Source organism: Chiloscyllium plagiosum, unplaced genomic scaffold, assembly GCF_037043375.1.
Source record: "Chiloscyllium plagiosum isolate Xiang-an unplaced genomic scaffold, Cpla_swu_hap1 HiC_scaffold_8, whole genome shotgun sequence".
NCBI lineage: Eukaryota > Metazoa > Chordata > Chondrichthyes > Orectolobiformes > Hemiscylliidae > Chiloscyllium > Chiloscyllium plagiosum.
Window position 1 is genome coordinate 29,907,283 of NW_028270146.1, and position 144,179 is coordinate 30,051,461.

The 144,179-nt window shown below is 42.4% G+C and overlaps 1 long non-coding RNA gene across 1 annotated transcript; it reads right to left on the reverse strand.

The window, feature by feature from the left end:
* Positions 1 to 15,145: 15,145 nt before the first annotated feature.
* Positions 15,146 to 97,921, reverse strand: LOC122553418 (uncharacterized). Its single transcript, XR_006312708.2, has 3 exons — positions 97,904 to 97,921; positions 30,065 to 30,177; positions 15,146 to 15,309 (listed from the first exon to the last, which is right to left on the reverse strand). It is a non-coding gene; the product is annotated as an uncharacterized LOC122553418 (long non-coding RNA).
* Positions 97,922 to 144,179: the final 46,258 nt, after the last annotated feature.

The following is a 144,179-nucleotide window of genomic DNA, read 5'->3' on the forward strand; positions in this document are numbered from 1 at the left end:
GGGAGATCCCTGATATCTAAACTGTGGCTCCCAGTTCTACATTCCCCAACAGAAAAAACATTCTTTCAGTATTTATCGTATCAAGTCTCCTTAAAGTTTGCATATTTTGATAATACCATTTCTCATTCATTTACTGCAATAAGTCTTGGCCTAACCTGCCTAACTATTTTTCATAAGAAAAAAAAACACATCTTTGGAATCAACCTACTGAACTTCCTCCTAACTGACTCTAATGTGATATCTCTCTCCGAGGTTATCAGATAGTGGTTAAACATAGCTATCAACATTCAATTTTCATCTTTTACCTGGGTCTTTCATGGACTGAAATTATTTCAAAGAAAAAAAAAACTGATTCAAAAATGGCTTCAGGTTGAGCCAAGTTCATGAAACCACCTACAAATAAAATCTGTCTAAACAAAAAATAATATGTTATTGAAGAAAGCAGTCAAACACTTCTTCAAGTTCTCTTTGGTATACACCTCTATGGAAAGATCTCATGTTTGAGATAAAAATAAATGCCGACATTTATCCAGCTTGGAGTCAAAGAACACAGACATGTGATATACAAATGAGCTGTATTTCAAACAGTTGCTTTGGCAGACTGGAGTGAGTTTCATTGAGAACTGGAACTTGAAAAGTCTTTCTGTTTCTCCCTGCTTTCTCTTAGTCTCTTGAGGGACAATGCATCTGTGATAACAAAGTGGAGAGAAACCCCAGATCATTGAAAACTGAAAGATATCTATAATATTCATAACTTCTGTTGATCCACAAATCCCATATCAACTGCGATTTCAGGTTAAAATCTAATACCTCAAGAGCATCTCTTTTTGTTTTCTTTTAACCTGGACTTGTATGCATGTGTTGTTAGACCATCATTATCTTTCCTTGGATTGTCAGTAATAAAATTGCTCTTTCTTTCTCTCAAAGAAACCTTGCAATTGTTTCCATAATTATTTCTGGTGAACCAGTTCGCTATATTTTTATTGAAATGGATTGTAGCCTAATGCTAAACAAAAATGACCAAATGATTGTTATGAGTAGCCAAGAAGGTTGAAAAGAGGGGAGTCAGTTTGTCCCCACTCACTTTGTCGGAATGAAGAAATCTGTATACAGTACTCTACACGTGGTCTCACCAGTACTCTGCACGGTCGAACCTTGCCACATGGGACAGTTTTCACACCACTCACTTCCAACTACTGCATGGCAGGTGCCATTAAGCCAAGGACTAGGTCTGGTACAGACAATTATCACGGATGCATGTGGTCCCTAAACACTGGCTGCCTGGCCTCTTCTAACATACACTTTCCTCTCATAGAGTCACAGAGATGTACAGCATGGAAACAGACCCTCCAGTCCAGGATCATGAAGATAGCATTACCAAGGGGAAGAGTAGGCAGAGAGCAGATGAACACAAAAGAACTGGCTGCCTGAAATGCATATACTTTAATATAAGGAGTGTAGTGGGTCAGGCAGATGAACTTAGGGCTTGGATTGGTGCCTGGTAGTATGACGTTATTGCGATCACAGAGACTTGGTTGAAGAACAAGCATGATTGACAACTAAATGTTCCAGGATATAGATATTTCAGACAGGACAGGAAGGGAAGTAAAAGGGGAAGGGGAGTAACATTGCTGGTCAGGGATGATATCATGGCTGTGCTAAAGGAGGATACTGTGGAGAGCTTGAGCAGTGAGGCATTTTGGGTGGAGCTGAGAAATAAAAAGGGTGCAGTTACATTGGTGTGGCTGTATTACAGGCCTCTCAACAGTGAACATGAGTTAGAAGAACAAATAGGTAAACAGATTATGGAAAGATATAGAGGCAATAGGGTGGTGGTGATGGGAGATACTAATTTTCCCAACAATGACTGGGATACACGTAGTGCCAGAGGTCTGGATGGGGCAGAATTTGTAAGGAGTATCCAGGAAAGTTTTCTAGAGCAGTATGTCAATAGTCCAACAAGGGAAGGGGCCACATTGGACCTGCCAGAGTTGGAGGATTTGAGCTATAGGGAGAGGCTGAAAAGGCTGGGGCTGTTTTTCCTGGATCGTCGGAAGTTGAGGGGTGACTTTATAGAGGTTTACAAAATTATGAGGGGCATGGATAGGACAAATAGACAAAGTTTTGTCCCTGAGGTGGGGGAGTCCAGAACTAGAGGACATAGGTTTAGGGTGAGAGGGGAAAGATATAAAAGAGACCTAAGGGATAGCTTTTTCACACAGAGGGTAGTATGTGTATGGAATGAGCTGCTAGAGGAAGTGGTGGAGGCTAGTACAATTGCAACATTTAAAAGGTATTTGGATGGGTATATGAATAGGAAGGGTTTGGAGGGATATCGGCCGGGTGCTGGCAGGTGGAACTAGATTGGTTTGGGATATCTGGTCGGCATGGACGGGTTGAACCAAAGGGTCTATTTCTGTGCTGTACATCTCTATGACTCAATGACTCTATGGTGTTAGGGAGTGAGCCAGGTCAGGTGGTACAAATTGAAGTGGGGGATTTCTTTGGGAATAGTGACCACATTTCTGTAAGTTTTAGAATACTCGTAGACAAAGGTGAGAGTGGTCCTAAGGGACGAGTGCTAACCTGGGCCAAGGCGAATAATATCAAAATTCGGCAGCAGTTGGGAAATGTGGATTAGACACAGCCATTTGAAGGAAGGTCCACATTTGATGTGTGGAAGGTTTTCAACGATAGGTTGAAGATAGTGCAGGATAGGCATGTCCCTTTGAAAACCAGGGATAGGAAAGGAAAGATTCGTGAACCATGGTTGACAGGAGAAATCGTACGACAAGCCAAGAGGAAAAGGGAAGTGTACATAAGGTCCAGGCATTGGAGGAATATCGGGAGAGTAGGACCAATCCTAACCGAGAAACCAATGGGCTAAAAAGGGTCATGAAGTAACTTTAGTGAGCAGAATTAAGGAGAATCCCAAGGCCATTTATTCATATATAAGAAGCAAGAAGGTAACTAGAGAAAGTGTTGGTCCACTAAAGGATAAGGAAGGAAGGTTGTATATTGCACCTGAGAAAATGGGTAAGATTCTCAATGATTACATTGCATCAGTGATCACTGAGGAATGGGAAGTGATAAATGCTGAGATTAGAGATAGACGTTTGTTTACTCTGTATCACATTGACATAAGGAGGGAAGATGTGTTGGGTAGGCGAAAGGATATTGAGGTGGACAAATCCCCAGGACTGGATGGGATCTAGCCCAGGTTGCTGAAGGAGGTGAGAGAGAAAATAGCTGGTGCCCTGACAGATATCTTTGTAGCATCCTTAAATACAGGTGAGGTGCCGGAGGACTGGAGGGTTGCTCATGTTGTCTCCCTGTAGACGAAGGGTAGTAGGAATATTCCAGGTAACTACAGACCAGTGAGCCTGACATCAGTGGTGGGAAAGTTGCTGGAGGAGGTACTGAGGGATAAAATCTATTTATATTTGGAAAAGAATGGGCTTATCAGTGATAGGCAACATGGTTTTGTATGGGGCAGATCATGCCTTACCAACGTAATAGAATTCTTTGAGGAAGTGACCAAGTTGATAGATGAAGGAAGGGCTGTAGATGTCATACACGTGGACTTTAGTAAGGTGTTTGATAAGGTTCCCCATGGTAAACTAATGGAAAAAGTGAAGTCACATGGTGTGCAGGGTGTTCTAGCTAGGTGAGTAACAAACTGGTTGAGCAAGAGGAGACAGAGAGTAGTAGTTGAAGGGAGTTTCTTGAAATGGAGAAAGGTGACCATTGGTGTTCCACAGGGATCAGTGCTGTTGTTTGTGATATACATAAATGATCTGGAAGAGGGCATTGTTAGTCTGATCAGTAAATTTGCAGATGACACAAAGATTTGTAGAGTAGCAGAAAGCATAGGGAACTGTCAAAGAATACAGGAGGATATAGATAGATTGGAGAGTCAGCGGAGAAGTGGCAGATGGCTTTCAATTCAGGCAAATGTGAGGTGATGCATTTTGGTAGTCTAATTCTAGATAGAACTATACTGTAAACTGAAGAGCCTTGGGAAAATTTGATGAGCAGAGAGATCTGGGCGTTCAGATCCATTGTACCCTGAAGTGGCTGCACAGGTGGATAGAGTGGTCAAGAAGGCATATAGTATGCTTGCCTTCGTTGGACAGGGGCATTGATTATAAGAGCTGGCAGGTCATGTTAAAATTGTGCAAGACTTTGGTTCGGCCTCATTTAGAATACTGTGTACTGTTCTGGTCGCTATATTACCAAAAGGATGTAGATGCTTTGGAGAGGGTGCAGAGAAGATTTACAAGGATGTTGCCTGGTCTGGAAGGTGCTAGCTATGAAGAGAGGTTGAGTAGGTTAGGATTGTTTTCATTAGTTAAAAGGATATTGAGGGGGGGACCTGATTGAGGTCAACAAAATCATGAAGGGTATAGACAGGGTAAATAGAGATAAACTTTGTCACAGGGTGAAGGATTCAATAACGAGAGGTCAGGTGTTCAAGGTGAGAGGTGTAAAGGTTAAGTGGGATATATGTGGCAAGTACCTTACACAGAGGGTGGTAGGTGCCTGGAACGCATTGCCAGCAGAGGTAGGAGAGGCAGTCACAGTAGATTCATTTAAGATGCGTCTGGAAAGATGCATGAGTAGGTGGGGAGCAGAGGGAAACAGATGCTTAGGAATTCTGTGATAGGTTTAAACAGTGGATTTGGATCGGCTCAGGCTTGGTGGGTTGAAGGGCCTATTCCAGATTGTAAATTTTCTTTGCTCTTTGTTCTGTGTTCTTTGTTACAACTCGTCCATGCCAACCAGATATCCTAAATTAATCTTGTTCAAAGTTTGTGCGAAGATTTATAGCTCGGGTGCTCGTTGCTGTGGTTCTGTTCGCCGAGCTGGAAGTTTTTGTTGCAAACGTTTCGTCCCCTGGCTAGGCGACATCATCAGTGCTTGGGAGCCTCCTGCGAAGCGCTTCTTTGATGTTTCCTCCGGTGTTTATAGTGGTCTGTCCCTGCCGCTTCCGGTTGTCAGTTTCAGCTGTCCGCTGTAGTGGTTGTGTTGCAAACGTTTCGTCCCTTGGCTAGGCGACATCATCAGTGCTTGGGAGCCTCCTGCGAAGCGCTTCTTTGATGTTTCCTCCGGTGTTTATAGTGGTCTGTCCCTGCCGTTACCAACCACTACAGCGGACAGCTGAAACTGACAACCGGAAGCGGCAGGGACAGACCACTATAAACACCGGAGGAAACATCAAAGAAGCGCTTCGCAGGAGGCTCCCAAGCACTGATGATGTCGCCTAGCCAGGGGACGAAACGTTTGCAACAAAAACTTCCAGCTCGGCGAACAGAACCACAGTATTAATCTTGTCCCATTTGCCAGCACTTGACCTATATCCTTCTAAACCATTCCTATCCAAATGCCTTTTAAATATTGTAATTGTACCAGCCTCCACCATTTCCTCTGGCAGCTCATCCCACCCTCTTTGTGAAAAAGATGCCCCTTAGGTCCCTTATAAATTTTTCCCCTCTCATCCTAAACTTATGCCTTCTAGTTCTGCACTCCCCAACCCAGCGAAAAGATCTTATCTACTCACCCAATCCATGCCCCTCACAATTTCATAAACTTCTATAAGGTCACCCCTCAGCCTCCGATGCTCCAGGGAAAACAACCCTAGCCTATTCAGCCTCTCCCTATAGCTCAAATCCTTCAACTCTGGCAACATGCCTGTAAATCCTTTCTGAACCCTTTCAAGTTTCACAACATCCTTCGTATAGGAGGGAGACCAGAATTGCGTACAGCATTCTAAAAATTTCTTAATCAATATCCTGTACAGCTGCAACATGCTGACTCCATCATCTCCATTGTGAGGTTTCTGGGTGGCTGATGATGATTCCACGTAAATAATTCCAAAATTTGATTTACTCTTCATGTCGATCTTTCTAAGCCAAGTGTATTCTCACAAATTGAAAAACAACTCAGCAGATCAGCAATTTTATCCTCTGGTCTTTTGAGGTAATACCAGTGAATTGTGACAACTGTGACTCAGAGGGAGCTTGTTATTCTCAACAGAATCTTGTGTGTCTGTGGGGAGGCAGTTCGAGTGTTGAACCAGAGGCAGCAATCCCCCTGCTACCGCCTCCACAGTAACTTGAGAAAAAAATTGCCAAAGACCATATTCCCTTTAAATTGTATTATTTTGACAGTTGTGCATTGAGAAATGCAACAGGCTTTTTCTGCACCATTCCAAAACCTACCTCCCAATCTGCTCTTCCATCTCTGTTGCTATTGGGGGGGTGGGGTGGGGGGTCTATAGAAAACTCCAAATAATGTGACTGCTCTTTCCTGTTTCTGACTTCCACTCATACTGACATTTTCACGTACACTTTCCTCTTATCGAGTTATAGAGTCATGGAGATGCACAGCACGGAAACAGACCCTTCAGTTCAGCTCGATCACGTCAGCCAGATGTCCTAAATTAATCTAGTCCCATTTCTAACAGAGACTTTAAGTCCCCAGCTGGGAGAATAAATATAAGGTCATAAAGACAGAGAGTAAGACAGGATTATAATTTTGCATTGTTTTCCCTAAATAGTTGCCACGCATTGCGCTGAACCACTTTTCCGTATGCTGGAACCTCACACAGATTTCTGGAATTAAAAGGAACATCAAGTGAAAAATAGGAGGAAATGAGACAGAGACAGAGAGAGACAAAGAGGGATCATAGATACAAAGATATGGGATCTGGTAATGGAATATAAATAATTCATGCTCCCTGTTTCACTGGAACATCTTGAAGGTGTCAGCAGCGTATGGACTGAATAAGGTACCAGTCATCTGTGGTTCTATAGATATACATCATAACACAAAACAAGAATAAGTAAAATTAGGTAATGGATATTCATTTCAGGCATTTCTCTCTGTTCAAGGAGAACACAGAGTGGAACTTTCCCTTCCCTGTTGTGGCAAGAATTAAGGTGATTATGATGGCAAATTACAGCAAGAACAAAAATACAATTGATTAGATTCTTGACATTGAGAAAAATTGTCTAAACTTTCCCTTAAGGCTTAAATGGCACCCTTCAGATTCTTGTTGTTGAGAGAATCTATTTTATTTCTATGTATTTGCATCTTATTAAGTCTCCCACTTAATCTTTTAAATTCTATTTAAATCACACTTCCAAATTTCCTACAATGAGAAACTAGGCGATGTAAATTTGTGGCAGGTACCTGGAAGTTTCAGCTCACTGTATGCTTCGCCCAACCATCATGCGACTGCTTCTTCTTCACAACATCCTTGCATTGTCCATGGCCACCATCCCGGTTGACCCTCGCCCACACAACTCTGCTTCATCCAGCGGCATCATATTATCGTGCCTCTTCTCATACCAACTCAACCTTCAACACTTTACTTTGGAGCTGTGGCTTTAATAGGTATATTTTTGTCCTGGGTTTTTTTAAAAGGAGGTTTGAAGGCAGAGGTGTGGAATGATCTACTTGAACCATTGGAGTAAAAACTTGAAGCCTTGGATTCTTTTTAAAAATTCAAAAAATAGAAGCAGCCTGAATGGGTGTGGTCAAGATCTCAAAGAACCAGGATCTTAGTTTAGTTTTTCTTTTGTTTTTCAGTTGCAACAGTTATTGCTGGAGTCTCGGCAGAGTTGGAAGCTGCAGTAAATCTCTCCCGGCTGCTACACTTTCTCTGAGTTTTGTCTTGATGCTTTTTCCTTCTGGCTATAGGAGTTGTATGTGAGACAATCTGTTTTCTGAAATTGCCTTTTGCCAAAGGGATGTATAGATGGGACATTACTATAGTGGAACAGTTAATAGTTACTGTATCTATTTTTCTGTTATGTTTTCCAGTAAAGTGAAGTTATTCCAATTTCTGCTCATTTTGTTGTATTTTAACTTTAGTGGATGAATAAAGTGTGTTTTGCTTTAAATCCGATAGTTTGACCAATCAAATTGCAACACCTTATATTTACCTTTAAATAAGAAAGATGTTATGGTCCAATCTATCTTCTCAATACATTTGAGGGGGTCAGGTCTGCTCCATAACGCTTTTACTTGCATGCTTCTGACAAGCAAGCAGGGGTGGCCACACATTTCATGAAATGACAGAGGTTGGTTTTGTGCTGGCACGAAGATATTGATTTCATTGTTCTTCGCTTGTTTTTTTAGACTCTAGCATCTGTGGTTTAACTTGCCTTTCAGTGCAGAGTGGGTGGTAGGCAGAAGAGCGCCGAACAGTAAATCTATCATATAAACAAGGAATGAACTTGTGCACTGGGGGCATCATCTTGGAGCCTCAGCAGCTTACACCACAGACACATTGCACATGCTTCAAGCCAAGGGTTAATTTGAAAATCAAATTGGGGGGGGGGAGGCGAGTGTACAAACAGGTGATGGGAGACTACAGTCAGTCAGCAAGTAAGGCTCCAGTCACTCAAGGGAATTGTTTGAACACACTACTTAGAACAGGGGTGCTGTTGAGACATTATCCAAGTGGTGAGTCATTTATTGCTTTAATAAGACAGAGAGGGTTTGAGTACAATGGAAATGGATCTAAAAGCAGTCAGTGCTCATGCTTCAGCAAGAGTGGTGGTGAGATGCCCCCAGTGGGTGAAAAGGAAGTGCAGAGGGCAGGAGGGATTAATAGGTTTGGGAGAATGACACGCATTTGAGCCCTTGAGTACACATGATGCATTGAATATTGAGAGTTGCAGTATATCAGCCTTGATGCATTAAGTGTGCAGTGGCTGGGTTAGAATGACTGGTGGCCCTGTGAGTGCGCAGGAGCAGAGTGAAGATGATGGCACTCACTGTTGTAGAGCACAGAGGATCACTGACGTGCTTGCAGACTGCTGGGCATCTCCATTGACACAGGACACAACACTGACCCATGCTGCAATTTCTGTGCCAAGAGACATGCTCAACAACTTGGTTACATATTTAATTAGGTTAAAATGTGAAAAATTATTTGAGAAAATCTGCCCAAATTATGGTGGACTGGAAGCCATGAGCAATTTTGCCACTATACTTAACTGCATATGGGAAAATTCTGTTCTTCGTCACCGTCTAGTTTCTCTCCACATGGAAGAATAGGAGATGGCGTATAAGCGAAGTGACAGTCGGTGCCAACGACGGGCATGCATGCATACACGCAAATAGGCCTTTCGATGTTCACTAGTGAGATTGTTATCCCATCCTTCAACACCTGGTTGCAGAATCAGACATTTTTTTTCTCAATGTCAATAATCCTAATTTTTCTGAATTTACCATATTTTCCCAACTGACCTACCATTGCCGATACATTCCAGGGCTGGGAAGATTCAGTCCATTGTTTTAGATTAAACTTGTTTCAATTTCTTGCCAACTCTCGTGTTAGGGCTAGTTCATGCTGAGGTATAAGTGACAGCTTCCATCTAATACCCTACCCAGGTAGGCAATTTTCATTGAACCATGCCAGTGAATGGCAATGGGCTATTCATTAGGGATAATGCTCTGCATCATTAATCATTCTTCAATTAGCATGATTACATAAAGTACTTGTGAGCAGTGACTCACTGGATATTAATTGCACTCATGAATTCTTGTTGATTTCCCACCAATTCTGTTCATGTGCACTGAGCTCTGACTTCACTCTTTGCACGTTAAATTTATTGAAAAGGAAATGCAATGTGCAAAATAAGCAACAAGCCAGTAAACACAGAGGTATGAAATTCATTTGTGTATTACTTCAACAAAATTGTTTAAAATGAGCAGTTTCACTTAAGGAATACAGATTAGAAATTTGTGTGCTGGCATTAATATGCTCAATATTAAATCAAAGTGCAAACTTATCTCATAGATCAATTCCTTAAAATTAAAAGAAAATGTAAGGTTTAATTTTTCAATCGCATGTTTGAAAACTCATTCATTGACGTTCTAATGAACAACTAGCCCTACAACTCTGCTTTTGGTATTGTTTTTCATTATACAGCGCTCTTTATATCTGTGTCCCTGGTGATTATGACAGTCAATGATTAGAGGTTAATAAATGAACTACTCTCAATAGACACGGTTAGAGACTGTTGCAACAGGCTAGCATGCTGTGCCCAGTATTTCTCCACTTGCTCACCAGCAGGGCTAGATTCTTCCATTCTTCATTCTTTTGTCTCTTCCTGGATTGCCTGTCGGCAAGGGTTGTTACTCTGTAATTGACAATGACTACTTTGTGAAGCAAGGCAATAGCTGCAATAAAACAGTTTTGTTGTCATCAGTAACAACGAGATATTTATAAAGTCCTTTTACAACTTTCAAGGTGAATAACTTTTGAACATATAGGTGAAAGAAGCAACCTGCAAAATTGTCACATTGCAACATAACTTATAAAGCTGTTTTATGGTTAATCTTGTTACTTGACATTAACACAGAAGCCGATTGAAATGTTGACAGTAGAAGTAAAGGAAAATACAATTAAACAACGGAAAATTTGATTGAACAAGATATTCCAGATATGATGGTTTTATTGAATGGTTGAATGTGGAACTGTGTTGTTTAAAAATGTTATGAATTGTTTTCATGTGTTACTTAAAATTTGCTTCAAATGTGTGCATGTCCAAAGTAAAGTTAAAAATTGCAGAAATAATTTATCCCACTCTTAGCATTGGAATGTGATTCTAATTGTGGGTTTTAAGATCATTTTTACTATAAATGTCCTGTCAGGAGTATTAGTCCTTTGTAACACTGTCATTTCTGAGTTGAAAGATTATGAGCTTAAATTCAATGCCAGAGATGTGAGTATAAGAACTAGGCTGACACTGCACTGATGCACTGCCAAATTCTCCATTGTCCAAGGTGCTGTCCCTCCCAAGAGATATTAAACCAAGCTCCACCTGGCTTCTCGGGCACTTGCAAAGGATCACTTTTTTTTAGGGGAGCTTTCCTGGAGTTGTGACCAATATTTATCCTTCAACCACTTTCATTTAAACAGAATACCAGGCCAACGGCTGTTTGTGGAATCTTTCTGTGTGCAGCTCAGCTGTTATATTCCTACATTATAGCAGAGACATCTGGTCTCATTTTGACAATTAGATTTCTCCAAGCTCTGAAACTTTATTCATGTTCATTTGTGAATGACTGAGCTTCTCTTCAGTTGCTATTCATTTTGGTGTTAAGACATCTTCATGTTTTTCCTCTTCTTCTAGAGAATGATCGGCGTGAATGGCAGCTCCAGTCTATGTCACTCTTTGCTGAAGGAGTAAACTAAGATCCAGAATGGCCTCTTGCCACTGGCTATCTTTACTTTTTATCCCTCCTCCTTCTATTAGCTCGAGCTTTTCTTTTGAGAGAAATAAAAGATCTGTACTATCTTCATGTAGGCTGAGCGTCTGTGTGGTAGAGATTGATTCAAGATAAACAAAGGGCTGAAGAAGGGCTTATGCCCGAAACGTCGATTCTCCTGTTCCCTGGATGCTGCCTGACCTGCTGCGCTTTTCCAGCAACACATTTTCAGCTCTGATCTCCAGCATCTGCAGACCTCACTTTCTCCTCAAGGTAAACAAAGACAACTTCAGTTGCTCTATAACTGCTAAACAAGGAATATTTGAAGTCCCACATGGTTCTACGCTTAAGATAAAAATGTCACAGCCATTAGAAATAACATACAGAATATCAGCTATCTCTCTCTTCTTGCAGTGAAGAATAGCAGTTACCTATCTCTGCACTCATTTTGGAAATGGATAACAGAACTTCACTCTGAATATTGGATAATTGAAGAAGGTGATGCTTCATGCATGGTGCTGAATATGAAATAATGGTCACTGGGAATTCCTTATTCCAAATAAAGTCAAGTTCCTTGCTGTTAATTTTAATGTTATAGTATTGATCCTGTGAGTGCCGTGAATCTGTTGTATCTGGATATCAGAAATCATCTGGTGCAATGATGGCCAACCTTTCACACAGAAAGGAAGGGCACATTTTCAAATTTTCACTTTCTCAGTCATGGAAAGGTTGAGGGAAAGTTGATGGGACATGAACTTCATTTAAAAAAATCAAAAGTTGTCACTAAAGAATGAAGCCGTAGTTAACCCTTTACTCCACATGTAGGCCCCCCTCTTGACCTGTGCAACAGAGGCATAGACATCAATAGCATGGAAAAGGCCATTCGGTTTATCACATCCACACTGGTCAAAAACGTCCTCCTAACTACTTTAATCCCATTTTCTAGCATTTGGCCCATCACCTTGCATGCCTTGCCATTGCAAGTGTGCATCTAAATACTTCTTAAACATTATGTGGGATTTTGCACCTACTGTCCTGACAGGTAGTGAGTTCCAGATCCCCACTACCCTCTGAATGAAAAGGTTTTGTCTCACATCTCCTCAAAACCTTCTGCCATTTACCTTAACTCTATGACCCCTTACCCCTGTTTATTGATACCTCCAGCAAGGGAAAAGTTCCTTCTTGTCTACCCTATTTATGCCCCTCATAATTTTATTCATCTCAATCCTGGCTCCTCTCAATCTCTGCTCGAAAGAAAGCAATTTCAGTCTGTCCAATTTCTCTTTACAACTCAACACTCCAGCCCAGGCAACAGCTTAGTAAATTTTCTCTGTACTCTCTCCAGTTCTGTCACATCCTTCCTGTAATGTGGATTTCAAAACTGCACATAATACTCTAGTTGTAGTCAAACCAACCTTTTATGCAGTTTCAGCATCACGTCCATGCTCTTAAATATCTACGAACTCTGGAATAAATAGCAAGTTGCTGTTTGCGTTATATTGTGACATAGTGACACTCTGTCTATAGGCAGGTGTTTCAAGTAATATTCATTTTTAATGTGACACAAGATTCACCTGATGCCTTGCCAGCCAAATGCTCCACACTGTGTGATGCTACAAATACAATCCAGAAGTTTGTTTTCTCGCAGACAGCTACCATTTATGAGTTTAAGCAGTAGATGACATGCCAAAAAACCGAAAGCATGATTTTGAAGCAATTAAATATTACAAGAAGAGGCCATTGACTTCTTGGTCTACAGTGAGTTTGTAACAGCATTGTGACTTTAAATTCAGATTTTTTATTGAAATTGGGTTTCATCATCTGCAGAATCAGCATGGCAGGATTCGAATCCAGGTTCTCTGGCATAAAAAATCTCTCAATCACACCACGAAGTAATTGCATTCCTCTTAATAGGTCAGCTGGAGAGTACACTGCGAGGAAGAGAAAAATGTGGGACTATGGGGAAGGAGCAGGAGAGTGCAATGAGTTGGATCATTCTTTCAAAGAATTAGCTGAGCTGTGAGGGGCCAAATAGCTTTCTTCCTTGCAATATGATTTGTGATGCCACTTAGTTACTTTGAGATCCACTACGTGCCCCTTTAATTCCTGCTGTGTCATTCACCGCTCAATCTCAGTTAAGAGCAGTTTATGCCAAAGAAACAAGACATGTTGAAACAAAGGGTCCTATTCTGAATGAAAAGTGAAGAATGGAATGGTGGAGAGTGATCTAAAAGAACGTGAGCTCTGGAGTATTTTATACACAGTCAAGTGAAACAAATTACTTATAAATTCCAAGTGCTGGTTGCCTCACCAAACAGTAAGGTACGCTGATTTCTTCAAATTAAAATATTATATGACTGAACTGGCTGGACTTGGGATGGTAGTTTACAGTACATAATTATGCTTTATTGTTACACAGAAAGGAAATGTCTCATTCAGACAATTAATGAGTCATGCCGCAATGCTTCTTTTCAGCTTGGAGGCCATGAAGACAGAGTTTTCTATCTGCCAAGATAGCTCTTGGATCTGTCCCAACCCTGAAATAATTAAGTCAAACTTTATACCCTTTGTGCAGTGGTACTCCCAGTTGGATTGACAGCATCAAAGAGGTGTCCATGGCTCTGGTGCTGAGTCAGCACAAGAGGTAGGGCAGCTTAGAAGGTGCATTGAGTATTCAATCAAACGCAGCCAAATCTGAGGGCCTTTTGCAGAAGATTATTTATGGCTAACAGGCTGGGGAAGAGTCCACGTATTCATCTATCTCACAGGGGAGCATTATGGCCTTCACACTACGTCCCATGGTGAACTGCCAGACCATAAAGCTGGATAACTGAACTATACAGGAGGGAAATCCTCTCAGCCCCTGCACTGGACTCTAATCCTCTGCCACTATTTACTGTATATAGTGCCTTGGGAAGGAATGGGCACTGGCAGTCAGGACATGGATGGTAAGACTGGAGAAATCTCAGTCAGGGCAGTTTATCTCTCATTCCCCACTGCAAAGAAACATGATCAGTGAGAGCAGTTGCCCTTTCCTATTTTTTAACACTTCAGCAATTATGACTTGAAAATGCTAGTCATACCGAATTGGTGCACATGGTACAGTCCCAAAGGGAAACAGTTCGACTTGCATGTTTTGCACACACCAGCTATTCCTTGTCATACACAGGCAATATTTGACAAAAGACAGTCCCTTGGATTTCTTGCACTAAGCTGTCTAAACCTGTAAACATTAGTGTAGCACTTTCATAAATATTATGAGCTTGGTTCTGTGGCTGTAAAGTTCCCCTGAGCAAACTTAACTAAAATGTACCTGATGCACTTCAAATAAAGTCATATCAACTTGGATTTGGGAATTGCTCATAGCCCACTGGATCATCACCCTGACTCTGAACACTTTGTTAAGGGAAGACAGTCAGAAGTTTTTTATTTCCATTTCTTTTGGCCTTAGATCACCATCTTCTCAGTTGCTGTTATCCACAGTGTTTGTCATTGTATACATTTTGCAGACAATACATAAACAGCAAGTGAGGACAGGACTGAATGGGAGTAGGCGACAATTGTTTTTATGAAGAGGCAGAAGACACTTTCTCTATTTCTCTAAACACGGCCTTTGATTAAAATTCCCAGTTAGCGTGAAAGGGAATTCTAAAAGATTTATGAATATAAATACCACCTCAACTCCCCACCTCTGCCAACAGAGTTGCAGGAGATAGATGGTATCACAAATGCACAAAGAACTTTGAAAAGTACATTTAGGATGCTGGCAAACAGAGAAAAAGAAGCAGAAATTACAGGGGGAAAGGAATAATATAATGATTGGACTCCGTGAAGCAACTGAAAGAATTCAGCTGAACCGCAGGTTAAAAGGTTGTAGATTTTCCAAAAGCTGATATTCTTTTATGTTTACCTTCTCTCAGTGTGAAGCAGTTAGGCAGAGATAACAGTGCCAGTTTAAGCGAGCTTTGTTTATTAGTCCACAGGGTTCTCTACAACGAGAAGGAATATGCCATGTTTCGGTCTTTTCGGCAGAAGTCGTATGGGGAGGTGTCAGAAAGCTCAAAGAACCTCAGGGATGCACTGTAAAGAGAAACAGTGTCCGTGACAGAAATAAAACACTCAAGGGGATTCATTTCTTTTACAACCTCATATTCTGTTTCTCATCTCAAATCCCCAAAGTTATCAGCAGGTTTGTTCATGTAACATTAGTCTACAAGATAATAAATTCTGAATGCACCAGCTCTCAGTGACATAACAAAATGTTATCATCATACATAGATATGCTTTTACTTTGGCAATTTAGCCATGGAAGACAATTAGTGTTCCTAGATAAATCCAAATGTTAATTTGTTTTTGAAATACAACTACATGCATCATAAAAACGTCTATTGATGCTTCTATGCTTTGTTTTGGTACATTAGACAGTCCTTTAACATCAACAGTTAACAACAATCAGAAAAATTAAATAATCTGCTCCAGACAGAGAAAAAATACATGGAATTTGTTAGTGAAAGCTTAAAATCCACTGCATTATACTATTTTCCATCTTTAATTCCTTTTCATCAACCTTGAATCAAAAAGAATCATGAAACAAATTCAAAACAAGAGAAAGAACATTGCTGCAAAGCCTGCTTTTGGGGGACAACAGCATATTAATGTTAATTTACTTCAAATGAATACTTGAAGGCACTCAGTGGAACATTTTATAGCTTTTTTTCTCTCCATGCCTTGAAGTGTTGCCCTATATAACCATGAAATGATGCAGTGGCTTTCCATCCACAATCAAGTTTATTTAAGAATTGTTCACCCAGGAAACAATTTTTTCTAATCCAGATCAATTTCATGTTCCATCTTAGTCTTTTCTATTCTTTTTTAAATAATCATTTCCATTGTTTCAAAAATAAAATGATGGCTGCATCGTGATGTCTGTCAGAGTGTTCTAACTGGGATCTCTGGCACTGAAGTGGATCAAAAACACTGTAAAAAAACCATAAAACATAGGAGCCAAGTAGGACATTCAGCAGGTACTCAGGTTGACCGCACTGAATCTCCGGGCTGCTCGCTTGCTAGAGATCTGTGACAAAATTAGAAATTGCTGGTGAAACTCTGATGAATCACCAGACTCAAAACGTTAACTTTGCTTTCTTCCCACAGATGCTGCCAGACCTGCCAAATTTCAACAGCGATTTCTGTTTTCATGTTAGATGGTGCTGTGTCTGAGACGCCCACATTCCTAGAATGAATTGAAAAGCAAAACATGTTCAACTGAATCCGCTGACTGTCTGCACACTGTTGGAAGCCACCAAGAATACTGAGTTATGCAAACCTGGTCATGGACTCATTTCTCAAAGGGATTCTTGAACAGACGTTAGGCTCCTAATTACATATTCAATTAGCAATTCTGCTATTCCTGGCTCAAAAACGTGCTTTTATTTGCAAATTCAAAAAGTCAAATTTACATGTCTCTGGGCTACTGAATAATCCCATGAGGCAAGCCATCTGATCATCTATAAACCTTTTGAAAAGGAATCCTTTAACAGTAATTTATATATGAATTTATATAATGCACTACCCAGTGTTGGATTGGTAAGCTTTGTGTTCTTTATTCAGGTGTCAAACAAGCAGAGGACATACCAATCTGTGCCTCTCAAACTACAATCACTCCTTGTCTAAGTGCAGCTTTTATTCATATTTCAGGAACTCTTTGCAAAATCATTTCTCTGATAAAAGGAAAGAATTTGATCCAAATCCGTGACTGTGGAACAATTGCGAGATTGCAATAGACATTCATCTGGCCATTACATTTTACTGAATTTTAGTTTAATGCATCAAGAATGGTTGGAAGCAAACAGGGGAGAAAAAAAAATCAATTTTGGTTTCAACTTGAATTTAGCTGCTCCAAATGCAAGATGCTGACAGGTAAATCTAAAATATCACAGCCGACAAATATCTATTAGTGACTGAAAATTGTTTCCCAGTTTTTTGGCTTTTCAAGTGAAACCCTGTGTGTGCAAGAATATGTTGGAAAAATGGTTCAGGAAATGTGAGCAAATGGGCATTCTTAGGGGAAACATGTCTTGCATGCAATTCTAAAAATTATAAATTTTAAACTCCAAACTAGTTTGGCAGTGGAAGGAAAACATAAGAGACGACAGCTAGTGAACAGCTTGGAAGGGAAAGCGAAGAGTAAAAAGGTCGATCATCCGTACAGATGGCATGGGGGCCTCAAAAGAAGGGGCCAGGAGCCAGACATTCAGGTGTGAAACCTTTGTAAACTGCTGCTTGGGATACTTAATTTTAACAGGGCAATGTATTGGACAGAGCTAAAGCCACAATGCCAGAATGCATGGACTTAATTTCAATGTTATAATTAGCTTTAAAAAGGTAGAATTGGTATTAGTCAGAGACATTTTCAGAGTTCTGGAGCATAATAATCTAAAAAAGAGAAATAGGCCTAAGTAAATCCTTCAGATTTGGTAAAAGAACAAGAAAAGATCAGTCAATATTATTCAAACAATCAAAGAATGTTTGCAGCACAGAAGGAGAGCATTCATCCCATATGTCTATGCTGGCTGTTTCCAACATTGTCGCGCTCTCCTACTTCCTTCCTGTAGCCCTGCACTCTTTCTTTTCTGTTCAGATAATTATACAATTTCCTTTGAAAGCGGTGATTGAATCTGCCTCAGCAAACTCTCTGGTAGTGCTTTCCAGAACCTAACCATTCTCTGCATATGTATTTAAAAAAGTTCCTTGTGATATCCTTTTCTTTGTTCATTTGCCATTCTCCTGAAATCAGGTTCCTTTTATTCTTAACTCTTCTATGAATGGAAACAATTTCTGTTTACCTCTGTCCATCTTTGCTCTTGATCTCGGTTACAAGGGGCCGTGAATTTCCATCAGCCAAGTCCACACTTATGGGATAAGTGCTAGTGGTTAGTCATTGCCTTCTGCAAGGTGGCTGACCAGGAAACTCTTCCATTCTTAATGCCTGCCAATAGATACTTTGGATGGATCTACAGGTTAATAATCAAAGTCGATAAAGTGTGGCACTGAAAAATCCACAGCAGGTCAGGCAAAATCTGAGGAGCAAGACAGTTGACTTTTCAGGCTTGACCCTTTATCAGGACTGGGGAGGGGGAAGGGAGCTGAGAAATAAATAGGGGGAGGGGGAGTGGGGCTGGAGGAAAGGTGATTGGGATGGCGATAAGTGGACAAAGGTGATTGTGATATGTTGATGGGAAGTGTGGAGTGGCTAGGTGAGAAAGAGGATGGACAGGTAGGTCAGGTCAAGATGGCGGAGCTGGGATGGATTGGATTTGGGATGGGGTGGGGGTAAGGAAGATTTGGAAACTGATTAAGTCAATGTTGAGGCTGTTTGGTTGTAGAGTCCCAAGGCGGAAGATGAGGTGTTCCTTTGCCAGTTTGCAGGTGGCCTTGTATAGGGAGTAGGGGAGGCACAGAGTGGACACATCATGGGGAGAGCGGGAGGGGAATTTGGAATGTATGGCTGCAGGGTGGTGGGATTAGTTGGTGTGTACAGACCAGAGATGTTCCCTGAACCATTCTGTGAGTTTGTGAAAGAGACCACATCGAGAACAATGGATGCAGCAAATCGGGTTCGAGGATATGCAAGTAAATCTTTGCAGGATGTGGAATGATACTTTGGGGCCTTGGACGGAAGGGAGGGGGGAGGTGTGGGTGCAGGTTTTGCACCTCTCACAGAGGCAGGGAAGGTGCCAGGTGTGGAGAGGGTGTTGGTGGGGACTGAGGGCCTAATGAGGGAATCACAGAATGAATGGTCCCTATGGAATGCAGACAGGGGCAGAGAGGGAAATATATGTTTGGTAGTGGGATCTGACTATAGGTGGTGAAAATGGGGAGGAATGATCTACTGAATGTGGAGATTAGTGGGGTGGAATGTGAGGACCAGGGGGCTTCTATCCTTGTTGTGGTTGCCAGGGTGTGGGGGGGAGGGTTTGAGGGTGGAGGTGTGGGAGATTGAGGAGATGCAATTGAGACCATCATTGATAACAGGGCAGGGAAAATTATGGTCCTCGAAGGAGAAGGACATCTGGGATGTCCTGGAGTGGAACTGGCTCATTCTGGGAGCAGATACAGCAGAGGTGGAGAAATTGGGAGTAGTGAGTTACATTTTTACAGGAGCGGATGTGAGACGGGACATATTCCAGGTAGGAGTCGGTGGGTTTGAAGTAGATGTCAGTGTTAAGTTGGTCACCAGAGAGGGAGACAGAGAGGTCCAGGAAGGGGAGGGAGGTGTCGGAGATGGTCCAAATGAATTTTGAGGTCAGGGTGGAAGGTGTTAGTGAAGTTGATGAACTGTTCAAGCTCCTCGTGGGAGCATGAGGCAGCGCTGATATAGTCATCAATGTAGCGGAGGAAGAAGAGGGGGATGATGCCGGTGTAACTATGTGGCTGTGTTACAACTGCACCTTCCAACAAACACCGACATGAGATTCAACCTTGGAACGTTTGGCTTAGAGGTAGGGACAATACCACTGCATCACAACACCTCCTTTTTCCTATTTACGTTTCCATGCCTCACACAGTTTCAAACACACTTCTCAAACTTCCTCCCAAACATCTCTGTGCTCAAAACAGTCCCAGCTTCTCCAACACACTCATTTAATTGCAATATCATAATCCAGGACCCATTGTCATAAACCTTTCTGACATCCTTAATAATGACTTCACATCCTTCCTGAAATGTGGTGTTCTGAAGTGGGCACAGTGAACAGAATTTCATTGCACCCGAATGGTGAAACTAAGAATGGCTGCCATTTCTGCTTGCCAACACACACGGAATTAGAATTAAACTTTGAAGGGGTGATGTGTGGGCACAGGAAACATATACAGTTACATGGTGGTGGTGGATATTCACAGGTGGATCTTCAGTCTCCTGGATGAACAGGTAGGCTCTGCACTGATGCAACACCTTTCCTATCCACCTCCAATCTATCTGTAGTCCATTAAATATCTTGTTGTGCCATCTCATCACGACAACCTCCCTCAAGCTAATGTCCCCATTATTGCCCCCATTACTTTTTATTCATTGTGTACTGTCTCCCACCTATCTGCCATCACATCAGCAACAATAGCACCGCAGTTTAGCTATTCCTACCTGAAAGTTTTCTCCAGGCCATATTGCAACAGTAGGAAGGGTACGTGATGTCTCTGATCGTGTTTTCCGGGTCCTGGAGGGGGAGGGGGAGCAACCCGAAGTCGTGGTCCACATTGGCACCAACGACATAGGTAGGAGGAGTGCTGAGGATGTTAGACAGGCTTTCAGGGAGCTAGGTTGGAAGCTTGGAGTTAGAACAAACAGAGTTGTTGTCTCTGGTTTGTTACCCGTGCCACGTGATAGAGATTCGAGGAATAGGGAGAGAGAACAATTAAATGCGTGGCTTCAGGGATGGTGCAGGAGGGAGGGGTTCCAGTTTTTGGATAACTGGGGTTCTTTCTGGGGACGGTGGGACCTCTATAAACAGGATGGTCTACACCTGAACCTGAGGGGAACCAGTATCCTTGGGGGGAGGTTTGCTAGTGCTCTTGGGGGGGGTTTAAACTAACTCGGCAGGGGCATGGGAACCCAGATTGTAGCTTCAGGGTGCAGGGCCTGGAGTGTAGGGAGGTGAGGAACATGGCATCAATTTCCAAGGAGGGTGCCTGTAAACAGGGAAGTGGCTTGAAGTGTGTATACTTCAATGCAAGAAGTATACGAAATAAGGTAGGTGAACTTGCAGCGTTGGTTGGTACCTGGGACTTCGATGTTGTGGCTATTACGGAGACATGGCTAGAACAGGGACAGGATTGGCTGTTGCAGGTTCCGGGATTTAAATGTTTTAGTAGGGTCAGAGGTGGGGGTAAAAGAGGGGGAGGTGTGGCATTGCTTGTCAAAGATAGTATTACAGCGGTGGAAAGGACGATGGATGAGGACTTGCCATCTGAGGTGGTTTGGGCTGAGGTTAGGAATAGGAAAGGTGAGGTCACCCTGTTAGGAGTCTTTTACAGGCCTCCTAATAGTCCTAGAATCATTGAAGAAAGGATTGGGAAGGTGATTCAGGAGATGAGTGACAGTAATAGGGTGGTTGTTATGGGGGACTTTAACTTTCCTGATATTGATTGGGAAAGCTATAGCTCAAGTTCGTTAGATGGGTCAGTGTTTGTTCAATGTGTGCAGGAGAGTTTCCTGACACAATATGTAGACAGGCCAACAAGAGGTGAGGCCATACTGGATTTGGTTCTGGGTAACGAACCAGGCCAGGTGTTAGAATTAGAGGTAGGTGAGCACTTTGGGGATAGTGACCATAATTCGGTGATTTTTACACTCGTGATGGAGAGGGATAAGTGTGTACTACAGGGCAAGAATTATAGCTGGGGTAAGGGAAATTATGATGCGGTGAGGCATGACTTAGGATGTGTGGCTTGGAAAAGTAGACTCCAAGGCAAGAGTGTAAATGATATGTGGAACTTGTTCAAGGGGCAACTATTGAGTGTCCTTGATAATTATGTACCTGTCAGGCAGGAAGGAAAGGGTCGTGCGAGGGAGCCGTGGTTTAATAAGGAATTGGAATCCCTTGTTAAATGGAAGAGGGCGGCCTATCTCAAGATGAGACGTGAAGGTTCAATTGGGGCGATTGAGAGTTATAGGGTAGCCAGGAAGGACCTGAAGAGAGAGCTAAAAGCAGCAAGGAGGGGACATGAAAGGTCCTTAGTAGATAGGATTAGGGAAAACCCTAAGGCTTTCTATAGGTATGTTAGGAATAAAAGAATGACTAGGGTAGGAATAGGTCCAGTCAAGGATAGTAGTGGGAAGTTGCGTGTGGAGGCGGAAGAGATTGGGGAGACACTGAATGAATACTTTTCTTCAGTATTCACTCAGGAACAGGGCATTGTTGTCGATGAGAATACTGAGGAACAAATAAGTAGAATGGATGGCTTTGAGGTATGTAGAGAAGAGGTGTTGGAAATCCTGGAAAAGGTGAAAATAGATAAGTCCCCTGGGCCTGATGGCATTTATCCTAGGATTCTCTGGGAAGCAAGGGAGGAGATTGCAGAGCCATTGGCCTTGATTTTTATGTCCTCTTTGTCTACAGGAGTAGTCCCAGAAGACTGGAGGATAGCAAATGTGGTTCCCTTGTTCAAAAAGGGGAGTAGGGATAGCCCTAGTAACTATAGGCCGGTGAGTCTCACTTCTGTTGTGGGCAAAGTCTTAGAGAGAATTGTAAGGGATAGGATTTATGCACATCTGGATAGGAATAATGTGATCAAGGATAGTCAGCATGGTTTTGTGAAGGGCAAGTCGTGCCTCACAAACCTTATTGAATTCTTTGAAAAGGTGACGAAGGAGGTTGATGAGGGGAAAGCGGTAGATGTGGTATATATGGATTTTAGTAAGGCGTTTGATAAGGTTCCCCATGGTAGGCTACTGCAGAAAATACGGAGATATGGCATTGAGGGTGAGTTGGAGGTTTGGATTAGGAATTGGCTGGATGGAAGAAGACAGAGGGTAGTAGTTGATGGCAAAGTTTCTTCATGGAGTGCCGTCACTAGCGGTGTTCCGCAAGGATCTGTTTTGGGACCATTGCTGTTTGTCATTTTTATAAATGACCTGGAAGAGGGGTTAGAAGGTTGGGTGAGCAAGTTTGCGGATGATACGAAAGTCGGAGGAGTTGTTGACAGTGAGGAAGCATGTGGCAGGTTACAGCAGGATATAGAGAAGCTGCAGAGCTGGGCAGAAAGGTGGCAGATGGAATTCAATGTAGCTAAGTGCGAGGTGATTCACTTTGGGAAGAATAACAAAAAGATGGGGTACTGGGCTAATGGTCGGATACTTGGTAGTGTGGATGAGCAGAGGGATCTTGGTGTCCATGTACACAGATCTCTGAAAGTTGCCACCCAGGTAAATAGTGCGGTGAGGAAGGCATATGGCGTACTGGCTTTTATTGGTAGAGGAATTGAGTTCCGGAGTCCTGAGGTCATGATGCAGTTGTATAAGACTCTGGTACGGCCGCATCTGGAATATTGTGTGCAGTTTTGGTCGCCATACTATAGGAAGGATGTGGAGGCATTGGAACGGGTGCAGAGGAGGTTTACCAGGATGTTGCCTGGTATGGAAGGAAAATCGTATGAGGAAAGACTGAGGCACTTGGGGCTGTTTTCACTAGAGAAAAGAAGGTTTAGGGGTGACTTGATTGAGGTGTACAAGATGATTAGGGGGTTAGATAGGGTCGACAGTATGAACCTTTTCCCGCGTATTGAGTCGGGTATTACAAGGGGGCATAGCTTTAAATTAAGGGGGGGTAGATATAGGACTGATGTTAGGGGTAGGTTCTTCACTCAGCGAGTCGTTAGTTCATGGAATGCCCTGCCAGTAACAGTGGTGGACTCTCCCTCTTTATGGGCATTTAAGAGGGCATTGGATAGGTATATGGAGGATAGTGGGTTAGTGTAGTTTAGGTGGGCTTGGATCGGCGCAACATCGAGGGCCCAAGGGCCTGTACTGCGCTGTATTCTTCTATGTTCTATGTTCTATGAATTGCTGTGAATTAAGTGTCTCTCAAGCTGACTGTTCAGCATCAGACTTAGGCCACAAAGACATCTGGCTAACCAGTGTTGGCATTTTTCTCTTTCTGGTACCACTAACATGAAAGGTGGCTATTGGAACAGGGACTTGGCCAGCAGTCACTGCTGGATGGCTGCATCAGTTAATGAGGGTGACATTGGATTGCCGGTGTGGGGTTTGCAGGAAGAGTTCAAGGGCTGGTCAGAGGAAAGGACAAGAGGTTGATGTTTATTGTGCCTCTTCACTTAGAGTCATTTAGTCATAGAGATGTACAGCATGGAAACAGACCCTTCAGTCCGACTGTTCCATGCCAACCAGATATCCTAATCTAATCTAGTCCCATTTGCCAGCACTTGGCCCATATCCGTCTAAACCCTTCCTATTCATATAGCCATCTAGGTGCCTTTTAAATGTTGTAATTGTATCAGCCTCTACCACTTCCACTGGCAGCTCATTCCATTCACACACCACCTTCAGTGTGAAAACATTGCCCCTTAGATCCCTTTTAAATTCTTCCTCTCTCACCCTGAACCTGTGCCCTCCAGTTCTGGACTTCCCCACCCCAAGGAAAAGACCTCAGCCTCCGACACTCCAGGGAAAATAGCCTCAGCCTGTTCAGCATATCCCTTTAGCTCAAACCCTCCAGCCCTGGCAACATCTCCTTGCAGGATCTCTTAACTTGGCACAAAATGCCTAAAAGTGAGGGACCCCAAGGAAGTCACAGGAAAATCTGACACAGTTTGCTGGCTGGTCATTCAGAGCTATTGAAAGGTTGAATGAATCCCATTAATTTTCTAAACCACCATTAATTCCACTGGACTCTGGAATAATTGATGTCAATTACCTAATTGCTAAATGTAATTGACATCTGACCATGAGCAGTGAGTTCTTTGTTTCAGCCCATTCCAGCCTCTGACTTAATCATGACAGGCTTCCCCACCTCCAGGAGACAGGCTTGTAAACTGTCTTGCAATTAGATGTGCTCAGCTCAGTTGTTTGTCAGTGGATTAAATTCCACCCAATTCCTCTATTGTTAAAACCCAGAATTGTGTATACCTTAGGAACAATTTTCTTAACCTTCCCGGTTTTCTGTGCATATAAACCCTGCACTAAATTACAAAGGCATATGTTAGCAGTAGAGGTTTATTTGTGGGAAATGTTTCCTATCTAAAAATAGGCTGGAATAGACAAAATGTAGTGAGAAAGATGAAGTATTTTTGCAATGTACCTCAAAAATATCTTCTTAGTCATGATTAGTCACCGTTCTATCAAGAAAGGAAACTTTGCAGGATTGAGTTCTGAATAATGAAACAGAGCAAGGAGGTGACCATAAGACAGGAGAACAATTGGAAAACAGTGACCACAATATAAATAAGGTCAGCATCATATTAAAAAGGAGAGAAAAAAAATGAGGATATGGCTGAAAAAAAAGCAAACAATGTGAAAAACAAAGTGAAAAGTAAAATTGGCAAATAGGCCCATAGATCATGTGGAACACTATTAACACAGAGATAGAAAATATATAAATCAGGTATTCTCCAGTGGAGAAAAAAAAAGATTATGCCACATATTTAGCTCAAGTTGCAAAAGTCAGGAGCATCAACACTTGAAGGGAAGCAAATGAATGTAAACATATTGAAAATTGCCACTTTCATTGTGTCAGCAGAATAGCAGAGGCATGGATGCTAGTTTCTTCCAAAGTGGGTGATGGATATTTCTCAATTTGCCGGGAATTTGTTAAAATCAGGGTCACTGAGAATTAATCTTGAATGATAAAGTGGTACGGGATTTAAATGTGGTGACACCATGTCATTCATTAATATATATTTCAATACATTCTCGATGAGTTTTATTGGGCAATATCATAACAGAGCCAATAAAATGGAGGTGGATTTCAATTGGGAAGTAAAGCTGAGATTCCCACCTGGAACCCCATTTAAGCAGGCATATTGTTTCATCCTGCCATCTAGTCACTTGAAATCAGGGAACCAGAGTAAAGTTAATTCATAGCCTGGGAATGAACTGCTTGAATGTAATCCTGCCCCCTGTTCCATTCATAAGGCATTGGCTGTGCCAAAATCAAAACGATGTTCCAGTCAAACACAGACAAAATGAAAACTCACTGGCTGGATTCAGATCTGCTTTAGCTCTCTCGGGGTAGTTCCGTCCCGCTGGCCCAATGACTGAGCATGCTTGGCAAGGATCTTATGAACATTATGGTATCAGATATGGTCAAATCAAAACAAATGATGGCGAGGTGGCTTAAAAGGGAGTATTGGGGAAAGGTATGCAAAGCAGAAGGTAAAAGTGAGTGTCCTTTAGAGGTGCAGCTCATTAAAGGATAGTCAGGAATTATACTGGAAAGAAAGAAGCAAACATGTCCGATTCTAAATAAGTAAATAAATCTAAAATGCAAATAGATTTTACACAGAGGGGATAGATTGTGGAAGAGCTACAGTTAGCAAAAGTTATCATTCAAAGGCATATGGCATGATGATGGAGGAACCCACAGTACCTACGGACATATGAAGTTTTTAATCACATCAATTGTTTTTAAAGTCATCCAGTCAAAACATAACTGCAGCTGTACATTCAGTGACTGGTGGAAAGAAAGAGACCCTGGAATGTCACACCTGATGATGGGTAAAGGAAGCTTAAAAGGGCTGGACTTAAAAGCGGAGAAATGCAAAATAGCTGAACTGTAATCTCATAGGAGGTACCCAAGACAATGAATACAATTTGGGAAAAAAAGAACTGCCTGGATAACAGACATTTTTTGTCCATTCTTCTTTTGAAGAATATACAAAAAAATGAGTTAGAAGCCAGCTCAACCCTGGTCTGTTGATGTTAGTAGGAGAAGATGAACTAGTGAGCTAAGGTACTTGTGTCTACCAGTGGGCAGGGATATTTATGTGCTGTAGCCTGGGTTCAAGTGCTTATGTCTTTTTAAGGTCACAGTTGAAGAAGCACCTATATTACAAGCAAAAGGCTCTCTTGCTCTGAGTGCTAGAAGCCAGCTAGCCAGCAAGCTACAACACTGGCATATACTTAATAATGCGAAAAATCACCCTAATATGTCCTATATATAAAATACAGGACAAATCCAACCCAACTAATTACTTTTGATCATCAGTAAAGTGATGGAAGGTGTCATCAATAATTTTAAAAAGCAGCACCTGCTCAGTGACGCCCAGTTTGGATTCTGCCAGGGCCACTCAGCTCCTGACCTCATTACAGCCTTGGTTCAAACATGGACAAAAAAGCTGAATTTCAGAGGGGAAGTGAGAGTGACAGCCTTTGACATCAGAGCTGCATTCAACCGAGTGTGGCATCAAGGAGCCCGAGCAAAACTGGAATCAACGAGTATCAGGGGAAAACTCTCTGTTGGTTGAAATTATACCTGGTACATAAGAACATTGCTAGGTTTTTGGAGGTCAATCATCTCAGATCCAGGACATCTCTGCAGGAATTCTTTAGGATAATATCCCAGGCCCAACCATCCTCAGCTGCTTCATCAATGACCTTCCCTCCATCATAAGGCCAGAGGTGATGATGCTCGCCAAAGATTGCACATATAGCTGCACCATTTGTGACATCTCAAATAGTGATGCAGTCCATGATCAAATGCAACAAGATCTGGACAATATCCAGAAGGGCTTCAGATTCCTGAAGAAGGGCTCATGCCTGAAACATCGATTTCTCCTGCTCCTTGGATGCTGCCTGACCTGCTGCGCTTTTCCAGCAACACATTTTCAGCTCTGATCTCTAGCATCTGCAGTCCTCACTTTCTCCTGGACAATATCCAGGCTTGGGAAAGTGATGCTTTGGCGCTCAAATGCCAGATGATGAACATCTCCAATAAGAGACAATCTAACCACTACCCCTTGACATTCAATGGTGTTACCATCACTGAATTCCCCCACCATCAACCTTGGAGTTACTAAGAAACTCAACTGGGCTCATCACATAAACACTGTGGCTCCAAGAGCAGGTTAGAAGCCGGGAATCCTGTGGCAAATAACTCACCTCCTGACTTCCCAAAGCATGTCTATCATCTATGAGGCATGATTCAGGAGTGTGATGGAAAACTACATCCCCCTTGCCTGGATGAGTGAAGCCCCAACAACACTCAAGAAACTTGACACCATTCTGGACTAAGAAACCTGCTTGATTGGCCCTATATCCACAAACATCTACTTCCTCCACTACCTCAGAAAGCTTAGAAGCAGCAATATGCACCATCTACAAGATGCATTGTAGAAAATCACCAAAAATCCTCACTCAGCATCTTCCAAACCCACAGCCACTCCTATCTAGCAGGATAAGGGCAGCAGATACATGAGAATACCATCGACTGAAAGCTCCACTCAAAGCCATTCATCATCCTAACTTGGAAATATATCTCTATTCCTTAGTGTCACTGGGCAAAAATCCTGGACTTCCCTCTTTGATGGCATTATGAGGTTACCTACAACACAAGGACTGCAGCGGTTCAGAAAGGCAGATTTCCTCCAACTTCTCAAGGGCACCTAGGGATGAGCAATAAATGCTGATCAACCAGCGATGCCCATGTTGCATGAATTTTTAAAAAATGCAAACAAGTGTGAGGTAGTAAAAGCAAGAAGACAGAAAATATAAAATAAAGGATAGAATACTGAAGGAATGTAAGAACAGAAAGACCTTGGTATGTATGTGCATCGACCACTGAAAGTGGCAGGCGGAGAGAGCAGTTAATATAGTGTGCAATATCCGAGATTTTATTAATAGGGATAGAGCAAGAAGAGTATACTGAACTTACATAATGCATCATTAGCCCTCATCTGGAGTCTTATGGTTAAGAGGAGTTCTGTTAGAAGTTTTCAAAATCATGGTGATCTGGATAGAATAGAGATGGGGAAGCTATTCTCACTCTGAAAAGGATAGTGAACAAGAGGGCATGAGATTTAAAGTAATTTTAAAAATGTAGCACATGTAATATGAGAAAAACATTTCCACATAATGAGTGGTGTAGAACCTATGCTAGAGCTGCTCTTTTTTTAATGACACATTAATGATCTGAAAGCAGGCAGGAATACAATATTGACATTTGCTGGGACTGTAAGTTATGTCGCAAATAATAGCATGATTTGTGATGAATACATGAGGACATATCTAGACTAACAAAGAGTTTCTCAAACAGGGGTCCATAATGATCTGGAGATTCACAGAGAACTTTCGGCCGTCCACCCTGCAGGGCCAGCCTCACTGATGGCTAACATGGCCATACCCAATTTGCCTTGGTCAACAGCTATCAAAGCTGGTTGTAAAAATACGTTGCCAACCAATTGGTACTCTCCCTTCATCATAACTGTTAATCTTCCTTCACTTTGATATTTCTTGCAAACTACCTTGATGAGTGGATGATGGAAAGCTTCTGACATAATGTGCCTTCTTTCAGTAAAACCTCCATTTTGTTAGTTGCAGCATCCTTCTTAGCTTTGCGTGAAGGCAAAGCCTTAGCAATTATTTGTGGAATCATAGATAAGCAGTTTGTTTTCCACGAGTGGGGTAAGGAGGCAGGTTCTGAGTCTACCTAAGCCAGAAAAAAGATTGAGCCCTGTGCAGTTGGCATGCATTTAGTCCATATGTAACAGTCACAAAGCCAATTGAACCGATGAGCTCCCTTGCGGTTTTACCATTTAGCTTGGGTGCAGGTTGGGATGTCCGTGAGAACTAATCTAATTAAAAAGGGCTGCACCAACCAAAGAGGTTTTAGGACTGCTGGTCTAGCTGGCTACACACATACAGTGGCGAAAGGAAGTGAAACAATACAAACTGGAAGTAAGAATAGGATTCTAAATGCAGTTTAAGTGGTAAGAGTTTTAAGTGAATTTGAAAAGAATTTGAAATTAAAATGTATAAGAACATAAAAACATTAGAAGTAGGAGCAGGAGTAAGCGACCTGACGGTGGAGCCTGCTCTGCCATTCAATGAGATCATGGCTGATCCTTTCATGGACTCAGCTCTACTTAGTCGAAACAAGTGTCTATCACCATAAAAAGAAAAATCTTCTTTGTGTACATGCACGTCTAGAATACAGAGACAGATTAAATTTCAGCTCAGACGAAACCTCGATTAGACCAGAATTAAAATGTTACATGCATTTTACATTATCTTATTATGCAAAGAAAATATATCTAATGGAAAGGAAAATGGATTAAGAAGTTCCCAGGATTGTAATGAGCTCCTTAAAACTTACATCACATTACGTACCTGTTGCATTTATGCTCATACTGTCTCGAGATCAAAACTTAATATCTGGAGGCAAATTTTTGCGTTCAAGCAAGTGCATGCATAACCAGCTTGTGAAGGTGAAGTGGTGAATGCTAAATAAGGATAAAAACAATTAAGATCACATTTTTTTAAATAGAGTTGAGCCTTCTCCTTTCCCTATAAGGAAAATAAATGGAATAAGATATTATGATTTATAACAAATTAATAAAAGATCTGCCACAGGTGATTTGCTTTCATTGTTTGCCCTGGCTATGCAGAACGTTCATGTATAACATTTATTTACTTGTGATTTTTGAAGAAGAGAAATCCGTGATGTTATTAGTTAAAGGAAGTTGTTAGTTAAAAGACATCCTTGGAGATCAGTTTAATGTCATAGTTTATCAGGAATATTATCCTTTTATGCCACGTATTATAGTTTGGACTGACTGCTAAAGACTCATGTGGGGAAACTGTGCTTTTATTTGGCAGCTATTACAGCAATTAAGTAAAATAATTTCAGGCAATTTTATTTCAGTCCCACTGGCTACATATTCATTGTAAGAAATGACGATCAAGGTTAAAACAAAGAGTAAATCTATCAATGTAGAAACCTCTTGAACTAAATAAGGTAGATGATTACTGTTTGAAACGTTCTAATAAAATAATAAATTTAAGTTGGAAAAGCAAATATAGGCAAATTAGGTTAGATTATTTATGTTAATTAAATTTCTATAATTTAGTACTAATGAACATCTTTCTGTTTTCAAAGTAAAACTACTTAAACCTAAGTGCTTTTATTCAGAAGTCTAGTAACTCTAATTTGTCGGTAATGATTTGACTCCACTGTTGTCAATTTAGAAAATTGGAATCGTGACCAGATGCATCTTATTATGCGATTAATTCCATGTCACCGAAAGCAAATATTCAGAGCGCTATCAGCCATCTGTTGATGTAGAAATCACATATCGGCACTAGTGCCTGCGCCAATGGGAAACTAAGTAGAAGGTTCAACCTTGTCCACCCCTAACTTCAGAACATATTTCTATTTGGAACAGGGAATTAAGTTGTGATAGTTTCTGTTCAGGTATCTTTTGCAATAAACAACTCTTGTCCATATCCAGCATGAAACCGCTTTATGTTAGCTGCTGTATTAGTAAAGGGATGATTCTGTAACCTTTGCTCCTTTGGAATACAGCACTTGCACATCCTTTCCCACTGGTTGTATTGTAATTGTGCTGTATTGTTTTAATTGTGTGAGAGGAACAGCAAATTGATGCCTTGATTATTTGACTGAAGTGTTGTGTTTGATGTTGCATTACAAATATCATTAGAGGGTCATTATAAGATTGGCCTTTCTGGATGGAGGAAATATCTAGGTTTGCAAGTGCTACTTTCTGGCATTATGTTCAGACTAGCAGGGGCTAAAGAGCCAATGCAAGGCTGTTAGAAGAATCGAATTGTTACAGTGCATCTATAACATAAACACCATAAATGCAAAGAGGTCTGGAAAGCTTAGACCTAAATTGCAAAGTGCTGAACAACATATTTGAACTGAAGCGTGAACCTGGATAAAACTATCAAGTGTACAGCATAGGCTAATTTTTGCAAATATCTTAACAACAAGTGTTGATGCTTTGTTTACAGTTTTGTGCATTTGCCAGACAATGCGTCTAAATGAAGGTCAAGTGACAAGCGTACGTTTTTTCTTCAATGTAAATGTTGTTACTCCCAGTCCCCAGGTTAGATACGTTTTCAGACATGATACCCCAATTTATCAAGTTCCCAGGAAAAGAGGAATAACTGGTCGCCCCTTCATTGTTCACTCGTTTCCCCGCCCCTCCCCCCCTTACCCCCAATCCAGTTTGTCACAGCAACATTAATTTTAAAAAGATCCTTTCTCTTGTGAATGGCTTTCTGCCAGACCGAATGATTTTTGTTAAAGGAGCCAATTTAACGAGGCTTTCTTGAGTGAACCAAAATGCAAGTTTATGAGTTGCAGAGTGCAAGAACACAAGATTAGAAATGAGAGGTGAGTTCATAAAGATAAACGTTTAAAAAAAGGGCCAATATTTGAATTTGAAGAAGAGTAGATAACGAGACATTCTGGCTGTTATGTGGGTGATACTGGTGGCACTGATGTTGGCAGGTAAGCAGTCAATTTTGAGATGCTCAGCTTTGCAGGTCATCTGAACTGGCTTTCGCTGTGTTTTTGACTGTGATTTCACTTGCTTTCTGATTTTCAGCAAAGAGAGAGAGGTTTTATTTGCAGCACAGGGATGACTAGGTGTTTTCTCAGCTGTGACCAACTAACCTACGAAGAATTATGGAATCATAGAATCCCTAATGTGTGGAAGCAGGCCTTTCGGCCTATCTGGTTGACACTGACCCTCTGAAGAGCATTCCACCCAGATCCACCCCTCTACGCTATCCCAGAAATCCCAGCGTTTCCCATGGTGAATCCACCTAACCTGGATACCATGGGCAATTTAGCACAGCCAATTCACCTATCTGCACATCATTGGTGTTCTGTTGAACTCACTAGAACACACAGACCAAAATTGGAACAGGATGTCAACCCCTATTCCTGAGTATTCCTAAAATGGAAAATTATAAATATGTCTCTCACACAGATTACTCTCTTCTCTCCCATTATGTTCATGGTCTGAGATGTTCACAGTCATTCTTTGAAGCTTCCTTTGAACTGTAGAAGGTCCAATATTCCAGAGGTTTCAGGAAGTATTCCAGCAGTCAGTGAATGCCATGCTTAGAAGTTACCTCATTAGCTTGGCATTGTTTGCAGCCTTTGTTCAATTTTAAAAAAAACACACCTTGCTCAAAACATCAATATGTCTGTAAGTGATTTGAGACTTAGTCCGGTCACCTATAAAAAGGATGGAAAGGGCAGATTGATAAGCGATCCGATCTGTTTCTTAGTGAAATAGGTTTGAATTTTGCCAGAAATCAGCAAATTACCAATTTTGGTTGGTTTCATGAAAGGTTCCTCTCGATGTCGTCACGTGAGATGTTGTAAACTGTCTTCCCCAACTGGCTTCATTAACTATGCATCATTTTCTTATGGTGCCTTGCTCGTTGCCTCCTCCCTCTTGCTGTCGGAAATGTGCCTGCTGGGACATTCTGGGTCTTCTGGCATCGCCACCATATTGATACGAATTAACCATTGGCATTCCAGAGCTACCCTGCCCAGCCTGTGTCATTTGCTCTGGGCATCTTAGACAAAGGGAAAACTGGCATCCTGTTTGCAGACAGAAACTTGGAGGCCCTGGCACAAAGGAGCACCATCTTCTTTTTCCAAGATTGACATCATGACACAAGACCCTGCTAAACTGGGCGGAGGTTACCACACCAATCAATGTGATGTTGAAGTTCTGGAGGAATGCTTAGCAATGCAATAGGAAAATCACATACCTCCCCTGCTTTGTGAAGGTGAATGCCAACATCTTCTTTATGGTATCCTTTATTCACTCAATCTTCATCACTGCACATAGCTCCCAGCAAGGATCATTGTCCAGCAACCTCATTATTGCATGCAACAACTTGCCTGACAAACTCATTTTCTACAAACCCACCGACTCCCACAGCTACCTGGATTACACCTCTTCCCACCCTACCTCTTGCAAAAATGCCATCCCGTATTCCCAATTCCTCCGCCTCCGCCGAATCTGCTCCCAGGAGGAGCGGTTCCACCATAGAACACACCAGATGGCCTCCTTCTTTAGAGACCGCAATTTCCCTTCCCACGTGGTTAAAGATGCCCTCCAACGCATATCATCCACATCCTGCACCTCCGCCCTCAGACCCAACCCCTCCAACCGCAACAAGGACAGAACACCCCTGGTGCTCACCTTCCACCCTACCAACCTTCGCATAAACCAAATCATCCGCCGACATTTCCGCCACCTCCAAACAGACCCCACCACCAGGGATATATTTCCCTCCCCACCCCTCTCCGCCTTCCGCAAAGACCGTTCCCTCCGTGACTACCTGTTCAGGTCCACGCCCCCCTACGACCCACCCTCCCATCCTGGCACTTTCCCCTGCCACCGCAGGAACTGTAAAACCTGTGCCCACACTTCCTCCCTCACCTCCATCCAAGGCCCTAAAGGAGCCTTCCACATCCATCAAAGTTTTACCTGCACATCCACTAATATCATCTGTTGTATCCGTTGCTCCCGATGCGGTCTCCTCTACATTGGGGAGACTGGGCGCCTCCTAGCAGAGCGCTTTAGGGAACATCTCCGAGACACCCGCACCAATCAACCAAATCGCCCCGTGGCCCAACATTTCAACTCCCCCTCCCACTCTACCGAGGATATGGAGGTGCTGGGCCTCCTCCACCGCCGCTCCCTCACCACCAGACGCCTGGAGGAAGAACGCCTCATCTTCCGCCTCGGAACACTTCAACCCCAGGGCATCAATGTGGATTTCAACAGTTTCCTCATTTCCCCTTCCCCCACCTCATCCTAGCTTCTAACCTCCAGCAGCTCGATCCCCATGACTTGTCCGGACTTGTCCGACCTGCCCAGCTCCTTTTCCACCTATCCACTCCACCTTCTCCTCCCTGACCTATCACCTTCATCTCCTTCCCCACTGACCTATTGTACTCTATGCTACTCTATCCCCACCCCCACCCTCCTCTAGCTTATCTCTCCACGCTTCAGGCTCTCTGCCTTTATTCCTGATGAAGGGCTTTTGCCCGAAACGTCGATTTTGCTGAAGCTCCTCGGATGCTGCCTGAATTGCTGTGCTCTTCCAGCACCACTGATCCAGAATCTGGTTTCCAGCATCTGCAGTCATTGTTTTTACCTTTTAAACTCTCACCCAGCCAATCACTCAGAATACTGTCTGTATGCCCTCTGCACCACCTACTCACTAACTCAGCATACCTCACAGTCTTTCCCCTATCTATGCCAATGCTAACAGTTGTGCCAGCTACTTCTATCTCAGTAAATCCCTCCCTTTGACTCAAAAGAGAAGAAAATGAACTGTATGTGTTTTTCTGACAAGCGACTATGGTTTCTTGGCCATCATTAGATGCTTAATTCCAGATTTTTATTGAAATCAAATTCCACCATGACTTGAAGATGCCGGTGTTGGATTGGGGTGTACAAAGTTAAAAATCACACAACACCAGGTTATAGTCCAATGGGTTTAATTGGAAGCACTAGCTTTCAGAGCACTGCTCCTTCATCAGGTGGTTGTGGAATACACGATTGTAAGACACAGAATTTATAGCAAAAGTTTACAGTGTGATGTAACTAAAAAATACCTTGATTGTTAGTTAAGTTTCTCATCTGTTCAAATTACCATGTTAGTTTGACTTCTTTCATACGTAAATTGCAAAACGTTTTTTAAAAATTACATTCTCAAGTGAACTTTAACAATTGGTGTCAGCCCAGATAATGTATTGAAGGTGTTAGCCCCCTGTGTGCTGCTGTCTGTAATATAATGTTTAGACTGATTCTAATCTAAAAAATGAATTAACAGAATCTTACATGGATTCATGCAGTTTTTGAGCAAAGTACAATGTAACTTTTATCTTAGCCTGCTGGAAGGGATGAACTCAGATTTCTCCAGTTTCCTCATTTCCCCTCCTCCCACCTTGTCTCAGTCCCAACCCTCGAACTCAGCACCACCTTCCTAACCTGCAATCTTCTTCCTGACCTCTCCGCTCCCACCCCCACTCCGGCCTATCACCCTCACCATGACCTCCTTCCAAATATCGCATTTCCAATGTCCCTCCCCCAAGTCCCTCCTCCCTACCTTTTATCTTAGCCTGCTGGAATCTGCTCCCAGGAGGACCAGTTCCAATACCGTACAACCCAGATGGCCTCCTTCTTCAAAGACCACAATTTCCCCCCAGACGTGATCGATGATGCCCTCAACCGCATCTCCTCCACTTCCCGCTCCTCCGCCCTTGAGCCCCGCCCCTCCAACCGCCACCAGGACAGAACCCCACTGGTCCTCACCTTCCACCCCACCAACCTCCATATACATAGTACAATCCGTCGTCATTTCCGCCACCTCCAAACGGACCCCACCATCAGGGATATATTTCCCTACCCTTCTCTATCAGCGTTCCGAAAAGACCACTCCCTCCGTGACTCCCTCGTCAAGTCCACACCCCCCACCAACCCAACCTCCACTCCCGGCACATTCCCCTGCAACTGCAAGAAATGTAAAACTTGCGCCCACACCTCCACCCTTAATTCCCTCCAAGGCCCCAGGGGATCCTTCCATATCCACCACAAATTCACCTGCACCTCCACACACATCATTTACTGCATCCGCTGCACCCGATGTGGCCTCCTCTATATTGGGGAGACAGGCCGCCTACTTGCGGAACGTTTCAGAGAATACCTCTGGGACACCCGGACCAACCAACCCAACCACCCCGTGGCTCAACACTTCAACTCCCCCTCCCACTCCACCCAGGACATGCAGGTCCTTGGACTCCTCTATTGCCAGACCATAGCAACACGACGGCTGGAGGAAGAGCGCCTCATCTTCCGCCTAGGAACCCTCCAACCACAAGGGATGAACTCAGATTTCTCCAGTTTCCTCATTTCCCCTCCCCCCACCTTGTCTCAGTCCCAACCCTCGAACTCAGCACCGCCTTCCTAACCTACAATCTTCTTCCTGACCTCTCCGCCCCCAACCCCACTCCGGCCTATCACCCTCACCTTGACCCCCTTCCACCTATCGCATTTCCAACGCCCCTCCCCCAAGTCCCTCCTCCCTACCTTTTATCTTAGCCTGCTGGACACACTTTCCTCATTCCTGAAGAAGGGCTCATGCCCGAAACGTCAATTCTCCTGCTCCTTGGATGCTGCCTGACCTGCTGCGCTTTTCCAGCAACACATTTTTAAGTACAAATTCACCCAAGAAATGTATATGTGTATGTGTGTGTGTGTGTATGTGTGTCTGTGTGAGTGTCTGTGTGTGTCTGTGGGTGGTGCGGGGTGGAATTGGACCCAACCAGATGGCCACTACCCTGGGCATGACACGTATGGTCAAACCGTCAGGAAATATATAAATGCCAGATTCATCAGTGGCACCCATAAGGTAGAGCAAAACATCACCCGTTCACAACGCAACAACACCCATGTTCTGAAAACCAATCACAACATTGTCATCAAACCAGCAGATAAAGGAGGAGCTATCATCATTCAGAATAGTCAGATTACTGCAAGGAAGTGTACCGACAACTGAACAACCAGAAACACTACAGGCAACTACTGGCCGATCCGAGCAAAGAACACACCCGTGAACTCAACACATTGATCAGGATCCAGTCCTTCAGAGATCCCTACGCGTCCGCATCCCACGTACTTCTCACTAGGTGACTTCTACTGCCTTCCAAAGATACACAAAGCCAACACACCAGAACATCCCATCATATTAGGCAATGGGACCCTGTGTGAGAACCTCTCTGGCTATGTCGAAGGCATCTTGAAACCCATTGTGTAGGGGATCCCCAGCTTCTGTCACTTACAGGTACCATAAACAGGCTGTAGACATTCACCTTCACAGAGCAGGGGAGGTCAGTGATTTTCTTACAGAAACTCAGCACTCACGGACCAGTCAAACCGGGAACATTCCAATTCACAATGGACGTTTCAGCACTCTACACCAGCACCCCCACAATGATGGCATCGTGGCAACAGCCTCAGTACTCAACAACAACTGCCAATCTCCGAACACCATCCTACAACTCATCCGCTTTATCCTCGATCACAACGTCTTCACCTTTGACAATCAGTTCTTATCCAGATACATGGAACAGCCATGGGGACCAAATTTGCACCCCAATGTCTAACATTTTCATGCACAACTTCGAACAAGACTTCTTCTCTACACAGGACCTCCAACCAACACTACACACCAGGTATATTGACAACATTTTCTTCCTCTGGACCCAAGGCGAGGAGTCACTGATAAAACTACACAGTGATGTCAACAAGTTTCATCCCACCATCAAACTCACTATGGAATATTCTCTACTATCTGTCTTAATCCTGGACACATGCATCTCCATCAAGGATGAGCACCTCAGCACTTCACTCTACCGCAAACCCACGGATAACCTCACGATGCTACACTTCTCCAGCTTCCACCTGAAACATATCAGGCTCATCTCATCGACCGCCAGTTCCGACATTTTTGAGTGCGAGCAGCAGCAGAGTGTAAAGGAACCCGGAAGGCTACAGCTAAGGTGAGACAGTTTGTTTTAAAATTACTTACCGGTAGCGGGCAGCGGTGTTTTTTTTTTCTCTTTTCACAGAAAGAGCGGGAGCAGCAGGGGGAAGTAACGAAGACCAGAGGGGCAGCCGGGTAGGTTTTTTCCCTATAAAAGCGTGCAGGAGAAGAACCCGAGGGACTACAGAGGTAGTGCCTCCCAACGTCCCTCCTCCTCTAACCTAATAATAAGACCCGTTGTGGTAAGTAGGTAAGTGCTGCATTTTGCTTGTTCTATTCTTTAGACCCAGATTTTTTTTTTAAAAAAAGGTTACTTTTAGAGGGATGGCAGTGAAGGCAGTGCAATGTTCCTCTTGCAACATGTTTGAGGTGAGGGATGCCATGGACGTCCCTGCTGATTACACTTGCAGGAAGTGCACCCATTTCCAGCTCCTCTAAGACCGTGTTAGGGAACTGGAGCTGGAGTTGGATGAACTTAGGATCATTCGGGAGGCAGAGGGGGTCATAGATCGGAGCTTTAGGGAAGTAGTAACTCCAAAGATTGCTGACAGATGGGTGATGTGAGGGGGACTGGGAGGAAGCAGCCAGTGCAGGGACCCCCTGCGGCCGTTCCCTCAAGGGGGAGGTGTGGCATTGCTTGTCAAAGATCATATTACAGCGGTGGAAAGGACGATGGATGAAGACTCGCCATCTGAGGTAGTTTGGGCTGAGGTTAGGAATAGGAAAGGTGAGGTCACCCTGTTAGGAGTTTTTTACAGGCCTCCTAATAGTCCTAGAAACGTAGAAGAAAGGATTGCGAGGATGATTCAGGAGAAGAGTGAAAGTAATAGGGTGGTTGTTATGGGGGACTTTAACTTTCCTGATATTGATTGGGAAAGCTATAGCTCTAGTTCGTTAGATGGGTCGGTGTTTGTCCAATGTGTGCAGGAGGGTTTCCTGACACAATATGTAGACAGGCCAACAAGAGGTGAGGCCATACTGGATTTGGTTCTGGGTAATGAACCAGGCCAGGTGTTAGAATTAGAGGTAGGTGAGCACTTTGGGGACAGTGACCACAATTCAGTGACTTTTACTCTAGTGATGGAGAGGGATAAGTGTGCACTGCAGGGCAAGAGTTACAGCTGGGGGCAGGGAAATTATGATGCGGTGAGGCATGACTTAGGATGCGTGGCTTGGAAAAGTAGGCTTCAAGGCAAGGGCGTAATTGATATGTGGAGTTTGTTCAAGGAGCAACTATTGAGTGTCCTTGATAAGTATGTACCTGTCAGGCAGGGAGGAAAGGGCCGTGTGAGGGAGCCGTGGTTTAATAAGGAATTGGAATCCCTTGTTAAATGGAAGAGGCTGGCCTATGTAAAGATGAGGCGTGAAGGTTCAATTGGAGCGATTGAGAGTTATAAGGTAGCCAGGAAGGACCTGAAGAGAGAGCTAAGAGCAGCAAGGAGGGGACATGAAAGGTCCTTAGTTGGTGGGATAAGGGAAAACCCTAAGGCTTTCTATAGGTATGTCAGGAATAAAAGAATGACTAGGGTAGGAATAGGTCCAGTCAAGGATAGTAGTGGGAAGTTGCGCGTAAAGGCTGAAGAGATTGGGGAGACACTGAATGAATACTTTCCGTCAGTATTCACTCGGGAACAGGACATTGTTGCCGATGTGAATACTGAGTCACAATTAAGTAGAATGAATGGCTTTGAGGTATGTAGGGAAGAGGTGTTGGAAATTCTGGAAAGGGTGAAAATAGATAGGTCCCCTGGGCCTGATGGCATTTATCCTAGGATTCTCTGGGAAGCAAGGGACGAGATTGCAGAGCCATTGACCTTGATTTTGATGTCCTCGTTGTCTACAGGAGTAGTGCCAGAAGACTGGAGGCTAGCAAATGTGGTTCCCTTGTTCAAGAAGGGGAGTAGGGATAACCCTAGTAACTATAGGCCGGTGAGTCTCACTTCTGTTGTGGGCAAAGTCTTAGAGAGAATTGTAAGGGATAGGATTTATGAACATCTGGATAGGAATAATGTGATTAAGGATAGTCAGCATGGTTTTGTGAAGGCAGGTCGTGCCTCACAAACCTTATTGAATTCTTTGAGAAGGTGACTAAGGAGGTGGACGAGGGGAAAGCGGTAGATGTAGTGTATATGGATTTTAGTAAGGCGTTTGATAAGGTTCCCCATGGTAAAAACAATGACTGCAGATGCTGGAAACCAGATTCTGGATCAGTGGTGCTGGAAGAGCACAGCAATTCAGGCAGCATCCGAGGACAGGCAAAATCGACGTTTCGGGCAAAAGCCCTTCATCAGGAATAAAGGCAGAGAGACTGAAGTGTAGAGAGATAAGCTAGAGGAGGGTGGGGGTGGGGATAGAGTAGCATAGAGTACAATAGGTCAATGGGGAAGGAGATGAAGGTGATAGGTCAGGGAGGAGAGGGTGGAGTGGATAGGTGGAAAAGGAGCTAGGCAGGTCGGACAAGTCCGGACACGTCAGGGGATCGTGTTGCTGGAGGTTAGAAACTAGGATGAGGTGGGGGAAGGGGAAATGAGGAAACTGTTGAAATCCACATTGAAATTCCCCATGGTAGGCTACTTCAAAAAATATGGAGGTATGGCATTGAGGGTGAGTTGGAGGTTTGGATTAGGAATTGGCTGGCTGGAAGAAGACAGAGGGTAGTAGTTGATGGTAAAGGTTCATCTTGGAGTGCAGTTACTAGCGGTGTTCTGCAAGGATCTGTTTTGGGACCATTGCTGTTTGTCATTTTTATAAATGACCTGGAGGAGGGGCTAGAAGGTTGGGTGAGCAAGTTTGCGGATGATACGAAAGTCGGAGGAGTTGTTGACAGTGAGGAAGGATGTGGCAGGTTACAGCGGGATATAGATAAGCTGCAGAATTGGGCAGAAAGATGGCAAATGGAGTTCAATGTAGCTAAGTGTGAGGTGATTCACTTTGGTAAGAGTAACAAAAAGATGGGGTACTGGGCTAATGGTCGGATACTTGGTAGTGTGGATGAGCAGAGGGATCTTGGTGTCCATGTACACAGATCGTTGAAAGTTGCCACCCAGGTAAATAGTGCGGTGAAGAAGGCATATGGCGTACTTGCTTTTATTGGTAGAGGAATTGAGTTCCGGAGTCCTGAGATCATGTTGCAGTTGTATAAGACTCTGGTGCGGCCGCATCTGGAGTATTGTGTGCAGTTTTGGTTGCCATACTATAGGAAAGATGTGGAGGCACTGGAACGGGTGCAGAGGAGGTTTACCAGGATGTTGCCTGGTATGGTAGAAAGATCGTATGAGGAAAGGCTGAGGCACTTGGGGTTGTTTTCATTGGAGAAAAGAAGGTTTATAGGTGACTTGATGGAGGTGTACAAGATGATTAGGGGTTTAGATAGGGTTGACCGTGAGAACCTTTTTCCATGTATGGAGTCAGCTATTACGAGGGGGCATAGCTTTAAATTAAGGGGTGGTAGGTCTCAGACAGATGTTAGGGGTAGGTTCTTTACTCAGCGAGTCGTGAGTTCATGGAATGCCCTGCCAGTAGCAGTGGTGGACTCTCCCTCTTTATGGGCATTTAAGCGGGCATATGGAGGATAGTGGGCTAGTGTAGGTTAGGTGGGCTTGGATCGGCGCAACATCGAGGGCCAAAGGGCCTGTACTGCGCTGTATTCTTCTATGTTCTATGTTCTATGCCACAACAAGGAACCATAATGACCTCCTCAGGAGAGAGGCACGTGCTGCAACTGACAGGGTACCCTTCGTTGTTCAGTATTTCCCAGGAGCTGAAAAACTACTCCATGTTCTTTGCAGCCTGCAACACATTATCAATGAGGATCAGCACCTCACCAAGACCTTCCCCACACCTCCACTGCTCACCTTTAAACAACCATTAAACCTCAAATAGAATCATTGATTGCAGCAAACTGCCTGGTTTTCAGGACAACTGCATACAACCTTGTCACAGTGTACGCTGCTAGACGTGTCGGAGTGTGGACACTGATACCACCATTACACGTGGGGACACCACCCACCATGTATGCGATAGGTACTCGTGACTCGGCCAACATTATCTATTTCATACGCTGCAGGCAAGGATGCCCTGAAGCATGGTAAATTGGGGAAACTGAGCAAAGGCTATGACAACAGATGAATGGACACTGCACAACAATCAACAGACAGGAGTGTTCCCTCACAATCGGAGAACACTTCAACAGTTCGGGACATTCGACCTTGGACCTTCGGGTGACCATTCTCCAAGGCAGACTTCGGGACAGGCAGCAGTGAAAAGTGGCCGAGCAGAGCCCGATAGCTAAGTTTGGTACCCATAGGAAGGGCCTCAACCAGGACCTTGGACTCATGTCACACTACAGGTGACCCCATTGCACTAGACACACACACGCATATACACACACACACACACACACACACATACTCTCTCTCTCTTACGGACTTCGTCCCTTTTACACTCGCACACACACGTATACACTCTCTCACACAGACACTCACAACCAACTCCCCACACACACACACACACGCATATACGTTTGTGGGGTGAATTTGTACTTGCAGAGTTACATTGTACTTTGCTCAAAAACTGCATGAATCCATGTAAGATTCTGTTAATTCATTTTTTTAATTAGAATCAGTCTAAACATTATATTACAGGCAGCAGCTCACAGGGGGCTAATACTTTCAATACATTATCTGGGCTGACACCAATTGTTAAAGTTCACTTGGGAATATAACTTTTAAAGAACGTTTTGCAATTTACATATGAAAGAAGTCAAGCGAACATGGTCATTCTAACAAATGAGAGTCTTAACAAACAATCAAGGTATAATTTCAGTTACATCACACTGTAAACTTTTGCTATAAATTCTGTGTCTTACAATCGTGTACTCCACAACTACCTAATGAAGGAGCAGCGCTCCAAAAACTAATGCTTCCAATTAAATCTGTTGGACTATAACCTGGTGTTGTGTGATTGTTAACTTCAAGTTCTACCATTTGCCATATCGAGATTCAAACACAAGTCCCCAGACTTTACCTGGGTCTTTGGATTAATCAACTTGTGATAACACCAAGAGGCCATCAACTCCTCTTGATCATAGCATTGGGATTTTATTAAGAACAAAATCCAGGGGGCTAATACTTTCAATACATTATCTGGGCTGACACCAATTGTTAAAGTTCACTTGGGAATATAACTTTTAAAGAACGTTTTGCAATTTACATATGAAAGAAGTCAAGCGAACATGGTCATTCTAACAAATGAGAGTCTTAACAAACAATCAAGATATACTCAAGGACACTTGTCCTTTTTTTGTCATTGATGTGATCCGAGCATTTTATCTGTTCAACTATAAACAACGCCTTGACTATTCAGGACAGTATTTAATAATGATTGCTAAATATTTTACTCATTTAACTCAACCTGCTACAGCTCGTCACCTTGTCTTCATTACTTATTGCTCAATGAATTGGAAATAATTCCTGCTTGCCAACCAGACTGAAATTCCTGAGCCAATTGCAAGTTTGGGAAGCTTCCAAGTACCCGAACACAACACAGCCTGGACTCCATCCCAAAGAATAAGATGGAATTTGAATAGATTCCCTACAGTATGGAAACAGGCCCTTCGACCCAACCAGTCCACACCGACCCTCCGAAGAGCAACCCACCCAGACCCATTTCCCTCTGAATGATGCACCTAACACTATGAGCAATTTAGCACGGCCAATTCACCTAACCTGCACATCTTTGGACTGTGGGAGGAAACCAGAGCACCCGGAGGAAACCCCCGCAGACACGGGGAGAATGTGCAAACTCCACACAGACAGTCACCCAAGGCTGGACTCAAACCTGGGATCCTAGGGCTGTGAGGCAGCAGTGCTAACCACTGAGTCACCGTGCCACCCCTCAAGGTTTCTCCAAGGCTCCAAAAGCAAACCTGAGTCATATTGGAAATATGAATTTTAGAGTCAGATGGGAGTGATTTGCATTATGTTCAGGCTGAACATTGCGTTCAGCATTTAATCCTGTGGTGAGGGATTTCACAAATTTTGGCAAAACCAACTAATGGATAATCTGTCTCAATACAGCTGTAAATAACAAAACCTGTCATCTTTGTTGGCCTTGAGGCTTCATTTGCATTAAAGCTTATAAACATGACAGATGGACAAAAAAATTCAATTGAGGTCAACCCCTCCTTTAACTCCAGCAGGAGAGTGAGAAACCACAGATACAATATAAATGGCAGAAAACATCTCCGCAGTTTCTCCGGGGCTCATTAATCTCTGGTTAGAATTAAACTGAAGAAGATGTGGAAGTTTAGAGTTATTTGCTGCTTGTCTTTCTGCCTTATGTTGTAGGAGGAAAGATACATGCTACAACCATTGAGACACGCTGGAATAAAATGCCAAAATATTCTCATTAGTGCTGGTCTCCTGTTTAGTTGTTGAAAAGGATCAGAACTTTTTGGCTGACATAAATTAGTTTGACACTGTGGAATATTGTATTCTAGGTTCCTCCAGTAACCCACTCCCAAGTGTATTATATTTATTCATTCATAACTCCTTTATTAACCCATTCACAAGTGAACACCGCTTTCCTATTTCATTCATTCATAACTCCCTACGAGAACAGGGTTTCATTCATTCATAAAACCGCAGTTCAATAGTATATTTTACTATCATAAGATACACCAAATTAAAATAACCTTTTCTAATCAAAACAACCCTTTCAAACCCTTACTGCATTTTCACAGCTTATCAGTCCTTGCTACAAGGGGTGTTTAGGCTGATTTCAGAACAAGGATTCTGGATCAGTGGTGCTGGAAGAGCACAGCAATTCAGGCAGCATCCGACGAGCAGCAAAATCGACATTTCGGGCAAAAGCCCTTCATCAGGAATAAAGGCAGAGAGCCTGAAGTGTGGAGAGATAAGCTAGAGGAGGGTGGGGGTGGGGAGAAAGTAGCATAGAGTAAAATAGGTGAGTAGGGAGGGGATGAAGGTGATAGGTCAGGAAGGAGAGGGTGGAGTGGATAGGTGGAAAAAGAGCTAGGCAGGTCGGACAAGTCCGGACAAGTCAAGGAGATAGTGCGGGCTGGAAGTTTGAAACTAGGATGAGGTGGGGGAAGGGGAAATGAGGAAGCTGTTGAAGTCCACATTGATGCCCTGGGGTTGAAGTGTTCCAAGGCGGAAGATGAGGCATTCTTCCTCCAGGCGTCTGGTGGTGAGGGAGCGGCGGTGAAGGAGGCCCAGGACCTCCATGTCCTCGGCAGAGTGGGAGGGGGAGTTGAAATGTTGGGCCACGGGGCGGTGTGGTTGATTGGTGCGGGTGTCTCGGAGATGTTCCCTAAAGCGCTCTGCTAGGAGGCGCCCAGTCTCCCCAATGTAGAGGAGACCGCATCGGGAGCAACGGATACAATAAATGATATTAGTGGATGTGCAAGTAAAACTGTGATGGATGTGGAAGGCTCCTTTAGGGCCTTGGATAGAGGTGAGGGAGGAGGTGTGGGCGCAGGTTTTACAGTTCCTGCGGTGGCAGGGGAAAGTGCCAGAATGGGAGGGTGGATCGTAGGGGGGCGTGGACCTGACCAGGTAGTCACGGAGGGAACGGTCTTTACGGAAGACGGAAAGGGGTGGGGAGGGAAATATATCCCTGGTGGTGGGGTCTGTTTGGAGGTGGCGGAAATGTCGGCGGATGACTTGGTGTATGCGAAGGTTGGTAGGGTGGAAGGTGAGCACCAGGGGTGTTCTGTCCTTGTTATGGTTGGAGGGGTGGGGTCTGAGGGCGGAGGTGCGGGATGTGGACGAGATGTGTTGGAGGACATCTTTAACCACGTGGGAAGGGAAATTGCGGTCTCTGAAGAAGGAGGCCATCTGGTGTGTTCTATGGTGGAACTGGTCCTCCTGAGAGCAGATATGGCGGAGGCGGAGGAATTGGGAATACGGGATGGCATTTTTGCAAGAGATAGGGTGGGAAGAGGTGTAATCCAGGTAGCTGTGGGAGTCGGTGGGTTTGTAAAAAATGTCAGTGTCAAGTCGGTCGTCACTAATGGAGATGGAGAGGTCCAGGAAGGGGAGGGAGGTGTCAGAGATGGTCCAGGTAAATTTAAGGTCAGGGTGGAATGTATTGGTGAAGTTGATGAATTGCTCAACCTCCTCGCGGGAGCACGAGGTGGCACCAATGCAGTCATCAATGTAGCGGAAGAAGAGGTGGGGAGTGGTGCTGGTGTAATTACGGAAGATCAACTGTTCTACGTAGCCAACAAAGAGACAGGCATAGCTGGGGCCCATACGTGTGCCCATGGCTACCCCTTTGGTCTGGAGGAAGTGGGAGGATTCAATGGAGAAATTGTTAAGGGTGAGGACCACTTCGGCCAAACGAATGAGAGTGTCGGTGGAAGGGTACTGTTGGGGACGTCTGGAGAGGAAAAAACGGAGGGCTTGGAGGCCCTGGTCATGGTGGATGGAGGTGTAGAGGGATTGGATATCAATGGTGAAGATGAGGCGTTGGGGACCCGGGAAACGGAAGACTTCGAGGAGGTGGAGGGCGTGGGTGGTGTCTCGAATGTATGTGGGGAGTTCCTGGACTAGGGGGGAAAGGACAGTGTCGAGGTAGGTAGAGATGAGTTCCGTGGGGCAGGAGCATGCTGAGACAATGGGTCGGCCAGGGTGGTCAGGCTTGTGGATCTTGAGAAAGAGGTAGAACCGGGCAGTGCGGGGTTCCCGGACTATGAGGTTGGAAGCTGTGGGTGGGAGATCTCCTGAGGTGATGAGGTTCTGTATGGTCTGGGAGATGATGGTTTGGTGATGGGGGGTTGGGGTCATGGTCGAGGGGGCAGTAGGAAGAGGTGTCCTCGAGTTGGCGTTTGGCTTCAGCGGTGTAGAGGTCAGTGCGCCAGACTACCACTGCACCCCCTTTATCCGCTGGCTTAATGGTGAAGTTGGGATTAGAGCAGACGGATTGGATGGCTGCGCGTTGTGAGGGTGAGAGGTTGGAGTGGGGGAGGGGGGTCGACAGGTTGAGACGGTTAATGTCCCGGCGGCAGTTGGAAATGAAGAGGTCGAGGGCAGGTAATAGGCCAGCGCGGGGTGTCCAGGTGGATGCAGTGTGTTGGAGGTGGGCGAAGGGGTCCTTGGAAGATGGGCGGGAGTCCTGATTGTGAAAGTAAGCTCGGAGGCGGAGGCGACGGAAGAATTGTTCGATGTCACGGCGTGTATTAAATTTGTTGGATGCGTGGATGGAGGGGGGTGAAGGTGTTTCCTTTGCTGAGGACTGATCGTTCGCCCTCAGTGAGTGGGAGATCTGGAGCGATGGTGAAAACTCGGCAGGGCTGGGAGCTGTGATCTGGTGAGGATGTGGAGCTGGGAGTGCGGTCGGAGCCAGTACCTGGAAGGGTTTGATGGTGGGGGGAATGGGGGTGGAGGCATGAGCAGGGGTAGTGTTCCCCTCGTGGTTCTGGGGGTTGGGGATAGTGACAGTGGGGTCTGTGGGTGGCGTGTCAGCAGAATGCAGGTGAGTGGCGCTGGTGGGGTCGGAAGTGGTGGCAGACACGGCAGTAGGGCTGGCGGAAGTCACTGAGCATGTGGCATCGGCAATGATGTGAGGGCCGGAAGTGGCTGTGGGAGTGGCCATGATGGGGGCAGAAGTGACATCATCAATCAGCGTGGGGGTGGTAGCTGCATCAGCCGCATGGCTAATGGTGTTTCCGAGGCCTGGGGAATCTTCTGGAATGTTTCAGGAGCGCTGGTTATGGAGGTGGGTGGATAAATGTTTGTTGTACTTACAGTTTTTGATGTTTGAGATGGAATTGAAATACTGTTTGTTGAGAGTATGAATTCTCCTGAGGATGTAGTACAGAGTGGGTCCTTTGCAATTCTGAGAGAGTGTGGCCCTCAGTTGAGGCAGGGTAGACTGGAGAGAGGTTAGGTGCCGGCGCATTGCTGCAAGCGTGGAGCGGAGGATCTTGAAGGAGAACTGTTGCTGGTGTTTTTGAATCTGTAGTCTGTACTGTTTGTCCTGTTCGGGTCCGAACTCTGCTGGTTTAAAGGTGGTCCGGAGTCCGTGTGGGATGAGTTGGTTACGGAGGCATGCACTGAGGAAGCAAATGTGGCTGTAGTAGGGGGTTTGTTTCAGGACATGGTTGAAGAGCTTCAGGGCAGAGGAAATGACCTGGGAGTTGCAGTGGGAGAGAGACTCCCTGACATTCTTGTGGAGAGAGGAGGAAAACTTCTTCAAGGCAGGCATCCTTGCAAGAGGATTCGCAGTAAGGTTAAAATCAACGAGGTAAAAACAATGACTACAGATGCTGGAAACCAGATTCTGGATCAGTGGTGCTGGAAGAGCACACCATTTCAGGCAGCATCCGACGAGCAGCAAAATCGACGTTTCGGGGAAAAGCCCTTCATCAGGAATAAAGGCAGTGAGCCTGAAGCGTGGAGAGATAAGCTAGAGGAGGGTGGGGGTGGGGAGAAAGTAGCATAGAGTACAATAGGTGAGTGGGGGAGGAGATGAAGGTGATAGGTCAGGGAGGAGAGGGTGGAGTGGATAGGTGGAAAAGGAGCTGGGCAGGTCGGACAAGTCCGGACAGGTCAAGGGGACAGTGCGGGCTGGAAGTTTGAAACTAGGATGAGGTGGGGGAAAGGGAAATGAGGAAGCTGTTGAAGTCCACATTGATGCCCTGGGGTTGAAGTGTTCCGAGGCGGAAGATGAGGCGATCTTCCTCCAGGCGTCTGGTGGTGAGGGAGCGGTGGTGAAGGAGGCCCAAGACCTCCATGTCCTCGGCAGAGTGGGAGGGGGAGTTGAAATGTTGGCCCACGGGGCGGTTTGGTTGATTGGTGCGGGTGTCTCGGAGATGTTCCCTAAAGCGCTCCGCTAGGAGGCGCCCAGTCTCCCCAATGTAGAGGAGACCACATCGGGAGCAACGGATACAATAAATGATATTAGTGGATGTGCACACTCCCAGCTCCACACCCACACCAGATCCCAGCTCCCAGCCCTGCCGAGTTTTCACCATCCCTCCAGACCTCCCACTCACTGAGGACGAATGATCAGTCCTCAGCAAAGGACTCACCTTCATCCCCCTCTGTCCACGCATCAATGAATTTAATACATGCCGTGACATCGAACAATTCTTCCGTCGCCTCCGCCTCCGTGTTTACTTTCACAATCAGGACTCCCGCCCACCTTCCGAGGACCCCTTCGCCCACCTCCAACACACTGCATCCATCTGGATACCCCGCGCTGGCCTATTACCTGCCCTCGACCTCTTCATTTCCAACTGCCACCGGGACATTAACCGCCTCAACCTGTCGACCCCCCTCCCCCACTCCAACCTCTCACCCTCACAACGCGCAGCCATCCAATCCATCTGCTCTAATCCCAACCTCACCATTAAGCCAGTGGATAAAGGGGGCGCAGTGGTAGTCTGGAGCACTGACCTCTACACCGCTGAAGCCAAATGCCAACTCGAGGACACCTCTTCCTACTGCCCCCTCGACCATGACCCCACCCCACATCACCAAACCATCATCTCCCAGACCATACAGAACCTCATTACCTCAGGAGATCTCCCACCCACAGCTTCCAACCTCATAGTCCGGGAACTCCGCACTGCCCGGTTCTACCTCCTTCCCAAGAGCCACAAGCCTGACCACCTTGGCCGACCCATTGTCTCAGCATGCTCCTGCCCCACTGAACCCATCTCTACCTACCTCGACACTGTCCTATCCCCCCTAGTCCAGGAACTCCCCACATACGTTCGAGACACCACCCACGCCCTCCACCTCCTCGAAGTCTTCCGTTTCCCGGGTCCCCAACGCCTCATCTTCACCATTGTTATCCAATCCCTCGACACCTCCATCCGCCATGACCAGGGCCTCCAAGCCCTCCGTTTTTTCCTCTCCAGACGTCCCCAACAGTACCCTTCCACCGACACTCTCATTCGTTTGGCCGAAGTGGTCCTCACCCTTAACAATTTCTCCTTTGAATTCTCCCACTTCCTCCAGACCAAAGGGGTAGCCATGGGCACACGTATGGGCCCCAGCTATGCCTGTCTCTTTGTTGGCTACGTAGAACAGTTGATCTTCCGTAATTACACCGGCACCACTCACCACCTCTTCCTCCGCTACATTGATGACTGCATTGGTGCCACCTCGTGCTCCCGCGAGGAGGTTGAGCAATTCATCAACTTCACCAATACATTCCACCCTGACCTTAAATTTACCTGGACCATCTCTGACACCTCCCTCCCCTTCCTGGACCTCTCCATCTCCATTAGTGACGACCGACTTGACACTGACATTTTTTACAAACCCACCGACTCCCACAGCTACCTGGATTACACCTCTTCCCACCCTACCTCTTGCAAAAATGCCATCCCGTATTCCCAATTCTTCCGCCTCCGCCGTATCTGCTCCCAGGAGGAGCAGTTCCACCATAGAACACACCAGATGGCCTCCTTCTTTAGAGACCACAATTTCCCTTCCCACGTGGTTAAAGATGCCCTCCAACGCATCTCATCCACATCCCGCACCTCCGCCCTCAGACCCAACCCCTCCAACCGTAATAAGGACAGAACACCCCTGGTGCTCACCTTCCACCCTACAAACCTCCGCATCAACCAAATCATTCGCCGACATTTCCGCCACCTCCAAACAGACCCCACCACCAGGGATATATTTCCCTCCCCACCCCTTTCGGTCTTCCGCAAAGACCGTTCCCTCCGTGACTACCTGGTCAGGTCCACGCCCCCCTACGACCCACCCTCCCATCCTGGCACTTTCCCCTGCCACCGCAGGAACTGTAAAACCTGTGCCCACACCTCCTCCCTCACCTCTATCCAAGGCCCTAAAGGAGCCTTCCACATCCATCAAAGTTTTACCTGCACATCCACTAATATCATTTATTGTATCCGTTGCTCCTGATGCGGTCTCCTCTACATTGGGGAGACTGGGCGCCTCCTAGCAGAGCTCTTTAGGGAACATCTCCGAGACACCCGCACCAATCAACCAAACCGCCCCATGGCCCAACATTTCAACTCCCCCTCCCACTCTGCCGAGGACATGGAGGTCCTGGGCCTCCTTCACCGCCGCTCCCTCACCACCAGACGCCTGGAGGAAGAACGCCTCATCTTCCGCCTCAGAACACCTCAACCCCAGGGCATCAATGTGGACTTCAACAGCTTCCTCATTTCCCCTTCCCCCACCTCATCCTAGTTTCAAACTTCCAGCTCAGCACTGTCCCCTTAACCTGTCCGGACTTGTCCGACCTGCCTCGCTCCTTTTCCACCTATCCACTCCACCCTCTCCTCCCTGACCTATCACCTTCATCTCCTCCCCCACTCACCTATTGTACTCTTTGCTACTTTCTCCCCACCCCCACCCTCCTCTAGCTTATCTCTCCACGCTTCAGGCTCACTGCCTTTATTCCTGATGAAGGGCTTTTGCCCGAAATGTCGATTTTGCTGAAGCTCCTCGGATGCTGCCTGAAATGGTGTGCTCTTCCAGCACCACTGATCCAGAATCTGGTTTCCAGCATCTGCAGTCATTGTTTTTACCTTGTTGATTTCAGAACAATACCATTCCTGCCATCATGTCTTCACAAAAGATTATAACATTACTCAGCCCTTACCAACAGTCTCTGGACATGAATAGATTGCAGAACACCAAACAGTATATACTTGTCAAATACCTTTTAACTGGACCATTATCCCTTTAAGAAACTAACTGACAAAACTGTGTTTCCATGAAATTGCATGAATGAATGAAACTCACAGCAGCAAATAGTAAACAAATCTCACAACTCAGCTGCAATAATCAGTTTAAGATCCTTTATTCTTTTATGAAGTCCAGGTACAATTTCTAACCTATTTAGAGCATGAAGGCCTCGTATTTTCACTAACATTTACAAACTTAAAAGACAAAAGGGCTAACATTTCTTAGTTATGCAAGCAGACCAGACAGATGCTTATTATTCCCATCAGAGGTAACAGCCAGCATTTTGCACATGTTTTAACCCTCTCCTGTGCCCCAGAACAGAAGCCCCTCAAACTTTTGTAAACTATAGATAAAAAATATAACGGAATTTTAACATGTGTAAGAAGTGTGTATACAGGGGCTCTTGTAAGAACTGTATTTTGGGATTCTGTTTCCATCTTGAACTTGTGCTACTTCTGGTTGCTATTTTTGCCACTCTAAGATTTCGGTCGTTATTTGAACACGATCCCACAACAGTAGATATCTTGGTAGCAATAAGGTGCAAGACTTTCAGGAAGAAAAGAGTTATTAAGGAGTCTTGGACAGTAGCCTAGTACTTCCAACAACAGCAAGTTCATGGTTCATTCATCCTATTACCATTTGTATGCATGATGTTATGTTGGACATGGGTGTCCATGGCCGACCAAACACTTGTTGTTGGAAGGTTGAGAGTGATAATGATAATGAAGGGAGAACATGCCTGCAATTTCACAGCACCAATCAACTTTCCAGACCATTTCAGAAACAGATGGGTGGAGGTGGGAGCAAAGGACAGTAGGCTTCAGCCAATCAAGTGCTCAGTGCTTATACTGACTGAACATTCCAGCCATGAACCTGGCCTCCCTCTGGAACTGAAACGTGGCCCAGAGAAAGAGGCAGATACTTTGCTAAAGGCCTGGGAGTCCAGTGCTCCCCGGAGATGTGAGTCTGCACTGGAAATATGCTCAATATAGGTGTCTCAACCCCAAGAACTATAATCCATTGTGTTTGAAAACATCTCAGTGGGACACATTTAAATAATACATGCATGCAAGGTTTACTTTCTTATTTCTGTCTGACTTACTTCAGTTGTCCAGTAGGATTCTTTTTATGGGTTGAGTCATGATAAATCTGCTGTTTTAGATAAAACATTGATAGTAATGCTTTAGTAAGTTTGCAGATGACACCAAAATTGGAGGTGTAGTGGACAGCGAAGAGGGTTACCTCAGATTACAACAGGATCTGGACCAGATGGGCCAATGGGCTGAGAAATGGAAGATGGACTTTAATTCAGATAAATGCAAAGTGCTGCATTTTGGGAAAGCAAATCTTAGCAGGACTTATACGCTTAATGGTAAGGTCTTAGGGAGTGTTGCTGAACAAAGAGACCTTGGAGTGCAGGTTCATAGCTCCTTGAAAGTGGAGTCGCAGGTAGATAGGATAGTGAAGAAGGTGTTTGGGGTATGCTTTCCTTTATTGGTCAGAGTATTGAGTACAGGAGTTGGGAGGTCATGTTGCGGCTGTACAGGACATTGGTTAGGCCACTGTTGGAATAGTGCATGTAATTCTGGTCTCCTTCCTATTGGAAAGATGTTGTGAAACTTGAAAGGGTTCAGAAAAGATTTCCAAGGATGTTGCCAGGGTTGGAGGATTTGAGCTATAGGGAGAGCCTGAACAGGCTGGGTCTATTTTCCCTGGAGCGTCAGAGGCTGAGGGGTGACCTTATAGAGGTTTACAAAATTATGAGAGGCATGGATAGGATAAATAGACAAAGTCTTTTCCCTGGGGTGGAGGAGTCCAGAACTAGAGGGCATAGGTTTAGGGTGAGAGGGGAAAGATATAAAAGAGACCTAAGGGGCAACTTTTTCACGCAGAGGGTGGTACGTGTATGGAATGAGCTGCCAGAGGATGTGGTGGCAGCTGGTACAATTGCAACATTTAAGAGGCATTTGGATGGGTATATGAATAGGAAGGATTTGGAGGGATATGGGCTGGGTGCTGGCAGGTGGGACTGGATTGGGTTGGGATATCTGGTCGGCATGGACGAGTTGGACTGAAGGGTCTGTTTCCATGCTGCACATCTCTATGACTCTATATGGCAACAGTGTGTTGGGTCTTGTTGTGACGGGTTATATTTAAGATAAATCTTACATTACTTATATAGAGTGCTGAGACTTATTGTATTGTCAGATAATACCTTAGCTATAAGGATTATAAACAGAATCACTTCAAATATAATGGGACTATGGAAAGTCTGTATTAATTTTGAGGTATCACCGTTGTTAATATTAAATCTGTTGCCAAATTGCCCTTATATTCAACCATATCAGAAGCATATTGATTGCGGATCATTTGGTGAACATTGCATTTGATTAAGTGATCAGCGATAATGTCTTACTTTATAATCTAGGAAGATTCAAGTCATTGAACCACAATGATTCCAAATGATCAAAGAGACAATTTTGTGAAACATATTTGCATTTCTGTTTTGGCAGGCAGCTCTGAAATGTTTTGTTTTATTATTATCTTGCAGACTTTAGGTTCTATTAGTTTAAAATAGAAGGTGCTTTTGATGACCTTGGTCCTGTCACAAGCAAGCTATCAGTGTTTTTAGTTTTGTGTTCTGTCTTGTCCTCATCATATTGTGGAGACTGGGCAGGGTATTCAATGAGTTCAGTAACTCTTCTGAATGTTAATGGTCTCTTGGAGGCTTATAATATTTTTTGTTCACGTTTTGCACTTGAGTGAATCATGTCAGCATCTGCAATAATATGGTGCACATAGTTGATGTTTTTATTCAAATCATAATCAATGTAATTCATTGTATTATGGTATTTTGCATTTGCTGTATTTAAAAATGCTCGGTTTTTAAAGCTGTTGTAGTGTATTATGAATTCAGAACTCAGAACTGGGGATGGGGAAGGCTGTGGCTCATGTTTGAGATTAAATTCCTTTTTGGCATTCAGCTGACAGGGCACTTTGCACTACTGGTGTTTTCTTTCAACATAGTCTTGTGCCACGAGAGCCCAATCTGCATGTGTCAGGAATTCCAAGCTTTCCTCCCTCTCTGCTGTTCTGATTTCACCATTCACAACTATATCTGTGTTTGGTACATGTCTTTGTATTTCTCTCATTGGGCCTTCATTCATCTTGGACTGACATTGTCCTGTCATTAAATCATCTTGCTAATTACATTACAGATCATTTGAAAAATTCCGGAACCACTCAGCAGTTCAGTCGATGTACAGAGAGAAACATAGAATATTGGTCTGTATTATCCGCTCAAAATCTGCATTTTCTGCTGCTAGCCATTTCCACCCACGCACCCACCCCCTCCAATCGATCCATGATGTTGAGTTTTCCTGGTCTTTGTTACAAATAGGGAAGAAAAAAAAGTGATCATTTTTAAAAATTGCCAAATATCACCTTTAATCTTCAGTTCGAACTTCTAGCCTTGACCTAGAAGTCCATTTACAGTAATGTTGAACCAAGAGAAGCACATCTTCATTACTGCCCATTAACCACAGACACTCTTTTTTTGAAATGGTTATTGCCTGACACTTGTTCTCATAGATAATACAGGCTCCCAGAACAGCCTTGTGAGAAATGAGGTTCCAAAGTGTCTTTTCATTAATCATTTCTCAGAAAAAAAGCAGATAACTTTGAAATTCCTCAATCTCAAGTTAACAAAAAGTGTTTTTATCTCTTTGTTCTTTTATGATTTCGGAGCATTGCTGGCAGGGCAAGCATTTGTTAACCATCATTACTTGCCCTTGAAGTAATTGATTTGTTAGCTTTTTTTCCAGAGGGCAGTTAAGGGTTAAACACATCAATGTGTTTCTAGAGTTACATGTAGGCCACACTAAGTAAGGATGGCAAACTTCCATCCCTTCAGGCCATCTGTGAAACAGATGTTTCAATGATGGTATTGGGGAAGCAGTAACCATTCTTAAATACAGGTGAGGTGCTGGAGGACTAGAAGGTTGCTCATGTTGTCCTCCTGTACAAGAAGGGTAGTAGGGATATTCAGGGTAACTACAGACCAGTGAGCCTGACGTCAGTAGTGGGGAAGTTGCTGGAGAGGGTACTGAGAGATAGGATCTATTTATATTTGGAAAGGAATGAGCTTATTGGTGATGGGCAACATGGTTTTGTGCAGGGGAGATCGTGCCTTACAAACTTGATACAGTTCTTTGAGGAAGTGACCAAGTTGTTAGATGAAGGAAGGGCAGTTGATGTCATATACATAGACTTTAGTAAGGCGTTTGATAAGGCTCGCCATTGTAGACTAATGGAGAAAGTGAAGTCACATGGTGGGCTAGGTGGATAAAGAACTGGTTGAACAACAGGAGACAGAGAGTAGTAGTTGAAAGGAGTTTCTCGAAATGGAGAAAGGTGACCAGTGGTGTTCCACAGAGATCAGTATTGTGACCACTATTGTTTGTAATATACATAAGGGATCTGGAAGAGGGCATTGTTGATATGATCAGCAAGTTTGCAGGTGACACAAAGATTGGTGGAGGAGCAGAAAGCATAAGGCACTGTCAGAGAATACAAGAGAATATAGATAGACTGGAGAGTTGTGCAGAAAAGTGGCAGATGGCTTTCAATCCAGACAAATGTGAGGTGATGCATTTAGGCAAGACTAATTCTAGAGCGGATTATACAATGAATGGAAGAGCCTTGGGAAAAGTTGATGGGCAGAGAGATCTGGGAGTGCAGGTCCATTGTACCCTGAAGGTTGCTGCACAGGTGGATAGAGTGGTCAAGAAGGCATATAGTATGTTTGCCTTCATCGAATGGGGTATTGAGTATAAGAGCTGGCAAGTCATGTTAACATTGGACAAGACTTTGGTTCGGCCGCATTTAGAATACGATGTACAGTTCTGGGTGCCACATTACCAAAATGATGTGGATGCTTTGGAAAGGGTGCAGAGAAGGTTTACGAGGATGTTGCCTGGTATGGAAGGTGCTAGCTATGAACAGAGGTTGAGTAGGTTAAGATTGTTTTCATTAGCAAAAAGGAGATTGAGATTTATAAAATCATGAAGGGTATAGACGGGGTGGATAGAGACAAGCTTTTTCCCAGGGTGAAGGATTCAATGACGAGAGGTCACGCTTTCAAGGTGAGAGGTGGAAAGTTTAAGGGGGATACACATGGCAAATACTTCACACAGAGGGTGGCGAGAGTTTGGAACGTGTTGCCAGCAGAGGTGGTAGAGGGAGGCACGATAGATTCATTTAAGATGCGTCTGGACAGATGCATGAGTAGGTGTGAAGCAGAGGGATACAAGTACTTAGGAATTGACCGGCAGGTTTAGACAGTACATTTGGATCGGCTCAGGCTTGGAGGGCTGTAAATGTTCTTTGTTCTATTATCGCTAGACAATTAATCTACCCCGCCCCCACGCCGAACCCCACCCCTGCCCCGATCTCCGTCCTCGCCCCGACTCCCGCCCCCATGCCTAACCCCGCCCCCACTCCCAGCTCCAGTCCCACACCAGGTCCTAGCTCCCAGCCCTGCCGTATTTTCACCATCCCTCCAGAACTACCCCTCTCTGAGGATGAAAGATCAGTCCTCAGCAGAGGCCTCACCTTTATTCCCCTACGCTCTGGGATTAACGAGTTCAACACGGGGCGAGATATCGAACAATTCTTCTGCCGCCTTCGCCTCCGTGCCTACTTCTTCAACCAGGATTCTCGCCCACCTCTGACGACCCCTTCTCCCGCCTCCAACATGCCCCATCCACCTAGACACCCCGTACTGTCCTCTTACCTGCCCTCAATCTCTTCATAGCCAACTGCCTCCGCGACATTAACCGCCTCAACCTCTCCACCCCTCTCACCCACTCCAACCTCTCACCCTCGCAATGTGCAGCCCTCCATTCCCTCCATTCCAACCCCAACCTCACTATCAAACCGGCAGAAAAGGGAGGCGCGGTAGTAGTTTGGCGCACCGACCTTTACACCGCTGAGGCTAAACGCCAGCTCATGGACACCTCCTCCTACTCACCCCTTGACCATGACCCCACTTCCCACCACCATCATCTCCCAGACCATCCATAACCTCATCACCTCAAACCAACATCTCCCATCCACCGCCTCCAACCTCATAGTCCCACAACCCCGCACCGCCCGTTTCTACCTCCTGCCCAAAATCCACAAACCTGACTGCCCCGGCCGACCCATTGTCTCAGCCTGCTCCTGCCCCACCAAACTCATCTCTGCATACCTCGACACGGTCCTGTCCCCCTTAGTCCAAGAACTCCCCACCTACGTTCGGGACACCACCCACACCCTTCACTTCCTCCATGATTTTCGCTTCCCCAGTCCCCAATGCCTTATCTTCACCATGGACATCCAGTCCCTGTACACCTCCATCCCCCATCACGAAGGACTCAAAGCCCTCCGCTTCTTCCTTTCCCGCCGTACCAACCAGTACCCTTCCACTGACACCCTCCTTCGACTGACTGACCTGGTCCTCACTCTGAACAACTTCTCTTTCCAATCCTCCCACTTCCTCCAAACCAAAGGAGTAGCCATGGGCACCTGCATGGGCCCTAGCTATGCCTGCCTCTTCGTAGGATATGTGGGAAAAATCCATCTTCCGCAGCTACACTGGCACCACCCCCCACCTTTTCCTCCGCTACATCGATGACTGTATCGGTGCTGCCTCGTGCTCCCACGAGGAAGTTGAACAGTGCATCCACTTTACCAACACCTTCCACCCCGACCTCAAATTCACCTGGACCGTCTCAGACTTCTCCCTCCCCTTCCTAGACCTCTCCATTTCTATTTCGGGTGACCGAATCAACACGGACATTTACTATAAACCCATAGCTACCAAGACTCCACCTCCTCCCACCCTGTCCCCTGTAAAAACGCCATCCCATATTCCCAATTCCTTCGTCTCCGCCGCATCTGCTCCCAGGAGGACCAGTTCCAATACCGAACAACCCAGATGGCCTCCTTCTTCAAAGACCGCAATTTCCCCCAAAACGTGATCGACGATGCTCTCCACTGCATCTCCTCCACTTCCTGCTCCTCTGCCCTTGAGCCCCACCACTCCAATCGCCATCAGGACAGAACCCCACTGGTCCTTACCAACCACCCCACCAACCTCCATTTCCATCGTATCATCCGTCGCCATTTCCGCCACCTCCAAACAGACCCCACCACCAAGGATATATTTCCCTACCCTCCCCTATCAGCATTCTGAAAAGACCACTCCCTCCGTGACTCCCTCATCAGGTCCACACCCCCCCACCAACCCAACCTCCACTCCCGGCACCTTCCCCTGCAACCGCAAGAAATGCAAAACTTTCGCCCACACCTCCCCCCTCACTTCCCTCCAAGGCCCCAAGGGATCCTTCCATATTGGCCACAAATTCACCTGCACCTCCACACACATCATTTATGCATCCACTGCACCCGATGTGGCCTCCTCTATATTGGGGAGACAGGCCGCCTACTTGCGGAAAGTTTCAGAGACAACCTCTGGGACACCCGGACCAACCAATCCAACCACCCCGTGGCTCAACACTTCAACTCCCCCTCCCACTCCACCAAGGATATGCAGGTCCTTGGACTCCTCCATCGCCAGACCATAACAACACGACAGTTGGAGGAAGAGCGCCTCATCTTCCACCTAGGAACCCTCCAACCACAAGGGATGAACTCAGATTTCTCCAGTTTCCTCATTTTCCCTCCCCCCACCTTGTCTCAGTCCCAAGCCTCGAACTCAGCACCGCCATCCTAACCTGCAATCTTCTTCCTGACCTCTCCGCCCCCACCCCCACACTGGCCTATCACCCTCACCTTAACCTCCTTCCACCTATCGCATTTCCAATGCCCCTTCCCCAAGTCCCTCCTCCCTACCTTTTATCTTAGCCTGCTTGGCACACTTTCCTCATTCCTGAAGAATGGCTCATGCCCAAAATGTCGAATCTCCTTCTCCTTGGATGTTGCCTGACCAGCTGCACTTTTCCAGCAACACATTTTCAGCTCAATTAATCTGAAGACCTAGGTAATGTTCAGGGGTTCTGGCAGATGGTAGAATTTGAATCAAATAAATGTCTGGATTAAAAGTCTAATCATGACCATGAAACCATTGATTGATTGTCAATGACATATGGTTTATTAATATCCTTTAGGGAAGGCAACTGTCATCCTTCCCAAATCTGGTCTATGTGGGACTCCAGACTACATCAGTGTAGTTGACTCTCATCTGTCCTCTTGGCAGCTAGGGATGGGCAATGAATGCTGGTCTGGCCAGCAATTCCCACATACTTGCAATGAATTTTTAAGAAGTTTTTCTGAGAATCAAAGATACTTATCATGGTCAACATTACTGAGACCAGCTTTATATTTCAGGTTTGGTAACTAAATTCAACTTTCACCATTTGTTGTGGTGGGATTTGAATCTGTATTCCCAGATCATTAGGCTAGGCCTCTGGCTTACCAGCCTTGTGAAGTTACCATTTGGTCATCATCTCCCAAATACTTTGAATCTTAGAATCCCTACAATGTGGCATAAGGTCATTTGGCCCAACAGGTCCATACCAAACCTCTGAATAGCATTCCACCAGGACCTATTCCCTTACCCTATCTCTGTAACCCTGCATTTCCTATGGCTAACACACCTAACCTACACATCCCTTGACACTTTGAGTAACTTAGCACAGCCAATCCACCTAACCTGAACATCTTTGGACTGTGGGAGGAAACCAGAGCACCCGGCAGAAACCCACGCAGACACTAGTGAGTGTGCAAGCTCCACACAGACAGTTGCCTGAAACTGGAATCAAACCTGGGTCCCTGGCGCTGTAAGGCAAATACTGAATGAAATGTTATCAGAACAGAAAATAACCTATACTTGTCCTTTTAGTTTGAGGTTTCTCTGTCATTGCTTAGCTTGAGATTGTTCTTATCATTGTCTACTTATTTCCTTTGCAAAAATATACTTAATTCATAAAGAAATTCTTTATGTATATAGACAGTTACTAAAGCAGTTCAATTCTTTATGTTCTTTGCATATTGAGAAAAAACACGCATTGAGATTTGACTTTCCCTATAGTTACAAGAATTTCTTAATTATACAAAACACTATTTGCATGTATTTGAGATTCAGGAGGGTCCAACAACTGAGCGGACCCCCATTAGACTAACATTGTCTCCTTCTACGTCGCTCTTTCTGTTGTACCCCCAGCCAGATTTGCTTGACATCTGTCTCATTCCATCTTTCCTCTCCATGGCCTGAGATCTGCCATGGACAATAAAGAACGGATGGTCTGAAGATATGAAAGACATTATTTGAAGTTGTTGTGTGCATGTAAATAATTTGTACGATTGCTTTGAGTAACACCTACGATTGGTAGGTCTTCTGTGGACATCTGGCAATTTGACTGATGACTAAAGGATATGAGCAATGCACTTCCATGTTTGCTGTAGTGACTCTGCAACACTTCACTTAAACAACACATTGACTGTAAGTCAAGGTGATCGGAAGATTATTGCACCAAGTGAAATCGCAGTGGCAACTTTCCTGTTTTGAGTTCTGCCAATGTCTGTTGATTGACCAATCTTCCAAAACTACTGTTTGTACTTCTTACTGGTACTTTCCAAGAGCTGCCTAAATGATTCGCTTGAATATAATTGTATGATATATCATTTGAGGCGGCACGGTGGCTCAGTGGTTAGCACTGCTGCCTCAGGGTCCCAGGTTCAAATCCAGCCTTGGGCGACTGTCTGTGTGGAGTTTGCACGTTCTCCCCATGTCTGAGTGGGTTTCCTCCGGGTTCTCCAGTTTCCTCCCACAATCTAAAGATGTGCATGTAAGGTGAATTGGCCATTCTAAATTGCCCGTAATGTTAGATGCATTAGTCAGAGGGAAATGGGTCTGGGTGGGTTACTCTTCAGAGGGTCAGTGTGGACTGGCTGGGCCGAAGGGACTGTTTCTACACTTTAGGGAATCTTATCAATTGTCCTCATCACTAGACCAAATCAAAACAGTCTGCTGAATATAATTGTACAATATATCATTCAATTGTCTTCATTGCTTAGATCAAATGGAAAACAGTCTCACAAATTACTTTATTAGCCTCCTCCGTGGCTTGCAAATACCCGGAACTTTTAAATTAGAGTCGACATCTAATTATTATTTTTAGAAGGCAGGGTTTTTAGTTTTAAAATTGCAGTGTCCCATAATGAAGGCAGCAGCTGTGGTGAGGACATGATAGACAGGCATTACGATGTTATGACAGTGTTTTAAAAACAAACAACATTGCTCTTTAGGTGGGACAGGGGCAGGAGGAATGGCATGGTTAGTTCTTAAGCATACACACAAGTGTGTTTGAAAGACTGAAAAGTTCCCCTTAGAGCGCCAAAGAAATCAAACAAACTCCATGAGTCAACTTGATCATAATCACCAGCAACTTACTTCCTGTAATGGGAAAGTGACGACTTTCTTCAAAAGGTTTTAATCGTTGTCTGAACCTCTCTCAACCTATAATCACAAAATATTTCAAATATCCTATCTAATTGAATTCAATCTTTGTACGTTGTTAAAAGAAAATCAGATCTGTTGAAATCTTTTAGCTTGCTTCAAAACAAGTGAGGTGAGACATAAAATTTTAAAGTTGAGAACTTCCTAATTATTCTTAAAGTGGTAGATTGTATGCTGTGCTTGCCTCCTGCCCTCCAGAGATGGGACACTACATTATAATTTTAAATCAGCCACACACTAGGGATTATGGTATAAATTGAACAATTACTGGCTGGGGCTTGCTTGAGGTGTCAAAATTGAGCACACAAAATGGGAGCCAAGTACAAATGCTTCCATTATTTTTAGATAACTCCTTGTAATCCAGGAGAAGCAAAAGTGCTGTTCCTGGCCCACTCACCTCTTTCCATCTCTGAAGATTTTTTATATCATTGATTTTCCTCAGAGCAATGTAGAGAAGCCACTTGTTTCTAAATGTGCCATGAAATGGAGATGCTGGTGTTGCACTGGGCGGACAAACTCAGATTATAGTCCAACACTGGTGGTTTTAAATAAACCTTTTGGACGATAACCTAGTGTTGTGTGACTTCTGATTCTCAATGCGCAGCAACTTTAGTTACAATGTTTTGATTAATATTTTAAAATGTCTGCTCTGTGCTTCAGTTCTTAAATTCTGGCCACTTCTGTGTGTTTGAATACTTATCTCTCAGGAGAAAGTGAGGACTGCAGATGCTGGAGATCAGAGCTGAAAATGTGTTGCTTTTCCAGCGTTTCGAAACGTCGATTCTCCTGCTCCTTGGATGCTGCCTGACCTGCTGCGCTTTTCCAGCAACACATTTTTAGCTACTTATATCTAAGTCAACATCCAGGCTTAATAAATCAAAGACAGTGAAGCTAAATCAGTGAACATAGACAACTATAATCAAATGCAGAACAATTGAAGGACTGAACATAACTGCAACCAGCTTCCCCTCATTATCATGACCAACAAAACTGAAGATATATGATGCCCCAACCCATATTCCCAACCCACTATTCCCAACTTTTACCAAGCTCCAATTCCTCCCGATGTTCCGACTGACTTCTGCAGGAATCAGCTCTTGCCATTAACATCAGCAGGATTTTTTTAAAGAAAATAATTCACAGGATGTGGGTTTTGCTGGCTCAGAAAGCACTTATTACTAATCCCAGATGGCAGTGAAGAGCTGTGAGTCTGGAGTCACATGGCAGCCAAACCAGGTAAGGTCAGCAGATATCCTTCCTGAAGAGGCATCAGTGTACCAGATGGGTTTTTGCAACAATCACCAATGGTCCATGGTCATCATTGGACTCTTCATTTCAGATGTTTATTGAATTCAAATTCCACCATCAGCCATGGAGGGATTTGAACCCAGATCCCCAGAAGATTACCTGGATCTCTGGATTAATAGTCCCACAATAATACTAGATTATCACCTCTGTTATGTTCCATCTGCCTCAATGTGTTTTCCACCTCACTTCTACATACCTCTGCTCCCTCTTCACTTCTCTCTAAATGTCTGGGATTGTGATTCACCAACATAAGTATTCCTACTTCTTTGGTAAAAGTTAAGCTATGTGAATTGGCATCATCATTTTTTTATATAACTCTCCAGATCTTGAACTCAACACCATGTGCAGGAAGTCAAGATTAGAGTGGTGCTGGAAAAGTACAACAAGTCAGGCAGCATCTGAGGTGCAGGAAATTCGACGTTTCGGGCAAAAGCCTTTCCATCAGCCCTCATTCCTGATGAAAGGCTTTTGCCCGAAACATCTATTTTCCTGTTCCTTGGATGCTGCCTGACATACTGTGCATTTCCAGCACCACTCTAATCTCCAGCATCTGCAATACCCACTTCAGCCGACCATGTGCAGGAACTTAATTTGAGACTTATGTATCAAAGACCCATGTAGCTTTAGTGCACTTCTCTACATTATGCAGACAGTCCATGAAATGCTAAACCTAAAATTTGTTCTGCTCTTCCAATGTCCTTAAGATTCAATGTCTTTAACAAGTGACTAATGATTACTCCTAGAGATGGACTTAATGATAAGATTGTAAAACACGAAGGGCTTAGAATCATCAAGATATACAGCTCAGAAACTGACCTTTAACTCCAATTCATCCATGCCAAACAAATATCCTACATTAATCTAATCCTATTTGCCAGCATTTGGCCCATATCCCTGTAAACACTTCCTCTTCATATACCCATCAAGATGCCTTTTAAATGTTGTAATTGTACCTGCCTCCATCAGTATTTACTGTGGAAAAAGATATGGAAGATATAGATTGTAGGGAAATAGATGGTGATATCTTGCAAAATGTCTAGATTACAGAGGAGGAAGTGCTGGCTGTCTTGAAATGGGTAAAGGTGGGTAAATCCCCAGGACCTGATCAGGTGTACCCGAGAACTCTATGGGAAGCCAGATAAGTGATTGCTGGGTCTCTTGCTGAGATATTTGTATCACCGATAGTCACAGGTGAGGTGCTAGAAGACTGGAGGTTGGAAAACGTGGTGCCACTGTTTAAGAAGGGCGGTAAAGACAAGCCAGGGAACTATAGACCAGTGAGCCTGACCTTGGTGGTGGGCAAGTTTTTGGAGGGAATCCTGAGGGACAGGATGTACGTATATTTGGAAAGGAAAGGACTGATTAGGGATAGTCAACATGGCTTTGTGCGTGGGAAATCAAGTCTCACAAACTTGATTGAGTTTTTTGAACAGTAGATGTGATCTATATGGATTTCAGTAAGGCGTTCAACAAGGTTCCCCATGGGAGACTGATTAACAACGTTAGATCTCATGGAATACAGGGAGAACTAGCCATTTGGATACAGAACTGGCTCAAAGGTAGAAGACAGAGGGTGGTGGTGGTGGGTTGTTTTTTAGACTGGAGGCCTGTGACCAGTGGAGTGCCACAAGGATCGGTGTTGGTCCTCTACTTTTTGTCATTTACATAAATGATTTGGATGCGAGCATAAGAGGTACAGTTAGTAAGATTGGAAGTGTAGTGGACAGCGAAGAGGGTTACCTAAGATTACAACAGGATCTGGACCAGATGGACCAATGGGCTGAGAAATGGAAGATGGACTTTAATTCAGATAAATGCGAGGTGCTGCATTTTGGGAAAGCAAATCTTAGCAGGACTTATACACTTAATGGTAAGGTCTTAGGGAGTGTTGCTGAACAAAGAGACCTTGGAGTGCAGGTTCATAGCTCCTTGAAAGTGGAGTTGCAGGTAGATAGGATAGTGAAGAAGATGTTTGGTATGCTTTCCTTTATTGGTCAGAGTATTGAGTACAGGAGTTGGGAGGTCATGTTGCAGCTGTACAGGACATTGGTTAGGCCACTGTTGGAATATTGTGTGCAATTCTGGTCTCCTTCCTATTGGAAAGATGTTGTGAAACTTGAAAGGATTCAGAAAAACTTTATAAGGATGTTGCCAGGGTTGGAGGATTTGAGCTATAGGGAGAGGCTGAACAGGCTGGGTCTATTTTCCCTGGAGCGTCAGAGGCTGAGGGGTGACCTTATTGAGGTTTACAAAATTATGAGAGGCATGGATAGGATAAATGGACAAAGTCTTTTCCCTGGGGTCGGGGAGTCCAGAACTCGAGGGCATAGGTTTCGGGTGAGAGGGGAAAGATATAAAAGAGACCCAAGGGGCAACTTTTTCACGCAGAGGGTGGTATGTGTATGGAATGAGATGTCAGAAGAAGTGGTGGCAGCTGGTACAATTGCAACATTTAAGAAGCATTTGGATGGGTATATGAATAGGAAGGGTTTGGAGGGATATGGGCCGGGTGCTGGCAGGTGGGACTAGATTGGGTTGGGATATCTGGTCGTTGTGGATAGGTTGGACTGAAGGGTCTGTTTTCATGCTGTACATCTCTAAGACTCTATGACCATGTCTGGCAGCTCATTCCATACAAGCACCAGCCTCTTCTGTGTGAAAAATTTGCTCCTTAGGACTTTTTAAAAACTTTCCCCTCTCACTTTAACCTGTGGCCTCTAGTTTTGGAATCCCCTACCCTGGGCAAAGATGTTGGCTACTCACCGCATCCATGCCCCTCATGATGTTATAAACCGCCATACATAAAGCTTCAGATGCTCCAGGGAAAATGACTCTAGCCAATTCAACTTCTCCCTATATCTCAAACCTTCCAACCCTGACAGCATCCTGGTTAATCTTTTTGAACCCTTTTAAGTTCAACAACATCTTTCCTGGAGCAGGGAGACCAGAATTGAATGCAGTATTCCAAAAGTGGCCTCACCAATGTTGCAAGAATTTGAGGCTTTTTTGCAGTACTTTCTACCTTCATCAGCTTTCTCAATCAGAACACCATCTCCATAAACTCCTCTCCTAATCATTTGTTTGATTCAACCCACTACTTGTCAGACATCCTGTCACATTTATATTGTGTTAAAGGCTTACTGAAGTGTTATCTTCGAGAAGGATTGGATTTTAGTGGCAGATGGAAGGATGTGCTTTGGTGTCAAAACTGTGAGGTTGTAGAAGGAGAAGAAATAGGGTCATAGAGTCATAGAGATGTATAGCATGGGAAAAAACAGACCATTCGTTCCAACCCGATCATGCCGACCAGATATTCTAAACTAATCTTGTCGCATTTGCATGTGCCTTGCCAATGGCTTTGGTGCACAGGCTTTTTACTTAGAGCTGAGGGAGTGTAAGAAAGGAAAGCTCAGAGAAGCATGAACAATTATCCAAGTAAAATAGGCACAGACAAGAACGGTTGCTAGAATGTTGGAAAGTTCGATATGTAGGGGTAATGTCAGAAATTACAAAATTAGAAAATGTGTAAGTATAAAATATAATGAAAACAGATCAAAAAGGTCCATCAGTTCGTAAAATTGTGCGGCTTAATTTCCCTCCTTCTTCGTGGGAGATGTTGCTGCAAGTGAGATACAGCTGGAGTAATAATGTTGCGTGGGGCCATATTTTTGTGCTCTTCAATAGCTTTTTTTTGGATCTGGTCTTTTGCTCTAACACTGGTCTTCCCTGTACTCTTTTCACTCAATCTCTTCCCTCAATATACAAGCCTGATTTACCAGTATGTATAAGAAACATTCATTGAACACCTGCAAAATCAAAAATTCTGAAACTAATTCAAGTTTCAGCTAGCAGTACTTGACAACGTTTACATTTACTGAGGAGATGTATGGTAATTGAACCTTCTCTTTGAAAATGTGAGAATTTGAAAAATGCAAAGCCTTATTGAATTACATTCATACAATGATTCCCAATGCAATGCTGTGCATGTTTCATTCAAATTAAATCACTGCATCTATTAACACGGTCAATTTTCTCCATTGCACTTTAGTTTTGCATAATATGTATAACACCACTTGCACATATGGTGGCAAACGGATACAGCATTTGTAGTATGAACCAAGTGTAGTAAATGGTTCATAGGTCCACTAAGATCCAAAATCCTTTTGGCATTCTGTCATGTGCCTACTTCCAGTTGTTTATGTGTTGTGGCCAACCAGTCTGTCAATCACTGCATCTTCAGGAGATCAAAATCAACAAGCTATTGGCGACCTCCACTCAGTTTTTAACACATCTGAGCTTTCTGCAGTAAACTCCACAGGGGAGATAGGCTTCAGAAAAACTTCAATTTAAAAGAAGATAAACAAAGAGACATAAAATATATCAGGGACATGAACCGAAGTGAGATGCTAAGTTTTTTTTCTGTCTTTTATGGTTGATTCATGTGCAAACATATTTTACTAAAGTCTAATATTTGGTAAAAGCATGATTGTAAGCCAAGTATTAAATGTTCAGAATTAACTTGGCTTCAATTTTTTTTCTTCTCTGAGGCAAATGCTCAAATTTAAGCTCCCCAGGCTAATGTATGCACAAAGATTACATCTGTAAATGTGAAACTAATTTTCTCCATAAACAATTTCAGAGACATTCATGTAATAAGACCTGTCATCATACTATATATAAGTAAAAGGAAGCTGTGAACACATTGGATTAACAAATGTTTGAAAGGAATGGGGAAGCACATTCCTTTTAAGGTTTGGGAGTTTTGAAACAAAAGCTTCTAAATATACAGAGTCATACACCATTCTGTCCAAATAGTCCATGTTGACCACGTTCCCAAATTAAACTAGTCCCACTTGCCCGTGTTTGGTCCATATCCCTCTAAACCTTTTCTATTCATTTACATAGCAGAAAGTGAGGACTGCAGATGCTGGAGATCAGAGCTGAAAATGTGTTGCTGGAAAAGCGCAGCAGGTCAGGCAGCATCCAAGGAACAGGAGAATCGACGTTTCGGGCATAAGCCTTTCTTCAGGAAGTGCTTCTGAAGAAGGGCTTATGCCCGAAACGTCGATTCTCCTGTTCCTTGGATGCTGCCTGACCTGCTGCGCTTTTCCAGCAACACATTTTCAGCTATTCATATACATACCCAAATGTCTTTTCACTGTTGTAACTGTATCTGCATCCATCACTTCCTCAGGCAGTTCATTTCACACATAAACCACTCGTAAAAAAGTAGCCCCTCATGTATTTGTTAAAATTTTATTTCATCTCAAAAATATGCCTTCTAGTTTTGAACTTCTCACCCTAGGGAAACAACTTTTACTATTCACCTTATTCATACACCTCATGATTATATAAACCTTGATAAATTTACCCCTCAACCTCTTAAGCACCAGCAGGAAAAACACGTCTGAATGGATACGTATCTTGCCATTAAACTTACTGACACCTATGATAAGAAAGGTGTTCTTTATACCAATGCTTACAGGTATTATTGAATAACTGCAATTGCTATTCTAGTCTAGATGGGAGAAATTAGGCAAGATTTTGGTCGTGGCAAAGGGCTGAATCCTATGTTTCTTTTGCTGTCATGTTTCTCAAGTCTCATGGGGAGGCTTTTTCTTCACAAGGTTGAATCAGTTTTCTATCATTCCAAACTCATTAACTACTTTTCTTGCCCTATGTTGCTATCTCATCAATGCTAGTGTGTTTCTATCATTTGCTGTGGCTGGAAGAACTCATTACTGCCAGGGTATCTGGGAATAGACTGCCATCACTGGTGCTATGCCTTCTTAAAATCTGGCTGAACATTGGCCTAGTGTTCGTACAGCAGAGTTGTCCTTCACTTTCAATGTAGTGGTGCTGGTGACACAAATACATACTGCATGTGGCACATAGGTGGCATGCTGGCACATCTTCGCACATATGTCTTGACTTTCCTACCCCAGTCACTGTGTAATCACTAGGCCACACCTGTTAACGTATCCTAAGCCACATCAGAACTTACAGCCTTGTCTAATTCTCGATACATTATCCCTAATGCCCATTATAGGCCAACATCTTCTCATTGCTCAATGGGGGACTCTCACATAAAGGGAAGCATTCAAACAATGCCAAAGCTTATCTTTTATTTAACAGAAGTGCACAGAAACAAAGTGAAGAGAGACTGTATCTTTCCCCACCATTGGAACCAACAACGGGTCTTCAGTCCAGAATGTTGTCCTGCATCCATTTCTTGTCTACTGGCTGTGGGTGTCAAACCATCTCTCTGGCTTCAAGTTCCCATTGCAGCTGAGCTATTTGCTGCACAAGGAGCTCCTCCTTCTCTCCCCAGTGTTCTTGTCCTTCCCTTTGGAAGACAGCGCCTGTTCCCCTGGTTCCTCAGTATCTAGCACATTCCCTTGTTGGCTGCTTCAATGTCTATGGAGCACAGCATGCTGGAGTAATATGTCATACTCTGTCTGAAGTATACTCCAGGGATTCTGTCGCCCACCACGCCCCTCATCCCAGCCCAGTTCAAGAGTGGAACTGCATCATCCGCAGGCATGTCATAGCCCTAGTTTGAGCAGTATCATATCTACCGTGTGATTCCCCTAGCTGCTTTCAGTGGCTCTTCAGGACTGACTGTGATATAGACCCCAGATGGTTGGAACCCCTGACCAAAGCAGATGGTTGACTTTGGTCAAGTTCTTGGTCTGTATGTGAACTCTACCCTTGACTGACTGCATGTTCCCCTTTACTCAGATGAGGACTAATCTCCAGAGGCTTCGAGACCTGGCCTTTTTATTGTAGCATCACGCAGACTATTTTCCACACAGGCAGCTGGCACATGCTGTGGGTGTGTGTATAGCATTTCGATGTATCACAGAGCAAGATGTCCAACTCCTTGAATGATCATTATTAAAATGCATGACACCGCGATCTTTCCAGTCCCGTCTTGTCTCAGCGTCTTCCCCTAACTTGAGATCAGTCTGTCAACTCAAGTTGGGATCATGCAGGCAGCCGCTTGTGTTTTTTTAAAAATTACTTTAAGTTCTTTCAGGATCCTGTAAATAAGGGATCCTGCCGACTAACGCCAGACTGTTGAAGAAATTCTCTGCACCCTAACCTTAAGCGTTAACAAATTTTATTGCATGATATCATGTGGAGCAAACCATTCTTCAGAATGGTCTGGTGATACTCCAAAGTGCTTCAGATCACTGTGGATTTATAAAGTACAACAGATACAAGCTGACAGTTGTTTAATCAGACCCAAAACCACAAGATAGTCACTAGATGGCCTACGTGAGCATACACCAGGCAGTGTCTGAGGTCTGTACATATCAAGCCAGTGTTGTCAGACCTTGAGTCAATGCGCACTCCAGATACCACATTCTCCCATTGATAATGTTTGGCTGATTTGCTCTTTCCACAGATAAACAGTTCCTGAGTTATGTGATAAAAGCAGAAGTTATGTGGTTGTTACAGGATGTTCTAGTCAGCTAGGGTCACCCAGAGCCAGGGCCAAGTCAAGTGATAGCTACACCATGACTGATTAAAATGGCTGAAGAAGCAGTCCAGCAAAAACAGCTTCCTCAATCAGCAAGTGAATACAGAAATGCCATCAGCCCTTAGGCTTTGGCTGAATGCACCACAAGAAATAGCATGTCAAGGAAAGGCAGAGATATTGTGAGTAATCAGGTAGGTAGTCAACCAGTGTGAGCTAATTGTGCAAGCAAGCAGTCTGTACCAGTTTGTGAGCTGGGTGCCTGACCTTGTTCCAAGTGCACCCATAGGTTCAGCTTTAAAGTGTAGAAGCCTATTCAAAGTGGATCAGAGTTGTGCCATGATGATGTGGAGAGGTGTCAAATGTCAGATGCCAGCATCTATAGATGTGAAGTTCATTCAGCCATTGACCACAGAGCTCACCCTGAAACATTAGAACTGGGTGTACAAGGTGAAGGTCTGGAGGAGCAAGCTGGAGTTGCCAGACAATGCTTTGACCTTTAGGCAAAAAATTCTCAATAACAAAAATGGAACGTGCTAGAGGAACTCAGCATGTCTGGCAGCATTTGTGGGGAGAAAGCAGAGTTAACATTTTGAGTCCAGTAAGTCAGTTCTGATGAACAGTCACTGGACTCAAAATGTTAACTCTGCTTTCTCCTCACAAACGCTGCCAGACCTGCTGAGTTTCTCCAGAAATTTCTGGTTTTGTTTCAAACCTTTAGCATCTGCAGTTCTTTATCTCATTCTAAAATGATGTATGTTCATTCTGTTAAATCCCTTTATGGAACTCTCTTCTTCCTCGGTTTTTAATCTTCTCTTGCTTTTTTTTATTTGATTTGATTTGATCTATTATTATCACATGTACCGAGGTACAGTGAAAAGTTTTGTTTTGGGAACAATATGGGCAGATCATACCATACAAAGTCCATTAGGGTGCTAGAACAGAGTGAGGAATACAATGTTACTGCTGCAGAGAAGGTGCATAAAGAATAAGATCAAGATTAAATTTAAAATTTGGAAGGTCCATTCAGAACTTTATTACCAGTGGAGAAGAAGCTGTTCTTGAATCTGTTAGTATGTGTGTTTAAGCTTTTGTGTCTTCTGCCCAATGGAAGAGATTATAACCAGGATGGGAGGGGTCTTTGATTACATTGGCTGCCTTCCCGAGGCAGCAAAAAGTCTGCAACTTTCTGAAATTTATATTTTAATAGTGCCCTTTCTGATACTTACTGTTTTAATTGCTGCACCTTTGGTGATTATGCTTTCCACTTACTGGGTCCTATACTCTGGAAATTGCCCTCCCCAGTAAACCTCTCTGCATCTCTCTCCTTCTATAAATCCACTTCTGTGAGAATGTTAATTATCACAAGTCCTACTATTTCTTTAAGCAGCCTTACCAGCTAGGTGTAAAATGTTGCTTGCAGGGTGCCTTGGGACAGTTTACTAAGTTAAAGGTATATTATGAAATTAAATTGTTGCAGTTACTGTTGTAAAGCTGAAGGCCAAATTCCCAAAATTTCACAGAGATTCCTCTGAGCTCTAGCCATTAGTTCTGCTACCACACCAGCAGGAGAGAGCACAGGGTTCTAGATGTCCATTTGCCCCAGGATCTCCTGTCCTTCATCCAGCTTCTTGTTCAACATCTTTCAGGAAATGTAGGCTTCATTAATTAATGGAATGATCATAGTTAAGCTCTTGAATAATGCATTCCCACACTTTAAGGAATGCCTTCCATGTGAACTATGGTGATATGCTCCTTAGAGATTTGTTTGTTTCAATGAGAAAATTTACTTTAGCCTTGGAAAATTGTTTGCTTCTCAGCTTTTCCTTCTTGCAGATGCCCCTTTTGTGTTTACCCCAGCACACTGGATCAAGATGCCTATTGTACAATTTAGTTATCAGGAAAGAATTTCAGACCCAAATAGAAATTGCTGATTTGAACAGAGCTTTGTCACTTGAAATGCACTGCACGGTGGGCGGCACGGTGGCACAGTGGTTAGCACTGCTGCCTCGCAGCGTCAGAGACCCGGGTTCAATTCCCACCTCAGGCAACTGACTGTGTGGAGTTTGCATGTTCTCCCCGTGTCTGCGTGGGTTTCCTCCGGGTGCTCCGGTTTCCTCCCATAGTCCAAAGATGTGCAGGTCAGGTGAATTGGCCATGCTAAATTGCCCGTAGTGTTAGGTAAGGGGTAAATGTAGGGGAATGAGTGGGTTGCGCTTCGGCGGGGCGGTGTGGACTTGTTGGGCCAAAGGGCCTGTTTCCACACTGTAAGTAATCTAATCTAATCTAATCATAAAAAGTAAGTTCACGTTGCAACAAATGCAGTAAGGGTTTGAACTAAATCTTTGGCTCAAGGAGATTGAATTGAATTTATTGTCACGTGTACAGAGGCACAGTGAAAAGCCTTGTCTTGTGAGCAATGCAGGCAGATCACAGAGTTAAGTAGCATCGATAAATAAATAATATTAAACAGCGGCAAAAACAAAAACACAGGTACAGTTGACTGTTAAGAGTTTGTGGGTCCATTCAGTATTCTAACAACAATGAGGTAGAAATTGTTTCAAAACTGGCTGGTGTGTGTGTCTAGGCTTCTGGACCTTCTCCCTGATGGTAGAGGTTGGAGGAAAACATTGCCAGGGTGGTATGGATCTTTGAGAATGCTGGCGGCCTTTTCTTGACAGTGGGCCTGGTAGATGGATTCTATAGATGGGAGGTTGGCTTTTGTGATTGTCCCGGCTGAGTTCACCATTCTCTGTAACTGTCTCCGATCTTGAATGGTACAGTTCTCATACCAGGTAGTAATACATCTAGACAGAATGTTTTCGCTGGTGCACCTATAAAAGTTGGCAAGGGTATTCGCCATCATGCCAAATTTCCTCAGCTGCCAAGTGATGGGTTTTCCATATATTTTGGGAACAAGCTTGGTTTGATGTTGTGATATAAATTAAACCATTAATTTCAAATAATGTAAATAATTCTCTTAAACAAGCAATGAACAGAATTCAATCTGAGTTCAAGAAAATATTTGTACCTAATATTATAAAGTCTGATTTCATTCTACTCCTGAACCCATTGCCAAGTTTCCACTGCTCAGACTGATGTTTTTTTAATGAAAATCTGGCATGCAGATGGTATTATAACCATGATAACCTCCTTAAAGAGATTATTGTATTTTTAATGATGAAAAAAATGAGTATAATAATGATATCAGACACAATATAAAACAAATGTCTGTCTCCTCTTGGAAATGACCTCCCTTCAGAAAGAATCTTGACAACATATATTTGTTATGCCTGTGTAATAGGCAAAACTTACCAGGCAATTTTTATTTTTATAGTTCAAATAGAATTAATAAGATTGAGGTGAGCCTGTTTGGTTTTCATACATATCCCTCTTTGTCTGCGATAGCTTGAACTGAGATCATTTTCCACAGGTTTATTTCAGCCAACATCTGTGATAACAGCTGAAGTAAAATGATTAGGAGACATAAGAATTGTGAAACTGATGTGTCTGTGAGAAAACCAGCAAGCCTGAGTGTCCCTTTAGAGATAAAGCAGGTGCTTGCAGTATTAAGCAGACATTACATGGATTAAAACACCAGCAGTAAGCACTAAAACCATGATATGATTCATTCTTACGTCTACATGGGTCTTTCAAAAGAATACAGTGATGAAAGGCTGAAATAGTTGTTCTTAAAAGCTTACATGTTTATGTACATGGTGTAAGCTCACAAAAGCTGCAGTGTCTGATTTGTATGTGAAACACGCCTTTAGAAATTTCTACAAAGTTTGGAGGTTCCGGCTTCAAAGTTTACAAGTCAAATATTGTCAACTCTGATCAACTTAACCGTAAGAAAGTATAAGGTTCATAAAGGAAGGACTGTCTGCTTTTATACCTTTGGTAAGTTATTATTCTTTACTGCAGCTACTGTCTTGCACAAAATTATGCCTTTGACACTTAAGCCAACACTTGGAGTATTGACGGAAAGTTAGAACAGCCCTCTTATCGAATTTGACAGCACTGTGATCTAATATTTTGAATATCCTTCATTCCAATTAAAATGTGGCTGCATAACACAAAAAATCAGGCTTATAAGAGAAATATATGTGGTGAACCAATTAAGCCTTCAGCTTGTAAATGGTTAATTGAATGCAAGCTCCTGTTATTTTTCCAGATGTGGCCACATTTACACTATGAATGCTTTTTTTTGACAGAAGATGATCGAAGATTGCCTGAAGGAGTTCCTATGTCATTCTGACATGTTCATACCAATGTGCTTTGTGCAACAAGGAAAAAGACAAGATGGACATGATGTGCTCTGTGCATTGGACAGAAAAACAAATCCAACACTCACATATGAAGGGCTGGTTTATCATTTTGTTATACACTGCATAACATGATCTTTTTTCACACTGTGTGAAGACTGCTTGCTCATAATCATTTCTTCTAGGTCTGGATTTCATTCAAAAAATTCAGAAATTGCACCTATAGAGCAAGAATACCTAATATAGCTGTGTATCAATAAGCTGGTGACAGAAATGGCTAATGTATTGGGCCTTAGTTAAAAGGATATTGTTAAAAGGATTTTTTTTTAGGAAAGGCATTTTCTTTTGGTTCAGCAAGGAAAATCCATCAGTAGATACCTATATTAAGGTTTGTCTTCACAAATTTATGTATAAGCATACCCTGAATTTCACAGCTAAAGTAAGGGTAAAATTGTAAATGCTCCCTGTCACTGCTTTGGGAATGATAGCAACTTATAATGTCTACACATTCGCAATTTAAGGCAGAAACCCAGAAGATGCTAATAGTGTTTCCTATTCCTCCCTATGATGTACTTTTGAAATTCTGATGGATGGAAATGGATGAATCAAGTAGATCAACACTTCGGAGATGGTAATCACTTTATCCTAACCTTTAGGGTAGCTGTGGAAAAGGATAATACATAATTTAGTGCAAGAATAATTAATTACGTGAAAGCCAGATGAAATGGGATAAGAATGAATCTAAAAGGTTGGGAGAAATAAATAAGAGCTAAACAATAAGCTACCCTCAAAGGAGATATAGCTTGGGCACAGCCAAGATACAAGTCCTCGAAATGAAACTTACAGTTCCAACATTACCTCCCATCTATACTCAATGCTCTGAACAATAAAGGAAAGCAGACCAAATGCCTTCTTCACTCTTCAGATCTTGAAGACAAAGGAGGTAGAAATTAAGAAAAGAAACAAAAACTGTGCTTATGAGAGAAGTGTGACAGAAAACACAATTGAGAACTAGGCTGATTCTCAAGGTTCAGAGGGGTGGTGGGAAGACAAATAAGACAAGTAAAGATAGAACATGAAAAGAGACTATTAGTTGATAAAGAGAGTTTAGAAAACATAGATTATTGACGAAATTGAAAGGGTTAATGGCACAAACATATCTGGGCATACACAGGGAGTGGGTGAACACTGACAACAGACTAGGTGAGCAGCCAAGAACAAGGAATGCGTAGACTCTGGCCATCAAAGGATACTATATCAATTATGTTACACAGATTTGTAACCTCTTGTCTAAGTGGTGAATCCTCAGAACATTGTAACCTATCATACAATTATAGACATTTACAGAATAGATTGAGGCCATTCAACCCATCATGTCTGTACTGACTCCTGTAAAACCTACCCAGATAGTCCCATTCTCCAGCCCTATTGCTAACTTCAACAATTTCAAACACATAGTCTGCTCTCTTTTAAAACCTCATATGGACTCCACTTCCACCACATTCCAAATCCTAACAACTCTCTGAGTAAAGATGTTTCTCCTCATCTCACTCCTAGCTTCCTTCTGACATACTTGAATTTGTGACTGATAGGCCAAGTAGTGGAAACAGAGTATTTTCTTTTTATTGTGAAAATTGTTCATAATTTTGAACACTTCAGCAAGGTCACTACTTAATCTTGTCTGCTCCAAGGAGAGTGAGTCCAAATTCTCTAATCATTCCTTATATCATTCTGGTAAGTTTCCTTTGAACTCTTTCCTGCTTTAACATCCTTTTTTAAATAAAGTGTCCAGAGTGAACACAAAATTCCAAATTTGGTCTGACCAATGATTTGCAGAGGTGTAGCATCTCTTTCTTGCTTTTACACTTCTTTGCCTCTATTTATAAATCCAGGACATTATAAGCCACCTTAACAACCATTTAAAATTGCCTGGCCATATCAGAGAATCATGCATGTGACTCATGTGGTCCTTCTGTTCCTATACTCCCCTCAAGGTTGTATCATTGAGTTTGTATTGTCTCTCCATATTTCTTGTATCAAAATGTATTACCTCACATTTCACTGCATTGAAATTCATCTGCCAGCTGCCTGCCCATTTGGCTAACTTGTCAATGTCCCTCTGAAGTCAATCAACTTCATCCTCACAATTCACTATTCTCCTTAGCTTAACATCATCCTGATATCATTTCAGTATACCTTGTAGTGCAGCTGTTGATAAGGTGGCATGGTTACAAGATGCATTTCTGTTTTCCAGGAGGAGATTATTTTGTGTATAATTCCCTGTAAATTTTCTTTGAGTGGCTGAAAAGTCCAAGAAGTGTGATCTATGCAAGTATCATTTTGTATTTTCTCACTTAAAGCATTTCCGCTCTCCTCAAAGGCTTCTCACATCGAAAAGGTCTTCAAGTACTCCCATTATACCTTCTAAATGTATTGGCACAATCTGAGCTTCCTTCAATTTCTCTTCCTCTTTATTGTTCATTTGTTTTCTTTTCAATTTATTCCTTACAATTCTCACCAAATATTCCATTCTAATGCATCCTAATGTGTTCATAATCAATGTAAGGCAGCGTTGAATCTGGCAATCACATCATTCAAACCTCTTTATACTTTGTTATGAGACAGAGAATCTGAAGTGTGCTGTAATGTTATGTACAAGTAATTCCTTCTTAATCTGGCAAGGTACCTGTTGTTTCCCAGAAAGATCAAATTAGTTGGTTTTACATGCTTTCCTGCAATTCACTGGTCTTGTATTGGCATCATGTTAATAATCCTGTATTAGGTAATTTAATCATTCCTGACACCACTCCCTGACAAATATTGTGTTGATAGGAATGACAACCAGCATGATTGGGGCCTGGCCTTTGTTTTGAGAGCTATAACTCCTGGGTGGCCCAGTGGTTAGCACTGCTGTATAATAGTGCTAGCAACCTGGGTTCAATTCCAGCCTTGGGTGACTATCTATGTGGAGTTTGCACATTCTTCTTGTATCTGCATGGGTTTCCTCCCACAATCCAAAGAGGTGCAGGTGAGGTGAATTGACCATGCTTAAATTGCCAATAGTGCTTGGAGATGTGTAGTTTAGATGCATTATTTAAGGGTAAATATGGGGGTGGGGGGGGTGGGTTACTCCTTAGGGGTCAATGATGAATTATTGGGCTATAGGGGCTGTTTCCACACTGTCGAGATTCTAGTTATGCTAGTAGGGGGTGGTGGCTTAAGTTTAGGTTTGATGGTTATGACATTAAGCTGTCTTCCTTTTGTTTTTTTGCACACATTTAAAATATTTAGTAATTGAAGCAAAAATGGCATGAAGAGCACTGTTTTGACGCAATGAGTGGTTAGCATCTGAATACACCTCCTGAGAGTCTGCAGGAGGCAAGTTCAATCAGATCATTCAAAAATGAGTTTTGTGTTTAGTTCATTCACAGGATGAGGGCGTTGCTGACAAGGTCATCATTTATTGCCCATGTATAATTGCCCAGAGAACAGTTAAGAGTCAACTACATTATTGTGGGTCTGGAGTCACATGTAGAACAGACCAGTTAAGGATGGCTGTTTCCTTCCTTAAAGGACATTGGTGAACCTGATGGGTTTTTCTAATAATCAGCAACAAACTTGTGTTCACCATTCAGACGCCTAACTCCAGATTTTTATTGAACTCAAACTCCACCATGTGCAGTAGCAAGATTTGGGCCCAGGTATCCAGAACATGGGCGGCACGGTGGCACAGTGGTTAGCACTGCTGCCTCACAGCGTCAGAGACCCGGGTTCAATTCCCGCCTCAGGCGACTGACTGTGTGGAGTTTGCACGTTCTCCCCGTGTCTGCGTGGGTTTCCTCCGGGTGCTCCGGTTTCCTCCCACAGTCCAAAGATGTGCAGGTTAGGTGAATTGGCCATGCTAAATTGCCCGTAGTGTTAGGTAAGGAGTACATGTAGGGGTATGGGTGGGTTGCGCTTCGGCGGGGCGGTGTGGACTTGTTGGGCCGATGGGCCTGTTTCCACACTGTAAGTAATCTAATCTAATCTAAACATTATCTGGGTCCTTAGGTTAACAATCTAGCAATAATACCGCTAGGCCACCATCTCCCCAAGTTATCTGAAATGGAGAAAGTGCAAGGGTTATCTGGAGAAAGCGTGAGAATGGCACAACAGGAGGTGCTTATTTGGAGAACTGACACAGAAATGCTGGAGTGAATGGCGTCCTTCCGTACTGTAACAATTTTGTAACTCTGCTCTCTGATCATGCAATTGTATTTTTGATGACAAAAAAAAATTGAATTATGTCTAACTAGGTTTAAAATAGCATATAAAGTTATAGTTATTGCTCTCTGTGAAAAACTAATTTCAGATTTTTGGAATGCCAACTTCCTCCATTCTGAGAAAGTCCAGGTTTAAAAAAAAACCTAATATTTCCTTTTCTCCCTGAATTGATGTGCATGTTACAATCTTCATTATTATTTCTGCAATTGAAAGTATCTGAATAGTAATCTGCTTTTTACTTCCTGATTTGGTTACTGTATTGTTGCAGAGAGCCAAAGATTCTTTGTGGCTGGCACCAGGATTAAATTAACTGAAGTAAAAGTGAAATTCATAATGTTTTGGGGTACTATGGATGGAAATGCTTTAATTGGGATCCTCACTTCCAGATAGCTTTTCACCATCATTGCTCTTGAGACCTTGCTGCATATAATTAAGTAATGCAGAGGACTTCTCTGCAGATCAGCTGTTAATTGACAAATTCTAAAGTTTCTATTATCTTATTTAAGGTCACATACATGACCTGTTGGTGAAGGATTGTATATATTTTTGAAATTGTCACATTCAATGTTCCATGCACATGGCCACTCAGTCCATGCAACAGACTTAAAGGAAACAAAAAGACAGATTAGAATTTATCGTGAACCTTTCAGGACCAGTGGATGTGCCAAACTGCTTTACAGTCAATGACGCCATTTTTGAAGTGTCATCATTGTTTCACTTCTTCAAATGCAACAATGTCCAATAAACAGCAATGTGACAATGATCAGATGGCTTGCTTTTGTAATCTTGGTCAAGGGATAAATATTGGCCAGGAATAAGTCCCCTGCTCATCTACAAAATAGTGCTTTGTGCTCTTATCCCTGTCCCTACTTCTAGGAATGGAGTCCATGAGGGAAGCATCCCCACTTCCTGCACAATGTTCCAGTAGACAGATCCGTCAGGCATACACATTAAATCATGATGTCATCCAAACTATCTAAGAAATATAGCCAACTTGGAAATAATTTCTAAGTGATCAACAATTGTTTGATTACAAGTCTCAGTTGGGAAGAAGACAAGGGGACTGCTGTCGGCTTTAATTTCTATAGCAAAACATATGGTCAGTTGGCAATGGATAAGTAAGAGACAGGAAGGAGACACTCTTGATTGCAAACTTACCAGCAGAGAACTGTAACATTTTGTCCCAGGTGACATGACGTCTCTAATTCTGATAGCCATGCGTACCATAAATCCACCGATATCTAACAAGTCCTCCCCTGTACTTGTTAACTATGTCATATGTTGATGGCCTCATTTGGCCTTTCTCAGTTTCTGTGTTTGATTTTCCTGTGAGGACATAGAGAGAGAGAAGAAAAGAGAGAAAGAGAGGGAGAAGAAACCTGTGAGTGAGATTAATGGAATGTATTGAATGAATAGTTGGAGGACATTTGTTGAAGGGGAGACATAAAGTTGCATAAGAATAAGGGTGAATGTCAGTGACTGATAGATAGATAAAGAAGTATGGAGTACAAGACAGAGAGGAATGGGTGCACCTGCAAGGTACCTTAGCCTGAGGCATGATGAGCTGGAATAGGACAGACAAGGCGAACGAGGGATGTATTATGATAATGTAAGTTAATTACATTTCCTTTCCTGCACTTCTTAGACCTTTCAATCTCTTCGTATATGGCAGCATGCTGCAGAATCCTGGAACATTGGGCGGCATGGTGGCTCAATGGTCCATACTTCTGCCTCACAGTGCTATGGACCCAGGTTTGATTCCAGCCTCGGGCAACTGTCTGTGTGGAGTTTGCACATTCTCCCCATGTCTGCATGGTTTTCTCTGAGTGGTGTGATTTCCTCCCACAGTCCAAAGATGTGCAGGTTAGGTGAATTAGCCATTCTAAATTGCCCACAGTGTTCAGGGTGTATAGGTTAGTTGCATTAGTCAAGGGAAATGTAGAATAATAGGGTAGGGAAGTGGGTCTGGGTGGGTTACTCTTTGGAGGGTTGGTGTGGACGTTTTGGGTCAAATCGATGCTGACTTTCTCCACCATTTCAGTACACGTTGGAGTTTAGGAAAAAGAGAGGCAAGCTTATTGAAACATAATAAATTCTTAGCAGGAGAAGTGAGAGAAGGTTATTTCCCCTTATGGGAGCATCTAGAACCAGAGTGCATAATCTCAAACTAAGGGGGCATCCATTTAAGACAGAGATGTTGAGGAATTTTTTCCCACTGTGGAATTCTTTACTGGAGAGAGCTTTTGAGATTGGATTATTAAGTATATTCAAGGCTGAGATAGATTTTTAATTAGTACAAGAATTGAGGATTATAAGGAAAAGGCAGGAGAGTTGAACATTATGAGATCAGCCATGGTATGATTGATGGAGGAGAAGACTTGATGTACTTTATGGTCTCCTTCTGTTCCTACATCTTATGATCTTATCTCCAACATTGTAATTGTGATGCCTCCAAAAGGTTTCTTCCTCATGTTGCCAGAGTAAACCACATCCCTCCAGACTGCAGAACATCTACTGAGATGACAGTGAAGCAAGGCGCAATCTGTGATCTTTTCAACTCAATTCTCCACTTCCCTCTCTTTGATTGTGTACACCCAACTGTTCAAATGATATGCTTCGAGTCATACGGCATAGAAATAGACTTTTCGGTCCAAACAGTCCATGCCGAACATAATCCCAAACTAAACAAGTCCCACCGGCTTGTACTTGACTCATATCTCTCCAAATATTTTTTTCATGTACTTATGTAAATACCTTTTAATCGTTGTAACTGTTCCCACATCTACCACTTCCTCTGGAAGTTCATTCCAAACACAAAACCACTTTGTGTAAAAAAGTTGCCTTTTTGTCATTTTAAATCTTTCTCCTCTCACATTAAAAAATGTCCACTCGACTTGAAATTCCCCACCCTACAGAAAAGACACCTCTCATTCACCATATCTATACATCTCATTATTTTATAAATCTCTATAAGGTCATCTCTCAACCTCCTATACTCCAATGAAAAAAATCCCAGCCTTTCCTTATAATCCAAACCTTCCATTCCCAGTGTCATCATGGTAAATCTCTTCTGAACTTTCTCCAGCTTAATAATGTATTTCCTATAACAGGGAAACCAGGACTGGACACAATATTCCAGAAGAGGCCTCACCAATGTCCTGGCAAGAGGGGATCGGGGGGCAGAAGCAGGCTGAGACAATGGGTCGGCCGGGGCAGTCAGGTTTGTGGATTTTGGGCAGGAGGTAGAAACGGGCGGTGCGGGGTTGTGAGACTATGAGGTTGGAGGCGGTGGATGGGAGATCCCCTGAGGTGATGGAGGTGGATGGGAGATCACCAATGTCCTGTACAACTTCAACATAATGTCCCAACTTCTATACTCATAGGTCTGAACAATTAAAGGAAGTGTGCTAAACGCCTTATTAACCACCCTATCTAAATCTGAACTATGTCCCTGAACCCCATGTCTCCCTGTTCTGCAACACTACCCAAGGGTCTATTTTTAATCATAAAAGTTTGTTTTACCAAAATTCAAATTAAACTTCATCTGGCACTTTTTAGCCCATTGGCCCAATTGATCAAGATCTCTTTGTAATCTTACCTAACCTTCCTCACTGTCCACTATACTACCAATCTTGGTGTCGTCCGCAAATTTACTAACCATGTTTTCTGTATTCTCATCTCAATTGTTTGTATAAATGGCAAACAAAAGTGGACCCAGTAGCGATTACTTGGAAAGTCCCTTTAATTGCTAGTGCTGAATCTGTGTCATGCAGGTTATTAGTAGAATTACTAATGTAACTTGGTCAGGAAACTGCAAGTGCCTGAGTTAATCACATGTACGCTGTTCTGATTGAGTTGCTACTTGCAAATAAACTCTCCTTCCAGAGCATTACCAGTTTAAAAGGCAGTCCAAAACTCTGATGAGTTATGGGTGGATATTACTTATATTAATCAAAAACTCACCCAGCTACATCAGATGCTTGCCTTCAGCTGCAACGTCTGTAAAACAAACATGACCTTGCCATGTTTGCCCTTAATACGTGTTAAAGACTTGATACTAGTGACTCTCCTTAAAAGCATTCCTTTCTGAACATAATTCTAACCTAAGCAGATAATTTCACTGCATGAAATTATTTTCTATTGATGTCCATTGCACTGCATATAATTCCTGATCCTTGCATGTCAGCTAATCCTGATTGAAGTTTAATATTTCTGATGTTATTCATCTTTGAACTCCAAGCAAAGAACACATTACATCTTGTCGACCATTGTCTGTTTTCACACGAGCACATTAGAAGTGAACTGTACGGTGTTGTTTCAACTTACCATTAGTCGTACAACATATGGTTTAAATTGCTTGAAGCACATACAAGTCATTCTTTTTTATCTAAAGAAAAACTGATCTATGCAGAAAAAGTCCTGACGGGGTAAATGGGTTTGTACCGAGATCCAAATATACATGATCGGGATTCATTAAACAAAGGGATTAGAAATCCAGTTACTATTGAATAAGACAGAACTTTAACTTATGCAGATACATTGAAAACATGACCAACTTTACAGTTACCATTTGACATTTGTTCTTTAACAATTCCAACCCAGTTAACTGAATTACCATATGCCAGAAGAACCAGCAATTCAAATGATAAAGCTGACCTCATATAAATGTATTACCATAAGTACTTAAGCCATTTGGATGACTTCTGCTGGAATGGCAAAGCATTCTTTATGCCTCTATTTCTTCTCTAGCGAGGAACTCACTTTCTTGTATTGTTGGACTGTGTTTTCTGATTTTTCTAGCAAAGTGGAGTTTCAGGCAGATTTACGTCAGACAGCCCACTATGGGCCATGTGGCTGAGAGGGAAATTTGCCTGCAACATCCTGCTCCCGATTTGTGTTTCCAACAGCTGTAGATAGTGATAGCGAGATAGGTATATTCAGACTATAGTCATTCTCCTCCACCTCTTTTGGGGATGTTCTGCTGCTGGTCTCTCCATCTCAAGGCTGTGTGGCAGGTGTTCGAGGTTTCTGATGCTGCTGTGCTTCGTAATAACATTTCTATTGCTGTCTGGTTCAACATTGCTGTCTTTTGGTCAACACAGGAATCCTGTGAACGTTGATTCTCCTGATGGCATATTAATGACAATAAATGATTGTATAGTGTTGTATATGGGAAGCTTAACCTTCATAAGTAGGCCAATGCCAAGCCCCATCAAAGAACTCTAAGCTCTGTGAATGTACTCAGATGTAAGTTGCAGAATCAAAACCCCAGGGCTACGTTGGTTAAGTTAAGCACAGGCACTGATCCACTAGAATAACAACTCATCCCAAACATCACAGAACAGGCAAGTGAAGTGAAATGCTGTAGGTCTGAACATTGTCTTCCAGCATCAGGCATAAATAGTGATGCAGAAATGGCCAAGACAGTGAGATCTTTAAGCCTGCATATCTTCGTGTACCTGATGTTTCAAGGGCCCATTGATGTAACACATATAATGATGATGACTACATGATACGTAAACTGGAATATTCATGGTTGCAAGAGATCAAGGTTTTATTAGAATCCAATTTGATGGCACTGGGTGGCATCACAGAATCAGTGGATGCATGATTAATACAATTGTCCCTAACAGACCGTCACACAAATTATTATATTCTATTCCCAGAGAAAGAAACAGGAACTTACCCCACTCTGCAGCCATTTTGTCTCATTATTCAGCAGTTGAATTTGACCTGAAGATGGCAAGGTTTCAGCTTCATGCCCTCATGAGCACGGTGGCTCAGTGCTTAGCACTGCTGCCTCACAGCACCAGGGACCCAGTTTCGATTCCAGTCTCGGGTGAATGTCTGAGGAGTTTGTACATTCTCTCTGTGTCTGCATGGGTTTCCTCCAGGTGCTCTGGTTTCCTCCCACAACCCAAAATGTGCAGGTTAGTTGAGTTGGCCATGCTACATTGCCCATAGTGTTCAGGGATGTGTAGATTAGGTGTATTAATCAGGGGTAAATATAAAATAGTGGTAGGGGAATGGGTCTGGGTGGGTTACCCTTCAGACTGTCAGTGTGGACTTGTTGGGCCAAATAGCCTGTTTCCACACTATAGGGATTGTATGAAACTCTATATACCTCTACCTGAGAAGAACAATAATCCCCGCCACCACACATTCATGTTCCCCTTTGTGTGGTGTGTCCCCTGGCTGACCATGGTCCTCCTTCACTCCATTCAGTACTGTTCGTCTTTGACAAACAGACATGGTCAGTGTTTGAAGCACTGGCAGTGTGGTTGGTACTTAAGATGCCAGCACACGCTGTAATGGTGACATTGATTTACATCAGTGCCCTAAATTAATCATCCCCTTGAAAGTTTGGTACTTTCAACAGTGACAAGGTACCTGTTTCTTCTTCTGTGTTAAACAGCAATGCAAGTCAGAGAAGCTGGCAGTCTTCAGGTTACGTTGCTATTAGAGTGGGTGTGTTCTAAACCCCAGGTCCTACAAAGTAGGGTCTCCCTCCCTCCCTCCTCCTCTAACCTAAATTAAGAGTCCACAGACTTGCCACAAAAAGAGGGTCGAAGGAAGTTTGGATCGAAGAGTGAGGCTTCAGCTCAGGAGTCTTTGACAAGGAGGTTGAGTGGTGATTACGCCACAGTTGAAGAGGGTGAAGACATGACTGCCCAGCTGGTTCAGTGTGCTACGTGCTTGATGTGGGAGGTCAACGACTCTGGTGTGTCTGGCTCGTATATGTGTGGAAAGTGTGTGCACATTCAGCTATTGACCGAGCATATTGCAGCGCTGATGAAAGAACACGAGGACCTTAGGCTTATCCGAGAGAACGAGATCTTTCTGGACAAGACCTTCAGCGAGGTTATTACACCAATCATGCCAGAAGAGAGCAGACGATGAGGAAGGCAGAGAGGAGACAGGTGCAAGAGACCCCCGGGAGAAGTACCTGTCAGGAACAAGTTGAAGCTTTTGGAAACATTAGAGACTGATGACACTGCCAGTTCACAAGGCGGCCAGGTCTGTCAATCAAAAGTTGGCGCAGAGGCAGAACGGAAGAGTCGGCCATCGTACAGAGCCGTGGTAATTGGGGACTCCATCGTGAGAGGAACTGACCAAGGTTTTTGTGGCCGCAGACAGGATTTAAGGATGGTGTGTTGCCTTCCTGGTGCCAGGGTGAAAGACATCGCGGACAGAGTGCAGGAAATCCTCAAGGACGAGGGTGAAGAGCCAGAGGTGCTGGTACATGTCGGCACAAATGATGTTGGGAAGAAGAGGAGGAACATACTACAGCGGGACTTCGGAGAACTAGGAAGAAGGCTGAAAAGCAGGACGTCCAAGGTGGTTATCTCCGGTTTGCTTCCAGTTCCTCGTGCTGGTGTGGCCAGAAACAGGGAGATAATGGACTTGAATGTGTGGTTGGGGAACTGGTGCAGGAAGCAAGGATTTAAGTTCTTGGATCACTGGGGTATATTTTGTGGTAAGCATAAATTCTACAAGAGAGACAGTTTGCACCTTAATAGGTTAGGGACCAGCATTCTGGCAGGCAGATTTTCTACTGCAACACCACTACATTTAAACTAAGTAGCGGGGGGAAGAGGACAAACTGGATGTTTAAAAAGGAAATTAAAGGGAAAGTTAGAACAAGAGAAGTAAAGAAAGGCAACTGTATCAATGAGGCAGAAAACTCGGAAAGGCATCATGCTGTAAGGTTGAGTGAAATAGGGGTTGATGGGAAGGGTGAGAGCAGTAACAAATTAAAAATACTTTACATGAATGCACGAAGCATTAGACACAAGATGGATGAGCTTGAGGCTCTTTTGGAAATTGGCAGATACAATATTATGGGGATAACTGAGACGTGGCTTCAAGTGGACAGGGCCTGGGAAATGAATATTCAAGGCTACACGTGCTATCGTAGGGACAGAGTGACTGGCAGAGGGGGTGGGGTGGCCTTGTTGGTAAGGGACGATATTCAGTCCCTTGCGCAGGGGGACCTAGAATCAGGGGATGTAGAGTCAGTGTGGATAGAGCTGTGAAATACTAAGGGTAAAAAGACCCTCTTGGGAGTCATCTACAGGCCCCCAAACAGTAGTCTGGATGTCAGATGTAAGTTGAATCAGGAGCTGAAATTGGCCTGTCGCAAAGATGTTACTACAGTTGTTATGGGGGATTTTAACATACAGGTAGACTGGGAGAATCAGGATGGTATTGGACCTCAAGAAAGAGACTTTGTGGAGTGCCTCAGAGATGGATTCTTAGAGCAGCTGGTGCTGGAGCCGACCAGGGAGAAGGCAATTCTGGATCTGGTATTGTGCAACGAACCAGAATTGGTCAGAGACCTCGAAGTGAAGGAGCCATTGGGAAGTAGTGACCATAATACATTAAGCTTCAATCTGCAGTTTGAGAGGGAGAGGGTACAGTCGGAAGTGACAGTACTTCTGTTGAATAAAGGGAACTATGGAGCTATGTGTGAGGAGCTGGCCAAGGTTCAATGGTGCAATACCTTAGCAGGGATGACTGTGGAGGAACAATGGCGGATATTTCTGTGTATAATGCAGAAGTTGCAGGATCAGTTCATTCCTAAAAGGAAGAAAGATCCCAGGAGGAGGCATGGGTGGCTGTGGCTGACGAGGGAAGTTAAGAAACATATAAAGTTAAAAGAGAAAAAGTATAACATAGCAAAGATAAGTGGGAAAACTGAGGACTGGGAAGCTTTTAAAGAGCAACAGAAGATTACTAAGAAGGAAATACGCAGAGGAAAAGTGAGGTACGAAGGTAAATTGGCCAATAATATAAAGGAGGATAGTAAGAGCTTTTTTAGGTATGTGCAAGGCAAAAAAATGGTTAGGACTAAAATTGGGCCCTTGAAGACAGAAACAGGGGAATATATTACGGGGAACAAAGAAATAGCAGAAGAATTAAATGGGTACTTCAGATCTGTGTTCACTGGGGAAGACACAAGCTATCTCCCTGAGGTAACAGGGGCTGAAGGACCTGAACTTAAGGGAATCTATATTTGCCAGGATTTGGTATTGGAGAGACTGTTAGGTCTGAAGGTTGATAAGTCTCCGGGGCCTGATGGTCTGCATCCCGGGGTACTGAAGGAGGTGGCTCGGGAAATCGTGGATGCATTGGTGATTATTTTCCAGAGTTCGATAGATTCGGGGTCGGTTCCTGAGGATTGGAGGGTGGCTCATGTTATACCACTTTTTAAGAAAGGTGGGAGAGAGAAAGCAGGAAATTATAGACCAGTTAGTCTGACCTCAGTGGTGGGAAAGATGCTGGAATCTATTATAAAGGATGAAATTACGGCACATCGGGATAGTAGTAACAGGATAGGACAGAGTCAGCATGGATTTATGAAGAGGAAATCATGCTTGACTAATCTTCTTGAATTTTTTGAGGATGTAACTCTGAAGATGGACGAGAGAGATCCAGTAGATGTAGTGTACCTGGACTTTCAGAAAGCTTTTGATAAAGTCCCACACAGGAGGTTAGTGAGTAAAATTAGGGCGCATGGTATTGGGGGCAAAGTACTAGATTGGATTGAAAATTGGTTGGCTGATATGAAACAAAGGGTAGTGATAAACGGCTCCATTTCGGAATGGCAGGTAGTGAGCAGTGGGGTACTGCAGGGATCAGTACTGGGACCGTAGCTTTTTACAACATATGTTAATGATATAGAAGATGGTATCAGCAATAACATTCGCAAATTTGCTGATGATACAAAGCTGGGTTGCAGGGTGAAATGTGATGAGGATGTTAGGAGATTACAGGGTGACCTGGACAAGTTAGGTGAGTGGGCAGATGCATGGCAGATGCAGTTTAATGTGAATAACTGTATGGTTATCCACTTTGGTGGCAAGAAGAGGAAGACAGATTACTACCTAAATGGAATCAATTTAGGTAAAGGGGCAGTACAAAGAGATCTAGGTGTTCTTGTGCACCAGTCAATGAAGGTAAGCATGCAGGTACAGCAGGTAGTGAAGAAGGCTAATAGCATGCTGACTTTCATAACAAGAGGAATTGAGTATAGAAGCAAAGAGGTGCTTCTGCAGCTGTACAGGGCCCTGGTGAGACCACACCTGGATTACTGTGTGCAGTTCTGGTCTCCAAATTTGAGGAAAGACATTCTGGCGATTGAGGGAGTGCAGCGTAGGTTCACGAGGTCAATTCCTGGAATGGCGGGATTACCTTACACGGAAAGAGGCGATTGGGCTTGTATATCCTTGAGTTTCGAAGACTGAGAGGGGATCTGATTGAGACATATAAGATTATGAAAGGATTGGACATTCTGGCAGCAGGAAACATGTTTCCGCTGATGGGTGAGTGCCGAACCAGAGGACACAGCTTAAAAATATGGGGTAGACCATTTAAGACAGAGATGAGGAGAAACTTCTTCACCCGGAGAGTGGTGGCTGTGTGGAATGCTCTGCCCCAGAGGGCAGTGGAGGCCCAGTCTCTGGATTCATTTAAGAAAGAGTTGAATCGAGCTCTCAAAGATAGTGGAATCAAGGGTTATGGAGATAAGGCAGGAACAGGATACTGATTAGGAATGATCAGCCATGATCATATTGAATGGCGGTGCAGGCTCGAAGGGTTAAATGGCCTACTCCTGCACCTATTGTCTATTGTCTATTGTCCGAAGATCCTATGTGTTAGAATGCAATGCAAGTCATAAGAGGCTGACAGATTTGAAGTCAGCGCAAAATGAGTGAGTGTTAAGAAAGCAAGGTAATATACATAAAGTAGATGGATAAAATGAACAGCTGTCCCTGTGATCAAAGCAACCTGACTGAAACATGCAAGGCATGAATGATCATATGCTCCAAAGCGAATGGCTGAATTTGTATATAAATTATACCAAAAGGAGTCTTAATGATCTAGTGAAGCTGGTGCTTTTCCTGAGCATAATTGTGTGGATAAAGGCTGGAAGAGGAAGATGTCCATGAAGCATGAAGGAAGATGGTGGTGAAGCTGCAAGGTTTGATTGGACTCTTGTTGTATCTTCAAAACTGTTATGGAGAAAATGTCAAAAGCTTTTTTGCAGATTTGTGCCACTTGCTTGAGCTGACATTTGGAAGTGTAATTTACGCCCAGAAAATTAACCTCAAGGTCCACTTTATTTGAGAGTATTGTGTGAGATGAAAACAGTATATTTTTGCACGGAACACAGATGGGAGGAATAATGTTATTCAACTGTTAATTGCACTTGATCTTACCTTCATACCAAAAAGTGCTGATAAGCCTCTGTGCTAGAGGACTAACACAGCTTATGCTTTAATACAGGAAGTGATTACGACAGACGATGTATGAGGGTTGCATACTGATGGCAACGTATTTCTTATGCTTTTGGAAGTCTTTTTATGCCCATTTCTATTTCACCAAACTCTGAAAAAAGATAACATTCATCTGCAGGTGTGCTTCCAGCGAGAAAGGTTTTGCTTTTTGTGTGGCAGTAATGGGAAGCTCTTTGACCAGAGTGCCAGCATAAATTTCCCCAGTTAGGCAAAAATAATCTTTCATTAGCTTTGCTTCAAGATGATTGAAACCTTTCTGACTGAACTTTATAATTCAAAGATAATGATAGCTGGTCAAGAGTTGTATAAAACCTTTTTAATTTGTCAGTGGAACATTTTCTTGTTACTGACTCAGAATTATCTAAGGCACAAGATGATACAAAGAGAAAGGAAGGTTTGGAGGGAGTGAAGTCTTCATCTATACTAAGCAACACCATTAGCAACGTCAAAAGGAATTGATGCTCACCCAGCATTCAGTCCATTGTACCTGTGCCAGTCAACAAGTAGCCATGCAGCCTATCCACCTTTACTGCCATGATTCATAGCCTTCAAAGCACAACCACTTTCCATAAATCCACTGCAAACACTGGCACTTGCTCCAAGTGAAAAAGTGTTTCATGGTCCCCTTCTTTCACCCCAGCTTTCTCATTCCCAAAAGGCCTGGAGGTTTCTGGAAAGTACAAAGAGTTGGAAGGGTCTCTGAATACCAATATCCTTCCCAGCCTTCGTTCCAGAGGTCAAACCCACTTACCCAGGAGGGCTCTGTACATGCTCAGATACTACTCTTCAATAGTTTTCAGCGAATGGGAAATACAGGCACAGCAGTAAACCTTAACTAACTCCAGGTAGGTTTAAAAAATTCATTAACTTATTTCGAATCTATGCACTGTGCTGTGAATTAAGATTCCTCGCCTGTCTTGGCCACAAGAAAATCGTCTGATTTTCAAAGAATATGAATATTATCACATTCATCAGGCTATGCACAGATTATGAGTACACAAGTAGAGCAAAAATGAAATTTGGATTCAACCAATCTGATCTAATAATCTCATAAAGGAGCCTTTGGAAGTAATGCGCTGTGATAAGTTCCAATGCCAATTTGAACATGCTTTAAAATGGAAAATTATGGAGCTCTTTCCCATTTGTTGGTGAAAAAAAGAATTGGTAGAGTGAATTAACAATGTGATGATGCCAAGTGATGATAACTTCCCTCAGGTTAAATGGCAAAAACTTGCACCTAACAGTTCTGTGTATAATTAAAACAGAAATGTTATGGAATAATGCACAGCATTTTATTTTACATTTTTAACCAATTGAGTTTGTGATGATCCTTGTGGTTTTATATTTTCAATAGCAACTCCAAATGTACATGGCGAAATGTGTATTGAATCAAAAAGACATCAAATTATGTAAATGAAGAAAAAGTCTGTGCAGAACATCAAATAATGTAACTGTTATTTTCCATTATTTAAATTATATAAATATCTAAATTCAGATAATAGAATAAAATGCATCAAGTTCTGTAAAGCATCAGTCAATATTAATTTCCAGTAGGAAGGGAGTATATCTAAGCCACAAAATTAGAAAGGATAAAATTAAAACAGAAAGACAGAACAACACATTAGAAAAGGAAAGTGAATGAATAGTTAAAAAAAACTAAACATCTTGTGAAGAACATCACCAAATTAATGCAATAATCAAAATGTTTAGCTTAAGGAACACTAGCAATGGGATTCAATTCAACAAAAATCTCACTCAGAATCTGAATCTTTGCCAAGATTCATGAACAAGAAGAAGATAGAAGTCTTGAGACAAAATAGAGCATCTGCAAAATAAAACCTTGTATTTACATCCAGCATAGATACACACAGAAAAATACATCTAACTGCCTGAGAACCCTTAACAAGCAACAATCGCTGTTTTGTCCAGAAACAATGACAGCAGAAGCTTACTTAAGCCCAGTTTGCATAACAAACTTTTTTGACACAAGTGAAGAGCTGAGTTATCTTAAAAAGAGAATTCCTTGTCATGTTCGACAAGAGAAAAAACTATGAATTTATACTGGGATTGTGAGTGTAATCTTTGTGTAATATTTGTTTGTATATTTGGATTTTACATCAAAGTAGATTTGAACAATATGCATTTATCTCTAGGCTGTCCCATATACTGATTCATATTCCAACGTTTTGATCCATTGTAGCTTGGAATGTTTACAGGTTAATTGTTTTTCAGGAATTGAGGATGTATTTGCATTGTTCTGCTTGCTGTTGCAAATATGGCTAGAATTGACATTCTCTCTTGCCATTTGTTGTGTCTCCGGTCCCATTTAGAGTCTAGAGCCCCACAGCATAGAGACAAGGCCTTCAGTCCAAACTGGTCCATGCTGACCAAAATGGTCATCCACGCTAACCCCATTTTCCTGCACTTAGCCCATATTCCTCTAAACCTTTGCTATTCATGTATTTTCCAAATGCCATTTAAATGTTGTTAATGTTCCACTTCCGCTGACACTCATTCCATATGCGTATAACTCTCTTTGTAAAAAAGTTACCTCTCAGGTTTCTTTTTATTCTTTCCCCTCTAATCTTAAACTGATGCCCTCTCATCCTCAATTCCCCAACCCTGGGAAAAAGACGAGTGCATTCACTCTATCCATGCCTCATGATTGTTATGGACTAGGCCAGATCACACAAAATCTTCTCAAACAAGCAGCCCAGATCATAACTTTGCAATTTATTTTGATAAGTGTACAGTGAAAATTATCCAGATTATGTTAGCGAGGTTGACTACCAAGTTTTAAAACAGACAAGCATTTATTCACAAAATTATGGAATGAAACACAAAAAACAGAATAAAGAATACACATAGAACTCAAATTATCCCAAACTAGACTTAATTATGCTGGTCCGAATATGGACAACTGTGCTAATAAACAAACCCCCTAAACACAGAGCAAAAAATAGAACAAAGGCTTACAGGTCGAAGTTAGAAGGGCTGAAGGAGAGAGAGTCTAACAGCCTGTTTCCGCACAGCCCACTGCTAAACTGCTAACCAAGTTCTGAACTGAACTGCTCAGCTAGAGAGCTACCACATCTCCTTGACTTATACAGGTTACTTGTAAAAACATAAAAGCTTTGGCCTAAAGTCTCATCCGTTTACATATAAACAAAAAAGCCTCTCAGCATTCTTTTATCTTTGTACCAAACTCAGCCGTTTCGGAGCCCGGAGTGTTTTAGACCCCTCTTAAAAATTCAAGGACACGGTATCCTTGAGAAAAGGTGTTCTTTTAGAAAAAAGGACCAGCTTTGTGACATGATCTTATACATTTCTATAAGATTCCTCCTCAGTCTCCTACGCTGTAAAGAAAAATGTCCTAGCTTGTTCAACTTCTCCCTATAACTTAGACCCTGGCAATATCCTTGTAAATTTCTTCTGCAATCTTTCCAGTTTAATAACATCGTTCCTATAGCAAGATGACCAAAACTGAAAACAATACACCAAGTGCAGCCTCCAACTTCTATACTCAATGCCCTGACTGATGAAGGCCAGTGTGTCAAAAGCCTTCTTCACTGCCCTGTCTACCTGTGAATCCACTTTCAGAGAACTGTGCACCTGAACTCCAAAGTCCCTCTGTTCCACTAAACCTCTTAAGGCCCTAACACTCACCATGGAACTCCAACCTTGATTTGACTTTCTAAAATTCAACACTTCACACTTATCTATATTAAACTCCATTTGCCATTTCTCGGCCCACTTCCCCAGCTGACCAAGGTCCTGCTGCAATTTTTGATAATCTTCCTCACTGTCCACAATATCCCCAATTTTAATATTATCTGCAAACTTACTAATTATGCCTTGCACATTCTCATCCAAATCATTGGTATGCATAGCACACAGCACTGACCCCTGAGGCACACCACTAGTCATAGACGTCCAGTCCAACAAGCCTTCGTCCCACCCTCTGCTTCCTTCCATCAAGCCAGTTGCGTACCCAATTTGCCAGCTGTCCTTAGATTCCATGCGATCTAACCTTCCAGAGCAACCTACCATGTGGAATCTTATCAAAGGCCTTATTGAAATCCATAATGCCCTGCCCTCATTCAACCTTCCTGGTCACTTCATCAAAGAACTCTAAGGAATTTGTGATGCATGAACTCTCATGCACAAAGCCATGCTGACTACTCCTAATCAAACCCAGTCTTTCCAAATGCATGTGTATCTTATCCTTCACAATCTTCTCAAGTAAGTTACCTACCACAGATGTTAGGCTTACTGGTTTATAGTTCACAGGTTTTTCTTTGCAGCCCTTCTTGAGTAAGGGCACAACATTCGCTACCCTCCAGTCTTCCATGGCCTCACCCATGGCTAAAAATGAAGCAGAAATATCAGCCAGGAACCCCACAATTTCTTATCTATCCACTTGTAGTGTTTTTGGATATATCTGGTCAGGACCAGGAGATTTATCCATCTTCATACATTCTAACACATCCAACACCTCCTCGACTGTGATATGGGCTGTCACCAAAGCTTCCTGGTTAAGTGCTTTTGCCTGAAACGTCGATTCTCCTGCTACTTGGATGCTGACTGACCTGCTGTGCTTTTCCAGCACCACACTTTTGACTCTGATCTCGAGCATCTGCAGTCCTCACTTTCGCTCTGTCCTCAAGATGTCACCACTAACTTCCCCAAGTTCCCAAGTCTCCACGGTAAACACAAAGGAGACATATTCATTGAGGAGCTTACTCATCTCCTGTGGTTCTACACATAATGTCCACTTCAGTCCTTGAGTGTCCTATTCTGCCCTTAGTTATTCCTTTTCCTTTAAGATACTTAAATAGTCTCTTTAGATTTACCCTGACCTTCTCAGCCAAAGCAATGTCATGCCCCCTTTTCATCTTCCTCATCATCATTTTCAGTAAACTCCTGTATCCCTGATATATCTCCAAGGATTAATCAACTAGAAAAAACTGAGGACTGCAGATGCTGGAGATCAGAGTCAAAGAGAGTGTTGCTGGAAAAGCACAGCTGGTCAGGCAGCATCCAAGGAGCAGGCGAATCGACGTTTCGGGCATAAGCCCTTCATCAGGAATTCATCCTTGATCCCAGCTGCCTGTACCTGAGCCATACCTCCTTCTTTTTTCTGGTCAAAGCCTCAATACCTCTGGTCATCCAGGGTTTCCTATTTCTGCCAACCTTACCCTCTCCCTTGCAGGAACACATAGACATTGAACTCTAGTTATCTCATATTTAAAGGACTCCCACTTGCCGGAGGTCCCTTTGCCTGCAAACAAACTACTCTAATCAACCCCCTGCAAGCTCCTATCTAATTCCATCAAAATTCACCTTGTCCCAATTTAGAACTTGAACCTGTGGACCAGTTTTTGTCCCTCTCCATAACTATTTTAAAATTAATAGAACTATGGTCACTGGTCCCAAACTGCTCCCCCACTGTCACCTCTGTCACCTGTCCTGGCCTATTTCCCAACAGTAGGTTGAGTTTTGCCCCTTCCAGAGTAGGACCCTCAATATACTGCTTGAGAAAACTTTCCTGAATACACTTAACAAATTCTAGCCTATCTAAGCCCTTAACGCTATGGCAGTTCCAGTCTATGTTAGAAAAATTTAAATCACCCACTATGACGACCCTATTGCTCCTGCAAATCTCCCTAGTCTCCCCGAATATTTATTTGTATACTACCCATTGACTATTTGTGGGCCTATACTACGACCCCAATAATGTCACCATTCCCTTCTTTTTTCCTAACTCCACTACGAAGTCTCACTGAATGATCCCTTAGTCATTTCATTTCTGACTACTGCTGTGATACTTCCCTGAATCAAAAATGCAACTCCCCCTCCCCTCTTTCTTTCACCTCTGTCCCACCTAAGCACCTCCACCCTGGCACATTAAGCTGCCAATCTTTTCCCTTCCTTAGCAATGCTTCAGTAATGGCTATAATATCCCAGTCCCACGTACCTATCCACACCCTGAGTTCATCAGCCTTACCTGCCAGCCCTTTTGCGTTAAAATACATGCAATTTAACCCAACAGGCATTCCTTGCTCCCTATTGTGTTCCAGCCTGACCTATCTCTTCAACTTGCTATTTCTAATTTAATATTCCATATTGGGATACACTACACTGTTAAAATTATTTGCTTCTGCAGCCATTTTCTTTTAGAAATCTGAAATACCCATTCCTGAGGTAAGAAGGGATTAAAATGAGACAGTTGCAATTTATGCCACTTTATTGAAACCACAATTATTCAATACATTCCCGAGGCAGGAACGTGTAGCAGTATTTTGGGTCAGCCACTTTGTTCAAAAGGACATATGTTACAGCCACTCAAAGTCACAGAAAACTTTGCGGCAAACTCCCGGACCAGTTAAAAGTGGTTTAAGACCAGGGCAATCTTGCACTCAATATCCTGAAAACCCTGTTTAGGTATCAGATTAGGAGCTTAATCAATGTTAAGGAGGATTTCACTTTCTGCATCTTAATGCTACACATTGACTCATTGAACAAGTGCATGGACTACAATATGGAGGCCTGGTATTGTGGGATTGTGGGATTTTGCCTCTTTGTCCTATTAGTAGCATTGTGCAAGTGTCAGCACCGCACCATGTTCAGAAAACCAGTGTGACCACCACCAGCTTCTCAGAGCAGCAGGTGGTGGGCAATAAATAGGGCATTGTCAACATTGCAGGCATCAAGTGAGCATATGAAAAGAAGTGAATCAGCACATATCCAACTCAAAACACTTGACAATGAGTTTTGTTACCTTGAAGTTGCTTTCAGCTAAGCAAATTATAGCCACGGCTAATGACCATCAATGTACCTATGCACAAGCAAAAATGTCATCACTCATTTTCACACAAGGTAAATATTTGAGTCAAATGCAAAACAATAGTAACATCAAAGTATGGCTTGCGGTGTGTTATGTTCAGCTCATTGAGACCTTCAAAACATATTTCCACAACTTTACATTCCAGATCTATTGACATACCTTTGTTTCAATTTGAAAGGATTTAACACTGGGATTGTACTGCGGGTGGCAGGAATTTATTTTTCCTAATTTCCTCATTCATAATGATTTGTCATCAAACACTGTATTTTTCTCCCCCAGCTTGAATTATTTTACAAACTTTTGTGCTGGTCCTAAACCTGTGCAATTTGGATTTTGCAGTTTGCATTTATGTAGCACCTTTTACATAGTAAAACCTTCCAAGATGCTTCACAGAAGCATTATTGATCAAATTTGGATGTGGAGTTACCGAAGGAGATATTATGATAAAGCAGCTAAAAGGTTCTGAAGAAAGGGGGAACTTAAGGTGCAATGTTAACAATGAAAGAGAGATAGAGTTGAAGAGTTTTAAGGGGGCATTCCAAAATAGTAGGCGTATTTCCTTGTTCTTACATCTGGGTTTATTGGATCATAGTACATGTGCAATATTGGGACATGAAGCTCAATTGGCTGTCAGGAAACCTGCCTGAAATTTTGTCCATTTTCCCTCTATGTGCTACATATAGGTGATCCATTCCATCCAGTTGTCAAGGTGTTTTAGAATCCATGTTGTGTTCTGGAATGAAGGGAAATGGAGTGCGACTCCCTCTTCTGAAGGTGACTCAACTTTGTTTGTAATTCTCTAGCAGGTCAGGCTGAGATCAAAGTTATTTTGCACTGTTGTTTCTGTACCGTTAGTGAAGGTAGATTGAAAAGTATGAATGAAGCACCTGGAGTAGTTGATTGCAAAACCTTCCCAATGAGCAAGTAGTAAATTCCATTCTCTAATAGCAGCAGTATGAAGTGAAACCACCTCTTCCACAGAGTGAAAATTTGGACGCAGTGTGTAATAAGTGGCCAATCCACCTCCACCAAAGTATACGATAACCTCCACTATGGATTAATGTAGCTCAATGGGATTATATTTAAAACTCACACAGAGACCACTTTCACCCATCCTTGCCTGCACAAAGAATCATTTTGGATAGTTGCACATAACTATTTCTATGGAGGCAAAATGTAAGACGCAATAGGTTCAAGCACAAAAAGATGTGGAGGTGATACAAAATGATTGTTTCCAACAAATAAAGAATTTATATCATGGGACTGAACATATTTGAAGAGCACTGTGCAAGGAAGTTCAGACTTCATTAACAATACATTGCTGTAACATGTGATTTGATTACTCAACCTTTTGGATAATTTATTAGATAAACCTCACTGCAAAGAAAGGAAGACAAGCCCTGAATGATTTCTTTTTCTGCCGGAGGCTTTTTCCAAGTTCGTGACGAAATTGTTCAATCTTAAATCATGTGAAAAGCTTTAGAAGCCTTCATGACGCATTCTTCGCACTTTATAAATTTTGTCAAAAGGAGCACAACGAAAACCAGTTGTCAGGACAGGAGAAATGATAAACATGAGACTATGTTCCAGAAAGAATTGGGTGCGGTCAGCAGCACATACACCGAGAGAACTGACCTCTCTCTGCAAATTCAGTGTCATGATCAAAAGCAATTAGTCTTGTTTGGCAGATAGTTAATCTTTGCTGTAAATATTGTAACTTTATAGTTATGGTCAAAAAGGATAGGTAACTCCAATGTGGAGACTAGGAAACTAAATACACAGGCACATATGGGCTATTTTTATCAGGCCTCTAGAAACTGGAGGGAGGGGGGCAGTGGCAGTGACCTGACCTTTAAAAAGCTGAAGATACACATGATTGGGTGATTTCCTAACATCTGTGCTAAACAATACTGTGATTCTACTTTCAGCCTCTGGTTTTGGACTTTTACACAAATGGAAGGAATTCTCCATATCAACTCTTATCAAAACCTTACTTCAGGGAGAGGTTTGTTAGCATGGCCACATTTCTGGTTTTGTTGACATCAATGAAAAACAGTCTGTGACATTGTTTGGCCCCCGGAAATTGATGTAAATGTGTGTGGTACTGCTAGAAATGGCACTATGTGAACACATTTCTCTCCTCAGTCATCTGCCCTATCTGCTTATGCAGGTTGGTGTCAATTCTTTTTCCCGAAACATTCCTGCTAAAATGCCTGGGGATATTTTACTGTGTTTAATATATTTTATAAATTTAAATTTTCGTCATTGTTGTTAAAAGCAAAATGTATGCAATGTATTTCATTTTGTGCATTAACTTGCACTTGGGAAATAAAGAACTGTGTCAGCAAAAAAAAAGCAAATATTTATTTGTATTTTGTTGCTTTTAGCTCCATGCATTTATTTTCTCCGCTGTGAAGGTCTCATTTTGGCAGACTCACATTGTTTATTTCCCATATAATTGGCACAGCAAACTTGCAGCCAACAAAGTCGAAGGATTGAAATCCCTTTGAGGTTTCCTGCTGTGCCTTCTGATTTAAATGGAGGAATCAAGTTCAGGTATAATGTCATTGAAGCATTACTGTTGTACCCATCATTGAGTAGACAAGAAAAATGCTGTGCACACCTGAAATCTGAAGTAGACACAGAAAATGTTCGAAATACGCAGCAGGTCTGGCAGCAACTATGAAGAAATGAGCGAAGTTAATTGGGTGGATTTTCAAAAGGTTGCAGGAGGCTGTTTGGGTTGGGAAACAAGGTTACTGCCAAACAAGGGCCATTGAGCTCATTAAAAGATTGTTTATAGTGGGCCTGCCAAAGATTGCACTTCTGAAATGTTTTCCGGCTAGATCAAACAGTCTTGTGCGTGTTGATACACAGCTTTGAGGTTCACAGTACAGCAACTGTAACACTGATCTGCAATTGTTTTCAAACTTACTTTGCTTCTACCCCTATCACACAGGTCTGTGCTCAGCCGCATTCCACATTCAATTCTAGTCTCCCTGCTGTAAGAAGGATGTTGTGAAACTTGAAATGGTGCCGAAAAGATTTACAAGGATGTTGTCCGGGTTGGAGCATTTTAGCTAAATGGGAGAAACTGAATAAGACTGGGGGTTCTCTCCTTGGAGCATCAGAGGCAGAGGGGTGACTTATAGAGGTGTACAAAATCATAAGGGGCATGGATAGGGTAAATAGACAAGGACTTTTCCCCGGGGGGGTGGGGGGGATTCCAAAACTATAGGGCATAGGTTTAGGGTGAGAGGGGAAAGATTTAAAAGGGACTCAAGGGGTAATTTTTTCACTCAGTGGGTGGTGCATGTATGGAATGCGCTGCCAGAGGAAATGGTGGAGGCTGATACAATTACATTATTTTAAAGGCATCCAAATGGGTATATGAATAGCAAGGGTTTAACAGGATATGGGCCAAATGCTGACCAATGGGACAAGATTAAGTTGGGATATCTGTTTGGCATGGATGAGTTGGACCGAAGGGTCTGTTTCCGTGCTGTACAACTTTATAACTCTATGACTCCATATCAAGGAGCTAGCTAATTTAGATTAAAATTGATTCCCTATAGTGTTGGTAACAGGCCATTTGGTCCAACAAGTCCACACCAATCCTCCGAAGAGTAACCAATCCAGACCCATTTCCCTCTGACTGATGCACCTAACACTATGGGCAATTTAGCATGGCCAATTCACCTGACCTGCACATCTTTGGACTGTGAGAGGAAACTGGAGCACCCAGAGGAAACCCACACAGACAGTCACCGGAGGCTGGAATCAAACCTAGGTCCCTGGTGTTGTGAGGCAGCAGTGCTAACCACTGATCTTCTGTGCCACTCCACAGCAAGCGCAGACTCCCTCTAATACACAAGCTCTCTCGCATGCGCACACACAATGCACTCTCCGCACTCACACCTATGCACGCATCCTCTCAAAAAGGCTTATATCCCCTCACATCATACACATACTTGACCAAGCTTATGCACACATACACACAGTCTTTCACATGCACTCACAACCACATGCACACACTCACGTACACACATCCACTCTGTCTCTCCTGCACGCACACACACAGAAACTTATGGGGTGGGTTTGTAGCTGCAGAATTACATTTTTTTTTGCTCAAAACTGCATAAATCCATATAGGATTCTGAAAGGCCCACTTTGGGAATAAAATTGACTTAACATTAGGACAGACTTTAAGTTCACACCCTTAATACATTGTCTGAGCTAAGATGACACCTATTGTTAGATAAACTGAAGCCACCTTGAGAATGTAATTTAAAAGGAGTTTTCGAATTTACATACCAAAGAACCTGAATCAGCATATCTCATCCTTAATCTAAGGTTTAATCTAAGTTTGTTTAATATATCATTACAATTCCATGACACTGTAACCCTTTTGCTATAAATTCTGTGTCTTCTGGTTCTGTTCCATAACCACCTAATGAAGGGGCAGTGCCTCAAAAGCTAGTGCTTCCAAATAAACCTGTTGGACTATAACCTGGTGTTGTGTGATTTTTAACTTTGTCCATGCCATTCCAACACTGGCCCCTCCAAACCATGGGTGAATACACAGACACCACACCATTTATGACATTACTATACTTCATAGTTGGTCCATAGTTCTCCAACTTGTAAGTAACCTGCTCCCCACTGTTAGAGTGTCCTCTTAGATATACACCTGCAGTAAAACCATCAATAAAAGACATTTAAAGAAAGATAATAATACTCACCAAATTGGCCAATCTTCCTTAATCCACGCCATTTCAAGCCTGTCTTCTGTGGACTTTTGTTTTGCTCAGTGCTCCTATGTAGTTTTTCCCCAGTAACTGCAGCATCATTGATTTAAGGCATATGATTTAGATTTAGAATCACTACAGTGTGGAAACAGGCCCTTCGGCCCAACAAGTCAACATCAACCCTCCAAAGAATAACCCACTCAGACCTATTCCCCTACCCTATATTTACCCCTGAGTAATTTACCCAACCTACACATCCCTGAACTCTATGGGCAATTTAGCATGGCCAAATCACCTGACCTGCACATCTTTGGGTCGTGGGAGGAAACCGGAGCACCCGGAGGAAACTCACACAGACACTGGGAGAATGTGCATACTCCACACTGACAGTCACTCGAGGCTGGAATTGAATCCGGATCCCTGGTGCTGTGACACAGCAGTGCTAACCACTGAGCCACCGTGCTACCCCATCATTTACAATGCTGGAGACTGCCTTGCAAGATATCCTCGAAAATACTGGTCTTGAAGACCCAACTCCAGATTACACCACATTGGCCTAGGTAACTGCAGCCAGGGCTGTGCTGGTTGGCAACAGCACGGGCACTGGAGGGGTGTGGCAGTGGGGCAAACATGAATGACCTCATCCTCAGACATAAGTCACGCAACATCGGGTTATAGTCTAACTGGTATTTTTGAAAACGTAAGCTTTCAGTGACAGTGACTTCACCTGATGAAGGAGCAGTGCTCCCAAAGCTTGTGATTTCAAATAAATCTGTTGGATTATAACCTGGTGTCATGTGACTTCTGATACAGTCCAACATTGGCACCTCCATATCATCATCCTGAGAGGACAGCAGGTTTGTATCTGTGGTGCCAGTGACAATCATCAAGGGTGACATCTAGTCCGAAAACCCAATAATTTATTGGACCACTGTTTGCTGGACTGTTGTGTAAGCCAATGCCTCCATGAAGACCGACATGGCACTAAAGGAGGCCATTATGACCTCAGTCTGAGATTTCATTGCAACATTGAGATAGTTACACCTTCGCCAATGCTACAACAGATACTGCTGTTGCATTAAGTAGTAGTTACGAGACAATTACTGTTGAAGTTGCATTACCTTCACCCAATTTGATGATGTCATCCAGACTTTGGCTGAAAGCAAGTGAGTTCTGTCCATGTAGTTAAAGGGAGTATTCTGATGTATTCTTAAAGATGTATTCTGTACAGTTAACTTAAAACAAAGAACTGTGGATTCTGGAAATGTGAAGCATGCAAAATGAGAAAATGCTGAAAAAATCAGCATATCTGACAGCATCTACAGACAGAAAACAGAGTTCATGTTTCAAGTCCAGTGATCATTCTTTAGAGTTTTGAATGATCATGTCACTGCGCTCAAAATTCTGTCAATTCTGCTTTCTCTCCATAGATGCTGCCAGGCCAGCTGAGTTTTTCTAGCAATTTCTGTATTTTTTTGTGTTCTGTACTGCTTTTGGAATTGTGCATGACCAGGAATGAAATTTGCAGTTATTACTGTTATGCAATAAACCATCTTGTTAACTGAGAAAAATGCCTTTTCTGTTTAGACTCAGGAGCAGTCTATCGTCTACGATTGATAATTAGACAGTCCCTAGGCACAGTGTGGACAAAGGAGGCTTGGTGACAGCGAACTGTCTCAAACATCACTAACCCAGTACTGCACACTGGCAGTGGTGGCAAATACAACAATGATGACAGCAGCCACCAGTCTCTTCATCCTAGGTATGCCTACATCATGCAGTCAACCACCAATCAATACTGGAAAGAAGGAGTTTCAAGGTCTATCTACAGCTCAATGTCATGTTAGAGCTCTGTTTCACTGTGCTCCTTGACAGTGGCAATAAACAATGCCATCTTGGTATGCGTGACCGTCAAAATTCTTCCATATATCACCCCGTCAACAACCACGTCTAAACCTGATGCCACAAAACCAGTCTGTGGTTTCACCTTCACTGAGTTGGCACATGAGCCACGCTTCACCCTAACCTGACTGGACCCCAGTCATGTTGGAGATTCATGTAGTGCTGATTCCAAATATTTGTTACCTGGTTAAGTTCATGTTGTGCTTGTATCAAGCTGGTGGCTCTTGGAATGAGATCAAGTGGTTATGCTTTTGCACCAAAGGTCTGATGCCAATTATGCTGAAGTTGTACTGGTTGAGAGGTCTTGAGTATCAATAAACAGAAATGCAGATGTAAGGAGTAGACGTTTCACTGAACTGTTACAATGCAATTCTTGATTCTTTTACAAGTGAAAGAGTTTCTCCCTAGCTACTGTATCCGGAACCTTTATGATTGTGAAAACTTGTATCAAATCTCAATCATAGTCTTCTCCTTGCCATAGAAATCAGTCTCAATTTCTGCAATCTTTCCTCAGGACTGAAGTATCTCAGCGCAGGAACCATTCTTGTCAGACTCTTATGCAATCTTTCTGAAGCATTCACATCCTTTCTCTAGTGTGGCACGCACAACAGTACATGGAATATCAGTTGAGGTCTCACCAGTGTTCTAGATAAATTCACCATTATCTCCCTGCTCTTGTGTTCTACTTCCGAATTAATGATACCTATTAATGAAAGCTGTATGCTTTATTAATACTCTTTTCATCTATTTGTCCTGTCACCTTGAATGACTTATATATACATACATACATATGCACTTCTGCACAGTCTTTAGAATATAATAAATTAAATCATGCTCCATGTTCTACGTATCAAAGTGCATCACCTCAAATTTAGAACTTAGAATATAAAACCATACAACACAGCAAAAGGCCCTTTGGCCCATCACGACTGTGGGGATCATGATGCTGTTCTAAACTAATCCCTTCTGCCATGGCCCATAACTCTCTATTCTCTGCCTGGTCATGTGTCTCTCTAAATGCCTGAGACTCTGCTAGCACATCTGCTTCTCCCATCTCCTTTGGCAGATTGAATGCAGCACCGAGCTTACATAGGACTCAGTGCAGGGCAGTCATACATCACAATCTCTGTGCCTGTAAATGAATCTCATTCCATTTCTTCCACACAGGTTTAGGTGATAGATCAATAATTAAAAAAGAAAGGCTGAACAGGTTTAAATTGCTAAATGATCTGCTCCTCCTCCTATAAGATATTTTATATCTGATTAGTTGGCAGTTTAGGCCTCAGTTTAACATCTGTTCCAAAAAAATGGCAACTCATGGAGGACATCACCCCCTCATATTGCCCAGAGGTGTCAGTATAAATTATACACTCAAGCCCTCAGAAGGATGCTCAAACTCATGCCTTCTGTTTCAGTAATGGGAATACTCCCAACTGATCTATGACTGACGCTGGAGATCATATTCTAATGTGGCTTTCATCTGCTACTGATGGTTATGAATCTCGCTAAAACAGTCCAATCTTTCATTTGGATAGCTATATCTCTGCTCTGATGTCAGCAAGCCATTAATCAGAACTGAAACCATGCTCCTCATGCCCAGATCACTCTACAATCGCACCGGTGTTTGAATTCTGCATTATATAGCAACCATTGAAGTCAAAACCTGCATTCAGATCATCAAGAGATTAATGAAAACCATCCAAATTTTATTCAAAATGCTGTTGTTAGCATTTTGTTGTCAGTTTAATATTTTTTTTAGATTACTTTACAGTGTGGAAACAGGCCCTTCGGCCCAACAAGTCCACACCGACCTGCCGAAGCACAAACCACCCATACCCCTACATTTACCCCTTACCTAACACTACGGATAATTTAGCATGGCCAATTCACCTGACCTGCACATCTTTGGACTGTGGGAGGAAACCGGAGCACCCGGAGGAAATCCACGCAGACACAGGGAGAATGTGCAAACTCCACACAGTCAGTCACCTGAGGCGGGAATCGAACCCGGGTCTCTGGCGCTGTGAGGCAGCAGTGCTAACCACTGTGCCACCGTGCCGCCCACTTGCATATTCTTGCATAACATCTCTATCTCTGTCTTCTCATTGGTTACATTTGACTCACAATAAGTCATTTTGTCCCAGTTCTCAATTGGAAATGCTATTTTCTTGAACTACTCGTGTTCAAATAGGACATCAGACAAGTATTTACACAAAAAGCTGAATCGCTTGCATTGGTGTTAGAGACTTGTGTTTTCAGTAAACATGGGCCCAACAGTGTATTTGAATGGCTAGGCCAGAAGCTTCAATAGGCCTAAGCAATGAAGAAAATAGTGAAGATGGCACAGATTTCAAGAAGTCATATAGAACTTCAAGTACACCTGAGTCTGTGATTGTTGCAGGCAAACCATGTCAGTCCCAGAATACAGCTACAGGAGATCTTCTGACAACATGTCTTATGATCTTCTATCCATGTAAACGTCAGAAGTAACAATGTTCACAATAGTACAGTGTTCAAAGCCACTTGCAGGTCCTCAGATACTGAAGCAATTGATGTCCATATGTGTTAAGATCTGGGCAACATTTCAGCTTAGGCTGAGAAATAACAAGTAGTATGCGCACTATACAAGTGCTGGACAATGAGTATCCTTAGTAACAAAGGATCAAACCATTGTCCCTTACCATTCAACAGCATTTTACTGAATTCCGTCACGCTCAACATTCTAGGGGTTACCTTTGACAAAAAACTGAACTAAGACAGCTATTCAAAAATTGTGGTTATGAAAGTAAGTCAGAGACTAGGAATTCATTGATAAATTACTCACCACCTAATTCACCGAAACCTGTCCGCCATTGATAGTGCACTAGTTCGGAGTCTAATGGAATACACTTCACATTTAGAGATGCACTTCGCTGAGGCGACACTTAAGAAGCCCAACACAATTCAATTAAAAAAACGAGCATGATTGATAGAAAAGCGCAGCAGGTCAGGCAGCATCCAAGGAGCAGGAGAATCGACGTTTCAGGCATGAACACTTCAGCAGAATAGCTTATATCCAAAACATTGATTTTCCTGGTCCTCAGATGCTGCCTGACCTGCTGTGCTTTTCCAGCACTATTCTCTCGACTCTGATATCCAGCATCTGCAGTTCTCACTTTCTCCCAGAATGATTGATAAGCAATCCACCACAGGAAGCATTCACTATCTGTATCACCAGTGTAAGGTAGTTTGCATGTGGAATGAACTTCCCGAGGAACTGATGGATGTGGGTACAATTACAATGTTCAAAAGTCATTTGGATAGATACATAAATGGGAAATATTTGGAGGGATATGTGCTAGGAGCAGACAGCTGGGACTGGTTTAGTTTGGGATTATGTTCAGCATGGACTAGTTGGACTGAAGTGTCTGTTTCTGTACTGTGCAACTCTAAGAAGTATGTACCATTTACAAGATGCACTACAGAAATTCTCCAGGGTTTCATCCATCTAAATCCTTGAACTTAACATGGAAGAGCAAGCATTGCAAACACATGGGAATATCACATCACATGCCACTTCCCCTACAAGTTACTCATTATCTTGACTTAGAACTATATTATTATTCCTCTACTTTCACTGGATCAAAATCCAGGGACACGTTTTATGATAGCATTGGGGTCTTACATATACCAGACAAACAGCAGCAGTTCAAGTTGGGGGCTTATGAATGTCTTCTCAAGGGCGAAGGAAATTATGGATGAGCCCCAAATGTTAGCATTTGAAAGGGCTAATGGCGAAGGCGTCATTAAAATACCATACAGTTCTAAATTGGAGCAAGGTGAATTTTGATAGAATTAGACAAGAGTTTGCAGTGGTTGATTGGAGTAGTTTGTTTGCAGGCAAAGGGACCTTCAGCAAGTGGGAGGCCTTTAAATGTGTGATAGCTAGAGTTCAAGGCCTATATGTCCCTGTGAAAGGTAACATTGTCAGGAATAGGGAACGCTAGATGACAAGAGTTGTTGAGGCTTCGATCAGAAAAAAAAGGAGGTATGGCACAGGTACAGTCCACTGGGATCAAGGGAATCCCTGGAGGTAAAAAGGAAATACAGGAGTTTACTGAAGAAGAAAATCAGGAGGGTGAAAAAGTGGCACAAGATAGCCTTGCTTGAGAAGATTAGGGTGAATCCAAAAAGGTTCTTTAAGTATGTTAAAGTATAAAGAATAATTAGAGAGAGAATATGACCCCCTCAAGGACCAAAGTGGAAATGTATATGTAGAACCGCAGGAGATTGGCGAGGTCCTCAATTAATATTTCTTCTTTGAGTTCACAGTGGAGAAAGACATGAAGAGTTGGAAACTTGGGGAAGTTAATGGTTATATGTTGGTGACAGTCGAGGAGGTGTTGGATGTATTTGAATGTATGAAGGTGGATAAGTCTCCTGGTCCTGACCAGATCTATCCAAGAATACTGCAAGAGAATAGATAAGAAATTTTGGGGGTCCTGGTTGATATTTCTGTACCATGTTTAACCACAGGTGAGGTCCCGGAAGACTGAAGGGTAGCGAACGTTGTGCCCTTACTCAAGAAAGGCTGCAAAGATAAACCTGGGAACTATAGACTAGTAAGCCTAACATCTATGGTAGGTAAGTTACTTGAGAAGATTCTGAGAGATAAAATATACATGTTTTTGGAAAGACAGGGCTTGATTAGGAGTTGTCAACATGGCTTTATGTATGAGAGATCATGCCTCACAAACTTGTTAGAGTTCTTTGATGAAGTGACCAGGAAGCTTGACGGAGGTCAGGGCAGTGGACATAGTCTATATGGATTTCAGTAAGGCCTTTGAAGGTAGGCTGCTCTGGAAGGTTAGATCGCATGGAATCCAAGGGGGGCTGGCAGATTAAACACACAGTTGGCTTTATGGTTGGAAGCAGAGGGTAAGAGTGGAAGGATGCTTGTCTGACTAGAGGCCTATGACTAGTGGAGTGTCTCAGGGGTCAGTGCTGGGTCCATTGCTGTTTGTTATCTATATCAATGATTTGGATGAGAATGTACAATACATGATAAATATGTTTGATGACATTAAAATAGATGGTATTATGGACAGTGAGGAAGGTTATCAGAAATTGCAGTAGGACCTTGGTCAGCTAGGGATGTAGGCTGAGAAATGGCAAATGGAATTTAACATAGATAAGTGTGAGGTGTTGCATTTTGGAAAGCTGAATCAAGGTAGGAGTTTCGTGGTGAATGGTAGGACCTTAAGGAGTTTAGTGGAACAGAGGGACCTTGAAGTTCAGGTTCCCAGTTCTCTAAAAGTGGAGTCACAGGTAGACAGGGCAGGAAAAAAGGCGTTTGGCACACTGGCCTTTATCAGTCAGGGCATTGAGTATAGAAGTTGGGAAGTTATGTTGCAGTTGTACAAGATGTTGGTGAGGCCTCACTTGGACTATTGTGTTCAGTTTTGGTCAGCTTGCTATGGTAAGGATGCTATTAAACTGGAGAGAGTGCAGAAGAAATTTACAAGGATGTTGCCAGGACTGAAGTGTCTAAGTTGTAGGGAAAAGTTGGACAAGCTAGGACTTTTTTCATTCGAGCTTAGGAGACTGAGAGGGGTATCATCTAAATGGATAAGGTCATGGGAGGCATGGATAGGGTGAATGCACTCAGTGTTTTTTTCCCAGGGTTGGTGAATCGAGGACTAGAGGGCATCTGTTTAAGGTTAAAGGACAAAGAATAAAAGGGAACCTGAGGGGGAATTTTTTTACACAGAGGTTGGTACGCATATGGAATGAGCTGCCACCAGAAGTGGTTGAGGCACGTACATTAACAACATTTAAAAGGCATGTTGGACAAATACATGGAAAGGAAGAAGATGGGCCAACGATAAGGAAATGGGGTTAGGATGGACATTTTGGTTGGCATGGATCAGTTTGGGCCAATGGGCCTGTCACCATGGTGTAAGTCTCTATGACTCAATGTCTGATTATGTCAAATAGACATGAGTGAAGAACAGCTCAGGATCTTGAAGGATATAGATCTTCCATCTTGCTCTCCTTGTAGTTTTAATAAAAAAGTCTCTGACACAAATGTAACTTGTACCTAATTGCTATCATGTAATAAACTACAGGTAGGATATTCTGAGAAGGACCAATCTCATTTTCCTTTCTTGCACCATGGCAAAGTTCCTCATTTTTGACAAGACATTCCAATCAGGGCTCCTTCAGAAATACAGAAATTTCCATCTATTCTGACCAGTATCTTGTGTAGAAAACAAACAATGTTCCTTTTTCACATCAATCAGCTGCCATATTCTGAGTCACAGACAGTCACTTTGACATCTACTGTCAAAAGGAAAAAATACATAAGTGAAGTGTGAGGTTAGGATGCTGGGAGGGTAAGGTCTCAAGTGGGTAGAGGTAGGTTCTCAAAGGATATAGACCTATCATCTTGCTCTTCCTCATAGTTTAAGTAGGGTGCCAGATGATTAGAGTGGCATGAGTAAGGTGTCACATGCAGGGTGTCAGGTAAGTAATGGGGTGTTTTGGAGTGGAGCGCATGGGGAGGAGATATTAAATCCATTGGAGTGGATAGTGGGGAAAGTGTGTGACTTGGGTCCTGAGGATACAGAGGGCCAGGTTAGGCAGTGGGGCAGGTGTGTTAGCTTCAGAGTTCAAGAAATACGTCAGTTCCAGATTAGTGGTGGGGGAAGGTGTCCAGTCTTTAGTGGAGTAGAGGGAGTCAGTTCTGGAGCAAGGGAAGGGTGTTAGGTCCGGAGAGGGGAAAGAGTGGGCAAAAGTGAGGACTGCAGATGCTGGAGATTAGAGTCAAATTAGAGTGGTGCTGGAAAAGCACAGTAGGTTAGGCAGAATCCAAGGAGCAGGAAAATCGACGTTTCGGGTAGGAGTTCTTCATCAGGAATGAGGCTAGAAGCCTTGGGGGTGGAGGGAGAGAGAGGGGAAAGAGTGGGTCAGGTCTTTAGTGGTGGAAGTGGATATTGGGTCCTGGGCATGGGGGAAGGTTAGGATTTGGTTCTGGAGGGAAAAGAAGTATCAAATCACAGTCTAAGGTTTGAGCTCGAGGGTGCAGTTAGGAGTGTGTAAGCTAAATTGAGAATTAGTTTAAAAGTGAATAGATTGTAGCCAAATTAGCAGATGGCAAAGGAGTGATGGAAAGTAAAGTTGTGAGAGGGATACAAACAATTTACAGAGAGATATTAAGAAAGTGGGCAAACAGGTTTGGAGGGATATAGACGAAACACAGGCAAATGGGACTAGGTTAGTTTGAGAAACCCTTTTGACAGGGACAAGTTGGACTGATGAGCCTACTTCTATGTTGTACGGTTCTATGATTCTTCTATGCTAAGAACAATCAGGACCTTTACAGCTGAATTTAAAAAGGAGGATGGTGGCAACATGGTGATTATGATGAATATCCATTGTCCAATGCTGGCAACATTCACATTGAAGGAATGCCTTTAAAAAAAGCTAAGTTCATTATAATCAAAAAGGGTTTTAGTTGTTTGCAAGTGTTTAGGAAATTAAACAAAATACGAGAGTTATAGAGTCATAGAGATGTATAGCACAGAAACAGACCCTTTGGTCCAAATCGTCAAGCCGACCAGATATCCCAACCCAATCTCGTCTCATTTGCCAGCACTTGACCCATATCCTTCGAAACCCTTGTCATCCAGATGTCTTTTAAATGTTGCAATTGTACCAGTCTCCACCACTTCCTCTGGCAGCTCATTCCATACACGCAGCATCCTCTGCATGAAAAAGGTGCCCCTTAGGTCCCTTTTATATCTTTCCCCTCTCACTCTAAACCTATGCCCTTTAGTTCTGGACTCCCCCACCCCAGGGAAAAGACTTTGTCTATTTATCCTATCCATGCCTCTCATGATTTCATAAACCACTATGAGGTCACCCCTTAGCCTTCGACGCTGCAGGGAAAACAGCCCCATTGTTCTCCACATCCTTTTTGAGTTTTGGAAGAATGTGATGAGAGCTCTTACTTCAGTTTTAACATGTGCACTTCATTTTAATCCCTCTTGAAAAATATTGCCTGAAAAGGTATTCAAACATTTTTAGTTTGCTAACCAGAATACTAATTGTTAAAGGAGAAAGTGAGGTCTGCAGATGCTGGAGATCAGAGATGGAAATGTGTTGCTGGAAAAGCGCAACAGGTCAGGCAGCATCTAGGGAACAGGAGAATCGACGTTTCGGGCATTAGCCCTTCTTCAGGAATGAGGAACCAACTTTCCTCATGCTGGACCAACTTTCCTCATTCCTGAAGAAGGGCTAATGCCCGAAACGTCGATTCTCCTGTTCCCTAGATGCTGCCTGACCTGCTGCGCTTTTCCAGCAACACATTTCCATTACTAATTGTTAAAATCTAACTTTAGTGGAAGAAAGTAATATCTAACTAACATTGTAATTTGCTAACAGTTGATTTCATTAAGTTTTCTTTTTGTAGGATGGTAAAATATAGAAATAGGGCAATATATAAAATTATGTCAATACAGAGCAATTCTGGGAGTTTGTATCAAGTTTTAAAACAGGGGCTTTGATGACTGTCTACGACAGAACAACTGCTTGCATGAGAATGAAATATAGATGTCTCTCTACTAAATATGGAAACACAGCTTGTAAAAATATTGAAATTCTGCATTAAATATTACACAACACCAGGTTATAGTCCAACAGGTTTATTTGAAAACACTAGCTTTCGGAGCACTGCTACCTGGTGTTGTGTAATTTTTAACTTTGTATACCCCAGCCCAACACCGGCTCCTCCAAATCTTGAAATACTGCAGTAGAGACAAAATATTTTATTTATGCAAATAAGGAAAGTTAGCAAAAGTCTCATTAGCTATGCCTGATTGGTTAAGCATAGCATGCTCAAAAGATGATTGGGGGAAAATGAGAGGTCCACTGGAGTAGAACCAGGATAAAAGAGATCCTGACTTTGGTTTGTTTGCACAGAACAAGGGAAGGGAGACCATCTCGAGACAAATAAAACCAGGACAATAGGCATAGGAGAGAGAAATGGAGTGATGTGAAGATGTAAGGATCACAGCTGAAAGAGAATCATTCACATGTTCTCCCATCCAGGTCTTGATGTGAATGGATTAATCTGCATTTAACTGTGAATCACTGTCCTGCTTTATTGATAGAGTTTATTTCAAAACTTAAATTTGGTGACTTAATCGAAGAAAGTCAATTCACAACACAAATTTGCTGCTAGGTCTGTCCTTCCTTAACCAGATTCAGGTTCTCAAAACCTGATAGAAAAAAATAATGTTGTATATATTTTCTACCATTTTTGATGTTGTTTTAGTTTATTTGAAGCACATTGTTATAACACCATCATCACCAACCACTCGTCCCCAAAATGTTGATGATGTTGTTTAAGGGTTTCAATAACTTTGGAGCAACATTATGATAGTTTTACCAAACTGTACACTGCTGATAGAAAAGGATGAAATAATAGTCTCTTTTGATGTAACAGCCCTGTTCACATCAATCAACATCAACCTGGCCAAGGAAACACTGACTACACTTTTAGAAGACCCAAAGACACATAGACCAAACACCACCAACTTCATCAGTAAGGACAGTATCGTCAAGCTAGTGGACCTATGCCTTACCACCCACTTCACCTTCAACAACAAAACATACAGATAAACCAACAGAACACCCATGAGATCTCCGATATCAGAGTTCTTAGCAGAGACAGTATGGAGTCCTGGAGTCATAGAGATGTACAGCATGGAAACAGACCCCTCGGTTCAAACCGTCCATGCCAACCAGATATCCCAACTCAATCTAGTCACACATGCAGGTACCTGGCCCATATCCCTCCAAACCCTTCTTATTCATATACCCATCCAGATGCCTTTTAAATGTTACAATTGTACCAGCCTCCACCACTTCCTCTGGCAGCTCATTCCATACACATACCACCCTCTGTGTGAAAAAGTTACTCCTTAGGTCTCTTTTATATCTTTCCCCTCTCACCCTAAACCTATGCCCTCTAGTTCTGGACTCCCCAACCCCAGGGAAAAGACTTTTTGTCTATTTCTCCTATCCATGCCCCTCATAATTTTATAAACCTCTATAAGGTCACCCCTCAGCCTCCGACACTCCAGGGAAAACAGCCCCAGCCTGTTCAGCCTCTCCTGATAGCTCAAATCCTCCAAACCTGGTAAAATCCTTGTAAATCTTTTCTGAACCCTTGCAAAGTTCACAATATATTTCCGAATTTCCGATAGGAAGGAAAACAGAATTGCACGCAATAATCCAACAGTGGCCAAACCAATGTCCTGTACAGCCGCAACATGACCTCCCAACTCCTGTACTCAATACTCTGACCAGTAAAGGAAAGCATACCAAACGCCTTCTTCACTATCCAATCTACCTGCGACTCTACTTTCAAGGAGCTATGAACCTGCACTCCAAGGTCTCTTTGTTGAGGAACACTCCCTTGGAGCTTACCATTAAGTGTATAAGTCCTGCTAAAATTTGCTTTCACAAAATGCAGCACCTCGCATTTATCTGAATTAAAGTCCATCTGCCACTTCTCAGCCCATTGGCCCATCTGGTCCAGATCCTGTTGTAATCTGAGGTAATCTTCTTTGCTGTCCACTACACCTCCAATTTTGGTGTCATCTGCAAACTTACTAACTGTACCTCTTATGCTCGCATCCAAATCATTTATGTAAATGACAAAAAGTAGAGGGCCCAGCACCGATCCTTGTGGCACTCCACTGGTCACAGGCCTCCCGTCTGAAAAACAACCCTTCACCACCACCCTCTGTCTTCTATCTTTGAGCCAGTTCTGTATCCAAGTGGCTAGTTCTCCCTGTATTCCATGAGATCTAACCTTGCTAATCAGTCTCCCATGGGAACCTTGTCGAATGCTTTACTGAAGTCCATATAGATCACATCTACCACTCTGCCCTCATCAATCCTTTTTGTTACTTCTTCAAAAAATTCAATCAAATGTGTGAGACATGATTTCCCACGCACAAAGCCATGTTGACTATCCTTGATTGGTCCTTGCCTTTCCAAATACATGTACATTCTGTCCCTCAGGATTCCCTCCAACAACTTTCCCACCACCGATGTCAGGCTCACTGGTCTATAGTTCCCTGGCTTGCCCTTACCACCCTTCTTAAACAGTGGCTCCACGTTAGCCAGACTCCAGTCTTCCAGCACCTCACGTGTGCCTATCAATGAAATAAATATCTCTGCAAGAGGCCCAGCAATCACTTCTCTAGGTTCCCACGAGTTCTACAGTACACCTGACCAGGTCCTGGGGATTTATCCACCTCTATGCATTTCAAGACATCCAGCACCTCCTCCTCTGTAATAGGGACATTTTGTAAGGTGTCACCATCTGTTTCCCTACATTCTATATCATTTTCCACAGTAAATAATGATGCAAAATACTCGTTTAGTATCTCCTGCGGCTCCACACAAAGGCCGCCTTGATGATCTTTGAGGGGCCCTATTCTCTCCCAATATTTTGTCCTTAATATATTTGTAAAAACCCTTTGGATTCTCCTTAATTCTATTTGCCAAAGCTATCTCATGTCCCCTTTTTGCTATACTGATTTCCCTCTTAAGTATACTCCTACTGCCTTTATACTTTTCTAAGGATTCACTCGATCTATCCTGTCTATACCTGACATATGCTTCCTTCTCTTTCTTAACCAAACCTTCAATTTCTTTATCATCCAGCATTCCCTATACCTATCGGGCTTTCCTTTCACCCTAACTGGAATATACTTTCTCTAGATTCTCGTTTCCTCATTGCTGAAGGCTTCCTATTTTCCAGCTGTCCCTTTACCTGCGAACATCTGCCCCCAATCAGCTTTTGAAAGTTCTTGCCTAATACCGTCAAAATTGGCCTTTCTCCAATTTAGAAATTTAACTTTTAGATCTGGTCTATCCTTTTCCATAACTATTTTGAAACCCATAGAATTATGGTCACTGGCCCCAAAGTGCTTCCCCACTGACACCTCAGTCACCTGCCCTGCCTTATTTCCTAAGAGTTTTAAGTTTTGCACCTTCCCTGGTAGGTACATCCACATACTGAATCAGAAAGTTTTCTTGTACACACTTAACAAATTCCTCTCCAGCTGAACCCTTAACACTATGGCAGTCCCAGCCTATGTTTGGAAAGTTAAAATCCCCTACCATAACCACCCTATTATTCTTACAGATAGCTGAGATTTGCCTACAAGTTTGTTTCTCTATTTCCGTCTGACTATTAGGGGGTCTATAATACAATCCCAATAAGGTGATCATCCCTTTCTTATTTCTCAGTTGCACACAATAACATCCCTGGATATATTTCCAGAAATATCCTCCCTCAGCACAACTGTAGTGCTATCCCTTATCAAAAACGTCACTCCCCCTTCTCTCTTGCCTCCCTTTCTATCCTTCCTGTAGCATTTGTATCCTGGAACATTAAGCTGCCAGTCCTGCCCATCCTTGAGCCATGTTTCTGTAATTGCTATGATATCCCAGTCCCATGTTCCTAACCATGCCCTGAGTTCATCTGCTTTCCCTGTTAAGGCCCCTTGCATTGAAGTAAATGCAGTTTATTTTATTAGTCCTACCTTGTCCCTGCCTGCCCTGACTGACTGACTTCTGTTCTCAGCTGTACCAGTCTCAGATGGATCTCTTCCCTCACTATCTCCCTGGGTCCCACCACCGCCCAACACCTTAATAGTTTCAATCCTCCTGAGGAGCTCTAGCAAATCTTCCTGCCAGTATATTCGTCCCCTTCCAATTTAGGTGTAATCCATTCTTCTTTTCTACAGGTCACTTCTACCCCAAAATAGATTCCAATGGTCCAAATATGTGGATCCTTCTCCCATACACCAGCTCCTCAGCCATACATTCATCTGCTCTATCCTTGTATTCCCTTCCTATGTTGTTGGTTCCAATATGGACAATGACCTTTTGCTGGCCCCTCTCACCCTTGAGAACCTTCTGCACCCTCTCTGAGACATCCTTGATCCTGGCACCAGGGAAGCAACACGCCATTCTGATTTTTCGCTGCTGGCCACAGAGATGTCTGTCTGTACCTCGGACTAGGGAGTCCCCTAACACAATTGATCTCTTGGAACCCAATGTACCCTTCATTGCGTTAGAGCCAGTCTCAATACCAGAAACTTGTTCATGCTATGTTCACCTAAGAATCCATCGCACCCTAAATTTTCCAAATTAGCATACTTGTTTAAAATCTTTTTAGCCACAGAAGATTCCCGCATTAGCTTCCTACCTCTCTTACCTCTCCTGGAGTTAACCCATCTCTGTGACTGTATCTGAGACTTTCCCCCCTTCCTATGACTGCCATCCATCACATACTGTTGCTGTTGAAAATTCCTCATCGCTTCTAACTGTCTCTCCAACTGATTCATTTGATCTGATAAGATTCACCAGCAACAGTATTAATTGTAGATATAATCTGCAGCAACCCTTAAACTCTCTTTAAACTCCCACATCTGACAAGAAGCACATATCCTCTACTCAATGGCATTTTTGCTCCTTCACAATCTACTGATCCAGAAAATAATACCATCTTATTCCTCTATAAAACACTGCCCCAGGTTAAATTAATAGTTATGGCTTATATTTTAAGTTTAATCAAGAGACATATCTCAAAAAATATAATCAAGAAAGAGCCCATTCTACTCACTACTGCAGACTTTCTGTAGGGCACACTTAAAACAATATACTTATCTGCTTCTGTGCTGTGAACTTCGCCCAAACAGTTCCTCCAAGATCAGTTGTGAATTTCACTGTTTGTTAAGTTTCCCAGACACACTCTGATGTCCAGCGTGACATGAATTCAAACAGCAAAGGCAGTACTGTGCCAGTACACTGTGGTGTCAGTTTCTTTCTCCCTCTTTCCCCTGCACTGACCTCACCATGTGCTTCCTTTGTCTGTTCTTCTCCCTTTTAAAACTGCTGTTGTTTTGACTTTTTTTTGTCCAAAGTTCCAAAACAATGCAACAGCATGTAAAACAGTAACTGCTGCTCCTGGAATTAGAGGAAATCACTTCCAGCACCTAAGATACCTCAAAAAAGGAGCAGCTGTTACAGCCAGAAATTTTTCCCATCCTCCATCTTGGATTACCCAGCATCCAGTAATGCAGAGACTCGAACAAACAGCTCTGCCAACCATCCAACCCAAACATGGGTCCGCTATGTGGATAACACCTTTGACATCATTAAATGAAACAAATTAGAGGAAACCTTCAAGACCATTAATTATACACTTGCTGGCATAAAATTCACTAAAGAGGAGGAAAACAACAACAAACTGCCATTCCTAGACATCACAGTATAGTGAAAGTATTGAACTATACAAGCAATCACCCCAACACCCATAAATTAATCTGCATAAGAACATTATTTCAATGAGCCACCACTCACTGCAGCACAGATGAACTGTGCGAACAGAGAAAAATCACCTATATGGTGTATTCAAAAATGGGTACCCAATGAAAACAGTCCACTGATTTCTCAGCAATAAACCCAAACAAACAGACAAAATGTGTCCAGAAACCTTAGCCACTCTCCCCCACATCAAAGAATCTTGGAAATGACTGCCAGACTACTCAGACCCCTTGGCATCATGGTAGCCCACAATCCCACCAATACACTAAAACAGCAGCTAATGAACTTGAAAGACTCTGTACAGACAATGAGCAAAACTAATGTCACTTACAAAATATCGTGCAAGAATGTAACAAACACTACATTGGACAAACAGACAGAAAATTAGCCACCAAGATACATAACATCAACTGACCACAAAAATCATGACCCTCTCTCATTAGTATCCTTACATAAAGATAAGGAAGAACACCACTTCAATTGGGACAACACATCCATCCTAGGACTAGTCAAACAGAGACATGCATCAGAATTCCTAGAAGCATGGCATTCCAACCAGAACCCTATCAATGAACACATTGACTTGGACCCCATTTTCCACCCCCTGAGAAAAAGAACAGGAAATGACATCACCATAGAAAATGACATCACCACTGGAAATGGCATCACCAACCCAAAGAAATCCAAACATTAAATAAAAAGCAGGAATCATCAGCAGTGTTTTGTCCGGAGGCTCAATGAAGATGTTACCTAGTATAGTGATAAAACGTCTGAAAATGAATCTTCCAGCTCAGTGTGCAAACCTACATCCAGAACTTCAACTTGAGCGACTAATCTTCTCAAAACTTGCTGTACACTACTGACTATAAAGAGCGCCAGTTGGGAGAATTAGATCAGTGTGCACCAGACTACACTAGTCATTAAAAGACTGAGATAAGCATATGGACATGAGCACATGAACTAATTGGACTAGTCCTTCCATAATGAAATCAAAATATCAGAGTCTGGTATATGTCTGTTTAATATATATAGCTGTATTTAGTAATATTGTGTAGTAAATAATATTACTTATAAGTTTAAGGCTAAAGAAAGTTCTTGACTTTGCCTCCTTCTTGACAAGTTTGTCTTGAACTAAAACTCATAGAGTGCCGCTAAACGATGTGCTAAAAGACCTCAGTCCCTTTTTTACCCCTTCCGATTGAGATAGTGGTTTGTTGGCCATAATAGATTCATTGATCAAAGCTTCCTAATGACTAACTCACACTCAATGAATCTATTTAATATTCTCTTTCATTATTTTCAATTAGTTTTACTTGTCTACTTTATAACCAAACATATGGAAGGAATGCATAATTCCCAATTTCTCATGCTGCTTACTGTGATTACCCAAATAACTTGGTGTGTAAAAACATGCCAACATTTGGCTTTGTGTTATCCGAGATTGAAAATATGAACATTTTGTTTTTCCCTGAAATATCTCTAGTTGTAGTTTTATATGAATTTGAACGTCAGTATGAATTGGTTTCTAGTATGCATTGAACAGAAGTGGAAATGTAAACTTTGAGATTAAACGAAGACAGTGTGGTTTGACACACACAGCCAGATTTTCAAGCACTCATGAGAAAATAATGAATTCAAGCTCATGTATTCCACTCAATCATGATAAAACACAGACCAAAGGTGTACAGTTTCATTGAATGTGATCTCAATGCAATTTCTTTGTTTAAAATGGGGACAGAGACAGAAAGCAGGAAACCTCAGACAAATTAGCTTAATAACTTCTTAGGGAAGATGTTAAAAGCTATTAGCAAGGATGTAATAGCCACACACTTCGAAAAGATCAAGACAATCAGACAAAATCAACATTATTTTGTGAAAGGGAAATCATGTTTAACCAAATTATTGGAGTTTTTTAAAGCAAGGATTCTGGGCTGTGGATAAAGGAAAGTGAGTGGATGTGCTGCACAGTGATATCCAGAAGGCATTTGACAAGATGCCCATCAAATAGATATTGCAAGAAATAAAAGCCTATCAGGTAGTGGGAATATTTTGAATAAACGTTTGTCTAGCTAATACAAAATAGAGAGTAGGCATAAGTGGGTCATTTTGTGGTTGAGTGATGTACTGCAATGATCAGTGCTGGTCTCTAACTTCCTCAATTTATATAGATGACTTAGATAAAGGGACTGAAGGAATGGTTGCTAAATTTGCAGAAGACACAAAGATAGGTAGAACAAGAAGTTTTGTAAAGGACTAAAGGAAGCCATAAATAGATAGATACATTGAATGACTGGGCACAGATTCCAGCATATGGGGTTTAATAAGTTAATGTCCAATTGTTCCATTTTGCAACAAAGTTTTAAAAAAGCACATTATTGAAATAATGAGTGATTGAAGTGTAATGCAAAGCAGAGGGATCTGATTGTTCTCATGCATAAATTACAAAAACAAAGGCTGGTACAGCCAGTAACTCAAGAAATTAAAAGAATGTTAACATTTACTGTGAATGGAATTGAATACCTAAGCTAGCTTTCAGTTATACAGGTACTGGTGAGACCACACCTGGGAATTTGGCACTTTTTTCCTCAAAAAGCAGTGAAAACAAAGTTTTTATTACTTTTAAATTAGAAATAGATAGATTCTTGATGGACAAGGGGGTGAAAAGTTATTGGGAATAGACAGGAATATGGAGTATGCAGATTAGATCTTATTGAATGGTGGGGCAGGACTGAGTATGTTACTTCTGCTCCTGAATTGCATGTTTCCATGATGTTTATATACAAATCAGACCCACGACTTTCACCTTTTATCTATGCTGTTTTACAAGGTCAATTGCACTTTTAGTGTTATGATTGATAATTTTCTCTTGACTTCTGAGAAGTTCATACTCAAAATCACTGTCTCGTGAGTTTTGTTTGAAGACATACTTTGGTAGACTTGTAGCCAAATTTCCTGCCCCTGAATTTGGAAACATGTGGAGTATAACTCACATCTAGACATTTTAAGAATCACATCATGCAGTCGATAGCATGTTAAGAGCAATTGGATAATCCAGTTCATTCTAGCGCCAACACATAGATGGAGAAGACAAAAATTATAGTACCCTGCAAGAACACATTCAGGAATAAATCTCAGGAGGAAATAACAAGATACTCAGTAAGAAACATTCAGAATCAATACTCACAACGCTGTTGTTAAAACATGGATCCTTCTAGTCTTCTTTCCAGACTCTTTCTACTGGTACAAGACTGTATGGTAGCCTTAAATACATTACAATGAAATTTTCAGTGCATTACAAGCAACGTCTACAATATAGCCTAGTCATTGCCAGTTGTTCTGTGTGCTCTGTAACTAACAGTCTCCGCCAATGCACTGAGTAAAACTATACCCTGAGATCCATTTGTTCTGTGATGATTAGTATTGCTTCAATATTCTGCTGCTACAATGTCAACATTGTCAAGCAGTAAATGTGTTAAATTTGTCTTTTGAAATGCAGGAATGATTCCTAGATTGAGTGCTCAGCATGCATATTGATTGGCAAATCATGAGTTTGCATTATTCGAAATAAGCTGAAAAAGGAGTGTGTGCCCACTTCTCCAGTTCCTGAGCAACATTTCATGCAATCCTTATCAAGAATGTCCAGTCAGGGAATTAGCCATCAGATGTTCGGTAAATACTCTTTCATGCCGTATCTAAGGCAACAGGACATTATAATGATGCAACATTGAACATGGCGGGGCTAGTGATAACTTACACCTTTTCATATTCAGTGGATATGCTGGTGAACAAGATAATAGCTATGTAGTTGTATCTCATTTGCCATAGCATGATTCAGCTTAAAACATTACTGCATTGCATTACAGCAGCAGATGCAACCAATACATAAGAATATATACAGTCTCGCTAACCAATTCACAACATTGGAATACTTTTATTTTTATACATTTCTGTCTAATTTTCCGACCTGAATTCTTATTGTTCCCAATTTCAATTCTTCAAAAATCTGACTATAATAAAATTATTTTACATATCATTTATCAAAAGCTTATCACATGATATCAGCATTTCCCCTCATCATGCTGTATTTCATGCAACACAGATCCATCATCTGTTTTTTTAAAATCAATAGCTATTATTTCTCTGCTATTTTCACATGTTCCTATGCACTTCTATTATCTGTCACAGAACTGCAAGTCAAGATTGTTTCAAATTAAGCTAATTGCTGTATCTAGAATGAAGAACAAGTTCTTGTTTCACTAACTATAAGGTTACAATTGCTATTCTCTGCATTGACAATCCTTTGAGAGCTAAAATTGGCCCAAAGCTCATTGCGAAGTCTTTTTCTTCCATATGCTGCTGCTGTGGCAAGGTGCTTTATTTTCCACATCCAATATGAAGGCTAGATTACAACAGAAATTTCAAACATCTTTTAAATCCTTGTATCATATCTCCTGCCTTTAACCTACATTACTCAAAAAATAATTGTTTCACTACTCAAAGTCTATCCTCGGAAATCTGGATGAGTGCCCAGGAATCAGCAGAGCCAGTCTGAACCGAACTGAAAATAAAAAATGGTGCCTTGATCAAGATCGAGGTCATGGTGCTAAAAATTGATTGTGGCTCATTTTTGGGTGTTTAGGTCACAGTCCGTAGCCTACTTGCGCTCATTATCTTTGAGGGAAGCTGCAAAACAATTTGACATTGCTGTCTATTGTGGTATTAGATCAAGCAGGGCCCATACAGACTGAGCAGAGGGGCAAAGCAAATCACACTGATAGCGTATAATTCAGTCGAACAGCTCCACGTGGAGACACCCCATCTCACCTCAAAGAGATAGGTTGCTCTTCATTGGTGGCTTCCCTGTTATTGAAATCACCTGAGTTTATGGACTGATGGACAAAAGTAGAGGGTTTTTAGATTCATATATAAGACATTGGGAGAGATATTGGAGGAGCTGAATAGGAGGAAAGAGATGGGCTTTTTGTTGGGGTTCTGGCAGGGCAGAGTGAGATCAGCAGGCCCTGAAGGACTACCCTTGACAGGAATGGCGATGGGTAGCCAGGCCGCAGGTAGCAAGCAACCTAGTTCCACTGATACTTCAGCAATTCCATGGGAAGATTGATTTCATTTTATCATGAATGGTCTATGTCAATGAATGCATTGTTGCTTGGCGTCTCCTACATCATCCGAACACAGTGCAACAGAATCACTTGTATTCTGCTGTTTCTCTTGCTGGACAAGATAACACACAATGGATCAGGGCAGAGCCAATGGAGGACAAGGACGCCCACATCCTCCGAGCATGAAGGAGGAATTGGTTGCTCGTGTCATGGGGCAGCCCATGATAGCACTCCACCGTTAGAGAGATCATTGAGGGTGCCAGCTTGTTCCTGCCTTCTGTTCCACCTCAAATCATGGCATACCCTCAATCTGCTATCTCACATGATAAGCTAGCTACTGCTGGTGTGATCATGGATTGTCAGACCATAAAACATAGGGACAGAAGAAAGCCATTCAGCCCATCCATTCAATGAGATCATGGTCGATCAGATAATTTTCAAGTCTATTTTCTTGCCTTTTCCCTATAACCCTTGGTTCCCTTATTGATTAAAAATCTATCTCAGCACTGAATATGCTTGACAGCCAAGCTTCTCCAGCTCTCTGGAGTAAAGAATTCCACAGATTTACTACTCCCGAGAAATTAAATTCCCTCTCGTCTCTGTCTTAAATGTGCAGCCCCTTATTCTGTGACTAGACCCTTGGTCCTAGCGTCTCCCAAAACTAAAACTGCCTTTCTGTATCTATACTGTCATGTCCCCTGATAATCTTACATATTTCAATAAGATCAATTCTCACTCTTCTAAACTGCATCATTGACCACATTTCTAATGAAGGGCTTATGCCTGAAAAGTTGATTCTCTTGCTCCTTGGAAAAGCTGCCCGCCCTGCTGTGCTGCTTTTCCAGCGTCACAGTTTTCGACTGCAATGAATTCAAGAACCACCTACTCAACTTCTCCTCACAAAACAGTCCCTCCCTATCTGGGATCAGCGCTTTCTCTCGACTGCCTCAATTACCAGTCATCTTTCCTTGGATAAAGGGGCCAATACACTTCACAGTGTCCAGAAATGGTCTGTCTTAATATAGTTTTACCAAGATTTTTCTATTTTTATACTCCATTGCACCTGAAATAAAAACCAACATTTCATTTACAACCTCAATTACATACTGAATTTGTATACTAACTTTTTGTGATTCGTGCACAAGAACTCCCAAATCCCTCTGTGTTGTAGATTTCTGCAGTTGTCCTCTATTTTTACTATATTCAGCTTTGCTATTTAACTCTGTCAAAATGCCAAACCCTCACATTATAGTCCACATGCCAAGCTTTTGCCCGCTCAATTAACCTGTTAGTGTTTCTCTGCAGACTTTTTGTGTCATAGAATTGTTACAGTGTGGAAGCAGGCATTTTGGCCCATCCAGTCCACACTAACCCTCCAAAGAGCATTCTATCCAGACCCACCCCAATGTCCCTGCTTTTTCACAAGGTCAATCCTCCTAACTTGTACATCTCTGGACTGTTGGAGAAAACTGGAGAACCCAAAGGAAACCCACACAGATACGGAGATAATGTGCAAACTCCACACAGACAGTCAGCCAAGAGTGGAATTGAACCTGAGTCCCTGGTGCTGTGAGGCAGCAGCGCTGACTGTGCTTTCCCATCGTTACTACTTGACTGGCCAGCTATTTTTGAGTCATTCGCAAACCTGTCTATAGTATATTCACTTTCCTGATCAAAGTCATTCACATACATATTGTAAGTAACTGTGATCCTGTGGCACTACTGAATATGGTGTCCTAGTCCCAACTCTCTGACTTCCATTAATTAAACAGTTCTCTATCCTTTCTGATATAATATCTCCAACACCATGGGCCCTGCGCTTATTAAGTGAGCTAACATGTGCTACCCTCACAAATGCCTTCTGAAAATCCAAAAATATTGTATGCACTGTTTTCCTTTTATCTATGCTGATTGTTACCTCCTCAAAGAATTCTAATATGTTTATCAGATGTGATCTCTCTTTTGTGAAGTCATGCTAACAATGCTTGATCAGATTACATATTTCTCAATGCTCTTATATTACATTCTTTATAGTATACAGTAGCATTTCTCCAATAACAGATCTTAAGCTAATTTTTTTATTTCTCCATCTCTTTTCAAATAAAGTTATTTGACAGTTGATAGTGACAATTTTCCAATCCTTTGAAACCTTCCCAGAATCTAAGGATTAGAGTCATAGAATCATAGAGATGTACAGTATGGAAACAGACCCTTCGGTCCAACCCATCCATGCCGACCAGATATCCCAACCCAATCTAGTCCCACCTGCCAGCACCCGGCCCTTATCCCTCCAAACCCTTCGTATTCATATACCTATCCAAATGCTTCTTAAATGTTGCAATTGTACCAGCCTCCACCACATCCTCTGGCAGCTCATTCCATACACGTACCACCCTCTGCATGAGAAAGTTGCCCTTTAGGTCTCTTTTATATTTTTCCCCTCTCACCCTAAACCTATGCCCTCTAGTTCTGGACTCCCCGACCCCAGGGAAAAGACCTTGTCTATTTATCCTATCCATGCCCCTCATAATTTTGTAAAACTATAAGGTCACCCCTCAGCCTCTGACACTCCAGGGAAAACAGCCCCAGCCTTTTCAGCCTCTCCCTGTAGCTCAGATCCTCCAACCCTGGCAACATCCTTGTGAATCTTTTCTGAACCCTTTCAAGTTTCACATCATCTTTCCGATAGAAAGGAGACTAGAATTGCACGCAATATTCTAACAGTGGCCTAACCAATGTCCTGTACAGCCGCAACATGACCTCCCAACTCCTGTACTCAATACTCTGACCAATAAAGGATAGCATACCAAACACCTTCTTCACTATCCTATCTACTTGCGACTCTACTTTCAAGGAGCTATGAACCTGCACTCCAAGGCCTCTTTGTTCAGCAACACTCCCTTGGACCTTACCATTAAGTGTATAAGTCCTGCTAAGATTTGCTTTCACAAAATGCAGCACCTCGCATTTATCTGAATTAAACTCCATCTGCCACTTCTCAGCCCATTGGCCCATCTGGTCCAGATCCTGTTGTAATCTGAGGTAACCCTCTTCACTGTCCACTATACCTCCAATTTTGGTGTCATCTGCAAACTTACTAACTATACCTCTTATGCTCGCATCCAAATCATTTATGTAAATGACAAAAAGTAGAGGACACAGCACCGATCCTTGTGGCACTCCACTGGTCACAGGCCTCCAGTCTGAAAAACAACCCTCCACCACCACCCTCTGTCTTCTACCTTTGAGCCAGTTCTGTATCCAAATGGCTAGTTCTCTCTGTACTCCATGAGATCTAACTTTGCTAACCAGTCTCCCATGGGAAACTTGTCGAACGCCTTACTGAAGTCCATATGGATTACATCTACCGGTCTGATCTCATCAATCTTCTTTGTTATTCTTGGAAGATTATACCTTCTTTTAATATCCTAGGATGCGCTCCATCAGGCCTGTGGGACTTATCAGTCTTTAGCCCCGTTTTGTTTCTCTCGTGATAATTATTGTATTTATTTTCTCTCCTCTTTTTTCCCCTTAATTATGAGCAGTTTTGGAATGTTCTTAGAACTGCAATGAAAAGTATTTTTTTAACTTCTTTGCCATTTCCTGCTTCCCTGTTATTGCCCCAGACTCATTTTCTCAGGGGCTTATGGTCACTTTGTCTTCCTTTTTATATAATGTAAAGTAGCTTTTGCTGTCTATCTTGGTATTACTCATAAGTTTACTCACAAATTTGATCTTCTCCCTCTTTTCTTTTGATTTTGAAAAACTTTGCCAGGGTTGCTGGCTTATCATTGCCACATTGAATGCTTTTTCTTTCAATCTGCTGTGATCCAAAAACTTTCGTAGTGAACCATGTTGGCTTATCCACTTCATAGAATCCTTCTTTCTCATTGGAATACTGTTTTGCTTTGAGCCGTTAACTATTTTCATAAATGTCTAACATTCTTCCATAAGGATATTACCACCACTGGAGGGTTTGAGTTATAGGGAGAGGCAGAATAGGCTGAGACTATTTTCCCTGGCACATTGGGAGCTGAGGAGTGACCTTACAGAGGTTTTTAAAATCATGATAGGTATAGCTGGGGAGAATTGCCAAGGTCTTTTTCCCAAGATGGGGAAATCCCAGTCTCTGGTTCATTTTTGGAATGAACTGCCGGAGGAAATGGTGGAGGCTGGTACAATTACAACATTGAAAAGGCAACTGGATTGTTACATGAATAGGAAGAGTTCAGCGGGATATGTACCAAATGCTGACAAATGGGGCTAGATTAATTTAGGATATCTGGTTGGCATGGATGATTTAAACTTGTTTCATGCTATTTAACTCTGTAACTCTATAAATGTCTTTATTGCTAAACTCCTTTCCCAGTTCATTCTCATTAGCTCTGACCTCATTTCTTTGAAGTTGCCTGATTTAAATTATTTATTAGCACATTTGTTTCTGATCTAAGTTCCTCCCTCTCAAACTGAATGCTAGATTCTGCCATATTATGGTCTCTTGCTTTCTATCCTTTTCTCATTTTCCCTTGCCTCAACATTCCTTTCTGAATACTCTCTGCCAAATCCAGCTTCTCGCAACAGTCAAAACTTTTCCCAGTACTTACAAGGATATTACAAACCACATGCTGTTTTGGTGCTTATGGTCCTTCCAGCAAGTCTAGTGGTGGTTTCCTTTTGCAGCTGTAAATGCGTGCTTGTAAGGGACAAATGAATATAATGAGTGGACTGCATTGCTGAACTTTGTAAATAATGTTTCAGATCCATTAGTATGCCTGCTTGCCATTATAGAAACCCTACATTGTGAAAGCAGGCCATTCAGCCCATTGAGTCCACACTAACCCTCTGAATAGCATCCCACCCATACCCATCCCCATCCCCATCCCCTACCTTATCCCTGTAGCACTGTATTTCTCATGGCCAATCCACCTATTTACACATCCCTGGACAATTTAGCATGGCCAATCCACCTAACCTGAACATCTTTAGACTGTGGGATAAAACTAGGGCGTTCAGAGGAAATCCACGCAGGTACAAGAAGAATGTGCAAACTCCACACAGACATTAGCCTGAGGCTGGAATTGAAACTGAGTCCCTGATGCTGTGAGGCAGCACTGCTAACCATTGAGTCATCGTTCCTCCCATGTTCTGGCAATTTGGCCGTCTTTTGGTACGTGTGCACATGTGCATATATATATAGCTTAAATGCCTGTTTCAGCATGATTCACTGTCTGCACTTTGGCAAATGTAGAGTTTAAAAGCACAGCCGGTCAGGAAACATCTGAGGAGCAGGAGAGTCGATGTTTTGAGCATGAGCACTTCATCAGGAATGTGGAGGGGTAAGCCCAAGGGGCTGACAGATAAAAGGCATGGGGGTGGGGCTGGGGGCAGGTAGCTGGGAATGTGATAGGTATATGAAGATGGGGGGGGGGTGGTGGTGATGGTGATAGGTTGGAGCAAAGGGTGAAATGGATAGGTAGGAAGGAAGATGGATAGGTTGGACAGTTCAAGAAGGTGGTGCCATGTTGGAGGGTTAGATGCAGTCAGAAATGCACTGTCTCCCACTTGGAAGGCTTCTAGCTTTCATTCACCAGCTCCAAATGTTCTGTGGATCCAAATTTGGATCACTTAGCATTCTAACAATTAATTTACAAAGAGATTTTTACCACCTTCACTTCATCATTTATAATTTACATCACACCAATCTGAAGTCAAATTCAATGAGTAAAAGTAAAAAAAGACTGAAACTGAAGTTAGTTTTGATTCATGATCATAATCGCTCAATGTAAAGCAGTCTTGCAGAATAATACATTGCTTGAAGTGTGCTTCTGGACTGTAACATAACCTATGGTTTCCAATTATATTCAAAACCACAGAGGTCAAGTGATTTATAAAGTCATTGAAATGCAATATTGCTCAAGCCAGTGATTTTTACTGATATATAGACAATTTCTTTCCTGTTTTGAAGAGTTCTGTTGAACTCGACTTGACTACTGTAATCCCTGGTGTTGATGACAGTGAAAAGGACTTCACATAGTCTTAACCTGACTCAGTTAATTTGCTCATTTTCCCAGTAGGGACTTACCACTGGAAGATAGATTTCTGGCAATATACATGAAAAAGGAATGATATGATTGCTCGGTCAGAGGAAGCTATAGGAGAACATATAAATGCCTAGAGAAAATTGCCCTCAAGTCTGAAGTACAACCTCACAGTATGATGATTGTAAAAGATTACCAAGTGGATTATAAGTGGATTATAAGGGCATCCATAAATATAAAATGGCTTCCATGAGATGATTAGTAATTCAGTTAGGAATGTGGTGACCAAACATAGAGGGTTAATTACTGCATTTGTTTCAATTCAGGTCTCTAGTGCCTTGTTTTGCCAACTGCTTTTGGGAGACATGAAAGTTATTGCAAGCCACATGTGAACTAACAATATAAGAAAAACATAGCCAAAGGACCTAAAAGAGTGTAGAGGATTGAGACATGGAAATTAGTCTGGAGGTAAGTTTTGTGGAGAAGTGGTATGGTGAGGATTTGTTATGAAATTGAGAAGCACAGATGATTGGGTTCTCCCTCAGAACCTGTGGAATTTAAATGCAGCACCACTTGAATTTCTTATCCCTCTCTGTTGGGCTCCATAGTCAGGCATTTTGATTGACAGGTTGGAGGTCAGTTGGGCAAGGAAGCTTCGAGTACAAAACCAAATGAGTTCTAATGGATGCGTTGGAGAACTGAGCAAGGTCACACGATTTGAGATTGGGCATCACCACATAGGCCAGCATTTATTGCCAGTCTGTAATTGCCAAGAGAGCAGCTAACAGTCAACTACATTTCTGTGCATCTGGATATGTAGACTAGACCAGGTAAGGATGGCAGTTTCCTTCCCTAAAGGACATTAGTGAAGCATACGGGGTTTTCCCAATAATCAACAATGGATTCATGGTCATTATTAGACTCTTAATTCCAGATTTTTGTTTTTTTTATTGATTTCAAATTCTACTATTTGCCTTGGTGAGATTTGAACTGGGTACCCACAACATTTCCGGAGTCTCTGTATTAATAGCTCAGCAATTATAACACTAGGTAGAATATTGCCATTGGGATTACTTATGGTAGGGTGAGCACTGTGGTGACCTAAGCTTGTTGGACCTGGGAATTCTGCTCCTTTTCTGGCTGACAAGCATAAAGACAATTGTCAGAGGGATTTAACCTTCCTTGCATCTTTTCAGCCATCAGGTTTCTGAGGTGTGTGAAACCAAGCTGTCTTTGGTTACAAATATAACAACTTTTAAAATCAAGTTACACAGCCTTATTCAAATACTCAGATGACGAATCCAGTTCCTGTAGGAAAATTGACTGCCTGTTCTTGTGTCCCAACTCCATTAAAACTGGAAATAAGATATTTCGTTCCTGTTCCAGATTTTTCCTTTACATTTTAACTTCTGACACCACATCAACCTATTTTGTTTTTTGGAAGATACAGTTCAACATACTTAGGGGCAACAAATAGCTGTTAGTAAGAATGTTAGCTCAAAGAAGAAAAAGATAAATCGGTGGAAAACAATCAATGTGAAAGAAACCACAGACAAACTGCACAAATTTCTAGGTACGAGAAATAAACTGGGAGAATTATAAGCAATTGCGCCACAGGAAGATTTATATTTATTAGAACTAACAGAAACTTGGCTACAAACTAAGTGAGGATAGAGAATAAACATGTCAAACTCATATTTTTTTTAACAGGGGTTGGACAAAGGAATGATGAAAACAAAATAAAAACTTCAAGCAGAGTCAAAATGGATAGAGATTAAAGATGAAAACTAAGTGTTTTCTTTATTAGACTTGTACTCAGATGCTCTCATCATGGGAGGATAATTAGATTTATTCTACAAGCAGTGTGTTACATTATTACCTTAGCCTTTCTGCCATCCAGGTCTCTGTTATCCATTCATGATTATTCAAAGACACTCCTGCCCAATCCCAAATGCTCTCACTTCAATAGGTCATCTAAAGTTCTGATGCATTTTTCACAACTTGCACTAAGTCTCATTCATTCATCCCTCTATACACAATTAACTTCATTGGCTCTTAGTTAAGCTATACTCCAATTTTAAAAATCCCATTCTCATTTTCCAATTCTTCCATGGCCTCCTTATTGCTAAATTCTCCTCTTCCTTAACAATCCTCCAAGATATGTCCATTTCTCTAATGCCATAAGCATATCAGGTTTCATTATTTCCACCATTGGCAGCCAGATCTTCAACTGGCCAAAGCTTAAATGCTGGAATTATCTCCTTAAACCTTTGTTTCTACAGATCTCTTCTGAAACACTCCTTAAAAACTAAATCACTTCCCTTATCTCGTGATTATCCGTCCTTATTTAATTCTACCGTTTATTTAAACTACTCCTATGAAGTGGCTGGGCAAAGTTTTGTTATGTTAAAGATATATTGCAAAAATAAATTGCTGTTACACCCTTTCCAGTGGGAATATAGTGGTCATATTGCTGGACAAGAGACTCGTAAACTAGAACCCCAGACTCATGTTCTGGATAGATGGGTTCAAATCCTGCTATGGCAGATAGTGAGATCTTAATTCCATAAAAGATTTGGAATAAAAAAATCATTAACCTAACTCAAACCATGTCAACTGTTGTAAGAGCCCATCTGGCTCACATATGTTCTTCAGGGAAAGAAATCTGCCATCATTACCTGGGTCTGGTCTACACACGATTACAATGTATTAAACTTGGGGAATTATGGATTGGCAATAAATGCTGGTCTAACCAGCAATATCCACATCCCATGATCCCATGAATTTTATAAGTGGTAATGAAATTGCTGTATGTAAAAAAAGGCCAGAGAAAATGTTTATGTCTCTCTGTCTCTTCTCTCAATGAAGAATGGTTTCTTAGACAGCATGCCATAAAAAAGGCCCTTGTGGAACAACATCAAAGTCTTTTAAAGAGAATAAGTGAATATGGAAGGAGAGGAGAGGAGAGCATTGAAATCATCAGTGAAGAACTGCATTGTCTTGCTTTGATATAAGAGCAAAATAGACAACAATGATAGACAATGCTTACAGAAGAGGAGAAAGTGAGGTCTGCAGACGCTGGAGATCAAAGCTGAAACTTTATTGCTGGAACAGCACAGCAGGTCAGCATCTAGGGAACAGAAGATTCGACGTTTCGGGCACATGCCCTTCTTCAGGAATGAGCAGAGAGTGTTCAGCAGGAGAAGATAAAAGGTAGGGAGGAGGGACTTGGAGGAGGGGCGTTGGAAATGTGATAGGTGGAAAGAGGTCAAGGTGAAGGTGATAGGTCGGAGTAGGGTGGAGGCGGAGAGGTCAAGAAGAAGACTGCAGGTCAGGAAGGCGGTGCCGGGCTGGAGGGATTCGGCTGAGACAAGGTGGGGGGAGGGGGGATGAAGAAACTGGTGAAGTCCAAGTTCATCCCCTGTGGTTGGAGGGTTCCCAGTCGGAAGATAAGACGCTCCTCCTCCGACCGTCGCGTTGTTGTGGTTTGTCGGTGGATGAGTCCAATGACCTGCATTTCCTCGGTGGAGTGGGAGGGGGAGTTGAAATGCTGTGCTACAGGGTGATTGGGTTGGTTCGTCCGGGTGGCCCAGAGGTGCTCTCTGAATCGCTCCGCAAGTAGGCGGCCTGTCTCCCCAATATAGAGGAGGCCACACCGGCTGCAGCGGATGCAGTAGATAATGTGGGTGGAGGTGCAGGTGAATCTGTGGCGGATATGGAAGTTTCCTTTGGGGCCTTGGAGAGAAGTGAGGGGGGAAGGTGTGGGCGCAAGTGTTGCACCTCCTGCGGTTGCAAGGGAAGGTGCCGGGAGTGGAGGTTGGGTTGGTGGGGGGTATGGATCTGACAAGGGAGTCGCGGAGGGAGTGGTCTCTACGGAAAGCTGATAGAGGAGGGGAGGGAAATATAGAAGGCATCACTTAACAGAAATCCATAGAAAATGAAGAGATCAGCAAGTAATTAGATACAAAACATAGCACAGAAAATAGAAAGCAACATTTCCTTCCTGTCCCTTGCATGCTGTGTTCACAGCTTCATGCTTTTTGACAGCTCTTAATGGATTTTGACCTGGACTAGTTGGCATATTCTCCCGTTGCTGTCAGCACGCCTGTGTTATTACTTACAGTTTATATCAGAGACATGCAAGCTCAAGACTAATCAGCGTTAAGTCTAATTAACTGGTGATCTGGAGAAACCATGTGTGTTTGAATTGGGAAATGAAGCACAACCTCATCCTGAGGCTGAAAAACCCACTGTTCAGAGGTGCCATTTATTTTAATCAAGTGGTGCAGCATTAAACACTGGCTTCCTTCAGCTGTTTGCAGTTTGGATTGATTTGCACTCAAGTCTCTCTTAAATGACTGACTCTGTTCACAAGCTGGAGTGAACTGCAAGCTGAGTGAGCAGAAAACGAACTCTGGAATGTGGACAAAGTACAATAGTATAAAGAAATTGAGACGGTACGAACATTCCAGTTACAAAAATGCCACTATCTTGAGTCATTGTTATTCACAATTGACCTGGCATACGTAACCAAACAAGCTTGGAATGGCTGGTGGTTGCAAAGCTTGGGTGCTCACAGTACAGCTGTTATAGATGCTTGCTGATCTTTTAAATAAACAAGTAGATCGGAGCTTGTGTGGTCCTTGGCCTATATCCAACGTTGGAATTGGCCATATGATCACGTACATAGTAAAAATAGTTTGTATCGCCATTGATCATGCAGTTGTCATATCATCATGTCATCATCTGTATAACACTGCAACATTTTATGATTTCCTGAAGCAGCCCATTTTCTAAGAGACGAGCCAGTCTGGATGTAATATTATGGGAGAATGCAGGCACTGCTGCTTAGCACGCCAGGAACAGCTTCAGCAACAAGCAATAATTTTACTAAGATAAAAACAAAAAGCACTTGCTGAACATCAGGTATAAAAACAGAAAATACTAGAAATTTGGAAGCCTCTGTGCAGACAGAAAACAGAATTATTTGAGTTTGATGACATTTACTAAATATGTCTGTGTCGTGTAGGAGTTCAGCTTTTATCCATATGTCAACTGTCTGTAACACAGTTTGTATCCGTAAGATCATACTCATGTTTTCAGTCAACATATATGCTGTAAATTCCCAGCCGTTCTGGATAAATTAACTGTCCCTTTCTGAAATAATTACTCATTTTGCCTCTTTCAGATATTATTGTGCATTGTAGATATTTGTAACATCCCGTGCAGAGATGTTGATGACATAATTCTGGAACAGATAGGACTTGATCCTGGGCCTCCAACTACAGAAAGTAGGTACACTACTATTGTGTCACAAGAACCTTTTATTCTGCATTGTATATTTGCAGCAAGATTACTTTTTTAAATCAAGTTTTGAGCACAAGCATTTCATATTAAAGAACCAGCAGTGCCTGGGAAATGTAATTGTGGAATATTTCATGTGAGGTTTTACTAAATGCCCAGCGATCTGCATAACACGTCAGCTGCTAGCACTATTCACATAACGAAATGTCATCATATTACAAAAACATAATTGGCTTGTGAAAACATCATTGTCTCCTGTGATTTTATTGTGATTGTGTGGCGCACAGCTGTTCTGAATAACCTTCTCTTCACACAGACAAATGACAGCCCTTTAAAATCAGACAGCATCTAAAAATAGACTTCCTGAAGGGGTGAAACCTATGAAGTGAAAGTTTCTGTAATTATGCTTCTGACATAAGGGTACTTAATTATCGTGGCGCAGGAAAGTGGAGGATGTTAAAGGGTGGATCAGGACAGAAGATCATATGGCACCATGTAAGGTGAAATCATCACCCTAAATTAAGACACTTTGGGAATTCTGGAGACAGTTTGCTGATGGATACATGTCAAAAAGGAGGTGTGGCCAGTCCAAGATGGCATCAATTATTAGAATTCCTACTGTTAGCAGAGTGCTAGTGCCGAGGTCAATGGAGAGGTATAAGCCTATCTCACCATTGCTTGACATGGAAGTCCCCTGAAATTCATATAATTAGGTTTTGAAATTAGACCTCTCAGAAACTGGGTAAAATATCAACAGCTCCACCATTGTTAAACTGGATAGCCAGCTTCAGTCCAGGACATTTCTAAGTCCAAGTCCCTAAAAATGGATGCAGGAACTGTGATACTTGTTTTCCTATTGCATGTAATATGATGTAGATAGCATTTCAACAGTGTAATATCTTCTGTTTAATAGGACTGCATAAAAGCAGCCAATGCCAACTGTTCTGATGAGTAGCTACATAGCTCAATGGGTGATCCAAAAGTGTAAAAGACTGGTTTAGGCTGGTCTGGGTCTTTTAAAGGGCAGTGGCATTATCCCTGGAGAAAGTACTGGAAGCTATCAATATTTTACACTTCTTTATCTGGTGAAAATAAGGATTGAACAATTTACAAAATGGATCACTGAAAAATAGCTTATTATAACATCTTAAACTGGCAATCAAACAAAGTTTTTCTTTCATTGCACAAGCTTATGATTTTGAACAGTCACAGTTATTGGTATTAGTTATTGTTGTTAATACTCTAAAAATCTGGGTATTGGAGATTTCGTACTTACAGCAACAGCTTCCCAAAAAATACGAAGGGGTGCTTTTAAGAAGTTCTGTCCATGCCATTATTACTATAAGGTTCATTGTTTCCCTGTAGAATACGTATTGGATGAATGAGCATGGAACACCCATGAGTTGTCATGTCAGGTATGAAATGAAATTGGTAGTAGGTGGAAGCATGAATTGGCATGGGGATAGAAGGGGCATTTAGCAGTAAGGGGGAGCATAAGTTGGCCTGAGTGGCGTGAGGGACTTCAGAGATTAGTGGGAGACATGAGTTGGCATGGAATAAACATGGGAGATTGGATAGCACTTCTCAAACTGACCTTTCAAAAGATTCACAATTATGGACTGTGATACATATATCCCAAGAGAGGCTTGGAACCCATGATACCAGAAGACATGGGAAGGTCATTCAGCCCATCAAGACTGCATCATTATTCACTGAGGTCTTGGTGATCTGATATTCCTTATCTTCACTTTCCTACCTTTTACCTATTACATTGATTTCCTTATACATTAAAAATGTCTACCTCAGCATTGAATACACTGACAATTCAACATCTACAACCTAATGTGCTAAAGAGTTCTACAGATTCATACCTGAGAGGAGAAATTCTTCCTCATTTCTGTCTTAAATGTATGACACCCTTACTCTGAGATTATACCCTTGGTCCTGGATTCTTGCACATGGGAAAATAACCTTTTCACATTCACCATGTTAAGTCTGCTAATATTCATACATGCTTCAATAAAGTTGTCTCTTATTCTTTGAAATCCCATTGGATACATGCCCAACTCTATTCAATCTGTCCTCGTAAGACAGTCTGTCCATAACTGCTATCAGCCCAGTAAACCTTCTTTGGATTGCCTTAGAGAAGGGGCACAAACTGTTCAAAGTATTCCAGCAGTGGTCTGGTTTGTATAACTTGTATAATTTTTGCAAAACCTCCCTACTTTTATACTTAATTCCCTTTGAAATAAAACCTTTACCATTACTTACTGAACGTGGATACTAGCTTTCTGTGACTGCTGGACAAAGACTCACAAATTCGTCTGTTCTGTGGGATTTAGCAGTTTTCTCCCTTTAAGTAATATCCAGTTCCTCTACTCTTCCTGCCAAAGTGCACAACCTCACATTTTCCCCCATTATATTCCATTTACCACATGTTTTCCCACTTGCTTAATCAGTTTCTCTCCTCTCCAAACTCTTTGTGTCATCCTCATCAGTTACCATTCCACTTACTTTTGCGTCATCCCCAAATTTGGCAATAGTATATTCACTTGCCTCATCCAAGTCATTCATATATATTGTAAATAATCATGCCTCAGCATGATTCCTGTGGCACACCACAAGTTACAGATCACCAGCCTAAAAATAGCCCCCTCTCTCAACCGTCTGTCTACTATTAGTCAGTCAATCTTCAGTCCATGCTAATATACTATCTTCAACTCATTGGGCTTGTATTTTATTATGTAAGCTAATACATGGCACCTTGTCAAATGCTTTCTGAAAACACAAAAATCCACAGCTTCCCCTTTATCTATCCTGCTTGTTACATCCTTTAAAATTCTGATAAATTTGTCAGGTATAATTTCCCATTTGTTGACTCTGCTTGATCATATTTTTAAACGTGCTATCACATCCATTATAATAACCTTGAACAATTTCCTGTAACAGATATTAAGCTAACTGACCTATATTGTTAAAAATCACACAACACCCAGTTATAGTCCAACAGGTTTCATTGGAAGCATACTAGCTTTCGTAGCATCGTTCCTTCATCAGGTCGCATCTCCAAATCATGACCCATATTGAACAACCTGAGCGAGTTTTGAGAATATTTTTTGTCTCCTTTTGTCTCCTACACTCTTTAACTAATGGCATTATACTGGTAACTTTCCAAATCTCTGCTATTTTTCTTAGAATCTAAGGATTCCTGGAAAATTACTAACAGCGCACCCATGATCTCAACAACTGACAATCATTGAACTTCAAGCCACACAGAAGCTGCATTGACTGTGTAAAGAATTTGGGAACTTAGAGATTCCTATCCACTCAATGAGCCAGTTAGGGAGCAGAGCCATTTCTTCAGTTGCAATCTTATCCTGCATCAGTGAAAATTGGGGGAATCAGAATGAGGTGGGAATCTCAGAATCAGATGTGATCCATCATTTTTAAAGGGTTCCAGATTCCTCATGGCTAGAGGAGATCTAGCACACTGCAACTGCCAGTTAGATAATGGGCATTACCAGACATGATTCTCTGTCAATGTCCATATGCCAGCTGGGCATTGAAGGGGTCCAACTGCTTTTTATTATGGCAAAAGTGAGGACTGTAGATGCTAGAAACCAGAGTTTAGATTAGAGTGGTGTTGGAAAAGCACAGCAGGTCAGGCACCATCCGAGGAGCTGGAAAATCAACATTTCAGGCAAAAGCTTCCATCAGAAATAGAGGCAGGGAGCCTCTATTATGGTATAGGTAAAATTCACATATGCCACCCACAAAACTATGTCACGGCAAAGCCTGCAAACCCCAAAATTATGTGCTCAATTTCACCTGCTTCTTAACACCAAGAATAATTGAAACATATTACATTGAATGAATAAAGTTCAATGTATGAATACATTTCTAGCACCAGCTAGGAAGGGGACAAAATCATAAAAGTTTGTTACTGCTATCATTTTCAAAGTCTCTGCTCTGAGTCTGGGACTGAGACTGCAATAAGTGATGGACTTCAGAAAGGATATCCCTTATGGAAGTGGAGATATTTCACATATTTTCAAGGAAGAGTTGTCATCTAAACAGTTTGAGCAGAACTAGCCTCCCGCTGAGAAGCATTCAAAACTGCTTCCATCTCCTCCCTCTTCAAGCATCTCTTCCCATTCTGAGTTCCCTCTACTTTTTGTCAAGTCAAGCCTTATTCCAAATGATGCCATGAACCCACGTTTAAGAACAATATGGTTTTGCAAGAGGTTGGCCAAAATTCCTTCAGTCACTGCCAGATCCCTCCCTGCAGACAATTCAATTTAAGGTCAAATGCTTGCAAAGTGTTCCTCGGGTTAATCTGAATTGTGGGAACAATTAAACATGTGGCATCCAGACTGACACTTCAGTGCAGTGCATTCCCCCCAAAAGTGATATAATCATCTTATTACTGTTTGTTAGGCCTCACTGTGTACGGATTGACCTTTTCCTTGTTTGATCATAGGATGAGGGCATTGCTGGCAATGCCATCATTCATTGCCCATCTCTAACTGCCCTTGAGAAGGTGGTGATGAGCCACCTTTTTGAAGTACAGCGGTTCACGTGGTTTAGGTAAATCTCTGTACTGTCCATGAGGAAGTTCAAGCACTTTGACCCAGCACTCATGAAAGAACTGTGGTCAGCATTGTGTGCACCTTGAGACGGTGGTGTTCCTGTGGATCTGTTATGCCTGTTGAGGCTGGTGTTATTTCTTCCAATGACCACATTTCAAGTCTGTACCTAAAAGTATTTAAATTACTTTGCAACATCTTGAGGTCATGAATGGCATTGTACAAATAAAGTGTTGCTTACACTTTCTTTCTGTTCATTTAAATTGCATGAGCACGTTTGCTCCACAGTTACATGTTGACCCTTGCTTCATTCAGGAGAAAGTGAGGTCTGCAAATGCTGGAGATCAGAGCTGAAAATGTGTTGCTGGAAAAGCGCAGCAGGTCAGGCAGCATCCAGGGAACAGGAGAATCGACGTTTCGGGCATAAGCCCTTCTTCAGGGCTTGCTTCATTCAGTTGTGTCAAGTCTCAGAGTCCTGACTGACTTTGAATTTGTTCTTTGCCTTGTCTTTAGAGATGGAGTGGTAATAAGTGCTGGAAGTTTCTCCTGCCTTGTTCCTTATTTCCAATTTTGGCAATGATCATATTCAACTTGGCATTGTCAAGCATGAATTGAACACCTGTTCACACCATGCTTGGCTTCAGCCAATTCTCATCTGTGTTCAAGAGCCAGATTCATTAATAAGGTTCAAAAAAAAGGTTACACCTTAAGTACACACTCTATTCACTAATATATTCAATCTGAAAATCAGATTTAATATGATTTGGCAGGACCATACTGTTTAGAAAAGCCAATAATATAAGAAAGATATATTTGTAAAATCAAGCTTTGAAAATGTTTAAGAGGTACATGGACATAGATATCATCAGTCTCTGAAAAGCAGAGTTTGTTTAAGTTACGAACCTAATAAACGCTACAACCCTAAAATTTTACTGCACAAAAGGAGGACATGTAGACCAACTAAAGTAGTATTATCTCTTTGCTGAATCAGACCCCGATCTCCTGATATTCCCCAGAGTTCAGCATTATTTTGATGTTAAAGCACTTGTTCAAATTTCACTTAAAATAAGCATTGGCCTCTATCCCAACGGCTCTGGTAAAACATTCTTTGCTCTGGCGGCTCAATGTGTAAACAAACCTTTTCTAATCATACTCCCTCAGTGACAATTTTAATTTGTGATTCCACAAGATCATCTGCTCAATCAGAAGAAGTTATCTTTATTGGCTTAAAAAAGACTCCTATTAAGTCTTCAAATCTTCTCCATTCCAAAGGAAATGGTAGGTCTTTCATCATCCCAGTTTGTCATTCTAGATTTTCCAGGTGAAGCAACATCATATTGCCAATATGGCTTTAAAGTTCTTTGTATAAAATCTTCATTACTTCTTTATTGTCCCAATCAATCATCTAATTTAGGAAAAACACAAAATCATATCCAATTTTTTTGTGAATTTATTTTCAAACTTTCAGGAAATTACACATTTGAATCATTGGGACTCCATGTCCATCCACACCTTTCAGTATTTTGCCATTACGTGTATAACATATTCCTTGGCTTTTCTCTCAAGATCTATTAGTTTACATTTTCTATGTTAAATTGTGCTTGACATGCATTTATTCATCCAACTAACCAATCTGTCTTCCTGAGAGCTTTTTATAACCTTCAGAACTGTTTAGAAACCCAACTACTCTTGGAGTGTCAGCATATTGCAAGTTCAAATCCGAATCATTTCTATATACCAAGACCAAAACTGAGCCCTGAAGTACAGCATTTCCAACCATTGTCCATATCAACATCCTTTGATAACCGCACATCAAATGATTTACGGTTGTTGCTGCTACATCTCCTCCGATGCCAGAATTTACTTCAGATATCTCTTCCGAGGTGTCTTAAGACATGCCTTCTGATAATCTGTAAGCACCATATCTCCTGCATTATTTGTTTAATTAGTATTTTTTTAAAGTCAAATCAAGTCAAGACAGATTTTCCCTGACAAATGCATGAAGTATGACTTTATTCATGAATTTCTGCATTTTCATGAACATTTAATTGGAGAATGTCAAAAGGCAAATTTGATGAAGTTATTAAGTTGTTAAAAATAGAGAATTTCATTGGATGGTCTATGACCAATCCAAAACTGGAGAGGAGATCAGAATAGGAACAATAAGTTTGAGCCATAATTAAATTGCTGACTACTCAATAAGTTCTGGTATGATCTAATTGGTTAAGGCATTAATTTGATAATTCTTCTGGTTGAATTATGTTGCTAGTTGGTTACTATACATAACTTGTTAATATTGTCAGTTAATTAAATCTGCTTAACTGGCTCATGTTGTGGTGAGTTCATATTTTAGTTAGAAATGGACCATCAGCCTGAATTCCTATTTTTAAGAAAATTCAAGTACAATATGGCAATCAAAAGACTTATTGTGGTGTAGATGTAGTAAAGCACTAATAAAATATTTTGTAATCTAACAAGTCTTACCTGTGTGCAGCGATCAGTTGGTTTCAACATTTTGTCTCTCCAATTTGCCACTAGAGTAGAAGGAATCTACTTTGTGATGTCAGCATTATTTGGTGTGAATGCCATGCATTGATTGAAACCTGCTCTTACACGCCTGCATTTATGAAGATAACAGTCTTAAAAGTGATTAAAACCCAGCAAAGAAGCAACAAGAAAAATACATTGAAATAGAAGCAGAAAAAGAGAATACATATAAAGAAAAGCCAAACCATTAAAAAGAACAGTTCAGTATACCACTTAGAAAAAAAGCAAAGGCCTTCAGCAAAATATGGAAGGCACATAAACAATTCTGGATTGGAAGCCTATTTTACGTTCTCTAAATTACTGCTATTCAAGCAATGTATGCAGCACTGTTTTACTGATTAAGTGAAATATGATTCTGTGAAGAAATTTCTGAAAATCTTGTCTGCTATCGCCAAGGAGGTGTCTTACTGAATTAATTCATCCAGTCTTTCAGTGGAGGAACAGAAAAACTAAGAAAAGATCTGGAGAGTATTTAAAGACCAGCCAAGGTACCTTCAGGATTAGCAGAATCTAATTCATATCATACAAACACCAAGAGTCTACTGGTGATTTTGTACAAGATGCTGCAGTAATAGGCATGAGTGTGATTCCTCTGCCTCTACACTTCTTAAAGCCTTCAGGAAGAAACTTGTGGACCAGGAAAAGGGTCATACTACTGATGTTTTGCTTGAGGATGGATACAAGCAATGAAGCCATGAGTCATCAATAAACAACAGCATGCGAGAGGTGCAGCCAAGGATTTTACTAGATGCAAAACCCACACCACGGTGGTAGTCTTGAGAAGATGATTTGATGTATTCCTATTGTTGCATAATATTGCAAGTTGGCTATTATTCCTGCTTAAAGTTTGTGAGAAGATTTGTAGCTCGGGTGCTCGTTGCTGTGGTTCTGTTCGCCGAGCTGGAAGTTTTTGTTGCAAACGTTTCGTCCTCTGTCTAGGTGACATCCTCAGTGCTTGGGAGCCTCCTGTGAAGCGCTTCTGTGGTGTTTCCTCCGGCATTTATAGTGGCCTGTCCCTGCCGCTTCCGGTTGTCAGTTTCAGCTGTTCGCTGTAGTGGCCGGTATATTGGGTCCAGGTCTATGTGTTTGTTGATGGAGTTTGTGGATGAGTGCCATGCTTCTAGGAATTCCCTGGCTGTTCTTTGTTTCGCTTGCCCTATAATGGTAGTGTTGACCCAGTCAAATTCATGTTGCTTGTCGTCTGCGTGTGTGGCTACTAGGGATAGCTGGTCGTGTCGTTTCGTGGCTAGTTGATGTTCGTGGATGCGGATCATTAGCTGTCTTCCTGTTTGTCCTATATAGTGTTTTGTGCAGTCCTTGCATGGGAATTTGTACACTACATTAGTTTTGCTCATGCTGGGTATCGGGTCCTTCGTTTTGGTGAGTTGTTGTCTGAGAGTGGCTGTTGGTTTGTGTGCTGTTATAAGTCCTAGTGGTCGCAGTAGTCTGGCTGTCATTTCAGAGATGTTCTTGATGTATGGTAGTGTGGCTAGACCTTTGGGTTGCGGCATGTCCTCGTTCTGTTGTCTTTCCCTTAGGCATCTGTTGATGAAATTGCGCGGATATCCGTT